This window comes from Nuphar pumila, chromosome 11 (genome assembly GCF_984573655.1).
Source record: "Nuphar pumila chromosome 11, dmNupPumi1.hap1.1, whole genome shotgun sequence".
Lineage (NCBI taxonomy): Eukaryota > Viridiplantae > Streptophyta > Magnoliopsida > Nymphaeales > Nymphaeaceae > Nuphar > Nuphar pumila.
Genome location: NC_143259.1, coordinates 7,130,196 through 7,268,602, shown reverse-complemented (window position 1 = coordinate 7,268,602; position 138,407 = coordinate 7,130,196). Strand labels below are relative to the sequence as shown.

Below are 138,407 nucleotides of genomic sequence, written 5' to 3'. Positions count from 1 at the left end.
AGATTTTTTTTATTAAAAATACATATAAAATACTGAGGTCAGATTGGGTACCCAACAAAAAAGCCAGATCAAGTCTGAGTACCCAGCAAAAATCATGCCCCAAACCCGGCCTGGTAGGATTGTACCCAAATAAAGGACCACTTAAACAGGGAAAATTCTACCTACACATGGGGCAGGTGCAAGATTGAGACCAGAAGTAGGCGCCGTTCTCTGTCTTGGTGTGCAGAGGGGGGGGGGGGGGGGAACTTGAAAGGGTAGGGCAGCGCTTGGTCTCGACACATGATTCATGAAAGGCCAAAATTTGAGTCCCATCAATCAAAACTAAAGACCAGCCAACATTTCTACTTTATTTTTCTCTCTCTCACCTACCTACATCCCATTATCTTAGGGTGCCCCCCTCCCAAGGTATACCCCCACAACCCTAAACCCCACAAAGCTAAACCTTATTGGCTAAAGTTCCCTATCCAACTCTCCCCATCATTTTCTACTTGGCTGCTCATATTTTAAACCTTAAGATAGCATTACTCATACAAATTCCAATTAAAGAAGAAGCATTGCTTTTTTTTTTGTCATATCCAACAAAGATTAGTGAATTTGTAGTTTAATAACATGCAATGTTTATTTGTCTCACATGTGAGATTTTGTATTCTTTGTGGGACTAGTTATTCACATGAATCACATCCAAATTAAGGGAACTAATGGCAAATCAAAAAAATATGGAGGGGGCACTTTGATTTGCATGAATAAGCAGATGTCTTATACGGAAAAATAATATGCAAAATAGGAAAAGGGGGGTCCTTTATCTACCGAATTCAATACTTTGTCATGCAATGGACAAGGTGGAACAAGAAAATCGTAACAATTAAAAAAAAATTGTATATACAATTATTTGATGGCTACAGCTTTACCTAATGCAAAACAAAATTCAAAAAAAATCCAAAAATATTTATTGGCATGAAAGGTCACTGTGCATCTTTCCAAAATTTAGCAACCGAACACTTCTTTCACCTAAATGCTGAATTTATATGACTTTTCTTTTCTTCTTTTCCCCAGTCAAAATTGACATACATTTTTTGTACTGTGTTTGTACATTTAGATGTTACTATCAATTGGTCTTGGGGCAAAGTTGGAAGTTGACAAGTTCATCAAGGCCATGCTTGAGAGCTCATACACCGTCATCAGTTTGGGAGGGGGGATTCATGGAATCTCCAACATCCACCTCTGTTTGGGAGCTTGGACATTAGCAAATCTCAGGAGATAGGATGGGATTTGGTAGCATTGAATCCCTCCCTTCTTACAAATCCAGCTAGTTGGCAACTTCGACGTTGGGACAGCCTTGTCATTAAGGCTGGTAAACGTGTTCAAGCTTTGGTTAAATGAGCCGAGTCCGAGCTAGCTTGTTTACAGAAAAAATACATTATTTTAGAGATGAAAGAAATATGACTAGTTGAATCATGTATCTTATACATACTATATAATTAAATTATTTTTTTACTACTACACAAGATCTTATGAGTTGATCTGAGCCGAGTATCTATTGTTCGTGTTCAGCTTGCTGAGCTTATTTTACAGGTTCGAACGAGCTCTTTATTAGCCGAGCAACGAAGGGGCTCGACTTGTTTCACAGCCCTACTTGTCATCTACCATTGCTTTATTGGCTGTTTGGAAACTGACAGTTAAGATAGAAATGCCAACTCAAACCAGTTGCCAATTTAAGCTTTATTGGCTCTTAAGCATTATTAGATTTGTTTATCAGTCGGTCTCACCAACAGTACTTTTATAAAATTACAAGATTCCTCTTGACTTGTTTGGATTTTAGAACTTCTGAATTTGAGGATTTCTTTTGCTTTTGAAAAATGATTGCCCTTTTTCTTAAGAATTGAGCTTGACGGGCAACAAGATATAATATTAGAATTTGCTAGGGGGTTGTGAACATTTTAATAATCAGTAAGTCAACATATTTATCAACCTAAGCATAGAAAACTTAGGTAAGTTCTTAGAAATGAAGGGCGATGGAATTTGTGAGAGTGAAGTATTTGGAAATTATATCTTAGGATATTATCTTTAATTGTAGTAAGGTAATTGTGAAATCATCTAGAAGAGACGTGGCCCCAAGGGGGGACCGGCGTAGTGGGGTGGGGCCTTGGCTGATAGACGAGCAGTCAAGGCTCGATTCTCATGGGCATCACCCCTCTGGGCAAGCCAACGTGTAGTATAGGCCCCAAGGGCAGGGGTCCTAGCCTCAGAGTTTTATGCTCTCGGCATGATGACTGTAGGTATGGCAGGCCGAGCCAGCACAAGTCTTCGTGCTGGATTGCAGTTTCTTGGGATTGTAAATCCAAAAAAAAATCTAGAAGAGAGGTGGTGGACAGAAACTTGTGTTTTGGGATGATAGATTGATGACTAAGGTGTTTGCTTTGAATTGTGGAACGTGAGACGGCTTAGAAATTCATTGATCATTTTAGTGATGAATTCAACAAATATAAAAGTTTACAAGAGGTGGTTACACAGTAATAATAAAAGATAATGGTAACAGTAAAAATACAATAAATGTTGTTAACAGATATATGCAAATGAGGCTGGCCTATGCGATAAATCTAGATATACGATAGCAAGCTGGTTGTTATGGTCAGATGGCACATTAACTGATCCTGAGATAAAGTAGAGGTTGGCCTATGCGATAAATCTGGATATGCGATTAAAGGTTGGCTGTTATGGTCAGATGGCACAGTCTAGGATAACTGATCTTGAGATAAAGTAGGATGCGCCAATACTCCCCCTCAAGTTGGAGTCGGCAAATGTATGACGCCCAACTTGGAAATGTGTTCGTGAAAGCGGTCTCTCCCAAGGGGTTTAGTGTACACATCTCCAAGCTGATTTTAGGTAGAAACATGATGTGTAGAGATCAATCCATTGTGTAATTTTTCATTAATAAAATGACAATCAACTTCAATGTGTTTGGTGCATTCGTGAAAAACAGGATTCACGAAGTTGTGAAGGCAAATTGATTGTCACAAGGGAAAATCATGGGTTGTGTACATACATGAAAAACTAAAATCTTGGAGTAACGCACGTAACCAAATGAGCTCACAAGTGGTTGTAACCATAGTTTGGCACTCTAATTCGGCAGAGGATCTAGAGACCGTGTTCTACTTTTTAGACCACCATGATAGGGGGATTTTGACCCAAGAAGGTGAGATATCCAGTGACTGAACGACCAGTCGTGGGGCAAGTAGCCCAGTCTGAATCACAATAAGCCGATAATTGGAAATTGTTGCTTGACTGCATAAAAATCCCTTTTGCTGGTGAGGACTTCAAATAGTGGACTCTAAAAGCGATGTCTTGATGTGTAGTCTGTGGGGCTTGCATGAATTGACTTAACAGTTGGACTGGATAGACAATATCTGGTCATGTCACAGTTAAATAAATAAGTCGCTTGACTAGACAACGATATCGAGTTGGATCTGGTAATGGATCGCCATCATCGGGTGTAAGTCGACACTTTTGATCCATAGGTAATTCAATGGGCTTTGCCTCAAGTAGATCAGCATCAGACAGTATATCCAGGACATATTTCTGTTGACTGAGAAAAATTCCAGAGGGAATACGTGTGACCTCGATGCCAAGAAAATACATAAGTGCACCCAAGTCCTTAAAATGAAATCGTGTATGCAAAAAGTTCTTGATGTGGGTAATCATCAAATCATTATCACCAACAATAATAATAATATCGTCAACATAGATAAGAATAAGAATGAAACTACTTGATGTTTTCTACATAAATAAAGTGTAGTCAACTTGAGATTCAGTGAAGTGAGCATCCTTAAGAGCAGAGGTAAGCTTTATAAATCAATTGTGTGAGGGTCGCTTCAATCCATAAATGGATTTATGGAGTTGATGTACTTGATTTTAGCCTTTTACACAGAAACCAGGAGGGAGTCGCATGTAGATCTCTTCATGTAAATCTCCATGTAAGAATGCATTATTGACATCAAGCTGATAGAAAAACCAACCTCTTATAGTTGCCAAGGAGACTAGGCACTGAACTACAGTATGTTTGGCTACCAGTGTAAACCTCTCATGATAGTCGAACACTTCAATTTGAGTGTACCCTTTTGCCACAAGTCACCCTTTATAGCGCTCAATGGATCTGTCTGCTCAATGTTTGACCTTGTACACCTAACGACAACCAATAGGGTGCTTGTCAGGGGGTAATATAACGATGGACCAGGTGTGATTATCTTCTAAAGCACGAATTTCATTGGACATAGCCTCACGTCAATGCAGATGTTTAACTGCCTCGCCAAAATGTCTAGGCTCCTCATCAGAAATAAGAGATGAAAGAAAAGAAACATGGGATAGAGAATGAAAGTAGTGAAAATGTCAATGGGATATCGACACTTGGAAGAAATGGGTCTCGGAGTGGGTGATAGACTATGTGATTCTGGTGTGAGAGCCAAGCAAACATAATCTTTAAGGTAAGATGGTATAGAGCGAACTCGTTGGCTGTATGGATGGTGAATCAGCCATATCCGGATCATGATGTGTAGAAGGATTGTCGGTGGGATCGGGAGGTGTGTCTGAAGGTATAATGGTTGGATCGGGATCATCAGTATCAAGTAATGGAAGTAGCATAATAATGGGTATGTCATCAGTTTCAACGCGACCTTGGAGAGGAAAAACTTTTTCATAAAAAATAACATCGTGACTAACGAATAATTGTTTTGTCTCAAGATAAAAAGTTGATATCCTTTTTGGTCAACTGGATATCCAACAAATAAGCAACGCCTAGTGTGAGAGGAAAATTTATTTTGGTGTGCATTGATATTTTTTGCAAAACATAGACATCCAAACACCCATAAATGATGGTATTGAGGTTTATTTCCAAAAAGTAATTCATAGGGTGTTTTATTGTTCAAAAGTGAAGACGAAAGGTGATTGATCAAGTAAGCGGTGGTGAGAATGCATTCACCTCAAAAGAAAGTTGAAAGATGGGACTGAAAACATAAAGCTCTGGTCACTTCTAAGAGGTGTCTACGCTTAAGTTCAACTTGCCTATTTTGTTGAGGTGTCCTGATACAGAATTTCTGATGGTTGATGCCATTTTGATGAAGAAATTTTTGAAAACGAGAAGTAAATTCAGTTCCATGATCACTACGAAGGCGTTTTACTGAAGATTGAAAGAAATTGCAAACTAAAGCGCAAAAATGTTGAAAATAATAAAAAGTTTCAGATTTATATCTCATTAAAAAAACCCAGGTGCAACGAGAAAAGTCATCAACAATCGTAAGAAAAAAATGAGCACCCGGATGAGATATCGTATTGTAGAGACCCCAAATGTCACAATAGACAAGCTCAAAGGGGTGAGCATGTCGACTTAAACTAGATGGAAATGAAAATAATGTTTGCTTAGCATGATGACAAACATTACAAACATGTTTGGAATCAAGAACAAAATCTGAGATAAATTTATTTAATATATAAAAAACTCTGGTCACGTGAGGGATGGCCCAATCACATATGCCAAAAGATGCCTTTATTTGGGGTAAAAACTGTCAAAGCATGATGAGTGTTGGAAAGGATGAGATGATAAAGGCCATCACATAGTCTGCCCTTTCCAATCACTGTCATCTTCAAAAGGTCCTTAAAAAGACAAAAAGAGGAAAAGAAAGTAGCTATATAGGGAATAGAAGAAACTAACTTTGGGATAGATAAAAGATTAAAGTGAAAATTAGGTACATAGAAAACATCAAGAAGATTAAGATGGGGATAAAGGTTGATGTTGCCCATATGGGTAACGAGATTTTTTTCACCATTTGAGAGGTTGATCGGATGTGGTTTAGATAAAATTGTAATATTGGAAAGAATTTGAAAATGGGGTGTCATGTGATGTGAAGCTCTTGTGTCAATGACCTAGGGAAAAAATGAATGAAAAGATGGATTACATGTCAAGTTGGCGGAGGCTGGTTTGGCATCAACATTAAGCTAAGAAGCGATTTGTCCAAGTTGATCTTTCGTAAGCTGTGAAAGAATGGAAGTGGATTAAAATTCAGGCGGATTGGGAAGTGGTGTGTGCTCTTGCTGAGAGGATGCATTGGCCGATCCATGATTTTCACTTTTGAAATTCGCTTTTGGATGATGTGGCTGGTAACCATGAAGAGAATATCAGTGATTATTGACGTGGCCTATTAGCCCACAATAGTCACACTTTAGTCGGGGCTTATTGCTTTTAGTGGAAAAATGATTAACCGTCAGACATGATGGATGATATTTCGCCGAAAGTGCAAGATTATCATTAGAGCCACCACTAAGTGGCATAAGAAGTTGTTGGGTTTCTTCTTGAAGAAGCATGGAGTAGACATTGCTAATGTTTGAAAGAGGTTTGATAGACAAAATATGACTTTGGATTGCAGCGAAAGTTTCATTCAATCTCATAAGAAATTGATAAACTTTTTTTCATTCAAGGCAAGTATTAAAGTCTTTGAATGCACCACATGTGCATGTTGAAAGAGGGGAATACGAACCGAGTTCATCTGAGAGTGATTTGACGGTGGTGAAATAAGCAACAAGGGAACTCTGTGCCTGACAATGATCAGAAATAAGTTTCTTTAATTGTTACATGTGAGTAGCATTTTCTTGAGAGAAACTTTCTTCTAAATCCACCCAAACATTTTGAGCTGTGTCTGCATAAATGACACTATTGGCGATGACTTTAAAAAGAGCATTGAGAAGCCAAGACATGACCATATCATTGCATCAGCACTAGGATGAAAAATCAGGTGATGAACTCATTGGCTTTGAGAGAGAGCCAACAACAAATATGAACTTATGCTTAGCGCTCAGAGCCATCCTCATAGCATGCCGCCAGGTCGAGTAATTGTCACCTGTTAGTATAGAGGAAACGAGCACAGTTCCAGGGTTGTCAGAATGGTGCAGCAAATATGGTGACATGACGTCAGCACACGTTTTAGAACAGAAAACTTGATCGGCTATAGAAAAAATGCAGGATCGACTTTATATCTCTAAGTAGAGCAAACGGAGTAGCTGATTCACCAATGGAGGTTACTGCTAAAAAAATGATGATCTGGCTCAGCAACAGAGCAATGAAATCAAATGGATCCTTCAAGCTCTGATACCATGTGGAATGTGAGACTCCTTAGAAATTCATTGATCATTTCATTGATGAATTCGGTAAATATAAAAGTTTACAAGAAGTGGTTACACAGTAATAGTAAAAGATAATGGTAACAATAAAAATACAACAAATTTTGGTAAGAGATATGTGCAAATGAGGTTGGCCTATGCGATAATTCTGGTTATACGATAGTAGGCTGGCTGTTATGGTCAGATGGCACAGTAACTGATTCTGAGATAAAGTAGAGGTTGGCCTATGCAATAAATTTGGATATGCGATAACAGATTGGTCGTTATGGTCAGATGGCACAGTCCAGGATAACTGATCTTGAGATAAAGTAGGATGCACCAATATGAATCTTTTCCAATGCGAGCTGGTTGGTACAGAGAAAAATGGTCATGGTAGAGCTCTCATCAAGGAAAATCAAACACAGGACAAACTTACAGATTGGAATCCAGACCCAAATGATCTATGATTATTATTCATGTAATGGATTGTGTTTTCCGGTAGGGATCTGCCTAACCCCGGCTTGTGAAAAACAAAAACAAAGAAAATAATCAACCTTAACCTTTCCTATTGTGCTATGACAAGATATGCTATGAGTAATCCAAGAAGACTTTCAAAGTTCTCTAGACTAGATCTTAGCTATTGCTTGAACGTATCACAATTAGGCCTAAATAAAAAAATTTGTACAATAAAAAACCATAGTCACAAATATCATTGATATTTTGAAAATATTGAGAATTTAATGCCAAATTGACAATGACTGATACTTTGGCACTAAAAGCATGATCTTTTACAAAATATTTGTTTTGAAAATATCTCATTTTTAATGTATTAATATTATGCTAAATTTTCTTCTGCAATATATATATATATATATATATATATATATATATATATATATATATATCGAGAGAGAGAGAGAGAGAGTAATGGGTCAGTGCTAAACTCATTTGGTGCTAAACCGCATGATAAATGAGTTTTTGGGGCTTTTTTCATTTTATTTTTTAAATTATGATTGTACAGATGTGATCTATGTACTTGATTTTATAGGGATCAACTCTTGAAGCATTTGATTACAACACATGGGTGGGTTTTTATAAAGTTTGAAAAATCAATGGTCCAAAATCTTTATAAATTTTCAAGGCTCCAAAGATCATTTTTTTCATCGAAAACACATGATGCAGGTGTGGATTCTTAGTAAATGGATCATGCCCAACACATTTATAGGGCCAGAGCTGCATAAAAAGCACTAAAGAGGCTGAAAAACCCATTTATCATGAGGTTTAACATCAAATGGATTTAGCACCGACCCATTTTCGCATATATATATATATATATATATATATATATATATATATATATATATATATATATATATATATATATATATATATATATATATATATATAAAGAAAAACACCTCCAGTTGGTAAAACCCTTGAGATCCCATCGGTTCAGTGCAGAGTGCACTCAGCATCAACCGTGCAACAAGGGACACCCATTGTCAGTTTCGAACTCCCAATGTCCCATAAACTTGGTGATGTTCACAAGTCACTCATACAAAGTGAGCAGAGCCTTTGGTGTATATATATATATATATATATATATATATATATATATATATATATATATATATATATATATATATATATATATATATATATATATATATATATATATATATATATAGATATATATAGATAGATAGATAGATAGATAGATATATAGATAGATAGATAGATAGAGAGAGAGAGAGAGGGGGGGGATAATAGTGGACACTTAAAAATTGAACAAATGGACGCATGGTTGCGCGTCCGCCCAAAGGGCCTCTAGAAAAAAGTTTCCTTTGCTGATCGTGCATACAATCAGCGGTAGAGGTATAATCAGTGGTAGAGGATTGTCTGATGCCCCTGTCCAACTATATATTTTCTCCCTCTCTCTCTCTCTCTCTCTCTATATATATATATATATATATATGTGTGTGTGTGTGTGTGTGTGTGTGTGTGTAAGGAAAGCTGGGGTTCTCTATCAAAAAAAAATTACTGTATCACAAAAAAAAAGCTAGGGTTAGGGAGGCCCCTACTTGTTTGTTGTAAACCAATTATGATATGCACAACCAATTGCAACTCAGAATAGGGATTCCGATGGGGAGGCTGATCCCACCAGTTCTTTCCATGGCTAGAATAGACATGGACACAAGAGTACTAGCCATAGCACTACACATACGAGCCAACATTTTCTTCTGATTGTGTCAACAAACTGAAGATTTTTCCAAATAGGGCAAGTTTTCCCCTACCCAGTTTTTCCCGAGAATGAGATTTATGACTATTAGTCAGTACTGCAACATGCACAACCTTAAGCTATAGCTGTTTTCAGTTATGTAACTAAGGCCTAAAGTCAAAAATACAGCTGATCTAATTATCTACAGGATTAACATGAATATGTTGGCATACACACTTCTTAATGTGTATTCAAATACACCCACTTATCCACATTGTCTACAATTATTTGCATGCAATCTAGTTTTTTTTTTAATTTATAACCCGAATTAACCACACCGAACACAAAGACTAGGACCCCTGCTTGCGCAGAGGGGAGACGCTCATGAAAAGTAAACATTTTTCTTTGAAAGTCAAGCTAGGGTTAGGTAGACCCCTATCGCTAAGGTTAAATAGACCCCTATCAAATATCTCTTAAGCCCATGTGGTAGAGGGATTTGAATCTTTTTTTTTTGAAAGGCAAGCTAGGGTTAGGCAGACCCCTACCAGATATCTCTTAAGCCCCATGTGGTAGAGGGATTCGAACCTGGGCTTTCAACTTGAAACAGGACCCCACTTACTGTTGATAATTGTGGCCATGCTTCACGGAGAACCTCATCTGTTAAAGAGATAGGAGGGCCCACTCTCTCCTTAACGGATGAAACTGCCCAGGTTGAGGGCCTTATCGAGAATAATCTCTTTATTCTGGATAAGCTCCAAGTGAAGTTGCATAACTAAGGTTGGGGTAAACGACTACCCAAAGAGAGGTAAATTCCCAGCAACCCTTTCTCTATAAATAGGAAGAGAGTTTTCTCACCTGATCGCTGGTGCGTAAACTAAACCCCCTTGGAAGAAGGTCGTTTACAATAAAAAAAAAACCTCTGGCATTTTCTTAATATCGATTATTCAGTGGTATCAGAGCTAGAGTTGGTAGTGTGTGCAAGATCGTCTCTGAATCACCGAGCAACCGTCACCGAGATAAAAAAAAGGATTAGCAAAATAGGTCAATGCTTTTATTTTGAGATATCAGGCAGATCGCCGGATTTTGGCGACCCCTGCTTTTGGTTAATAGTGACAGGTGACTCAGACGCTGGTTTGGGTCTATTGAAAAAAAAAGAGGTTACCCTTCGAGTTTTTTTTTTCATTCTTAGAGGGTTGTCAGTAACAGGAGAACCCCTGCATCATTTTTTCTCTTCGGCATATATTGACCTCCCTTTAGTGCAATAAAAAAAAACAAAAGGGAGGAGCAACAGAAATTTTATTTTATTGCCCTAGTGATTTTTTTTTTGGCCTGATGATTCATCCGACTAATAGTTTAAACCAAATGGTTTATCGCACATTCGGCACATAGTCAGGAACATCAATAAACAAAAAAAAATTATAAAAAAGGAAAGAACACAGACCCCGAACTGGGGCCTGTGTCTGCCTCCATTAGATCTCAAAAGAAAAAGAAAGTTATGTTTCCTTGTAGTAACAATTTTTTTAAAGAAAATGAGTCTTTTGTAACTCGTATCAAAAAAATGGGGAAGGTTACCTATTTTTTTTCTTTCATCGATTTATCTTTCATTTTTTTTGTCCCTCCTTCGGCGACCCCTCTGGCAAGGCAATCTAACCCAAAGGGTTTTATCACAAAAAAAGAGCAACCTGGAAAAATGATTTAAGAAAAGAAAGTTCTTTAACCTCTATCGCTGCTAAGCGAGGTTGCTCCGACGACCTTTGCTCTGTAAGTTTTTTTCTCTTTTCTTGTTCGATCTAAAAAAGAAAAAGAAAAAGGGGAGATCGCTAGCTTCCAACTACACGAAAAACAAAAACAAAAAAGAGGAAGGAGATTAACATTTTTTTATCGCCCTCTAGAGAACGAAGAACTAAGGTTCTTTTTTGTTTTTTTCTCAATCTTCCACCGCTGCAACAACGGAAAAGGTTGCTCTGGTGACCACTGGGCAGCTTCAACACCCCTTCTGTAACAGTGCACCATCGCTAGGTTTTTTTTTCTGGTGAACGAACCGACAACGATCAATTTTTTTTGTCGACTGAATAAAAAAATAGGCAGAAGCTTCATCAAGAAGCTTCTGATTTTTTTCCGAAGAAAGATCGAGTTTTATACGGTTTACTGGGTTAAAATACATTTTAACCCCTAATCTTTTTCAATAAATCTGGTCAAGTCCCTTTCAGAAATATTACCAATTTACCCCTAGTTTTTCTAGAATTTTTGGTGAAGTCCCTGAACGACTGAATTACCTTTTGACCCTACACATTTACGTTAAAGATTTTTCTGTCCTGTTGTAATTGATTTACCTTACTGCCCATGCTTTTAGCAAAAATGATAATGTTGTTGACCATGTAAACAAAATGCTAGTTATGGCCAAGGACCTGGCAATTGTTGGGAATGTAATTCCTGACCAGATATAGATATCTATCATTTTGTATAGATTACTATCCTCTTGGAAGATGGTACAAACCACTCTTAGGTTAAATTCAAAAAACTTAACCTTAAAAAAACTTCTTGCTTAACTGAAAATTGAGCAACAACACATGCAACAAGAACAAAAGAGCAAATTACACTTTGCTAAAGATGGACCTTCTCAGAGATATAACCCTTCTAGACGCCCACAATTCAAGAATAAATACTTTAAAGAAAATGATAAATCTGATAAGAAAAATGATCCAACATTCTGCAAGCCGCAGGTAGCAGCCTCACAAGTGAAGTGTTTCAAGTGTGGAAAACCTGGACACTTCAAGAGAGATTGCAGGAGCCACTAGCAAAAACAATGAAAACAATCAGCAAAGAGAGAGGCGAGATATTATTTGCGTGATATCGGAATGCTCTTATGTAGACTATGTTCTTTCCGGTTGGTGGGTGGACTTTGGGGCAACTCGACATATCGCAATGTCCAAAGAAGGGATGGTGGACATGATCGACTATAAACCTGGTAAATATCGAGTGTATATGGGAAACAACACCTACTCTGATGTTATGGGTGTTGAGACTTACCACATTGAAACCTCTAAAAATAATGTTTTGTTGTCCAATGTCTTATTTGTACCGTCCATGAGACGTAATCTAGTGTTTGTCCCGACCTTGGTTGCTAAGGGTTTTGAAGTTCATTTTTTACTAGGGATGGTCACTATAGAAAAACATGGTCGAGTCCTGTTTGATGGGGTCTTTGATCAGAACCAAGGATTGTTCAAAATTTATGACTCAAACATGAATAAAATTACTTCGACTTATGCTTATATTGATATTGTCTTTAATGTGGATATAAATGTATGTCACTAAAGACTTGATCACATTAACTTAAAAAAGATAAAAAAACTTGTTTAATTATAATTAATACCTGACTTTAATGAATCATCTTTTCATAGATATGAACATTGTCTTTATAAAAAAATGACAAGAAAACCATTCCCACAAAATGTCACTAGAGCATCCAAATTATTAAAAATCATACACACAGACATAAGTGGTCCCTTCCAAACTCCAACTCATAAAGGAATGCAAGGTTTTATATCATTTATTGATGATTTTTCTAGATACAGTTATGTGTATCTTATAACTTATTAGTATGAATCATTAGATAAATTTAAGAAATATCGTCAAGAAGTTGAGAATCAACTTGGTCAAAAGATTAAAGTTTTATGGTCTGGTCGGGGAGGAGAATATACCTCAAATGAATTTTCAGAATATTGCAAAATTCAAGGGATCAGACCGTAAACTACTACTCTGGGAACACCTCAACAGAATGGTGTGACTGAAAGATTTAATAAGACTCTTCTTAATATGGTTAGATGTATGTTATTTAACGCTTCATTACCCAAAGTATTTTGGGGAGAAACATTACATACAATAATATATGTTTTAAATAGGATTCCATGTAAAGCTATTGTCTCAACCCCTTATGAATCTTGGACAGAATTTTTTTTTAGTCTAAGTCACTTTTATAGATGCGGTTTTGTAGCTCATATAAAAGTTATAGAGCGATCAAGGGATAAATTCAATACCAGATCTATAAGGTGTATTTTTATCGAATATCCCAAAGGATCTAAAGGTTATAGATTCTATCACCCATATAAGGGTTTAATCGAAAGTAGAAATGTTATCTTCTTGAAAGATCAAAACATGGAAGAAGTTATTTCAGACATAAATGAAGACGATCTTCTTGATGTACAATATGATTCTGATGACTTGCAATAACCTATAAGTAACGACAAACTTTCTGGAATCACTCCTTCTTCTTCTTCTCAACCGTCTCAGGTTAGACACAAAAGGTCTAGAGCTCATCTGTCTTACTTAGATGACTATTATGTCTATCTATCAGAGGAACTGTGTTATGTTTTAGACATGGATGACATTGATGATAACCTGTCATATAGTGAGGCAATAAACTCACGCGAGTCAACAGACTGGGTAAAAGTCATGGACGAGAAAATTGAGTCCAATGAGAAAAAACAGGTCTGAAAATTGACTGATTTACCTGAGGAAAGAAAGTCATTGGTTATAAATGGACATTAAAAAAGACTAGTTGCTAAAGGTTTTTCTCAGAAAGAAGGATTAGATTATTTTGACACATATTCATCGGTTGCAAAATTCACCTTGATAAGGATAATTCTTGTGATAGTAGTTCACTACGACCTAGATTTACATCAAATGGATGTTATAACCGTATTTCTTAATGGTGAGCTTATGGAATCCATTTTTATGGAGCAACCTGAAAGTTATATAATAGAAGGCAAAGAAGATAAAGTCTATAGGTTGAAAAAAATTTTATACGGACTCAAGCAATCACTACATCAGTGGTATTTAAAGTTTCATAAGGCAATTACGCTATTAGGGTTTGTGGCAAATAAGTTTGACCACTGTGTTTATGTCTGAAAAAGTGAGAGTAAATTTGTTATTCTCTCACTATATGTGGATGGCATTCTTTTGACTAAAAATAACAATGATATGATTGTCAAAACCAAGTCATGGTTAAATTCACAATTCAAAATGAAAGACATGGGAGAAGCATCCTAAGTTCTTGGAATTGAAATCGCTCGAGATAGAAGTTCCAAACTGTTAAGCTTGAGTTAAAAAAGGTATTTAAATCATATACTCAAGAAATTTAAAATGAGTGATTGTAAGTCAGTTAGAACACTTGTGGTAAAATGTGTCAAGTTGAGTAAAAATGATAGTCCAGGTGATGGACAGAAAAGACTAAATGTCTCTTATGCTCAAGTTGTCAGAAGCTTGATGTATGTTATGCTTTGCTTCAGGCTAGATATCAGCTTTGTTGTTGACCTCGTTAGTCGCTATCAGAGTAATCCTGGTTGGCCACACTGGCAAGTAGTAAAAAGAATATTTCGATATTTAAAAGAAACTATAAACTTGAAATTATATTTTCAAGGTGATTCTTTAGAATTAACTAGATATTCTGATGCTGACTTTGCAGGCAGCAAAGATGATAGTAAATCCACCTCTGGATATGTTTTTCTCCTAGGAGGAGGAGCAATTTTCTGGTCTTGTAAAAAATAAGGCCACGTAGCTCAGGAAGCTGAATATATTGCATGCAATGCAACTGCCACATTTGTTGTTTGGATGAGACACTTCATTAATGATTTGAAGCAGAAAATAACTAACGGGCCAGTTCAGATTTATTATGATAATCAGGCTACCATCTCTCTTATGATGAGTGAAGCTGATAATTAAAAAAGTAAACATATGATTGTAAAATACCATTACATTCATGATATGATTTAAAGAAATGAAATCAAAGTCAACTACTTACCTACATCTGATATGATTGTTGATCCTTTAACAAAGAGCATATCAGAGGAAATATTCTCAAAACATATATCCTGTATGGGGTTAAGGTATGTCTAATAAAGATATATGCTTAGATGAGAAACTCAAATTATAATTCATTTTAGGAATGTTGATGCAAAGAAAATACACCAATAGACGTGGGAGGCTAAATCATGCATCTAGTTTTTGTTTCACATGGCTAAGTGGGAGATGTTGATAACCGTGACCATGCTTCAGGGAGAACCTCGTCCGTTAAAGAGAGAGGAGGGCCCACTCTCTCCTTAACGGATGAAACTGCCCTGCTTGAGGGCCTTATCCAAAATGATTTCTTCATTCTGAATAAGCTCCAAGTGAAGTTGCATAACTAAGGCTAGGCTAAACAGCTGCCCAAAGGAAGGTAAATTCCCAGCAGCCCTTCTTCTATAAATAATAATAGGGTTTTCTCACCTGATCACTGGTGCGTGAACTAAACCTTCTTTGAAGAAGGCCGTTTACGATAAAAAAACCCTTTATCATTCCCTCAATATTGATCCTTCACTTACCACCCGAAATACCACCTCGGCAGTATGAGAATCTAGCCTTGACTGCCCATCTAGCAGCCAAGGTCTCATCTCACTACTCCAAATCCCCTTGGGGGGCTTGTAATCTAGTTGGAATCTAATAATGTAAGTTGTTTTGACTCAATCCGGTATCTTAGATTCAATGAACATGTATGATTTAGTAAAAATAAACTATTGAATCTATTGAATAGAATTTTTCACTGAAAAGTAGGTTTTTTTTTTTTTGTTGGAATTTTTTGATACATTTACGGTCTTTGATTTTTCAATCGACAAAAAAGACTTGCAGTGGTAATGGAATCCGTCAATCGAAATGTCAATCCACATTAAAAGAAGCATTTAAATCACATGCATGGGGCAGTGGCAATTGGAACCAATGATTCTGCCTCACCTAGCATGGTCCCGCGCACATCAAACCCAGGATATGGGTGTCCCCACAAAAAATGGGTACCACCGTAATGTTGTGCAGGATGCATTTGTCCTAAACTACTTGTTCAAGGCATCAAATGCCCCGTGTTTGATGAGCTCTGATCTCAAATCCAAGGATCTGAGGTTATGAAACCAAATAGGTTTAGCTTAATGGGGTGAGGCCTTGGCTGCTAGATGGGCAGTCATGGTTCGATTCTCATGGGCATCACCTCTCTGCACAAGCCAATGCGTAGCATAGGCTTCAAGGGCAGAGTCCTAGCCTCAGAGTTTTACGTTGCCAGCAGGACCAAGTCTTTGTGTCGGGTGCAGTTTCTTCGAGTTATAAATCCAAAAAAGGATCTGATGTAATGAAATCTGAAGCTTACGCTTCAACGCCTCGAAGCTTACGCCTCGCTTCATAACATGCTCAACGCCTCGCTTCACCTCATCGCATTTAACAACCTTGGTTAATATGACTCACGAAGTATATAATCTAACCATGTGTCTCACATCCTCCACGTACTTGTCCCTTTATTCACGATTCTTTGGCCCCAACTTGGAGGCATGAGGATCCCCACATCCAAAGCTATCAAACACGGCCTGTACAGGGTTCTTGCCAAAACCATTTTCCAAGGGCATGTCCCAAATGTGGGAGCCCCTTCAGCCAAGCACTGTCCATTGTTGTCATGATGCTTGCGAACAGGCCCATTCAAATCTTATGGGCCAAAAATCGATAATTCAGCTTATTCATAAATATTTTGTAAAGATGGTTTAAATTTATTTTTCAATCATTTTTTAAATATTTTTGCGACGCCTATCATTTTCTGGTCAAAGTTGGCTGATTCAGTTCAACTTAGCTCCGAATTATCGGAATCAGCCAATTCCTTGAATCGATTTAAAAATCGAGACGATTAATTCTCACAACATTGGCAATGCCTGTATCAGTTACTAGCAAAATAACAAATGTTGACAAGGAAGTTCTCTGCTGGATCAGGTAATCTCCGAGTCGGGTTTCCGACACCCAAACCCATATAGAGCCCACCAGTGACCGCACAGCCGGTGTGAGTCGAATCTGAGTCCGCGCGCTACCACTCCGGCGACCCTGGTACAAGCAAAAGCATAAATTAACTTTATAATATATATGCCCTATAATGACATTGACCCAATCTCCTTTAATTTTCAGGCTGAGTTTGAACAGTCTTTTGTGCCTCACCAGAAAAATCAGCAAACAGGATGATAAGGATGATGGACATAATGGCAATAGTCTTTTGGGTCATTGTATTGTTATCAGTAGGGTGGCATAAATTGCATGTCTGAATCGGCTATTTTTTAATAATTATAAAAATACCAAAAAATACTTTTATAATATTATTTTAAATTTATTTTAGTGTTTTTAACACATGTAAGTTATAAATTTTTTATTATTTTTGAGCATTTACAAAACGATTCAGTTGAGTATCGGTATAAAACTGATACAGCTGAATCGGTAGCCCAACGATTCAGGACTCATACTGACAACATTTTGGAGTGTCCCAGACGCACCGGCGTGTGGGTGCAGTAGTTGTTGTCTGCTTCAGAGCTAACATCATAAACACTTCACATACATCACAATAAATCATGTTGCGTGGGGTCATGCTGTGCGCGTTGGCCCTACACCAACCATGGACCACTTCCAAAAGCATGTGAAATGTGAACAAAAAAGCAGTGTGGGACCCATGGTTCCGGACTTCAAAGTCAGTCCAAAACCATTATTTCATGACCCCATTGATGTCCGTATGTGTGTGTGTGTGTGTGTGGTGGTGGTGGTGCTGGTGGTGGTGGTGGTGGGTGGGGTGAGGGGGTGAGGGGGCGGGGCCTTTGTTCTTTCTTCCTCTCACAGCAATCTGAACATAGAAAAGGAAACATGCATTTCTTTGTTTTGTAGATTCAACGCGGTTTCCTTTTTGGCAATTATGGGGTATGCAAGATTATCATTGATCATTATGCACCTGATGGGTGTCGACTGTGTACATTCTCATCAGATGAACTTGAGAAGGCAGCAACCGCAGGCAACACTGCTATCTTGGAAAACCGATGAGTGACTGGTTAAATGTCTTCAACTTACTAAATGGACTCAGATCCGGTTACAAGCCATTTGTCCAGCTCCATCATACAGGGAGATCATCCTTTTCTTCAAAGCCACAAAACAATGAAGAACTTCCATGCAGTTGAAAAGCCATTTAATTTCAATCAGTCAGTTGATAGAAAAACAGTCATTAATTGTTGAATTTTCTTTTGATAATTTTTTGATAAAAAATATGGAAACAAAATCAGTGATCATAAAGGGTCGTATCAACAGTGACTTGTATATCATAGAGCTAAAGTTGAATGAAACATTCTTCTCTACACATTTTCAGGTGGTTAGAAATGATTCTTGGCACCAAAGACTCGGTCACTCGCATGGATGTCATTAGTTTTCATAAGAAAAATAAATTGATAGAAGTTTAAAAAAAAATAATAATTTGTTTGCACTAGTTGTGCTATGGCCAAGGCATGTAGACTTCTTTTTACTTGTAAAAAGGCCTTTGATAAGGTTCATTGTGAACTATGATGACCAACACCTATAATTAGGTCAAACCAAGGTTTTCAATATTATGTAGTTTTCATAAACAATCGTTTTAGTTTTATCCACTCAAACAAAAATCAAGTTTTGTAGACTGTTTTGATGAATTTAGAAAGCTTATTAAGACGCAGTTTAAGAAAGCGATCAAAACATTTCATTATGATGGTGGGAGAGACTTCATTAATAATAAAGTAAAAATGATTTTTTGAAAAAATGAGATCCATCATAGTATTCAGGCTGGAACAAAATGGTCAGGCGAACCACAAACACAAAAACATCACGAAGTTAGGCCTCTCAATGATGTTCCGCACGAATACGCCACAAAGTTATTCAATCGAATCTTTTAAGACTAGCATGGTTGATAAACAAAGTTTCAAGTTGCTATTTAAAAATGAAATCTTCTTTTGAGAAATTGTATAATCGAGTACCAGATTATGGATATTTGAGAGTTTTTTGCTGCAGGTGTTTTCCATACCTACAAGACTACTCTGTAAATAAACTCGATATGTGATCATTGACGTGCGTCTTCATTGGTTATAGTCAGCAGTACAAGGGTTATAAATGCTTGCACACTCCTTCATGACATGTTTACATATCACGACACGTGATAGCCGATGAGAGCGTTATGACAGTTCAGGATTCGAAACCAACGAACATTCAACGTTGCATGTTCGAACCCCAAATGGTATGGTTGTACAACTGGTATGGGTCTGCCTAACCCCAACTTTCTCTGAAAAAAAAAAATCATTACTAGTTTTTGTCAGAGTCACAAGTGCCTGACGTTTTCACCAAATCTCTCACTCGGGGGGGGGGGGGGGGGGGGGGTTGTGTGTTCTCCCCCGAAGATGCACTGTTTGCTCCTGTGCATGTTCGGGGGTCCGAATGAGCGCCACGTATATAAGCACATGGGGCTCGTATTCTCATGTATATCGGTATCACTTAGCATTGGAGTCCGATGCAGTTGCAAAGACTTAAGTATCCTTTCTTGCTATTCTCGTCATGAAACGACGGTTCAAGAAAATGACAAAAATATTCACCATTCAAAAAAAGTAAATGACGGTTCGAAAAAAGGACAAAAATATCTTCCATCCAGAAAATCGAGGATGATGTTAACTCTTCAAAGTCCAAACAATGAAACAAACTTGAAAAGCTCTCACTTTCTTTTTCGTATGAACTTTTCGTCTTCATCTTCTTCTTCTTCCTTCTCCGTGAAACACTGTAAAACCCTCTCTCTCTCTCTAGAGAAGAAATTAAGGGAGGCAAAGAGTCGGTGATCCGATGTTGATCGCCGTCCTCTTTCTGCTAGCAGTGGCCGGAATGTTGCCCTCGTCCAGCGGACAACCAACTGCGGTGGCCCCTCTGCCGCCTTCGAGGGATACCTACAATAGAATCTTCCTCCAGTACACCTACAACAGAGTCTTTCAAAGTACAATCCATCTACCTCTACGTCGGCAATACTTTCAATCAGGGCTATGTCTTCCAGGTCACCCTGACGCTGCTCAACACGGGCATTCACACCTTCAAGTCTTGGTGGGCATTCGTCGGGTTCTGGCACCGCGATGTCCTCATCTCGACCTCCGGTGCCGTGCTCTCCGACAGGACCCACCTCCCCGCCAATGTCGGGAATAGCACGCTCCTCTCTGACTTCCCCATCACGGATCTCTCAAGACTGCCATCAGGACGGCTGACGATTACAGCCTGATCACGATGAAGATCGTACTCAAGGGGGCGGAGTTCGGCATCGCAATTTACGATTTACACACAGTAGCGATTTACAAAAATTGCGTAGCAAAAAAAAATAAATGGCAAATCGCTATGCGATTTTCGTAAATCGCTATATCGAGTAACGATTTACGAATTTTGTAGCAAAAAAAAAGGCAAATTGTTAAATCGAGTAGCGATTTACGAAAATTGTGTAGCAAAAAAAAATGAAAATTCGCTAAATCGAGTAGCGATTTACCTGCACCGGGGGAGCCCTCGCCCTCGCCCCCCCCCCCCCCCCCCTTTGTAAGGGCAAAAACTCTGAATCAGGATCCACGACTCATCAAGTTGAATCATGCTACAGTCAGTGTGCAGGTCAGTCGATGCTTGATGGAGCAGTGTAGGATCGTCTGCTGGATGTGCACAGAGGCAGAAAGAAAAGGAGGAGAGAGAGAGGGTTGATGTTCATGGCCTTTTTCAAGGGATTCCTTTCTCGGATAATTCTGCAGTGCAGGAACTGGGTCTTAAATAATCATCTTTGGAGTACTTAAGTCTTTGCAATCGCTCTTTTTCTAGAATCATCGTTTTATGACACCAATGGCGAAAATGGTACTTAAGTCTTTGCAACTGCATCAAATTCCGATGCTAACTGATGCTGACAAACATAGGGATACGAGCTGCACATGCTTACATACGTTGCGCTCATTGGGACCTTGAACATGCATTGTAGCTAACTTGAACCTCGATCAGTATCGTGCCTGAAATTGTTAATTAATTAAACCCGCAATATGGAATTAATCTAACACTATATAATGTGATCTCTAGGTGGTCATCGTAAAATATATATTTTCAAATGGAGCTAATTAAGTACAAGCCAAAAACCTGCTAATCTTTTATAGCTGATATTAAGCAAGGGGGTCAAGCAGACCGCTACCAATTCACAAAAATAACAATGCAATCTTTTCACATGTAAGATACCAAAATCAGCTAGAAACAAAGGCAGGCTTTGTCTATTGACTATACGTCAAATGAGCTTATAATTCAATATCTAGTAATACATAATACCAAACTTACTGACATTGTATGAAGAAAAAACCAGTCCTAGTTGTTGAATGTGAAAAGAGCAGAACCATGCAATGCTTTCATATTAGGCTCTTGACAAGCAACTGCTATATATACATGACCTAATTTCCGAATTCAATCACATTTTGGTTGTCATGCATACAAGAATATTCTTCACTATTGACTCCTTTTTGTGGCTAAACTGACTTTTTCTCTCTCTATCAATTTGTTTTACTTTGGGCATGAAAAATAATACAAACTATTCCTGCAATTGTTGACCCTCAATTTAGTGGGTCTGGGTCATGTATCTCACTCTCATAGTTCTTTTGTTGCCAGTAATTGCTAAGTTGTCAAGCCTTCGCCGAGTCTAAAAGCAGTTGGAGCTATTTTATGGAAGTGGGAACAAATGACTGCATTTTCCAACTTAGGAGGCACCATTATGACTTCTTAATCATTTGTGAGCTAAATTTCACTTCTTCACTTGTCAAAAAACAAAAGGGTGATTTTCTCTTTTGATTGAGAACCCAGTGAAAATCTTGCAATTTGCCTTTCGAATGATGTGATATGCATGGAAAATGATGGCATTGACAACGTTTGCGTGCACTATGGGTCATTGCTACTAATTAACCTTGATCGACCTCCCTTTAAGTGTGTGTGCGTGTGCGAGCACACCTGTGTTAATGACAAGGAACCCTTGTCTATAACCATGTCAGTTAATGGGCCTGTCCCCCTACAAGGTAAACCCTCGATTCGGGGTCACCCCCACCCAAGCCCACCAGTTAAAGGCACCCACATACTCAGTGAGAGTCGAACCGATGAAGGGGTGATTCGGATCCACCTCCTTTAGTTATATAAGGCTGGTGTTGTATGTCAACACTACCACCTTGGAACCATTGATATAATGACTGTTTGGTGGAGCGCCAGTATAATTGAAAGCAACAAGAGGTTGACTAGGAAAATCCTTAATATAAACTCCAGGAGATTGATCAAAAAAGCAAGTTTAAAGGAGTGCAGTAGTTAAGCCCCAAAGGAGTTTGGCATAGTCGGATGGGGCCTAGGTAGCTAGGCAGGCAGTCTAGGTTCAAATCCCATAGGCATCACTCCTTGTGCAGGGTGATGACTCTCCGGCAGCAAGTGGTAAGCCCACAGAGTTTTACGCTGTCAGGATAGTGATCGTAAGTATGGCAGGCAGAGCCAGCGCGGCTAGGTCTATGATCTTGTGGGTGGTTTCTCTGTGTAAATATAAAAAAAGTGTGTAGTTGGAAGAACAAAGGAGACTTTTATATACTTAATTCCAAGCTGAACTTACTTGCTAGGGGGGCTAAAAGGAAACTCAAAGCTCAAAGCTCAGGTTACCATGGCTAACCCCAACTTGATTTTTTACTTTTTCTGTTTTGCTGTCTATTTGGAGTATTTATAACAACAACAACGCCTTCATCCCAAACAATTGGGGTCGGCGATATGAACCAAAAAGAAAACCATTTTGGGTCCTCCACATGAATCCTTCTCCTCCAATCATTTCTATCCAATGTCATGTCCTCGGTGAGGTTCAAAGCATTCATATCCTTTCTTATCATCTCCATCCAAGTCTTCTTAGGCCTACTCCAACCTCATTTAGCTAATAGATTTTCTCATTTCCCCATCTTTCTAACCGGAGCATTATTAGGCCTTCGCCAAATATGCCCAAACCATCGTAAATGATTCTCACTCATCTTATTTTCAATGGATGCAACGCCCACTTTCTTACGTATTTCATAGATCTGAATCTTATCTTTTAGTGTATTTCCACACATCCATCGAAGCATACGCATCTCAGTTACACTCATTTTTTGCAAATGATGTCTCTTGGCAGCCCAACATTCCGTACCATATAGAACACAAAAAAAACTCAACTTAGCATGGCTTGTTCAAACGCCTATTCATCCCCAACTTTTAACAAAAAAAAAGAAAATTCTCTCAAAACACGTGGGACCCACGACAGGTAACAAACGTGAGTGAAAGTTTTCCCCTAAAAAACTTGTCAAATTTGTTTTCCTCCGTGTATACTTTAACCATATGAAGTTTATCCAGTTTTTTTTTCCCAGAAATCAAACGGGGCTTAAAGAAAAAGTTTTCAGCTGCAGACTTTTCTAATAATGATTAAAAATGAGATTATGATCTTGATTGATTATAGAATTGTTATTGTGCAATTGGGTGCGTCATGTGTGAACATTGCAAGATGGTCTCAAAGATAGGAGATGTGCAATTTTGTTGCATCAATAAAAGATTACATTCTTTCAAAAAAAAAAAAAGAGGATAGGGAATGTGCAATTTGACTTGATTCAATCTTTCCAGAATCATTCTTGTTAATAACGTGCTAAACGTTATACTTATGATGTTTCTGGTCATGAACCAAAGGGAATTCCACCAAGTTGACGATGTGGATCCTTTTCTTGTCTCTTGCACCTTTCATGCATAGGGATGGCAGTGGATCGGGGCAAAATCCAGCCCTCCATCTCCGCCTCCATCCCTGCCTCTATTCCCGTTTCATGTCCTCCATCCTCACATTGGTTTTGATTTTAACCTCCATCCCCCGCCTCTATCCCCATTTCATGTCCTCTATCCCCGGTCCAAACAGGGCGAGATGGGGCAGGGCTCCGTTTCTCCTCGGTCCATTGCCATCCCTAAAGAAGGATTGGGGACGGTGCGGGGGCACGGTGGCGATCGGGACAGGGCGAGGCAGGGGAAAGCGTAAGTCCATCCCCGCCTCCATCCCTGTATGAATTTTGATTTTAACCTCCATGTTTCATGTCCTCCATCCCCGGTCTAAACAGGGTGGGGCTCCGTTTTCTCCCGGTCCACTGCCATCCCATTCATGCAGCATGTTTAAAATGGTTTTTAACCCGTAAAACAGGACTTTACTTTTTAATTCAAGATACACCCGTACCTAAAGAAGCGGTAGTTAGCCTACAAATGGACATGTGATGTAGGGTACGTTCGGGCTGTCACAAAGATACGAGTACCGCCCGGCATATGACACAAGTGCAAAGTTCAAATTAAAACTTTTTTTTTTGAAGAAAGTGCATTTTTACTGAAATATTATTCAAATTTTATTAAAAAATATTAAAATAATTTGTGTGTGTGTTTGTCCCATCATGCCCTAGGTGTCCAGTCGTGTCACTGGGGACAAGCCACCAAAATGGCGTGTCCCTGGCATTCAGGCCATTTCGCCATGTGGTCAGGCAAGGCGCATATTGGCTTAAAATAAGTAATATACCTGGACACAAACACGGCCCAAATTAGTGATTTAAACCCGGCCCAAATTCTTTTCCACTATGCAACTAAGCCTGGTAAAGAAAGCTATCAAGTCTATTCAGATCGTCACAAATTCATTCATGATTGGTTCGCATAGATGACAAGCCACGCCACGAGAAGCTCGTTTAACTTAAATGAGGGAGAGCTCATTATGGACTTTATATAAATAAATAAATATATTTAATATATATTTTAAGTTAAATATATATAAAAAATGCACAGAATATATATATATATATATATATATATATATATATATATATATATATATATATATATATATATATATATATATATATATATATAGCTCATGTAAAAACAATATAATTTTTATTTTTTTAAACATGAGTCAACTCGTGTTGGGATTGTCTAGTTCGGCACAGAAAATTTATATAGGAGGGGCTGGCCATGTGTGTGTGCGTGTATAGCCATAGATGGGTTGATATGGTTCAGTTTTTGATCGATGGAATATTAGGGTTGGACACGCTCTGAGCCTAACATGGTCCAATTATTATAAGGTTAGGGTTTCAAGTAGTGGTAATGAGTCACTTATATGAAGATGGTCTGGTCTGAGCCAATAACAAAGTTCCAAAAATTCTGATTCAACATGACCCGAACCCAACCTAATAAGGTATTGGCCACGACCAAACCTGAGAAAGGCCTGGTACTAGGTCACTAAATGACAATAAATGTTGAGTTTGTGGGGGAGAGAGAGAGAGAGAGAGAGAGAGAGAGAGAGAGAGAGAGAGGATACAATTAGGATTTACACAAATACAAATAGCCTTGGACCGTAAGAAAGTCATTGCTTGGCAAGACCAGGTGACTTGGCTCATGAATGTACAAGCCATTGAGAGAGAGAGAAGAGGAGACACTCCCCCTCTTCTTGATTAATCCTATTTATAACTAAGCCTAGGGTTAAAAAAATATTTTCTAAAAACTCAGCTAATTTTTACTAAATTCAAAAGACACCCATTTTCAAAAACTATTTTCAAGAAGGCTCTTAAAACAAAATATTACATTTTTTAAAATCACTCAAGTGGATTTATTTTTTACATAATTTTTCTCATTTTGAAAGTTAATCAATTGCCAAAAGTCGATAAACACGGGTAATTAATCTTCTTTTTGCAATTAACCTCGCACATAAAATGTGTATATATGCATAAAAATTATGCATGATCATTTATCATTTTTGTTAGAAAGGACAAAACATATACAACCAAAGATTCTTAATCGTTTATAATTCGAAGATATTTTGAATAATTTTTCAATAGGAGAAATGTTTTCAAGAATGGTTAATGGCATTCTATTAATTAAATAGATAGTCGTAAGAACGGTTTTGGCCCAAAATGTTTTTGGAACATTTTTTTATATAAGAAGAGTTATATTAGTTTCAATGATGTGTCGATGTTTTCTTTCGACCAACCCATTTTGTTGGACAAGTTCTTTGATGAATTACATGATTGACCCGACATTGAAGACCTTTAAAAACAATGAGCTAGACATCATTTGTGATGTCATTCAGCAGTGCATTCATCCAGACAAATCAGAGACCGACAATGGACATAACCACAAGATTGAGAGAAGTCACACAGATTTCAACAGATGCCGCAACCCCAAGGCTCTCCTCTTTGGTGGGCAGAACTCGAGACTTTCTGTTGAAGCCAGTTAGCTTTGTGCCGTGCAATCATGTCTGTGAATCACCTCCCGTAAGCCTTTAATCTGCCATTGTACAATCTGTATTTCTCTCATGTCACCATGTTTTCTTCTTTAATCTGTTCGGATTAATCTGTCTTGCCATGTGGCTACGCTTATCATTCAAGTAATCAACTGTAGTTGACATAGCTGTAGTTGATGCTACTGCTATCTCAACTCCACTTGATAGTGTTCCTTTGAATATTGTGCAATCGGGCAAAGTACCTATGATATGCTAAGTCTTCACAAGCAGTTTCTAGTTCTGGTCGATTGAGCTTAGGTGCTCCTGTCAATAGAAACCACATAAATGTTGGTGAAAAAGAAGAGCAATATTCCAATTAAAGGCCAAGATTAACAAAAACCTTTCTTCAGATAAATCATGGATCATGAGTTGAACATTGAGACAAATAAAGTCAGTGTATGAGTCATTTAGCAATTAGTTCATGAAGTTGATTTCAATGTTTTCAGTTAATAAAAATGATAATATGTTTGAACAAAAGAAAAGAAAATACACTGAATAAAGAAATGATTGAGATCCAAGACCAAAAATAGCAACATACTAAAAATGAATGTGCTAAAGTCTAACCAATAGTAGAGAAATATATATAATTTGTACAAAACTAATCAATAATAAGAAAAGTATAAATATAATAATAAATAACATAAAGCATATAACAGGAAATATATTTTACAAGACAAAAAAATTAATGAATAATCATGTTATTAGCAAAATCAATCACTTTCATGTCAAAACTCTCTCAAGCGAAAGATAGATTAGCATTTAGACTTAACAATGTAAATTTGATTATGTTTACAGATTCCATTCAAAACCAGAAATATGAAAAGAAAATGAGCACACAATATAATACATGACTATAACCACACTGATCGAATTTCAAAATCAGCTACATTTGATTCACTTGATCCTTTTGAACAATAAGACAAGAGTTCAGTTAATTTAAAGCCAGAGCTTATGATACATCAATCTTACATTCTTTTAGAGTGGGGTCCCAAAAAGCATATGTAACATCTCGAGCTTGGGCCTCAAAAGTCTGAGTTCGGTTGGTATTACTTTTCAAAGGAAAATCATACATAGTTTACACAGAGAAAATATGGTTAATTTTTTTTTCATTCTTTTTTCAATAAATCATTTTCTTTCAAAATGTTTAACCGTCATAACATAAAAAATAACAAATACATAAATGCTCAATGACAAAAAAAATAAAAACTATTAAGTAATCTGTCGAAGAAGAAACTCATCATGTCATGTATGTGCTAGTTTGCCTAGAACCTACAATTGTAATTATACAGGAGGTTGAGTCTATAACCTATTAAATAATAATTATAAGCAAATAAATATTTTAACTTACGACTCTAGTGGGCTCTAAGCCCCTAGTCTAAGTTTAGTTTCCGACACACCACATAAGTTTTTATGTTTTAATTATCTTCTCATTAATTCTCTTAAGCACTCTGTCACACAAAACTTACCTTAAGTTAGCTATACTAGTTATAGTCGTTTATAGGTGTAACAACTCGCGTAAAACACTTCAATTTTACATACTGGTCAGACAATGAACCATACACACCTAGTGATCCTCGAACCACCAGGCACTGCAGTGAAACAAAAAGAGGACCCCATTGGTAGCTAGTCGGAAGTTCAAGCTCAATCTCAATCTCAATCTCGGTATGATTTATGCTACATCCTAACCATGATGGTTATCAATCATCCATGGTCGTTTAGAGTCTCAAACACTATGTGAGTATAACCCTACGTCATAAGATAAGTTCAACACATTGAACCACATTCTCAAACTCGTATATTTCACTCATTCTCTCAAGAGCGACATCGTAAAATGATCATGATGAATCTTAATCTTTAATCTCAAGATGATATTAGGGTTCACACTTATCTCATTCTAACCACACAATGATATATAGTCTCTATATCGTTAAATCACCAACGCCCCCCTCTCCATGATGGTTGCACTCTAGCCGTGAACTAGGTATCCCTTACCATAGGTCACTACTTTCGAGATTGAAAGGGTTATGCATACTAATCTCAATATATCAATCCACATAACATGAATAGAATAAAAGAGACTCAAGTCTAAACTCAATCTCATCATAATGCTTATTATTAGCAATTTATCACATAGATATGCTATCACAAAATAATCTCTTTCTAATATATATGATATACTATGACCAACATGTGTATGCAATCATCTCATAATATCATGAATAATTATTTTATACACATTATGTTCACACTCAAAAGATATCATGTTAATCATGAAAATTCATAACATTATAATAATATGCAATGCAAAAAGGTTTATTCACATCTAAAATTACTTATAATATTCCTTATCACGAATACAAATCTTGTGTTTTAGTCACAATCGAGTCTCAAGCAGCTCTAATAGTAGGATCTGATTATTACATAAGCATATTCATATTAATACACATCACCTTTTATATTTTAACAAAATTATCAAAATACCCCTCTAAAATTGATTCGTGAGACCTCAATTTGTTTGCCTTTGATTTGATCAAAACCAGAAAATACAAGGATTTCTCTTTACAATACGAGTTTAATGCACCAAACCTCACTTGATTTCAAGCTCAGAGTTCAAAGTTATGCCCATTTTACCAAAATGAGAGTACTTTGGTCATTTTAATAATTATTTTTAATATTCAAAATTAAATCATAAATTTTTTATCTAGATCTAAAACTGTCTGACTAAATCCAAACTCATTACTAATTTAGATCTAGAATTCTCGGTCTGAATCTAGACCTAGTTCTGATCTAGATTCAAAATTGATCTATTCAGTTGGATCAGGATCCAAATCTAATCTGGATCAAATGCTAATATGAACCAGATCAAATTCTGTTCTGAATCTAGAATAGTCAATTTGAATCCAAACCCAGATCTCTCTGGATCTAGTTCTTATTTGGATCAGTCCATATTACTAGATCCAGAATTGGTCTGATCCAGATTAGACTGGATCTGAATCAAGACCCAGTCAGACCCGACTCAGTCTGATTCAAATTCTAGACCAAGTCGATTTGTTTAAGTTGATCTGAACCAGTTCAATTTGGACCGGTTCAATCTAACCTTTTTAGTTCTTAATCAGCTCGATTATGAACCGGTTCATCCTGAGTTGACTCGATCTAAATCGGTTCGATCTGATTTTTTTTACTCGCCTCATCCGGTTTGGGTCACTTCCGCTCTGTCTTTTTTTTTTACTCATCGACAGGCCGACCTGCTCTGTCCTTTTTTTTTAAACCCATCTGGTTCCGGTCTGGGTTGGGTCGCACCCAGGCCAACCTGACCTCCCTTAAAAATAAAAGCAGAAGGGGTTCTGCCCCTTCCAACCTCTCTCTCTCTCTCTCTCTCTCTCTCTCTCTCTCTCTCTCTCTCTCTCTCTCTCTCTCTGCAACATTGGGATTTTCCCCCTTTTTTGTTTCACTACAGCTCGTCGACATCCATGGTTGTCAGCCTTCTTTTTGCCTGAAAAAAAAAAAAGAAGAAAAGCATCTTACCTCATCGCCCGTCGGTTTTTCGGTAGGCTCCCCTTTGAACTCTTTTTTTTCTTGACTCTCTCCCTCTTGCTCGATTGTTTTGGGGTAGCCCCCCCCCCCCCCCCCCCTCCCATCGATCGTGGGGGGTGAGGTTTATCCTCATCCCTCAAATGGTAATGGGGAGGCACTTCCCCTAAATGGAAAACCGTCTTTCTCCCTTTTTTTTTAACATTGTTCCCTCCGACGAAATCGTCGGAGGGGGGTTTTACAGCATCACTTTACTTGCCTGGAAAGTCTTGAGACTTCTCATTTCCACTTGAGGAACTTTTTACAAGACAAAAAAATTTGCTAAAATGAGAAAATCTATTGAAAATAGCATGAATTCAAACAACATAAGAGATATGAATTCTTCTCACAGACAGAGGTAACTATTTGAATTTTAGAAGTTTTTCTTTCAACTGGTTCATAAAAAGATTATTATCATTTCGCAATCTCAGAGTGATTGGCATGCTACAAAAACATCACTTGAAAACAACAAAATATTCAGCATGACTGTAAAAGCAATAAAGCAACAAAAATTTCACAATTAAAAGCAAAAAAAATTATGAGTTTTTTCATAGAGTGTATATCAACATAACATAAACTTATCACTTATAAAGCCTTCACAAAATATTGATGAAGTACTACAAACCTAGAGTGGCAGGATTTTGCTAACAGAGAACATTACAACACTAATGCTCACTGTTGAGATTGATAGAATGCACAGCTATGAAGATAAGAAGGAATTGAAGACACAATTACAAATATTGCAATAAACGAATCATCACAAAATAGCAAGATGATGCTAAATCAAGAAGATGAGATTCCTTGGATTAATTATTGTAATCTAGATCCATGAATTATGGATCTGAAATTGTAAACACTCCCATAAATAAAACCTACTCTCTCTCGTGATCATATTGTGAGAAAAGAGAGAGAGCCAAGACATATCTTGGATGTAGGCATATTATTAAGGTTGAACCACGTTATTTTCTTTTACATTATTTTTGTATTTTTAACTTGGTATCAGAGCCACTCTTTGGTATGTCTTATGGTATCATGTCAGTCCCTAATTCATCTTCTACTAATTCATCTCTGTCAACCACTCCGGTCTTGCAATGGAATGCTTTCTCAAGCTTAGTATCGGTTAAGCTTGACCGCACATACTATCTTCTCTGTTGGTTGCATATTGAAAGTGTTATGATCAGCCAAGACTTGATCAGGTATGTGGATGGCTCGTTAAGCTTGGATTAGCCTTGAGCAACAACATGCACCCCATTCAAACCTGCAAATTATACAGCTGAAATGAAAATTACAAAATGTCAAGAAAGAAGAAAAAACAATGGTTGAATATCTACATGTCAATTTTCTAAGTGACTCTTTGAGTGTTGTTGACCATTATGTTCCTAATTATGCTATGGTTTTGTACCCCTTGAATGGTCTGAATTCTGAGTATGAGTCCTTTATCACTATTGCTCAAGTCAGGTTCAGGTCGACTTGAATATTATTTGGGTTGGTGTTTTACAAACCCAACTTGTTGACAGCCCTAGGTGGTTAGTCCATCCCCTTTCTCTTTAGACTATAGAATGTCATTGGTTATTTTCTTTTTAGGAATTAACACATGTTTACGGTGATCAGAAAGAAATATTACAGGGTTTGTTTAGTTATAGGCACTTAATGTATGTGAATTTACGTTTAACCACCTAAGATTCCAAACATTAAGAAATTGTTAGATGATGATTACCTATATATATTACTTTTCTCTAAAAAATTACTTATTTACCCTTAATTATAGTTAAAAAAAATAAGAAGCTACAAAACTGACGTTCTTTTTTATAAGCAAGCTAGGGTTAGGAAGACCCCTCACTAGTTATATAAGGTACCATTGGGTTTTGAACTTGCAACGTCCTAACACAAGGTGATGTGCACTAACAGCTCCTACCAAACAAGCAGATCAGACCAGAGGAAGTAAGGCTGAATCCGAGTCCAAAATAGATGTGGTAATATTAGATCCAGAAAAAATAGAACAAAAATGAACTATTCACATGTAAAAAACATGCAATCAGGTTGGATTTTGATCCAGATTAGCCACAGATCTGATTTCAAATGCTAATCCAAATCTGGTTTGAACCCAAAGATAATCCAATTGAGAAAAATCGAATCTGATTAAGATGTATATTGGGATTTTACTTAAAGGATATGTGCCTAAAAATCACATGCAAAACTTGGATTGAACATTTGACCATATTTGATCATTTGCGGCCCTATTGTAAAATCAAGGTAGTTTGTGAATCTCAACAGCACTGGAAATGGGTTTTTTGATGGCAGCGAAAACTCTTGATCAAATGTTTTCACCAGAGGCAGAACAACGGATAAAGAAAATGATGAAAGGAAAGAGGAGACACTTGCCGGGGTCGGCCAGGTGGCAGCGAGCCTGAGGAGAAGGTGTTGACCCTTCACTCCATGTTAAGACTCCTATTGGGTGTGCATGTGGCTCTGTTGGGAACCTGTGTTAGAGAAATTTGCAAGGAGTTAAGGGAAATACAAAAACTATATTTTAAGAAAAATGAATTTCAAGAGTTGTAGATTCCCAGAAGCATAAGTAACTCCTAACTTTCACCGTGCTTAGGTGACTAGTTATAAGCTTCTTAACTGAAAGAAGAAGTACAAAAGAAAAAGCATCATTTCTAATGAATTCGTCATAGGAAAGAAAAAACCAAAAACCAATATAAGAGCCTTGTTACGTCTATAGCCATTAGGTCCTTGTCTCACTCCTTCACAGATCTCTATGATCTCATAAATCAAGAGAAACAAGGGCTTATGTTGCATCCCAAGCAACTTGAAACCCAAGAATTTTTTGGAATAAATTAAACTTGAACAAGAGTCTTCTAGAATTATTGTGTATGTACAAGTTTCTAAGAGTCTTCTAGAGTTATTAAGTAGATACAAGTTTTTAAGAGTCTTTTGGAGTCTCAATACATCTAGAAAGGTCTTGTTAGTGCTATAAAAGCCTAGTCTAAGAGTCATTGTATGTATCTGGAGTGTGAAGGGCCTTTTTGAGTGAAAAATACTAGAAGTCATTCTCCATCATCGTTCTCCACTTTTTCTCTCCATTCTATATTTTATTCTCTTCAAGAATCAACGCGGACTATTTTCATTACCACGAGAGGCTGAGGTCATGGACATGGGTGAGTCGACAAAATCGAGGGGACAAGAAAGAAATTTCTCATGTAGTTTGAATCCATAGAACCCAAATAAAGGCTCTCAAGGTCCTCAATATTGAAGTAAACGTGAACACAGCCAAAAAATGTTGGAAAATTCTCAAGGCCTTCTTTGTAATGTCGCTGCAACAAAGCACTAATGATTATTAGCATCCCGACACTGGTGCAACAAATCATTTATCTATAGAAGATCAACAGTTCTCCAACAAGTCTACATATAACGGCAACAAGTCTATCATTATTGGCAATTATAAGATCCTGCATATTTTTCATACAGGTGACTTGATTTTATCATCTAATTTACCTTAAAGAATGTTCTTCATGTTCCTAACATTGCTAAAACTATTGTTTATAGGCTAATTTATTAAAGATTATGACTGTGTTTTCAAATTCACCTTTTTCTAAATTTTTTGTTAAGGATCGGCAAACAAGCATAATTTGTCTTAAGAGTCATGAGCGGCTTAGTCACACAAATAAAAAAATTCAATTTTTTCTAAAATTGTAGCAATGTTATTTCTTTTAGCATAGACAGGCAAATAAAAGTTTGTGAAAATTATTTGGTTGGAAACGATCATAAACTTTCTTTTGGGTGCTCTACATTGTGTAGCTCGCATCCTCTAGAGTACATGCTGATGTATAGGTCCAGCTCCTGTGATCTCTTGAGAAGGTTTTTTATTTTGTCTCTTAATAGTTGATGATTTTACTTGATTTTCTTCGATTTTCGCTATGAAAAACAAGTATCAAGTGTTTGATTGCTTCAAAACTTTCAAACATGTTACTGAAAATCAAGTTGGTTTTGTTATAAAAAAATTCAATCGATGGAGAATTCATAAGCCTCAAATTTGAGAACTACCTTCAGCACTATAGGATGTTTCATTGTTCGTCCTGTCCTCACACGCCTCAGCAAAACTGGCTAGTTGAGCACAAACATAGGTGCATCATGGAAATAGGCTAAAGTATGATCAGTGGTGCCTCTTTATCATATGATTTTTTGGGTCCATGCCTTCAATACAGCAACCTATGTTGTTAACAAGTTGTTGCCAACATTGGTGCACGGTCGTAAATCTCCCTATGAGTTGATCTTCAAATACCTTCTCGACTATCAACATCTACGTGTGTTTGGTTTCTTGTGCTACCCATTGATCACTCCTTACAACTCTTCTAAGTTTCACCCAACCCCCCCCCCCCCCCCCCATGTCTTTTCCTTGAATATGCTTTCGGGCACAAGGGATACATCTGATTTGACCCTCTCTCCAACTGCACTTGCATCTCTCATCACATTTACTTTGACACATCTTTTACTTCAAAAACATGCTCACTCGTAGCACCCTTCCAACCTAAGCTATCCCAGTGGGGGATCGCTCCATCGGTCATACTTGTGCCCCCTTCACCTCCCCCATGATGATGGTGTTCCTAGTTGTCTCACTGTTTTGCCCTGCCACCCGACCTCTGCTCCACCCATGACCCCCAGCCACCCGACTGTACCCAATCTTGATGGTGGAGGGTCCACCATCGCTATCGAACCCATGTCTAGCTCTCCTTCAGTGTCCCCATTTGTCAGCCCGACCCTCAACGTAAGTGACCCTCCCTTACCTATTGTGTTTCATGTCCCTAATCCAAATCCCCCTCTTTCTCGAGTGGTGGATCATGTTCATTACATGGTCACTCGATCCATGACTGGGGCTCTCAAACCTAAGTCTTACAGTGCTACATTGTATCCCATTTTCCTTAATGTTCTTCAACACTACCCTTCTTGAACTTGAACCCACTTTATTTAAACAAACCTCCCGGAGTCTCAAATGGTGATTAACCATGGAGGATGAGTACAAGGCCCTCATACATATTCACATGTGGTACCTCGTATCACCTTAGTATCATTTTAACATTATCGGATCCAAGTGGGTTTATCATATCAAATGTCATGTTAACAATTTTATCGCCCACTATAAAGGCCGGCTTGTGACCAAGGGCCTTCACCAAAAAGTGGGTGTTGATTTTTTTGAAACATAGAGCCCAATTATCAATCTCAGAACGATTTGTGTGGTTCTCTCTCTTGTTGTTTCAGGCATGTTCACCAACTTGATTTCAATAATACCTTTTCAAATGGATTCTTCAATGAAGACGTTTATGTGAACCAAGCTCAAAGTTTCAAGGATGTCAACTTTCCTTATCATGTGTGCAAACTCAATCCAGCCATTTATGAACTCAAAAAAGGCACCAATGTACCTATACCAGCTTTTCATCACCTATTTAATTTCAGAGATGACTTCGTCACCTTTCAGTCGGATGCTTCATTATTTATCTTCCAAAGACATGGGCTAATTGTTTATTTTATTAGTTTATATTAATGACATCATAATAATGTGGAACTCCTTCTTGACCATCAAACAGTCATCTTAGCTTTGCCTTCTCTATCAAAGATCTCGGGCATCTCAGTTATTTTCTTGGCATTGAGGTTATTTACTTTGCAGTAGCTGTCCATCTCTTTCAGCGTCTGTATGTCCCCAACCTCTTTTAGAAAGCATCCCTCGCCGATGTCAAGCCTGTTTCCACTTCCATGAGTTCCAGTTTCAAGCTCTCCAAAGAGGGGTTCACTCCTTTCCATGATGCTACTCTTTATCGTAGCATCATTGGCAAATTACAATGCCTCACTATCACTCGCCTTAATGTAGCATTTGCAGTAAACAAGGTAAATGGATCCTGTATTGCCTTAAGGACACTTTGCATCACGGTCTTCTGCTTAGGCAATCTACCTCTCTACAGCTTAGTGTTTATTATGATGTTGATTAGTCCTGTTGCTTAGATAATCAAAAGTTTATAGGTGGATTCGTGGTTTTTCTAGGCCCTAACGTCATCTCTCAGTCTTTTGCAAGTAAAAAATTGTATCTCAGTTTAGTACTGAAGCTGAATACAAATAGTGTCTCTTCCTTTTTCATTTAGAAAGTAAAATAATGTTCACTTTTTATGTGGCTTTATGAGCTCTATCATAATCCCTGATGTTCGTATCTTTGGCTAATTTGAGCCATTACAAATATTATATTGAACCATCGGGAGGTTGATTTGACTGTTGAAGAGTCTTTCTCCATCTTCTTTCTAGCCAACCATGATGAATAAACAAAAATTGTCTATGCATCTTAAGATATAAAAGGTTATAAGGCTTCAGTTTTATATTCTTCAATTTCAGATTGTTGGCTGGTTTTTTTTTTTAAGGCAAGCTGGGGTTTGGCAGACCCCTACCAGTTGTACACTACACCATTGGATTTTGAACCTGCAATGTCCCAACACAAGGTAACGTGCACTTGCTACTCCTATTAGACATGATGAAATCCTGGTGTACGGCATGTTGTTTTTTACTAAGTTTCAATAACAGAATTCAAGTAAGATAAGAAGTCATAGTTGCTATCTTCCGTTTCAATGGTTAGGGATGTTTTTCCTTCGATCGGAGGAAAGCAACCAGCCTGAGTCGGCGCTTCTTTTAAGTTGCCTAACATCTGGGTGGCGTTGAGTTTCTCGACTCTTTGGCAACCATTGAGTCATGCCCAATGCCAAGTCCGGCGTATCGGAACCTCAAATCGAAGAGGGGGCTGGGATCCATCCCGATCATCTCCGATCTCTTTGACAGACTTCTAGAATAAAAGTTTTATTAAATATCAATAAAGCAAAATGCCTTCTTGAGGTCATGAGACTGGTGATCGCAAGTATTGCAGATACCACAAGCTCTTGCATCCTCTGTTTTACAGCGGCTGCTAGCACAGAGTTATTCAAACCGCCGCCGTTGATGTTGACTGGTAGCTTTCTTATCATAGTTGAGAAGAAAAGAAAGAGAAACTGGGCAAAGAGTTTTTTTATTTTTTTCATTTAAGAGGGCAATAAAGAATGTGCCTGCTCATGTTTTTGTTGTAGTTGGTGGGACAACTTAAAAGCCAGTCCGTTTTTTTTCTGCTTTTGCTTTTCTTATATGAATACTTTAACTGCCCAAAAGGATCTTGTCTGACTATCAAAACAAGTTACCCCTCGCCGAGAAACAAATGCCCAATAATTAAACCAAGACACCTTTTTCTGCGGATCTAAAGTGCTGTAAAGAGACCAGCCTGACTGAATCTCTTTGAAGTTTGAACCCACCGAAGAGAAAGCCCCTCTCGTTAACCCTTGCTTACACCTTAAATAGGCTAAGTTATCTACAATCATACCCTTCAATCTCTATCATTTTTCCCATTTCTTGTTCCCACAGATTGCTGATTAAAGTAAGCTTTCATGTCCCTTCTTTTATCACTGGGCATTTGCCAAAAGAATCACACAATGTGCAAAGTGTATGGTGTTGTTGATTTGATCATTGTCTCTGCTTTTGTTGGAGAAGATGAGTAAAGCACCAACCGGCAATGGAGCTTCTGGGCGTCCAACCCCTAAACTCAATGAGAGAATTCTTTCATCTTTATCAAGGAGATCTGTTGCTGCCCATCCATGGCATGATCTTGAGATAGGTATGATATTCTTAACATGTTCTTTTCTCTTGTGCTTTCTTTATTTGTTCTGGCTTTTGTTCTTGTTCAGTTCATGGGTTCAACATTTTGTTGATCTTCATGAGTGGTAATGTTGAATTACTTTCGGCTCTCTCTCTCTCTCTCTCTCTCTCTCTCTCTCTCTCTCTCTCTCTCTCTCTCTCTCTCTCTCTCTCTCTCTCTCTGATGGCTGTATTGATAACACCGTCTTCTGGCTGTTGGCTTTAGATTTTTTATGATGAAAGCATCAATCAATGAGCTTATTTTGATTATTTTTCTTCTCAAATGCTCCACTTCCACACACACACACGGTAAAATTTCATTGGATGGTCATGGAACTAACCATCTAAAAAGTTAGATTACGCAATGCTAGAGAGAAAGAGGGTAAAATTTCATTCGGCGGTCCGACCATCTAAAAAGTTAGATCAGGCAATGCAATCGTGTACATCTTTTATTAAAAAAGTTGGAATAGGGGTTGTGGGGAAGGTTTTTATCATGCCTTTCAGCACTAAATATCTCCAGGCCGGTAAAAGCCTATTTGAATCCGGGAATCACCTTCCATTGCTTTTCATGTTTTGCTAATCAATCTTTTCATTTTTCTACTATGCAGGACCTGAGGCCCCTACTGTTTTCAATTGTGTTAGTGCCTTTAACCATCTACCACCGATTTATTATCTAAATCTCAAGAGCATATTCATGACAAAAGCGATTTTACTCCCTTTCTTTTAATTATATAGGTGGTGGAGATTACTAAAGGAAGCAAGGTAAAATATGAACTAGACAAGAAAACCGGGATGATAAAGGTAAAAACAGTTCACCCGTTGCTTTTAGAACATCAGATCAATGACATCCGCATAACGTATGTTCAAATCTATTTGTTCCAGGTTGATCGAGTATTATACTCCTCAGTTGTCTATCCACATAATTATGGCTTCATACCACGTACTTTGTGTGAAGACAATGACCCAATGGACGTATTGATCCTCATGCAGGTGCTAAACTAATCAAACCATTCTCTGTAAATGAATATGAAAAATATGGAAGAAAAGGAAAATAATGTACTGTATTTGTCATTCATATTTCTTCAATCAAAATGGAGTTTCATGACTTGGGACTTCTATTTTTCAATAGGAACCAGTTCTTCCTGGGTGTTTTCTACGAGCAAGAGCAATTGGACTGATGCCCATGATAGATCAGGTGAGGAATCTTCAGAATTAGTTTCAGCTTTTGTGCTTAGTCATTTAAGTTCTGTCTAAACTGATCAGACAGGAGATTAAAGACTAACAAAAAAGATAGAAAAGTTGTTTCATATTTATCAGCGTATCCTTAGCTGTGTTAAAGCCTTCAATTCTCCATCGGCTTGTATGATTGTATCATTTTGAGTCGACTACATGGATCATGTTGTAAGTTGGACCTATGTCCCCTGATTGAGATGCTGCAACACTAACCATTCAACTTATTCTGTCAACAGGGAGAGAAGGATGACAAGATCATTGCAGTCTGTGCAGATGATCCAGAATATCGACACTATAATGACATCAAAGAACTACCACCGCATCGTCTTGCTGAGATCCGGCGCTTCTTCGAAGACTGTATCCTTTTTCAATTAAATTACAGTAGCTATTGAGTTTTTGCCAAATTTTTCCTTTGATACACAACTGATATAGATAGGCTAGATCTACAGAACCGTGCATTCTTCGTGTGTGACAAAGTTCATACTAAATTCTCAAGTAATTTCTTTACAGGCATGATAATCTATTTGAATGCAACATACTTAAGCCTTGGCCTTTTTGCAAGGTTGTCCATATAGCAATAGATCCTTATTGAGATCCAGATTTGTAAAACGTTAAAAAAGATTCCGAGTATTTAGGATTTTCTGGTGTTCAATAGGAAATAGGCTGTGTAGATTGTCGGTCAGTGTCTTGGAACCAACTACTGTCGCTAACAGAAGCCGAATTTAACTGTGTTGTTGGTGCTCATATGCTTCTTGAGCTATGGAGTTCACTTGCATGTCTGAGGGCTTGTCTAATAAGTTTAGTAATAAAGCTCCAATTAATTACTTCATAATAATTCAGAGGAATTCTTGGTATGACAGCATTCAAGGAAAACAAGTTGGCTTCCTTGACTGAAATTTAGATAAGAAAAACGAGAACAAAAAGGTTGATGTGAATGAGTTCCTGCCATCATCCACTGCCTTTGAAGCCATTCAATACTCGATGTAAGTATACCTCACACACACACACACACACACACACACACACACATATAATTAGGGGCTACCATGAAGCTCTAGGAGAAATTACTGCCTTTCACAGAAGGCCATGAAATAGCTTTATAATTTCTTTAGCCTCTATATTGCTACTTCTCTTCCAAAAATCCAAATTAGAGGGCAGGAAATACCCACGGCCTGTTAAAAATAAAGGTGGAAACTCAGAAGTTGAAAATGCACATCTCCAGCAACTATGCAAGCTGCTAATGTGAGTGCTTGCTGAACTTTCAACTAATCTTAGTCTTCTAAAGGAATGTTCTTATGATTTTGTTGCTCATCGAGCGATTGGTGAAGGTTGATAGCTCGAATTAATGACCCATTTTAACGGGGCATTAACATTGTCAAAAGGTTCAATGAGGTGTATTCATATGGCCCAAACACCTAATAACATGATCTTTCTAATAGTCATGCTCTATATAAAACTGGTCCTATCTGCCTCCACAACAACCCCACCCATCATAAAAATACGGTGGTTTCACAGCATGATCTTATAGAGTGCTTACTGAAATATTCTGGTTTTTTATGTCAGGGATCTTTATGCAACATACATACTGCAAAGCTTAAGGCGATAGGGATGATGATGATGATGATGACTTTTCTGCACCAATGACAATAAAATAGATGTTTTGGGATGTAGCGCAACGCTTTTGAGAGAGATTTTCTTATTCGACTTTTGATTGCAGTTTTTCTTGTTTAATAACTATGCTTAGAACTTCTATGTATGCTGCTAACCATCTTGGCATTTCTCGAGATGGGTGTGGTCTTCATCTTGTGAAATGTTGGGATGGGTGGCTGTTAGCGGTGGCAGAGTTGTTGCATCATGCAGCACCGCTGCATAAAAAATGCCATCATATAAATATCTGCAAAACCTGAAGCGAAATTTAAGGAGTTGGGTCAGATTCAGGCGAGACAAAGTGTGCTACTGCACCTGATCACCCATCCTCTACTGTTGTGCCCCACAGCTGACAGGTTGCATCCTAAAGATGGTGGGTGATCAGGTGTAGCAGCACACAAAAAGTGTGCAATCACATTGCACCTCATCCTCCCTCTCGTTCCCTGCAGATCCCCTGGTGGGGGCACCTAAGATTGAGCTGCCACGTGAGCTGGAGTGCTGGGCCCACCCTCTTACTAGGCTGCCACATGTCTTCTGTTTGGGGCCACGTGGCCTAAGGTTGCTTGAGACTAGGGCCCACGGTCTCCTTAGGGTGAGGGCCTTGATCCAGTAGGCTGAGTAGTCAGCATAGGCTAAAGTACTGAATCGTGTATCATCTTCAAGTCCCTGTATTAAGGGACACGACATGACGTGAATAAAATCACGTCACATGCTGCAATGTGTTTTATCATTATTTAATTATTTTTAATAGCTGTGAATAATAGTGTTAAATAATAAATACATTTCCTATATTAAAATATCAGATTATCGATTAAATAACAAAGTCGTTTGTTCCCTAAATCTCCTGGTTTTCAAAAAAAAAAAAAAAAATTGTGAATTCATGTCTCATATCCACATGGAATCTGCATCCATGTTCATGCCAATGTGACACCACTGAAAGTGCCAATCAAATCAAAGCGTCGTAAACATTAATAAGATTAATCAGACGCTGAATAGCCCCAAGGGAGTTGAAGTAGTGGGGTGGGACCTTTGCCACTAAACAGGTGGTGAATCTCTCTGCGCAAGCCAGCAACCTAGCCTAGTCCCCGGGGGCAGGGGTCCTAGCCTAGGAGTTTTATTCCGTCGGTAGGAGGATCATAGGTATGGCAGGCTGAGCCAGTGCAACCAGGTCTTTGTCCTGGGTATCGAGTCATAAATCCAACAAATCAGAGACCGAATGCACCTAGATTAAGCCTCGCCTTGTTGGCATGCCTTAATAATACAAGGCATCTGCAACACTGCAAACTTTGCAATCCACTCTGGGAACCATCGGAAGCAAATCTCCTAGGTGGGTCTCTCACTCTTTTCCTGTCTTCGACACTGATATCTGAAGACAAAATCATCTAATGTCGTGATATACCCTGTTGTTAAAAAAAACTATGAAAAGCTACTGAATTTACATACTAGTAAGGCCCAATAAATTAACCCAAGGTGGCCCATATGGGTGTGCAAACAGGTCAAATACAGTCCAGATCATAGCAGACCAAATCCAAACATTAATTGATCCGAGTCAGGCCCTGAAATTGAACTAGATTTGATAAAATAAAGTTGAATCTGGATTTAAATAGTCATGATCATACTGGAATTGACAAGCTTAAAACCAGTTACAAATATCGCATATTTTGAAAATATCATAGTACATTCAAAAACTGATATATCAAAATATGCAATAAAATGTATTTTTCTTGATTCTATTAATGTGATAAAAACCTTTTGTGTATAATCACCCGTGCTACATACACTCGCTCCATTTTCCAAAAACTTTCACAAAGAAAACTAGTTTTTTGGAAATATCATGAGAATTTTCTTTGCCAGTATTTTTTCGATAACAAGATTTGCAACTATGGTATGTCACGGGAACACGCCATTTTGGGTGTTTCCCTGGTAACACAAGCGGACATGCTCAGACACACCGACACAGACTGACAGGCACAGACAATAGTTTAATAATTTTAATGTCAGTTCCATAAAAATGCATCTTTTGCTAATAAAATATCAAAAAACAATTTTTATAGATATAAAAAAAATTTAAATTCCATGCCCCTATGCCCTATTTTCTGAGAAATTTCAAAGAGTCAACTTCGCATCTCGTGGCAACGTGTATAGGCATCTTTGTGGCATAGGCTGTGGTCAGCACAATATTTTTACATATAAAATGTACAAATTGATCAGATTTGCTAAGGGTCGGAACATTAAAAAATGACACTCGCCAGATCTGAATCCATATCCAAAAAGAGCCCGATCATGTTAGCCAGAATCTTATCCAAATTTACAATACAATCGCAATTTGAAATCCAAATTCTAAATAATGTGCCAGATTCAAATCGAAGATCCGACAAAAGCGAATCCATTAGTACTCCTAGGTTGATACACCATTTGCACCCCTAGGTTGATACACGCTCAGTTGGACGCACTTGGCAGTCCAAAAATAATTCTAAGGCTCGACGGGAACGGTTATGACGCTTTCAATTTCTATACAGCACATGCTTAGTTTCGTATGACAAAGGGGCCGAATTAGACACTGGGATGGTTAGAATGCACTATCTTAGCCAAGGGTCTCGAATTCGAAGCCCATTGAGGGGCAACCCCTAGCTAAGGAAAAAAAAACATGAAATAATACATGGGCTGTATCGAAGAAAAATGCCCGAAGAGTTGACGACTACTGAAGGGTTGGTAAGAAAATCAATGTCGCGCCAGGCTCATGTTCAGTGGGTTTACAAAAGTAGGAAGCAGTTTGTTACATGAGGTCATTAGTACCATCCGAAGTTAGTTCAATTCTCCACCCTTCATTAGGTAACAGCATCACACTGGACAACAACAGATTGAGGCAAAAACCACATGCAAAGCTGCAGATACAGATAAACATGCACACTGCAAAAAAAAAACAAAAGGAAATAAAGATAACAGAGCCAAGTCACAAACGTGGACATCCATTTCAGTTCTGGCTTTTGCCTGAGATTCTGTTGGAATCAACACTGCATTGCCTGGACCAAGCACCACCCCCCAAGGGTGTAACGTCAATTTCACCTTCAAGCAGAAGCACGATCTCATATATATATATATATATATATATATATATATATATATATATATATTCATTTGTGCGCAGAAACCAAAGGCATCCTAAAAACAAGATAAGCACTACGCATTAATAATGATGCGTACCACAAATGAGTGAAATGTATACTGTCTGACAATTCTCAAATAAATACATAACTTTGAAGAGGTTCCAAAAAGACTTACCTGAAACATCAAGCAATGCACTCTTTCTCGCATCTGAACATACAAACAGGGTTTCTCATTTTTGTGTCAGTCTTCCTCCTCCTCTTGGTTCCTTGAATGGTAAATTTTTTGATTACGGTACATTTCAGCAACCTACAGCACCATAACCAACAGATGCATCAAAAAGAAAAGCTAGTTAAACTCAAAGACTTGATGAGTGGTCCAAAAGATTCATTCCCCACCTGCTCAGATGTTGTTGCTTGATCTGGGTTCTTGTCTTCACGAAGCCTTAGCAAACGTGGAAAGCGGAGAGATATCCCCTTTTAAATGAAGCACATAGTCAAATATTTAGAATCGGAAACACATGCATATAATAATGGAGGAACATTTAGAAGCAGAAGCATATGCTTACATATAATAATGGAGAAATGCATTCATGTTTATGCGCTTTAAGTAAAAAAATTCCCTTCATCATACTTGGACAATGAGGACCATGAAGACAACAAATAACCGGTTTAAAGGCTTGTTTATACGTTAGGACTTCAACGATAAATAGATTCTGAAAACTCATATTATGACTATAGCCAAAATACAGAGTCAATATACTAGAGGCAGACATGGAGTTAAGCAACAAAAGAATCCACAGAGTAGTGAACAAACAAACTATGTACATATTTCTAACAAGTTGGTGGCAATTCCAGAGGAAATCTTTTACAGCCTAAGACTGAAGAATGCCTCTAAAAGAAGCCAATCACATGCTGGTAAGAAAGATGCAAAAAAGATGTGTAGCTTCATGTTCCAAAAAAGGTTGCACATGTGCAGATTCTGTCATTTGACAATAATAACCATGAAATATGAATGATGCAAAGGTATCTAGAGGAAGAGAAGCAGAATCACATATAGCTGCATGCATTTAGTGCAGTTGAAACTCTATGATACCAATTGACTCCCACCTGAACTACAGCGTTGGGATAGTTGGAAGCACAAGTAGGAGGGGTAGCAGGAGTTTTATATTTAATGTTTGTAATATTTTGGACACAATGAGATCAACACAACTGTGGTATGAGAAGTGCAGCTTGAAGGCTGCAAGCATAAGTAGAAGTGATACCAGGAGTTACGGTATCTAATATTCAGAACAAACAGAGCTAAAATGGCTATAATGCAATAAACCCAGATGACTTTTTCAAAGAATATTATGGTTCTCAGCAATTTTCACTTGAGGCTTAGACATGTTTTCTCTTCATTATTTCAAACAGCTCATAGATTTTTCTGCAAATTTTTATGATAACATAAAGCTTGTATATTTATTGCTTAAACATGCTTTAGATATTTGCAGAACGGATTGAAATAATTACATAATTATTTATCTGAATCAGAAAACATAAATCAGTTAGCGCAGATCTGATGTTGGCACGAGTCCTCTCAAGGTCAGAAAATGCAACTTCATACTGCTGATTGGGATCGAAAATTAGATTTGGGTCCACAACAAAAGTTGTGGATAATGCAATCCAAAAGTAAAATGCACAACATACACTATTGAATTAGTGAGGCTAGCCAAGAATATCTAAGCTTTAGCAGAGATTGTCTACTAAAAAGCCCATGGTCAGCAGAGCGAGTTCACTAACAAGCCTATACAAGCTCTTGTATAGTCTGACTTCTAATGAAAACAAGAACAAGAAAGTGCCTGTTATGGGCTTACAAGAACACAACATTCAAAAGCATAAGGACTACTTATTGTAGCGCCCTCAAAAATCCTGGAATTGTAACTTTTTGGAAAATTTTGAAAGCTTTGTAATTATTCCTTTTTTCAGAGCTTAAAATAGCAGTTCGGGGGAAAATGGTGTTTGAAATAACAAGTGAACGGACCTTGGGCGCATTCTAGACAAACTTTTCCTTTACACAACGGATTTGTAACTCTATGCCCTCATTGAAAACAAATAGATTCAAAACGAGGTTTTAAAGTTTATACGAAAGAAAATTTTTAAAGAAACTCTTATACCAAATTACAAAAATGTCCTGAGGAGCGAAACGTCAGAGAAAGAGTCGCATCTTGATATCATCACGTCATCGTGCCATCACTTATCGTTCCAACCTAATCATCATTTGTACTCATGAAATGGGTCAAATTGGTAAAAATTTGATAGGTGCATAGATAACAAAATTCAGAACAAAACTAACATATATGTTGTTTCTTTCGCGGTGTGTAAGTCAAAATAAGTAAAATAAATATGATAACTTTGTTTTGATATTAACTGTCCTGAGGGTACGCACAAGAGAAACGTAGAAACAACTAAGACTGCTCCGGGATTTGTTATGCTATGTATTTTGTTACCCCGGACAACTAGTTGAGTCCGTTCCTAAGAAGACAGTCAGTGACCGAGAGAGAATTCTCCAAAGGCATTCGTGGCAAAGGCTGCATCCAACTTCTGAAAAAGTTCATACGATCTATCACATAGGATAATTTTTTATAGTCTCGTCCACTAACTCCAATGATCGGAGACACCGAGTCAATTGCTACTCGAGGAGCGTAATTGTTAACAACCTGTCTATCGAAGTTTTTGTATCATCCCATCATCTCCCTTGATGAAACCAATAAACAAATGAGTATGTCAGGTTGTATTTTAACTGATGACCCATTCTACATGCTTTTGTCTTTCAAACTAAATCAAGCACCTTACCAGTGAAGGCAATAATCATTATTTATGTGATTTTCTTTTTATCATTATGCATTTGCACGCTACGAGATCACCATAAACCTATCGTCAAATCATTGTAGTACTAACTTGTCGTGCATGTTTGATAGTATCGTTACGATAAGAGGGGTATCAGTTTCCCAGAAAGAAACCCCAACATTATTTAAAAATTTTAATGTTCCGTTTATCATTTTTTATTTGCATGTTACGAGGTTACCATAAACCTGTCATCCAATCATCGTAGTACTAACATGTCGCACATGTTTAATAGTATCACTACGATGAAAAGGGTATCAGTTTCTCAGAAAGAAACCCCAACTTTGTTTAGAAAATCTCAACGTCTTGTATTTTAGGTCGGGAGTATCCGAGTCATTTTGAATATCATAAAGGACCGTACGCACCACTTAGGGCTACGCAGGTTTGAGGGAAAGACTTGCATGCGAATTTGCAACCAACAAATATTCATTTTTGATGTTTGAAACAACAAAGATTACAAACATTGAAATCTTGTATGAAATTCCCTTTTCTTTAAAGACTTAGCGAGCATGCACAAATTTGCGTCTTTAAAAGCAAGCATAATCCAAGGTAAGCAGGAATACGCAAAACTATGTACCATATATATATATATATATATATATATATATATATATATCAAAACATAGGCTTGTGCACATTACAGCACGACGGCAATGTAAATGACATAAAGCAAGAATCGATGTGCAAAACCACACATCAAGCTAAATAAAATGCGTAAGCGATGCACGATATACGCAACCGTACATCATCAAAATAAATTGCATAAGCAGAAACCGTACATCGGCCAACTAAATTGTGTAAGCAGCGCATGATGTATAAAACAATACATCAACTAAATAAATTACGTAAGCAGTGCACGATGTGTGAAACCATACATCGACTAAATACATTGCATAAGCAGTAGCATGTGCATGTAATAGTGTGACAGCAAAGTAAATGACATAAAGCAAGACTCGACGTGTGAAACCACACATCAAGCTAAATAAACTGCGTAAGTGATACACGATGTACGTAATCGTACATCGGCTAAATAAATTGCGTAAGCAGTAGCCTGTGTACATAACAGTGCAGCGGCAAAGTAAATGACATAAATTTAAATGGGCAAGAATACGCAAAATTGCGTCCTTGAGTTAAAAGCATATGTATATATATACATATAAATATATATGTATATACGTATACATATATGTTAGAAGTGCTTTGTCATTGTCCTTGTATAAAACTTTTTCCTACCTCAAAGATGGTCGGATTCGCTAACGATTTTGAGCGTAGGATATCAAGGGCTCTTACCTTGATGTGTGTGTCGCGTCCGCTGCACCGATGGGGTGTGCTAAAAGGTATTTTGTTATGCCACAAAAAAATGATGAAATCTTTTTTAATTTATTAAAGTAAGCAACGCTTGGATCGCAGGGATCGAACCCGAACCTAGTTCGAGCCAATCGAGCTGAGCCGTCCAAACCGCATCAAGCTTGGTACAAGACGTGGGTAGAAAAGCTTGATTGAGCCGGCTCAGTCTGAAAGCAGAGACCTAGCCGAGCTCGGCTCGGCGGGTGATGCAACAAAAGGGAGGGGGTGGGCTCATTGGTTAGGTTGAGCCCGGCCTGCACACTTCCGGCTTGCTGAAAATTGCGCAAAAAAGAGAGAGGGAGTCGTGAGCCCAAGCCAGCAGCAACCCTGGCTGCTGCCATTGAGGGCCGCCGAGCAGGCCCAAGAAAGAGAGAGGGAGCACGGCGGAAGGTGGGCTCAACTCAGTCGAGCCCATTCCTCTTCCCTCCACCCGAGTCCCAGGGGTACCCTGGCTTGGGTGGCCTCCCACCACCATGCGTAAGGCGTAGGGGAAGGAGGCAGGGCAAGGCAAGCCAGCCCACTACCGGAGGCAGTGGTTGGCGCCACCAGCCAACGAGGAGAGGAGGCGGAGAAGAGTTATGTGCTCTGCCTTTGTCTGAACAAAATAGGAAGGGGAAGAGGGTGTTTGACACCCTCGCTCCCTTGATGAGCCAGAGCCACCATTCTACAGTAGTCCTAAAGGAAGGGGGCGGGAGGGTTACAGCGAACTGCCTTCGAAAAACAAAGGCGGGGCAGACACGGCTTGCCGGAATCAGAGAAGGGAGGCGGGCAGCCTGAGAAAAAGAAAGAAGAAGAAACGGGGAGAAGTGGGTGGCGGCTTCATCCGCCCTACCGGGTCGGCACCCAATGGCCACAGCCGTGTCGTTCCCTAAGAAAAAGGAAGAAGAAGAAACGGGCGGAAGTGGGTGGCAGCTTCAACCACCCCACCGGGTCGGCACCCAACTGCCAGTGGTTGTTGTTGTCCTCTGAGAAAGCAGAGGAAGAAGAGGGAAGAAGAAGAAGGCAAGAGGGGTGGTGCCCCTCCTTTACCTAGGTTTACAGGGAGACGAAGAGAAGGCAGGAAGAAAAAAAAAAAAAAAAGATGCGGCACCCGAGTGGTGCCACCACCTGTGAAAAAAAAGAACAGCGGGAGAGGCGAAGGAGGGTGTTGTGCCCTCCCTCCGACTGCAATAGAGAAGAAGCAGGGGTGGGGGAAACCACCGTGGGTGGTTTTCGGTGACCACCATAGAGGTAGAGAGAGAGTGTGTGTGTTGCATACCTCAGGGAGGCAACGACTGCAGCAGCTCCAGCGAAGGGGAGCCCGGCATGAGGGGGAAGAAGACGAGGAGGGAGGTGGAAGGGGGCGGGGTTTACAGAGGGGATTCGGGGGACTCGGAGGTGTGGGAGAGTCGAGGGGGGTTTCCTCTTTTCGTAAAGAGAACACCCCCCCCCTGTGGGGGTTTAAATAAAAACACGGGGAGGTGGCTGGAGCTGGATTCAACCTGGATCCAAAACTATATTTTTTATTTTTTGAAAATCACGTGTTACACTTATAGGTCAAACACATAAACACATACACATAGGCCACTTATGGGTCAAGAACTCAATAAAAAATATAAGAATGACATTGCTAAAATGCTTGAGAAAGCATTGCATTTACAAGAGGGGAACTCCCCTATTTATACACAACATAGGACATAAAGGGCCATTGGGACCTTCCCCAATGGCTAGAAATAGAGCCTTTGGGAAGGTCCCAACTAGAAATAGAGCCATTGGGGAGGTCCCAACGGCTCTAAGGGCCTATTACCTAAATGCCTTCAATGCCAAATAATATTACAAATATGAAAAACTAAAAAGACAAAATAGAAAAGACTGTTGTGTCCCTAATGGGAACAATCTATTACAAGGTTGTGAAAACACTAAAATACCCCTATTAGGCATTTAACTCTTACAATGATATATATATATATATATATATATATATATATATATATATATATTAACGCCACTCATGACTGCCTCAGCAAAGCTCCCAACTATCCAACAAAAGGAAAATGGTTCCCTCAATCCACTGCAATCTTTACCAAAAGCAAAGTCTACAAAGATGTTTGATGCCACCACCAAAATGTGAGTTTTTTCAGCAAAATCTCCACCTTTTGTTAATCCGAGAAGTCCAGCAATAGTTATAGAATTGGTTTATGACATGGTAAAGCTCAACTTTTGAATTCTTAATTTCTTTTCCAGTGCACCAAAGCACCATGTCAATAAAAAGCATTAGGTTAGAGTGCAGGCAATCTGGAAAGCACCTTGCCACGGTTGCCTGAGGCAAACAGGAACCAATGTCATGGTGAGCTGAAAAGCTAAACATTCAAGCATCTAATTTAGGTCTAAGTCTCACACTGGCAGAGCTAAGTGAGGTAATAAATCACTTGCCTCATTGCCTAGTTCTCCTAGGCACTCAATTTTCTGCTTTTGACAGCAAAAACCCACATCACATAGGCTTTTTTACTTATACTGAAAACGGTTAGAAATCTTTCCTGGGAATCTAGGACAAAAGTTCATTCAATGGCTTTCAAAAATGTTGGCAGTATTACTGCTGTAAGCAACTATGCTGTATTTTATAGTGGCAACAATTTCCATTAAGACAACTAAAAAGAACAACAAAAATAAAGAACTGCTGATGTTCAGCATAAATAACACTCCGTCCAACCTTATTAGGATCTACTTCACCAATTGCAGCACGATGAACAGGACTAATGCTTAAATCTGCAGCTTTCACTTCCCAAACCTGCAAAAATCCCTAGATACATGAGACGCCAAGAAAAGTTATTTCTTCAAGAACATTAATATCAATGGGGCATACTAAACTGCTAAAAACCAGCAACACAATATCCAGTTTACATAACTGATCATGTTAAGACTTACAGATAATAATAACAGCAACATTATATAGGAGTAGCGAAATAACTCACCTCATAATTGAAAAGAAATGCACAAGTTCTTCCACAAATATATATATATATATATATATATATATATATATATATATATTGCTATGGTCAATTGTAGGTACAATCGATTGTGCCTTTCAAAATTGTTTTTCGGCAAATGTAGCCCCATAGATGTCATCTACATGGTCAGTTCTGTGGGGATCATCATTCAGATCACAGTCTTCTGATGTGTAAACAGGTTTTTCCAGCAATTGAAAATTAACCCTCATAAATCCACCAGAATTTCTCAATTTACACTTCTTTTTTTGTTGAAAACACACAATCAAGGTTAATCCCAACCAAATCGATCATGTTGAACACATACAACATGAGACTGACCCAAAACAACTTGCACCTATGAGATCCCAGGTCCATTGTACCTACAATCAACTGTAGTGTATACATATATACATAGATGCATATATAAAAGTGTGTGTATATGTGTGTGTGAGTGTTCATTTTCAATTTTGGAATTTTAGAGTTTAAGGACAATTGTGCATAGATTCTTCAAACATGCACATCAACCTTATAATATATATATAACTTTTGTAATGTCCATTAGGGGCAAATTCATCTTTTCACTTGCAAATACGCATGTTCATTTAGGAACTTACATTTTGTATTTTAATTATTTTTATTTTTATCTTTTTTATTTTATTTTCTTTATGTTGGAATAAGGGCCCACATAGAGTCGTTGGGGACCTTCTCCAATGGTCACAAATGTGACCGTTGCAGGGGCTCCCAACGACTCTATGGGAGACCCTTTTGCTCCCTCTTGTTGTATATATAGGGGGTCTTGCCCCACCATAATGTAAGGCTTCTGAGAGCCTTTTTCAATGATAAGTTCATTTATATTTTGAAGTGCTCTCTCTCGTATTTGTGTGTTTGTCACTTTCCACTTTTTGGCCTATTGTATTTTAACCATTTGTGGCCTTTTAATTGTATGTTTGTGCATCTCTTATAGTCATTTTTGACATTGTTCTTTGCCTAGTGTTTCATTACATGGTATCAAAGCCACTAGGTATTGGAAGCACCATTGGGGTTACGCTCTCTCTTCAATTTGAGTGTTTTTGAGATTTCTACCTTTATTCTTCAATTTCTCCTCAATGGCCGACAAGGATGTAAAGATCGACCTCTCCTTCAAATTAAATGGGACCAACTATAGAATATGGGTGACCGCTATGAAAAACAACCTCAAAGGTAAGAAACTTTGGGGCTATTTATGTGGAACCATTCTGAAACTACAGTTGAAGCTCACCAAAAAGGAGGAGAATGAAGAAAAAGCCCTAAGTAACGAAGAAAAAGCTAAAGTTATTCAAGAATATCAATCTAAAAATGAAGATTGAGAAAGTGAGCATGTCAAAATATTGACATGGTTCATGAATAACGTGAAACTCAAGATTTGTGTTAAAAAAGCAAATAAAGCTTGGTTCTTCATGAAAGGTATGTACACTCAAAAGGACCTTGCTAGGCACTTCTTTTTACAAAAAAAGATAAGAGGAACCAAAGCAAGGTGATATGAATATTAGATACTATTACAGTACTCTATCCCCTCTATGGGATGAACTTACTCTCCTCGGACCACAATGGAAAATAAGCATTATTGCTATGAGGCAAGAGCAAATGGAGAGAGAGATTTTTTCAATTTATTCACAAGCTTCGTCCCAAATTTGAACAATTAAGAGGATCCCTTCTTCATAGGACATCTACTCTTAGTGAAATCCTTGCCGACTTATGTCAAGAAGAAACTCGCTTGGGTCTTAAAAAATACTTTGATGAAGTCCATGCAGTATCTAGACTGAAAAACAACATGAGGACATACAAACCTACTCATTCTTGGAAAAATAACAATGGTGGAGGAAGAAAAACTATTTTCCATCATTGTAATGAACTGAATCATGTTAGACCGGATTGTCCTAAGCTTAAAAGAAAGGTGGCTTCCATTGGAGATAGTCCAAATAATTCGAGCGAAGAATCAAAATGAGATGGAGACATAAAAGACTTTATTGCTCAACTTACGAAAACTCTTCAACAATTCACGAGAATCAACTCTTCCACCTCTGGTGCCGCGATATAATTAACTCCCGGTATGTCCTCTTGGATCATTGATTTGGATGCCTCCTTTCATATGACACCAAATGCATCTTTTTTATCCAAACCAAGTCTTAATTTTTTTAAGGCATTTGTTTTCGCGGCCGATGGAACATCATTAGATGTTGAAGGAATAGAAAATCTTGAAAAAGTTTTTAGCCAAGGCAAAGAATGTTATGTTCCAAAAATTAAGATTATTTCAAAACTTAACTTAAATCTCTTTTTTGTTTAGCAAATTATCGATTTTGGATATAGTGTCTCATTTTCACCAACAAATTGTTATACGCAGGATCTCCAATACGAGAAGTGGATTGGACAAAGCCATAGAAGAGGAGACCTATATTACATGGATTTTTTGTCTTTGTTATCCAAATCATTTTTGTGATCATGTCCAAACTAAAGATATTGTTACTTGACACAAAAAGCTTGATCACCCTAGTATTTCTAAGTTGTATCTGTTTCCATTTTTGAAAAAAAAAATTGTAATGAAAAAGAATTTACATGTAATGATTGTATTCTTGGAAAGATAAACTCTCTTCCTTATTCACATAGCAATTTTATTTCCAAAAGACCATTTGAGTTAATGCATTTGAATGTATGGAGACCAACACCCGTTATGTTTAAAGGAGTGTATTCATACTATGTTGTCTTTATTGATAATTTTACTAGACACACATAGGTTTATTTTATTAAAAACAAATCTGATGTTTTATGTACCTTTAAAGAATTTTATATCCTTACTCAAAATTAATTTCAAAATAACATAGCTATTTTTATGTCCGATTTCGAAGGTGAATACATGTCAAATGAATTTCAAAACTATCTTAAACAAAATGACATTATTCATCAAAGATCTTGTCCCAAAACTCCTCAACAAATGGTTTTGCCGAAAGAAAACATAGGCATCTTATTAAAACAACTCTTTTTGTTTCAAAAAATGTTTCAAAGAACTTTTCGGCCGAAGCGGCTCTTTTCGCAACTTATCTTATAAATCGGATACCTTCCTCGTCTTTAAAAAATGTCTCTCCTTTTGAAAAATTATTTAAAATATCTCCAAATTTTAAAAGATTAAGAATTTTTTGTTGTAAATATGTTGTTCTTTTTCAAGGACAAGATAAACTTTCACCAAAAGCCTTTGAATGTGCTTTTATTAGCTATGGTGAAAATCAAAAGGGTTATAAGTGTTATGACATCAAAAGTAACAAACTCTGTGTTTCAAGAAATGTGACATTTCTTGAAGAACAAAGGGATTTGAATCTTTTAAAATGTAATGCTTCTGAGAGCCTTTTTCAATGATAAGTTCATTTATATTTTGAAGTGCTCTCTCTCTCGTATTTGTGTGTTTGTCACTTGCCACTTTTTGGCCTATTGTATTTTAACCATTTGTGGCCTTTTAATTGTATGTTTGTGCATCTCTTATAGTCATTTTTGGCATTGTTCTTTGCCTAGTGTTTCATTACAACAATCCCCCTCTTCAAATTTTACAACTACAGTCAAAAGAAAATCAATGCTATATCAAATGATCTAGGCATGCATGTGCATTTAGATAGAAACAAAATGCATAAAGAAAGATTAAATGTACATAAACATTTTTTCTGTTTCAGATGTATAATTACCTCAACTGGTTCAAACCATACATCTGGATTCATCGTATCTCCATACCTATAGTAAGGCTTCAGCATAAAAAGCACTTCAATTGATGCAGCCATGCATTAGTGAAAGACTCAAATGAAAATCATGAAGAAAAAGGACACCTTTGGCTTAGCAATAACTTTATCACGGAGACTAGCTGAACGTTCTTCAAGCATTGCTTCAGAAAAGCCAGTGCCTAAATATCAGCAAATATATTTAACGATCACATATGAGAAGTGTAAGCCAAAACAACCATCCAAAGATTCCAAATTTTGCAGGCAACCATCTGATGTTCTACCTATTTTGCATATGCTCTGGTATTCTTCATTGACTTCATCATAACATGCAAGCAGAAATGCACCATAAACTCCTGTAATCAATCATAACATATGATATAAATTGGACAAAAGAGACAATAAAACATAAATACAGAAATGTATAAAAAATCAAGGATGATATGTGCATGGCCATGGGTGGGTAGGACTCAGACAACCAAAAAACATATGATCAACCAGAACATAAATTTTGGTTCACCTGTACGCTTTCCACAACCATGAAATGCAGCAACAGGTACAAGATCTACCGAGTCTCCGATACTGCAAAAAAGAGCCAGAAGCATGTAAAAATCAGAAGATTGCATTCACATTATTGGATTGAGCCAAGAGTTGGGGATCAACTAATTTCTGAAAACAAAAAGATGGTGAAACCTGTCCATGTAATCCTTCTTTAATTTCAACCAGTTCATAGACCGCTTTGAAGGTTCATATGTAGCATCCTTATCCAATGTTTTGATAATTAATCCCTCGCAACTACAAGTAATAAGAATGTAATGGCAAACGCATGCCATCATAGGATCAGTCCCTCAAACTATAAATAAATACAATACAAAATACAAAATTTTCAATTAGATGCCTCTCCAAATAAAAGAAAGATGAGGCTAATACCAATTCCCAACAATACATGCTCAGAAAGAGAATACCAAAAAATAGATCATGAAAGAATCAAGGTTTGTCCATGGGTCCTCAGCTACAATATGCCCACAGATCCTACTTGAATGATTATATGCATAACAGTGCCTAAATAGCTCCAGAAGAATGTTCATGTGTTAGAATTTAAAAAATCAAAGAGTTTTCACCAGAGTTACCGGAAGCTTCTTAGGTAGGTGGGAAGCTCGCTTCCCGGAAACTCGCTTCGGAAGCAATATACTTCTCGCTTCCGAAACTTTATGGGAAGCTCGATTCCCCACACTTCTTCTATGCTTCTCATACACATGGTCTATGCATACTATATACTTTTCTCATGTTTCTTTTCATCTTGTTCATGTATTTTCTCTCACGCTTTCACTCACTTTCCATGTACTTTCTTTAAATTGGTAACCATCATTGTTAGATTTTAACAAAAATTTAACTCTTTTATAGAAAAATCATGAAATATAAGAATGATCAATTTTATTTTAGTTTTTATTTGTTTCTTGTTTGATTCCATATTGCTTCATTTTTTATTCATATTTCGCTTTTAAATTGAAACTTCGCTTCCAGCTTCGTATAAATTTTAAAATGCCTCGCTTTCGCTTCCCATATGGTTTTTCGCTTCCGCTTCCTAGTTTGGCAACCTTGGTTTTCACTTCATCCCTTTAACAAACCCTTGATAAAGCAATCCAGCACATTTTCTACCAAGAAAATAATGATCCACAAGCTTCAATGGAAAGCAGTTTTCAAGGAAAAAAATTAAGAATAAATCCAAAATAGCTGGAATCTAAAGAAAAAAATCAAGAAAAAAAAAGATTAAAACCCTAGCTTTGTGAGTTAAGAGAATTCACATTTTGCAAAAGGTTTGTACCAGTGTTGTTAAAAGCACACCTTGAGGCATGACGCTGCCTTTGGTGCCTCAAGGCGCACTGAAAAAGAGCGAATGCGATGAGGCGTTTGCCTCATAGGCTATGAGTATGAGGTGCACGGATCATGGCGAGGTTAGGGATGGCAGTAGACCGGGGCAAGGGCGGGGGATAGGGTCTCCACCCCCGCCCCGTTTCAAAATCCGAACCTTCATCCCCGCCTCCATCCCCGCACGGGGATGGATTTCAACTTCCACCCCCCACCTCCATCCCCGTTTCATGTCCTCCATCCCCGGTCCAAACGGAGGCGAGGCGGGGGCCAATTTTCCCTTAGTCTATAGTCATCCCTTTAAGGATTGGGGACAGGACGGGGCGGGGATTGAGACGGGAACGGGGCGGGGCAAGGAAAACCTTAAGTCCATCCCCGCACGGGGATAGATTTTAACCTTCATACCCGCCTCCATCCCTGTTTCATGCCCTTCATCCCCAGTCCAAACGGGGGCAAGGCGGAGCCCCGTTGTCCCCCGGTCCACTGCCATCCCTAGGCGAGGTGCGCCTAATTGGCCCCAATTAGGGGACCTCTCTCTCTCTCTCTCTCTCTCTCTCTCTCTCTCTCTCTCTCTATATATATATATATATATATATATATATACCGAAAGGAGGAAGAAGGTATTCTCGACTATCGCTCTTTGTTCTTTTTCTTCTCCTGTTCTTCTTGAACAATCATTATGTAGAGTGGTTCTTGCTAGTTATTGTGATTTTCTTGAAGATTGTTTATTAAAATATCCAATTATTCATTAATAGTACATAAATGATGCATGCTTATTTTTGTTTTTTTTTATTTAGCCAATTTTTTAATAGTTTTTGTGAATCTTATGCCTTATGCGTCGCTTCATGAGTGGGTCTTACACCTCGCTATGCCTCAACGCTATTCACAACATTGGTTTGTAACTCAAATGAATGACTTCCAATTCAACATTTTTTTGGAATATATTTTTTTGGCAGATGGAAATACTGACTAGAACTAATTCTGCAAATCAAGGATTCACAAAAAACTCACAGAACCTGCATGGAAGCACTGCAAAGAAAGTATGTGCTTTTGACAACAGTGCTTTCCAAGGGACTGGTTTTCACGTAACTAGTACTAATGTTACTAAACATGAGATTTGTCTGCATTATAAAGCTAAACAAAAAATTATCACTTAAGGGAACAATAGATGAAAATCTAAATGAGTGATGAAATCAACGAAATTTGTGGGACCGGAACAGACAACTAGATCCAAACAACAAAATTAGAGGAAAAATGATGAATCTCTTTGAAAGATTATATGCAAAACAACATTAGTGCACTTTCACAACTGGTTCTCTTCATTTTTAGTTTTTCAGTTTTCATTTACAATTTACAAGTTCATGGTTGAGCTGCGATGCAAGATCTACATGAGCCTAGGTTTCATGTTCATTCAATTTTTCTTCATAACAATGATCTTGAACCATTAATTTGGACAAGCAGGCACAGAAAATACATGGTCAGATGATTATTTTTGGAAAAAGGGAAAATCCCCAAAAACATACTGACCACGTTCAGTACATGTCAGTGTTCCATGTCTGATGCCATATTCCCCTAATACGTGGCTGAAATCAAGCGCCCTTGTGAGATACACAAGAACTACTAGAAGAACAAAAGCTATAAAATATGTTTCACATCCAGCTTATTCATAGCCAACCAAATCGTAATGCATCAAAAACATATCTTTGCAGCTCTAATTTTCTTATATTTACTTGGAATAATAAAAAGAAAAAGTATAAACATGATAGAACATTATCAAGACATCTGTAGATCTTAGAAATACTTCTGAACCATGAAGCCTAGCAGGAGATTGAGAGACCAATAAAGACAGGTATCCACAAAATACATTCAGAAGATGATGGGACCTATTATTAACTGCACTTTCAAGAAATTTCTGTATTTCCTCAAGGTCACTGGATATAATTGCAGTCGCAAACTGAAACACCCCCTCCACTTCATTAAAAGAATCGTACAGAAGCTGCATGAATTCAGGACTATTGTCAGTCATCCTTTTAACCACAAAAGGTAAGAAGACTAGACAAATGAATGACAATGATGAAGGAAAATTTCAAAATTGCTCAAAGTTGACATTATAAAATAATCTCTGAGGAAAACAATATAGCACAGGCAGAACCGACATGGGAGGAGAAAATAACAAAAAAATAGAGCTTTAGACTAACCAATAAAACCAATATATGATAAGCCAGTAAAACAGCACTTTTAAGCAAGCAAACACAACACTGCCGATCCAACTTGTTCAACCATTTAGATAGAAAAGTAGATATATATATATATAGGGAGAGAGAGAGAGCTGAGAAGAAAGAACAAGGGGAAAAGCAGTGTTAAGCCCATTATTATTATTATTATTATTATTGGTGGTGGTCGTGGTGGTAGTGGTGGTAGTGGTGGTAGTAGTGGTAGTAGTAGTAGTATACAGCTTTCTGCAGAGACAAACTGCAACAACAGAAAAAGCTTGCAAAATGAAGGATTTGAAAAATGCATTCCCAGCACCGTAAAATAAATCAGACATGCACTTTTGAAAGAAAGAATATTCTTTTGATAAAAGGCCTAAGCATTAAACCTAGAATAAACAAAAGGTTAAAATGGCAATCCCTAATCAATTGGTACATAAGAGAGTAGACCTATGAACAACAAGTTCACTTGGCAAAGAAACTGAAACCTGCAAGTAATAATCAGAGTATTCAATTTTCCTCATGCCCCACACCTTTCCAAGTTCCAACTCTATCACTAGAGCCAAAGCCATAAACATTAAGCATACATCCACTTGTTACTGGCTTGAAGGCTATGTATCATCCGTCAACACCGTTTCAAAATGCAGTTTATCCGTGTCAATGCTGGAAATTCTGTCTAGAGGTGTCGGATGATTGTGAATGCTGCCATATATGCACATCTTATTATATCCAATAAATTTTATATATTTACTTGTCTATGTTATGTTTCCTATAGCCTTGTTATCAATTTATAGTTGATGCTCCAACAAACACAAACACGTACACATACCAAGATTAAAAAGGCTTGAGGCAGAGATGAGGCAGTTCAGTCATTTTGAGGTAAGATGTAAACATCGAGGTGGTTTAATCAGTAAGCCTCAAATACATAAAACAAAAATACAAAATGACATCAAACACTATGGTAGTACGATACATTATTCTTCAAGTTCTTACATTTTGTCACAAGACTCACCACCTTGAGTCCAATCATTATAACCCTTCAGCAAAAAGGTTAGACATTTTCTTTTCCTTTTTCCTTTGAGATGAGGATACTTAGCATGTCATCATACTGTGGAGACAAAGATGTCTACAAAGATAACAAGAGCACGCAATCCGACAAGCATGTCTTGGAAATGTCGTAAGCATTTTTATACCTGTTTCAAAGAAATCCCTAAAAAGCAAGCAAGCACAAACACTTTTTCTGTCTCCACTACTTCAAAGGTAAGCTGCAGAGGGCCCATTAATATGTAGATGAGCCAAAGATCATCAACAAGGTGCTTCATTGCCAAAAGCGCTAGCCGGAGCCTAGGCAGAAAACCCTTAAAAGGACTAGTCGGGGCTTAGGTGGAACTAGTCGGCCTATGCGGACAAAAAAAATAAAACATCAAGAAAAGCAAAAATATTACAATAAATAGTTAAATTTAATAACAGACATATCATTGTCATTATGGATGAAGTGTGTAATTCTGGCAAAATTCATGAAATTGCATAATAGTGAACATACACCAAAACTTGGGGCACACCATTCAATTACTTTATATATATATATATATATATATATATATAGAGAGAGAGAGAGAGAGAGAGAGAATGGGGATTATTCTGCCCCTGCTTCATTCGGTCAAGGTTAGGACCCTCCAAAATCATAGCATTTAGATGTTTTATGCTTGATCTGGAATGGTTAGATGTGTTCATGATTGTTGCTGAATAGAGAACATGTAATCAATAAGCATCTTTATGCTCAGATGTCTATTTTAAAGAGGTAAAAAAATCATCGGTTGATATCGTACTAAAATTTCATAATAAAATGTTCACATTTTTACATCATATCAATTTGAAATAAAATTGAATATAAAACACCTAAAACTTTGATATTTGGAGGGTCTTAATGGTGATGTAAAGAAAAAAAGGGTAGGATGAACCCCGCTCTCATATATATATATATATATATATATATATATATATATATATATATATATATATATATATATATATATATATATATATATATATATATGATGCAGAGCAGGACCGGACCGGGCCTGTACAGCATGACCCAGGCACGACCAGGGAACCCGACCCAAATGGGATGGCCGATCGGACACAGGAGTTGGATTCAATCGCGAGCAAGGTATCTCGAGGCAGGGACGTGCACGTCCCTGCGCAACTACTCCAGGCGAGCGAAGGTCGGGAGGTATCCAAGTTTCATCAGCAGATTGAAGTCATCTCAGGTCCAGGGACCGAACCCGAGACCCAGATCCACTTGCAATCTTTAAATACCCCATTTTAGGGCTGTGTGGGGCAGACGTGTTTGAGTTTTCAGCCAAGCCTTTCTCTGACATTCCTTGCCTGCAGTTTTTGTTTTATTCTGTTATTCTCTTGTTTTCTATTATTTTTCCTTCAGCTATACAACTTTTACGTGTTCTTTGATTATGCCTATGAAATAAATTCGAGTTTTGTTCATTACTGCGTTTGAGTTTTTCGTCCTTCTGCTCATCACACGATCGTGGGAGTCGTGTTCCCATTCCCGCACCCACGTGCGTCTAGAAGTTGATCCCCACGCTGCATCAAAGTGGTATCAGAGCGCAGCCCCTCATCCTTGGTCGATGGCATGGCGCAAGAAGCGAGGGACGATCCTACGAACGGGAAGGAGCGTGAGGAATCTGGTATCGTCAACGAAGATCCCATGATGCGGATGATCGACATGATAAGTTTTATGCCGTTGTACAAGCCCTTCGTTATTGGAGGCACTGTCTCATTTATAAGGAGTTCGTCTTGTACACGGATCATGAGGTGTTAAAGTATTTAAACACACAGAAGAAGTTGGGTGTGAGGCACGCCAAGTGGGTCAGTTTCTTGCAAGAGTACACTTTTACGATTCGTCATCAATCAGGTACTCTGAACAAGGTAGTTGACGCACTTAGCAAGAAAAATAGTCTTTTAATGACTATGTTTGTGCAAGTCATTGGGTTTGAGCAGTATAGGGAGTTGTACCCGACGGACCCTGATTTTCAGCAGGTCTGGGAAAGGTGCCTCTCCTCTACCAGCACGGCAAACCCACGGTTCACTATACATAACGGTTACCTCTTCCGAGGTAATAAGTTATGTGTGCATGCGTTAACCCTTTAGGCTACAATTGATTTCTGAGTTGCAAGAAGGGGGACTAGCTGGACATTTTGAACATGATAAGACATTCACATTGTTAGATGAACGTTATTTTTGGCCCAAAATGTGCAAAGATGTTGTCAAGTTTGTTCAAAGTTGTGAGGTATGTCAAGTGTTCAAAGGTCGACGTCAGAATAGTGGTTTGTATACTCCTTTGCTCATCCCTGAGAGGCCTTGGGAACACGTTTACATGGATTTTATTGTGGGTCTTCTCAGAACCTCGCATCATTTTTATTCCATCTTAGTTGTGATTGACCGATTTTCCAAAATGGCTATCTTTGTCCTGTGTAAGCGAACCACTGACGCCTCGTTAGTAGCTCTGTACTACTTCAAGGACGTGGACCGCTTTCATGGATTGCCTCACACGATCACCTCAAATCGTGGCACTCGCTTCATGAGTCATTTTTGAAAATCATTATGGGCCTTATTGAAAACCAAGCTCCAGTTCAGCAGTGCATACCACCCACAGACCGATGGTCAAACCGAAGTCGTGAACCGCACCTTAGGGAACCTACTCAGGAGTCTAGCTGGGGAGAATGTCAAAACATGGGACCTAGTCTTACCGCAAGCCGAGTTCGCCTACAATAGTTCAATCAACCAGTCCACGGGCAAATCTTATTTTAAAGTGGTTTATGGTAGTTCACCAACCCATGTAGTAGATCTAGCACCTGTGTCTAGTCTCACAGACGCATTTGATGTTGTTGAGTACATGCGTGATATTAACAGACAAGTCTGAGCCAAACTTGTTGAAAGTTACGAAGCTTTCAAAGCTTTTGTGGACCAAGGTCGTCGTGATGTCCAGTTTCAAGTAGGTCAATTAGTATGGGTTTACCTGTGTCCTGAACATTTCCCAGTACGTACTTATCATAAGTTGAGTCCTAAAAAATATGGTCCTTTCAAGATCCTCCGGCGATTGGGTTTGAATGCCTACCTCCTTGAACTACCCGAAGATTGGCGCATCTCACCTATCTTCAATGTGTCTGATCTATATGCTTATTGTGGTAACAAGTCGTCAGAGTCGACTTCTTCCCAACCAGGGGAGAATGATGCAGAGCAGGACCGGACCGGGCTACAGGGAACCTGACCCAAATGGGATGGACGATCGGACCCAAGAGTTGGATCCGATTGCGAGCAAGGTATCTCGAGGCAGGGACGTGGCCCTGCGCACCTGCTCCAGGCGAGCGAAGGTCGGAGGTATCCCAATTTCATCAGCAGACTGAAGTCATCTCGGGTCCAGGGACCGGACCCGAGACCCAGATCCACTTGCAATCTTTAAATACCCTGTTTTAGGGTTGCGTGGGACAGACGTGATTGAGTTTTCAGCCAAGCCTTTCTCTGACATTCCTTGCCTGCAGTTTTTGTTTTATTCTGTTATTCTTTTGTTTTCTATTATTTTCCCTTCAGCTATGCAACTTTTATGTGTTCTTTGATTATGCCTATGAAATAAATTCGAGTTTTGTTCACTACTGCGTTTGAGTTTTTCATCCTTCTACTCATCACACGATCGTGGGAGTCGTGTTCCCTTTCCCGCACCCACGTGTGTCTACCAGCTGATCCCCACGTTGCATCAATATATATATATATAACTGAAAAAAGAGATTTTATGTGTGTATGTGAGTGTGTGTCAAAACCACATGCATACATGTAAACAACAAAAATAAAAAAAAGGAAAAAAGAAAAAAAAGGGGGGAAAAAGGAGAGTGGAGGGGTGAGAGAAGGAAAAAGAAGAAAAAAGAAATGGGAAAAAAGGAAAAAGAGGAAGAGAAAGAAAAAGAGAAGGCGAAGGTGAAAAGAGGAGGAAGAAAAAAAGAAGGTAAAAAAGAAAAGCAAAAGAAGAAGAAGAAAAGGAGATAACAAAAAAGAAAGCTCTTAGGGCAAGAGGAAGAGAAAAAAGAAATAAACGACAAAAATAAAAAATAAAAAAATAACAACCATGTCCCTGCGGCCTAGGCATCTCCTATGTGGAAAAACATGGCCCTACCGCCAAGACCCATAAACCTAGGTGGCGGCCCTGCGTCTAGACGCCGCTTTTGACAATTAAGACAAAGTGTCCCACCAAATTTGAAGTCTAATCTCATTAGGGCATGTTAAAATTTTGCTGCTATAGAAACTTCACAATAAGATAAGTTTTGTGCTGAGGTCTACACTTGCACCTCAAGTAGCATACACCAATTTTTCTAACTGATGCTTCAATTTTTTATAACTGATTAGAGAAACTCAGAAATAATTTGTGACAAGGATGTAATGAATCCTCAAGGATTTAACAATACAATGCCTACAAATGGCAAGAGAACAAATACAAATCCACAAAGGAGGACTCACAAGAGTACACACACAATTAAAATAATTAATTTTATTAATCCATAAAATGCACAAAAGATGCATAGTTCAAATGGGGATCATAAATCCCATATATATACAAAGTATAGGGAAGAGAGAGACCATATAGCTGTTGGTGAGCTCCCAACAGCTAGATAGCTGGTCAAACTGAAAATATAAACATTAAAAAATACTACATATAACCTAATAATAAAATATACATATACACCAAATACAAAATATATATATATATATATATGTGTGTACATTGTATACACACATGTACGTTAACATACATATTTTAACACTCCTCCACAAACTTATAGTGAGATCACTAAAAGTTTATCAAGGAGGTAACAACTTTGTGAAGAAGTATGCCAATTGATATTCAGAAGTTACATAAGGCAATGATATAGTTTTCTTTAAGTACTCTCCAACATAATGGCAATCCATCTCAATGTGTTTAGTCCTCTCATGAAATGTATGGTTGCCGACAATATAAATGGCATTCTTTTTCTCACAGCAAAGCTATGAGGGTGTAATCAGGTGCACTCCCATATCTTCAAGCAGCTGTCTCAATCATACAACTTCGGATGTAGTGGTGGTCATTACTCATACTCAACTTCTGTTGATAAAAGATAAACTTTTTTGCTATTTTTTTGTACTTCCACAACAAGAACGAGTCACCTAAAAACACACCAAAACCAGTAGTTGATCGAGGATTATTAAGATCCCCTCCTTGACCAGAATCAGAGTACGCAACTAAATTAAGGGAGGAAGAAGATAAACACCATCAGATTCAATGAGACCTGGGTCCTAACAATTTTCAATTAGTTTAACCATATACTTGGGCATTTGCCCATGTCTGATTCAGGTCAAACAAACCCAACACCTAGCCGACCAGGTGTTGAGATAGTTCACAAAACAAGAGAGAGAGAGAGAGGGAGAGAACCTCACAGCAAGAAGAGAGGAGGAAGAGAAGCACCAGCAGAAGAGGCGACGACGCAAGAGGGAGGACGTGGCACACAATAAGGAAAGAGAGAGAGAGAATCTCACAGTGGGAAGAGAGGAGGAAGAGAAGTGCATGCAAAAGAGGCAATGGTGCAAGAGGATGTGGCACACAGCAAGGAGAGAGAGAGAGAGAGAGGCAGCATGGTGGCATTGTTGGTGGAACAGTGCGGCGTTGGTGCCGGTGAGGAGGAGGAGCAGCGAAATGTGGGAAGGTGTGGCGCGATCGTGCCCTAACAACCCCCACCCCACCCCACCCATTTTATTTTTTGGACCAAAATGGACTCAATCAGAGTTGACCAAGTTCATTTTGGAGAAAGATAACCCCGGGTGTGGGATGACTGCACCTGTGTCGCGTCACGTAGAAGCAAGTGTGGCGGCCTCTTTGGCGAGTCAGTGCAACATAGTTCTTCCAATACTTTCAGTCATTAGGAGTGTCCCATATAGGATCATGTCTAGCCATCTCATCCCACAATCTTTCTAGTTTTCCATAATACTCTTGAATGGTTTGATCTCCTTGCTTGCATGAGTGAATCTTGTCTCTAAGCTCCCACAAGTAGGCAGCATCCTTTTGAGTATACATTTGTTTTAGAAAGGTTCGTGTTTAATCGGCCTTTTCAAAGCCCAAAATGTTGGCACATGGATCTTCATTCATGCTATTCATTAACCATAAAAGAACCTTAGCATGGCCCCATTATATCAAGGATTTCTGATAATCGAACATAGCCTTTTCCTTTTCACCGTCATTTAATGCTTCTTTAACTCCATTCACCTCCTCGGTAAGAACAAGTTGAGTTTCCAAAGTGGAGCCATCAACCAAATTCCATAGTTCTTTCCCCACTAGGAAGTGTCTCATCGTCGTTGCCAACATGGAGTAATTGTTCCCATCGAACTTGATAGGAACGATGGTGACAACCTCTTTTTCGGCCATGGAAAGAGTGGGAGAAAGAATGGAAGAGAAAAAGAGAAAGTGAAGGATGAAGGATGCAAGAACAAATGTGTCACCACAAACACTTGAGCACCATGAACATTTGAGGAGGAGGATATCACCAATGTCACTCACAACCATGAGCAAGAAGGATCAAGAGCCATCAGCCCTGATACCATGTAATGAATCCTCAAGGATGCAAAGATACAATGCCTATGAAGGGAAAGAGCATAAATACAAAGCCACAAAGAGGCATTCACAAGAGCACACACACAATTAAAATAATTAATTTTATTAGTTCATAAAATGCACAAAAGATGCATAGTTTAAATGGGGACTATAAGTCCCATATATATATATATATATATATATATATATATATATATATATATATATATATATATATATATATATATATACATACACACACACACAAATTAGAGGGGAGAGAGACAATATCTAGTCGTTATCTAGCCATTGGGAAGCCCCAACGGCTAGCTGGTCAAAATGACCGGAATACCCATTGAACAAAAATAAAAATACAAACATTAAAAACCTAAATACAACCTAATAATAAAAAATATACATACATATATATATACATGTGCATTAACATACATAGCTTATCAAAGGACCCCCAATATATGGGTTAAATTATCCTCTGCTTTTCAAAAGATCCTTTAAAGCTTCACGCCAGCAACAAGAAACATGTAAAATATTAAAATATTAGCCAAAGAAGAATCCCCACTGACATACTGATGCATAATCACCATCCATGGGATTGTGTAGTGGCCTATGATGTAGGTTAAACTGAATTAACCTTCATTCCATCTTCATGGATAGCATTCAAATGGATGGAGGGAAAAAGGAAAACATCTGGTAGCTTGATAAGAAACATAACACCACTCCACGCCGAATACATTAACTATGACATACTGCCTTTGTTACAGCTGGCATTTGAAGGAATTGGATTATTACATCTATGCCAAAAATGATTTGACTAGATGCATATAGCAGATGGTGCAAAAAACATAGGAACTGGACACATTGACTAACATAAACATAATCAGAGCTAAACTACAAAGAAAAAGAACTGGAAGGTGATGCATCGATTCTGTTCATTTCAAGGAAACGACGACATATACTCAACCTCTCGACGGACTTTAAGCTGTTCCTGAAGTAGTGGCTGGCCATTAAGGTACAAAATATCAAAAGCAAAAATGCAGACTTGAACTTTGATATCACTCAATATGACACCTTTTCGGGCCCGGGTGCTTAGAACCTGCATCATCAGTTAGCAAAATAAGTCCAACAAAAAGGCATAAAGTTATCTATGACAAGTAATTTAAGAAAAGGAACAAATCAAACAAAATATCTCATGACCAGTTCTCCATAAAAGAGCTAATACAATAAACTAGCGGACATGACTGACTGCATATTTTACACTTTGATCGAATATGCCAACAAATAAGACAGGTTTGTGAGCACTTTTTAACAAGCACCTTATGTATCTAAGTAGCAACATGAGACACCATACAAAGCATGAATTTTTTCAAAAGGTTAAAAGAAAATATGTTGTTGAGGAATACCATGTAAGGTCAGTATCTTAACAACCTTAGTGTCATATGAAACACTGATATATCATGTATTTTCAAGAAAAAGGGAAACATTAAGGTTCATCATTTTTTTGGTAACAGAGGAACAAGCATAATATATCAGCATCCACTCTATGACAGATGGACACATCATGCAGAATAGCATGATACTGGATCATATGAATCAAGATGCTCTTCAAATTTCCTGAAATTGAATGTCTCCACTCCACCTTTTCATTTTTTGCATTTATGAGCATTGTCGATAGAGTTTTTCTACAAATAGGATGGTACTGACCTTAGTTACTCACACAATACCCAAAAAACCAACTCCATGCCCCCTCTCCCTCAGGCCTTCAACATGCTAGAAATTGGAGATTTCCCATTTCATCTCAGATCAAATTCCAGGAACATGGGGAAACACAATGAAGATGATCTTGCTTGAAATAGATCTACAAGTTTAAGAAGGGATAAAAGTTTTCTGAAACTTTTGAGGTTTTTCATCAGAAATTTTATATTTTGCATATTTTAGTGAGACTTAAAAGCAGAAAACATTTCAAAACCAAGAACATAAATATATCCTCTTCATCTGCTGTGTTTTTCAATATTCCCAAATAGGGATTGTCAAAAGAGAGAGCCAAGAGCCACCAAGAGAAAACAGATGCCCTTTTGCATATCAATATTCCAAGTTATCTACAGTGTGTGACACAATCTGCTCTCGACACTATTGTTCACCAGGGGACACCAATGCTTATTTTATTATGTAATGCAATTAAAGATTCTGAATGCTTTCAGTTTAATTACTATGGAACTCTATTTAGTTCATTTGTTTTCTTTTTCTTTTTGCAAATAATTCTACAAAAATAACATAGAATATTGAAAATAATTGCTTTTTTTAACTGATTGGTTTATATGTTATTTTATTGTGTATTCTAATTTAAATAAATATGAAAATACAATCTATTTAATTTAAATAACTATGCTAACAAAATCTATCATTTTTTCCTCAAATGGTTAGAATTTTTATTTTTTAAACAGGATTTATTAATTTAGAATACACTGTGATACAGCATAACATGAATTGTTCTTCCAAGTTATGAAGTTGAAAGAACCAAGTTTTATTTTCACTAGGTTATTCATGGAGGAGTTCATCCAAGGAGTATCTATTATGAAAAGTATAAGGAAGAATGTGGGAAGGCAAAGTTTGCCTGGGTAAACTTTTTAGACCAACAAAGAGAGAGTGGATAAGGAGTCAACCCAAAGCAAACGCTGCAAGACACAGAATCAAATTAATGCTGAAGACAGGATGACTCCAATCAAGCAAAGACAGATGTGATCCAAGTCCTATGAAGAAAATGACAATGTTAGAAGGCATTTATCAATCTGCCACAACATAGTATAATCAATGCCTGTAGCAGAGTTGCCAGTCGAGGGAGCGGGGATCGGGAAGCAGGAAGCAGGAAGCAGGAAGCGAGACACTTTCAAAATTTTAGGAAGCAAGATGACTTAGAAGCGAACCAGGAATCGTCTCGAAACTGACCTAGAAATCGAACCGGAAGCGACCTAGGAAGCGAGGGGAAAGCAAAAAAAGAGAAAACAAATTAAAAATACAAAAAAAATGGAAAAAGGAGAGAAGTGCGCTTCCCCAAAATGGGAAGCGTGCTTCCCATTTTTTTGGTGTGCTTCCCAACACATTTCGGAAGCGCGATGTTTCACACTTCCCCATACTTAAGGGCGCTTTCAGTAACTCTGGCATGTAGTGTGTACATATATAGTGGTTGCTGAATCAGCACCAGGACACTATTGGAAACACAAATTTACTGGAGAATTTTGCGAAACCAATGTGCCCTCAAGAAAATAAAAAAAAATTATAATAACCAGAAAAGCCGAGTTAAGATGTTGCAATATTCTCATCAGCATTCATGAAATAGTTGTGACAATATTGCAATAATTTAAAGTAGGTTAAAACTTAGATCTATTTTCTCTCAGAATAATAAAAATAGAAATAGAAATACTGGTGAAAGCTTATGAGAATATCATGAAGTTATCACAGTTATTTGCTATAATTTAAAATAGATAGCAATTGAGTGTCTTTAACATTTTTTTTTAAATTCTTGTAAAACTTTTAAAAAATCTAGAGAACAATGCAATAAATTTGATTTATCTACCTACATATGACCGTGATATTTACTTACCCACTGATTATTATGTATGCTGATATTTTATTTATGTCTAATGCAAATGTATGGGCATGGAAACACATGCACACATGCAATCAAGAACCACTGAATGGGATTACAGGGATTCGGCCATTTTTGTGAAGATTTGAATATGAATTGTATATAAATGGATACGGAGCAGCAGTCAAAAAGGAGTATCCATGTGACATAGGCAAGAAATGTGGAGGAAAAGAAGGCAATTGGCATTTATAGAAATCACAGGAATGAAGAAAGGAAAAAGGGAACAAGAAACTGACAAAGATGTTAAAAACAGAAAGAAAACAAATGAAAGAGAACTAAAAAGAGAGAATTCACCCCTTGCCCTGCTATAATACCATGTATGAAATCAAGCTCTTGAGAAGAAGACAGTGGAAGGATCATCCATCACAATTCATTTGCACACTTCATATCTAATACTAGTTATGCTAAGGCATTAATAGACCACAAGAAAATTTTTAGTAAAACTGTCTTTGAATTTAGTATAAAAACATAAGAGAAATGCCCTGACAGAACTTTCAGTTCGGAAACAACTTCCTCAGTCCCTCATAAAGCTGCTTGTAACAGTGCAGGAATCCATGTGAAAGAGACAGTAAATGCTGCCTTGAAATGTTTTAATATTGATGAACAAGAGTAAAGAAACATTCCAGGTGCCCAAAAAAAATCTTTAGACAAATATAATCCATCTTCTTACTGAAATATATGACTAATAACACATAAAATTGCTGAAGATGTAACCTGGAAGGGCAAAATCTTTCTCTTTTCACGATCATAAGCAACAACTTCACAATCCAGCACAAAAGATTGCACTGAAGGCTTCTTGAATCTGAAATCTAACACAACACAATTAGGGACCCATCTCAATGGCTGCATGCACAATGCAATAACTGACAAAGAATAGCACATACACGTAAAATAAGTTATATCTGTTATCAAATTCCCTAAGTCCCTTTATCAGAGAACGACATACTGGTAATAGTCATATACACTTGCATACAAACAAAATCCTTGTATCTGTTGTCAGTTTTATGAAACTTTAAAAAGGGATGGTCATGCGGTAGATTTGTTCTATAACTCATTTTCCCTGAACTACAACAGTGTGAAACCCATGATTTTTTATCAAAGCAGTGCACACGTGCTTAATTTAATCATGCTGGCTGATCTGAGACCAGCTTGCTGGATATGATTATACACCATAGAATACAAAAACATAAGTACCGATCATAAAGAATGCAAAATTATTATGATAAGAAAAGCATTAACATGTAGAATAAACTTTCTTTATAATTAGAAACCCTCGTAAGATCCAGTGCATACTAAGCTAACCTAAGGTTAGATTGCATTGGAAGTTTATACAAAAGTTTTGGACCAGAGTTGCCATGAAACCACCGTACTTCCATAAGATGAAAATAAATGCAAACTTTTGGAATCAGAGATCAAACACAACAGTCCCAACCACTTCAAATCAGTCTAGCTTATATTCACAACATCTCATCAGATAAAATAGAAGTGAATTTTGCTTTCCAAGGAGGATCAAATGCAATAAATATTCACTATTAAACTTATGCAGTTATGCTTGGGGTTCTCCAATACTTAGGGCATGTTTGCAACACCTGTGATTTTTTAATTTTCACAGGTTTCTTGTGATTCTGAATCACATTTTAGAACTTTCACAAGGGTATTGGAAACCTGCAAAAATGCAACCCTATGAATGTGATTCCACCTGTGAATGTTAAAGCCTCAAAACTTGTGAAAGTTTTACACAAGTCTAACCCTATGTAAAACTCACACGTTTTGATGCTTAGCTGTGAATGTGATAAAGCAGTGACATGGTTGTTAAAATATGATGTATATTTATATATATATATATATAGATTACGACACATATACATATATATGATATATATATGTCTACGTGTCTATCTATATATATAAATATATATATATATATATATATTTATTTTGTAAAACCCCACAGGGGTATTTCTGTCATTTCACCTGTACACGCATATCATTGATATACTTTTTTCTTTTCTTTCTTTTTCCTTTATTCTTTTTCCTTTTTTTATTTTTTACTTTTTTTCTTTTTAACAATTGAGAGGGGTCCACATAGAGTCGTTGGACCCCTCCAACGGTCATAAACATGACCGTTGGAGGGGCTCCAACGACTCTATGGGAGCCCCTCCTTGGGTCCCTTGCTGTGTATAAATAAGGGGCACAGCCCCATGTATTTCCTAAGCTTCTTGTGAAGCATTCTATGAAGTGAAGAATATTTTTTACCTCTTTTTGTGCTTGACCACTTTTGTGGTTTATTTTGCCCCTTTGTGGCCTCTTGTGTATGTGCGTGCTTCCGTGCTTTCACTTGAAGACTTTGCCCCTTTTCATTTGGCACTTCATTACATGGTATCAGAGCCTTGGTTAAGAAGGCTTCATCGGATTCTACCTTGACAAGTAATACCTCTCCTCTCTCTTGTCTTATTAATTTGTTTTTCTAAATGGCCAACAAAGATGCAAAAATCGATCTATCTTTCAAATTGGATGGGACCAATTACCGCATGTGGGCCGCCGCTATGGAGAATAATCTCAAAGGTAAAAAGCTTTGGGGTTATGTATGTGGAACCATTCCGGAACCACAATTGAAGTTAACTAAATTTGAAGGAAATGAGGAAAAAGCTTTGAATGAATAAGAAAATGAAAAAGCTATTCTTGATTATTCTTCTAAAATGAAAGATTGGGAAAGTGAACATGCTAAAATTTTAGCATGGTTCATGAATAATGTCGAGTTGAAGATTTGTGCAAACCTTGCAAAATTCAAAAAGGCTAATGAAGCATGGTTTTTTATGAAAGGCATGTACACCCAAAGAGACCTTGCTAGGCATTTTTTTCTACAAGAAAAGGTAAGAGCTACCAAGCAAGGTGATATGAGCATTAGGGACTACTATAGTGCCTTATCCTCTTTGTGGGATGAACTTGTCCTTCTCAAACCACAATGGGAAGGAAGTGCTATTGCTATGAGACAAAAGCAAATGGAAAAAGAGAGGTTTTTTCAATTTATTCATGGGCTTCGTCCCGAATTTGAACAACTTAGAGGATCTCTACTTCATAGGGCCTCTACCCCTCTAAGTGATATTTTGGCCGATTTATGTCAAGAAGAAACCCGTTTGGCCTTGAAAAGAGATGTTGATGAAGTGCATGTCGTGTCTAGACCCGGCAACAATGTAAGAACATATAAACCACCACATTTTTGGAAGAATAATGGTGGTGGAGGAAGAAAATTTATTTGTCATAATTGTAATGAACCGGGCCATATTCGTCCTGATTGCCCTAGATTCAAGAAGAAGGTGGCTTCCGTGGGGGAAACTCCTCCAATCATCAATGAAGATTCAAAGAAGGATGGTGACATAAAGGAGTCCATTGCTCATCTTACCGAAACTCTTCAACAATTTATAAAGATGAGCGCCTCTACGTCATCCTCCTCACCTTCCACTTCCGGTGCCGCCATCTCCTCTTTTCCAGGTATGACCTATTGGATTCTTGACTCGGGTGCCTCTTTCCATATGACTCCAAATGCATCACTTTTATCAAAACCAAGTCTCAATAAATTTAAATCATATGTATCCACCGCTGATGGAACGTCTTTAAATGTTGAAGGTATTGGAAACCTTGAGAAAACTTATGACCAAAACAAAGAATTTTTTGTTCCCAAAATCCGAATTATTCCAAAACTTAATTTGAATCTTTTTTCCGTCTCTCAAATTACCGATTTTGAATGTAATGTCTCGTTTTCACCAACCCATTGCTATGTGCAGGATCTCCGGTCCGGGAAGCGGATTGGGCAAGGCCATAGAAGAGGGGACTTTTACTATATGGATTTTTTGTCTTTGCCATCCAAATCATTTTGTAATCACGTTCAATCCAAAGATATTGAGACTTGGCATAAGAGACTTGGACACCCTAGTATTTCCAAGTTGTACCTTTTTCCGTTTTTGGAAAAATTTTGTAATACAAATACATTTACATGCAATGATTGTATTCTTGGGAAAATTCACTCTCTTTCATATTCTCATAGCAATTTTGTGTCAAAAAGGCCTTTTGAACTTGTGCATTCCGATGTATGGGGACCGGCACCCGTTATGTCCAAAGGGGGCTTCTCTTACTATGTTTCTTTTATTGATGATTTTACTAGATACACATGGGTTTACATTATCAAGAATAAATCCGATGTCTTCATTAATTTTAAAGAGTTTCACGCTCTTGTTCAAAATCAATTCCAACACAATATAGCCATTTTTAGGTCTGACTCAGGAGGAGAGTACATGTCTAAAGATTTTCAAAATTATTTTAAAACAAATGGAATTTTGCACCAACAATCTTGTCCCAAAACTCCGCAACAAAATGGTCTTGCGGAAAGGAAACATAGACATTTAATCGAAACCACAAGAACTCTTCTTGTATCTAAAAATGTTCCTAAAAACTTTTGGGCTGAAGCTCTTCTTACCGCAACATATCTTGTGAATAGTATGCCCTCCTCTTCTTTAAAAAATGTTTCGCCCTTTGAAAAACTTTTTAAAATTACTCCTGATTTTAATAGACTAAGAATCTTTGGATGCAAATGTTTTGTACTTAGTCTAGGACAAGATAAGTTGTCACCTAAAGCTATTGAATGTGTGTTCATTGGCTATGGTGAGAATCAAAAAGGCTACAGATGCTATGATATTCGAAACAATAAATTATATGTGTCGAGAAATGTAAACTTTATTGAAGATCAAAATGGTTTCGATATCCACACATCTAAGGAAGACATCGATTATTCTTTTCTATTCGACTTAGCTCCTAGGACTGAGTCTCCTGAGGCAATCACTTGTGATACTAGTTGTGATGGAATTTTACATTATAATATACCACAACATGAGAATACTTCCCAAAATGAAAACCTTAATGATATAAATGTATATACCCGGCGGATAGGAAATGAACATCAACCTGCCATTGACAGATACTCTCAAGACTTCTCTTTAGAAGAATCTATTGATAACAATCCACCTAGGAGATCTTCTCGTACTAGTAGGCCACCACAAAAAATTGTGTCTTATGAATCTTTTTCGCCGAATTATAGGGCTTGTCTCATGTTAATACATTTGTATCATGAACCTACCTCATTCAAGGAAGCTAAAGATCACCCACATTGGATTGAAGCTATGAAAATCGAATTAGAGGCTCTTAACAAGGCCCAAACCTGGAGCATTATTCCTCAACCTTTAGGAAAAAAAGCAATTGGGTGTAGATGGGTATATAAGGTCAAAACCAAATGTGATGGATCTCTTGAAAGATACAAAGCTCGTTTGGTTGCAAAAGACTACGCCCAAGAATATGGGATTGATTATGAAGAAACCTTTGCTCCTGTAGCCAGAATGACTAGTGTACGAACCCTAATTGCTTTAGCATCCATAAAACAATGGCCAATATATCAAATTGATGTTAAAAATGCGTTTTTAAATGGAACTTTGTGTGAAGAAGTCCTTATGGACCCTCTGCCGGGTCTTGAAATTGGGAAAGGTAATATTCTAAAATTAAACAAAGCTCTCTATGGTTTAAAACAAGCACCAAAAGCTTGGTATGATCTTTTTAGCAAAGTAGTTCTTGATAATGGTTTCTCCTCATGTTACACAGATACTGCTTTGTTTGTTAAATCTTCTAATGAATACATAACAATTTTGTTATTATATGTTGATGACATGATTATCACAGGTAATGATAAGAAAGGTATTGATCTTATTAAAAATATTCTTAAGAAAAATTTTGATATGTCTGATCTGGGTTTTCTAAGGTATTTCTTAGGAATTGAAGTTGCATACTCCCCCAAGGGGTATGTCCTATCTCAAATGAAGCTTGCCTCTGACATTATTGCTAAGTCTGGGTTGACAGATGACAAAAGGGTGGAGACTCCAGAAGTAATCAATGCCAAGATGAGAGCCAATGATGGCACTCCTTTAGCAGACCCCACGCCTTATCGTCAATTAATTGGATCCTTAACATATTTATCTATCACCAGGCCTGACATTTCACATGCAGTTCATAGTGCAAGCCAATTTCATACTGCTCCTACCACTACTCACATGGCAGCAGTAATGAGGATTATCAGATACTTAAAATTTTCCATAACTAAGGGAGTATTCTTCTCCTCTTCTTCACCTCTTACTTTACTTGCGTATACTGACTCTGATTGGGGGGGTAACCCCGATTATCGTATTTCTACCACAGGTTATTGTGTGTTTCTTGGGGAGTCGCTTATCTCCTGGAGGTGTAAGAAGCAGCGTAAAGTTTCTCTCTCGTCTACCAAAGCAGAATATCGTGCGATGGCCACTACCACAACTGAGATTATATGGTTAAGAAGCTTACTTAAAGATATGGGTGTCTCATTCTCAACTCTTTCAAAGCTGTGTTGTGACAACAAGAGCTCCATCTATATTGCTAGCAATCACACTTTTCATGAACGAACGAAGCATATTGAGATGGACTGTCATTATGTTCGAGATGAGTTCCTACGCGGCACCATTCGACTCTCATATGTTCTTACCGAATATCAGTTGGCGGACTTCTTCACCAAAGCTTTGCCTTCGCCTCGCTTCTACTTCCTCCTTAGCAAACTCTCGGTGATTTCACCGTGTGTTTGAGGGGGGGTGTTAAAATATGATGTATATTTATATATATATTACATATATACATATATATGATATATATATGTCTACGTGTCTCTATATATATAAATATATATATATATATATATTTATTTTGTAAAACCCCACAGGGGTATTTCTGTCATTTCACCTGTACACGCATATCATTGATATACTTTTTTCTTTTCTTTCTTTTTCCTTTATTCTTTTTCCTTTTTTTATTTTTTACTTTTTTTCTTTTTAACAATTGAGAGGGGTCCACATAGAGTCGTTGGACCCCTCCAACGGTCATAAATATGACCGTTGGAGGGGCTCCAACGACTCTATGGGAGCCCCTCCTTGGGTCCCTTGCTGTGTATAAATAAGGGGCACAGCCCCATGTATTTCCTAAGCTTCTTGTGAAGCATTCTATGAAGTGAAGAATATTTTTTACCTCTTTTTGTGCTTGACCACTTTTGTGGTTTATTTTGCCCCTTTGTGGCCTCTTGTGTATGTGCGTGCTTCCGTGCTTTCACTTGAAGACTTTGCCCCTTTTCATTTGGCACTTCATTACAACGGTGTGACATGATGCATTCACCCATGACAGATTTTCTCACAAGTCAAATTCACAACCTAAAAGCAAACATGAGAAAGTTAATGCCTGAGCATGTGAATCACATAAATCACTTCCTCATAGACAAAACTTTCACAGCTGAATAACATGTGATCAAAACAAACATGCCCTTAATATGTCATATCTAAGAGATGACTGCAGTTAAATTTGAATTAAGAAAATTTACAAGATGAAAAAAAGACACTACAAACCAATATCTTGATCAATTTCTAGCTTAGAAGAGCACAGAAAATTTCTCTGAAGGAACTTCAAAGTCGGAACAAATTTACAATGAGGCATTATATTAACAATTTAACACCAAAGCAAACACAAAAAATCAATATACACATAGCCAGTTTGCAGTGTTGCTTTGTCAAAAGATCAAGTGAAATAGCATAAAGCAGAAAGCAGGAAGGAACCAACATTATGAAAGACAAGAACCGGAAGCTACAGAAAAGAAAGAGAAATGCAAATACATATGTGATAGATTAGCTCAAGGCCCAACTCACACAGGAATTGCAACTGATAGGAAGCATTTGCACAATAAAATTCATCCTTTTAAACTGAGAATTCTACCTTGCAGTTGAAGCAACAACATCAGGGAACTTTTCAGTGTTCCTTTCAGCATTTCGACTATAGATCTCAACTTTTCCATCATCCATATAATGTATCTACATCAAAGATAATAGAAATCAGAAGACAACATGGACATATTTAAAGAGGAGAATCTGGAGGGTTGAAAGAAGATTAGGTCACCTGGGCACGTTCACCATCATACTTATATTCACAAGTGAACTCAGTGTCTTGGAACTTGTCCAGAATTTCTGACACTCCCTTGGTAGGTTTAGCTAACATAGGCCCAACGGGCACACCCAAGGAAAAACAACATGCCTCCAAGAGCTTCCTCACACCAACAGTAAGGAGCGCAGAGACAATTCTATCATATATAGGGAGAACTGAGTACACTTTTTTAACTGTTCTAGCAGCCTGAAAATGCATTACAAGCTATATTACCACAACCAAATGCAAAGCAGACTTATAAATTGAGAGTTATATGCACTGAAAGTTATATCGCCACAATCAAATGTGAAAAACTTGCAAAGACAGCAGTAGTAGCAGTAGTAAACAATGAGTGTACTAGTAATACTGTAATAGCAAACCATGAGATTTTTTAAGAGAAACCACCATATAAGATGCTTCTAACAATCACAGTGACAATAAGCGATCACAAAGACTAACAAGTGAATCATGCATTGCTTGCTGATCTACCTCTTCCAGATGGGACTGGATTTGTGATGATGGAACTGGAGGAATTTCAGAATATACCGCAGCTTGTCCCAAGGCAACCAAAACAGTCCGCCCAGCCAAACCAATCCGCATCTTTGACTGCATAGGTGCACCAAAAGTTCAGAAAATCTTCGAACATTTTAGAAATAAAAGGTTCAAAATTGAACCCAAACCTGCAATAGCCGGACAAGATACTGAGGTTCACAATCGGTTGCGGCCACCAGAAGGTTTCTTATACGGGTTCTTTTTTTGTCTTGACTTTCCTTTCCGGATTCCTAGTCGCATTCATAAACAAGCAGGAAAAACCAGCTAGGATAAGTCAAAGAAAAAGAAATTTAGGACGTTTATTTATGAACCGAACAATACAAGAATTTCTTGCATCGTCTCCTCTCCTTTGCTCAACAATGTCGGATAGAACTTGGCAAAACCATTGACTAGCACAGCCAGGCTTTGGAGGGACATAGATGAAGAAGCTCAGAGACTCAAAAGCTCAAATTCCAAAAGCAACCATTATAAAGGTTAAGAAATTTTGGAAAAACAAGAGAGGACAAATGCATTTATTTTCTAGATGTACGAGATGCAGACTCTGTCGTGAGTATGAAATGGAATGACTAGATGTTCAAAATCCAACCACAGAAAAGAATGATTTTCACAAATAGTGATGCATGATACCACTAATACAGATAAAAAAGAATAGATCCATGAACACTCCAATATGGACAAACAAAATCAGTCAAAGATGTGCCATGGGCATAATCGATCAAACTGCCTGTTGATTGCCAACCATAGTCACCAATATCAGTATTAAGAACATCTTGGGAGCAGTAAAGTCTTGGGATAAATTTCAAATTTTCAAGAAAATACAACAACAACTACTACGCCTTCATCCCAAAACAATTGGGGTCGGCGATATGAACCAAAAAAGAAAATCATTCTGGGTCTTCCACATGAATCCTTCTCCTCCAATCATTTCTATCCAATGCCATGTCCTTGGTGAGGTTCAAAGCATTCATATCCTTTCCTATCACCTCCATCCATGTCTTCCTAGGCCTACCCCGACCTCTTTTAACTAATGTATTTTCCCATTTCTCCATCCTTCTAACTGGAGCATCATTAGGCCTTCGCCGAATATGTCCAAACCACCGTAAACGATTCTCTCTCATCTTATTTTCAAAGGGTGCAACGCCTACCTTCTTACGTATCTCCTCGTTCTGAATCTTATCTTTTATTGTATTTCCACACATCCATCTCAGCATACGCATCTCAGCTACACTCATTTTTTGAATATGATGTCTCTTGGCAGCCCAACATTCCGTACCATATAGTAAAGCGGGCCTAATAGTCGTCCTATAAAACTTTCCCTTCAACCACAATGGCATTCTACGATCGCACAATACTCCAGTTGCACTTTTCCATTTCATCCACCCAACCTTTATCCTATGATTTACATCTCCATCAATTTCTCCATACTTTTGAATGATAGATCCCAAATATTTGAAACAATCATCCACCGATATTTCTTGCTCACCAAGCTTCACTACACTCCCATCACTACTTCGTTGCTTACTAAACCGACATTCCATGTATTTTGTCTTACTCTTACTCAACTTAAAACCCCTTGCTTCCAATGTATGTCTCCATAATTCTAACTTAGCATTAACCCCAGCTCTAGACTCATCAATCAAAACAATATCATCAGCAAACAACATACACCACGGCACATTTTCTTGAATTGATCTTGTAAGCTCATCCATCACTATAGCAAATAGGAAAGGGCTTAAAGCAGATCCTTGATGTAACCCAACCGTTATAGGAAAATTGGTTGTCATCCCTCCACAAGTGCGGACATTGGTTACTACTCCTTCATACATATCCTTAATTATACTAATGTACTTGAGAGAAACACATTTCTTCATCATTGTCCACCAGAGAACGTCCCTAGGTATTCTATCATATGCCTTCTCCAAATCAATAAAAACCATATGCAAATCTTTGTTCCTCTCTCTATTTTTCTCAATAAGTTGTCTAAGAAGATGTATAGCTTCCATAGTTGATCTTTCAAGCATAAAACCAAATTGATTCTCCGATATCATGACAACCTTCCTCAACCTAGACTCAATCACCCTCTCCTAAAGTTTCATAGTATGACTCATGAGTTTTATACCACGATAGTTTGTGCAATCTTGTATATCACCCTTATTCTTATATAGAGGCACCAAAGTACTCTTCCTCCACTCATTAGGCATCTTATTTGTCCGCCAAATCTTGTTAAAAAGATTTGTCAACCATTCTAAACCTTTCTCTCCCAAGCATTTTCAAGCCTCGATAGGTATACCATTTGGGTCAACTGCCCTTCTTGATTTCATTTTCTTCAAAGCCTCTGCAATTTCTTTCTTTTGAATCTTGCGCATGAAGTCACGATTCATCTCATGAAAAGGAATGGACAAGTCTCCAAGATCTTGAGCATGACTTTCATTAAATAGCTTATCAAAATAATCTTTCCATCTCTCCTTAATCTCCTCATCTTTGACTAAAACCCTTTGTGTTTCATCTTTGATACATCTAACCATACCCAGATCCCTCGATTTTCTATCTCTCATCTTTGCAAGCCTATAAATATCCTTCTCGCCCCCTTTGGTATCCAACTTGTCATAAACCTCCTTATATATCTTCTCCCTCGCGTTCCAAACTACTTTTTTAGCTTCCTTCTTTGCTATCATATACTTCTCCAAATTCTCATTATCACGACTCTTACTTAGATTTCTATAACACTCTCTTTTAACCTTAATAGCTAATTTGACATCCTCGTTCCACCACGATGTATCCTTACCTAGTGGTGCACCGCCTTTAGACTCACCCAATACCTCCTTAGCCACCTTTCTCATGCCACCCGCTATCTTATTCCACATTGATTATGAATCCTCCTCGAGACACCAATCAGCTTCCTTAACTACCTGCTCTACAAACATTCCTTGTTTAGCTCCTTTCAGTGCCCACCACTTAATTCTAGAATCTATCTTATGTTTATCCCTTTTGCGGCATTGTCTAATTCTAAGATCTAAAATTAAGACTCTATGTTGTGTAGCTACACTTTCTCCCGGTATAACCTTACAATCGATGCAACAACCCCTATCTCTCTTTCTAAGTAGAAAAAAATCTATCAGACTCGTATTAACCCCACTTTTAAATGTTACTAGGTGAGACTCCCTCTTCCTAAACCAAGTGTTTGCTAAGATCATATCATAGGACAAACCAAAATCTAAAATCCTTTCTCCACTTTCGTTTCTTTCTCCTATACCATAGCCTCCATGGATACTCTCAAATTCATCCCTACTAATGCCCACATGCCCATTAAGGTCACCGTTGATGAAAAGCCTTTCTCCATAAGATGTCCCTTGTACTACTCCATTTAAATCTTCCCAAAATTGACGCTTAATGGAATCATCTAAACCTACTTGAGGTGCATAAACACTAATAATATTAATAATCTCCGAACGTAATACTAATTTAATAAAATGTAGTTACTATTATTGTGGAAAGACACTAATAACACAAGAATATATGTAATCAAACTGAATTTAATGGGAAAAGAAAAAAAGAAAATAACATGACACTATCCTGAGTTTTTCTGATAACTGAGACTTTCATGATATCAACACTATTATTATGGGGATTTCAATATGAAGATATTTTGAAATACTTAGATGGTCTCCCTTCAAATTCAATGGCCCTTATTAGTCAACGAGATCAAATGGCAATTTGAATGTGCTATATGAAATAAGTTGACATATTGTGTCAAATCTTCATGCAGACAGGCTCCCAAGGCGCTAGATATCCAGTTACTCAATCCTAATATGGACACAAAAGGCCGATGCTAAGATCAATCACCCTCAACAATACACTTATGAAACATCACCAGATTACCCTAATCCACTTTAGTAAGACTCATATAATTGAGAAGATTAAATTGTTGCATACACCATTTCCCAATCTTTAAACTTTCTACACACTGTTTATCCAACTCAAGATTTCAACTTTCCCAGATAATCACATTAACCAACCTAGGTTATGTATCCAGATTCAATAAATAGAAAAAGTTGAGCAACACTACAGCAAAATTCAGTCCAAGTAACAGTCCACTCTCAGTAACTAAAATAACATACTATATGAAGGCAGCACGGTCATAGCCTAGTTAAAATATGCAAACATGCACAGGCATATTGAATTTTATGTTACATGAATTATCAAAAGAATGGATGCAAGGCACACCTCTGCAATGTCACGGAAAGTCCTCAAAACATTAATTACTGTGAGTGGGTCAGGCTTTTTCATCAACCCTTGAGTCCGACGGCTTGCTTTTGCAACAAGCCCTAGGTCCCCCAATGCCTGGCAAATACAAGCACATTAGGGTGACAAAAGTATCCAAGAGTACTCAAAGTCTTAACAATATGTTTGTACCTCTCATAACTTACCAAAGCAAGGTTCAGATAGATTAGTAACTACATTATGAGCAGTTTATGGGTAATAGTCTATGTCACATAGGTGCGGGTGCGGCACTTTAAAAAAACTTGGGTGCGGAGGTGCGGGGAGGATATATATATATATATATATATATATATATATATGAACTTGATTAGGGTTAACTGAATATACTTTTGGATATAAATGGACCTCCACCTAACACAAAGGAAGTTGTGTCCAAGTGTCGTACCTGCCTGGGTGCGGGTGCAACGCGGGTGCGGTGCCCTGTTAGAAGAGTCCATGTGACATAGGTACTAGTTCTTGTTACTTTCTGTGCAAAGTGACTAATAGCACTACAGCTTTCAAAGATAAAGAAGCATTCCATTATTGTTTTGCAAGCACAAACTCCATTTAAGCAGTCAAAGCAGAAACATGCTCAACCATCCTATCAATTAGGAAAACACATCAAATCACAAATTTTAAATGGAAGTATTCATTGCCCAAACTCTGGAAGCATTATAGGACCCAATCAGTTTACTACACTGCCATCAGCATGCATGAAAAGTATACAACTGTGAAAACTATTGGATGAATAAGGAAAAACCATGTATATTTAACTTTCCAATTCTACCATAAATACAAAACGTGTTTTCCACCTAGAAAACATCTTTTCATTCCAATCCCCTACAACCTTCCTTCACAATGCACACATGCACAAAAGCATACGCAAGACCGTCAAGTCATCTGATATATAATGCAGGATCTTAGATCCGTTCAACTGTGAGGAGATAAAGCCTAAAAGTTGGGTCCATTTGTCAAAATGATGTGTTGGATGTAAGATCGAAACAAAAGTATGCAACGTTCAATTCAGTTGAGGAAAGTTACATCCAGTGAGCCTGGGTGGATTTATTTTGCACGTGCCAGCAACCAGTGCACATGTACAGGTATGACGTTATTCATGCTTATTTCAAATGCTCAGCATAAAGGTCAATACACCAATGTGTTAGAGCTCACATTGATCCTATTTTTGTAGAAAAACAGAATTTCTACCCAATCATTTCTTGCTAAAGAAAATAATAGAACCATGACAACTTTGTGAACAGTGCTTGTTCCACTTTATCATTAAGTGAATCCGGGTTTAAGCAGTGATTTCATGGCAAGATTTTAGGAGAGTGGATCAGGTCCAAGGAGCCTTGGACAGAAAACTGTCCAAAGACACCTTGGATGCGGTTGATCATGGAGATGAACGGCACCAAAGACTCATCTAAAAGGATGGTCTTTACCTATATGAGTCACACAAAAAATTCTGATGATATTCACTTTGTTGATGAACAACACCATTGATGCAAAATAGACAGCTAAAAATTGTCCAAAACAAGGGGCATTGAGTAGGTTCTGGGTGTCGTTCATTTTCATGATGCATCCAGGTGCCTTGGACGGTGTTTCTGTCCAAGGCTCCTTGGACCTGATCCGCTCTCAGATTTTAGTGGTAGGAAAAGACATCAGATAGAGATTCATAATTTTTATCTCAAAAAAAGAACAGAAGGCATTGTATAGATAAGCTTTTTTCAACACTATTGAAGCAGTTTGGTATTAGAAAAATAATGGAACACATTTTCTTGTCGCATGATATCAAAAAGAACCAACGGATAAAAAACTGTAAGAAAGAAAATTCACATTCTCCACGCAAAGTAGGACCCAAGGAAATCTAAATGTGCCACCAGGTGGTCTGTCCGCACATAGAAGAAATTCTCAGTAATTCTTTTCTTCTTTTTCATAGCAAACTTGCAGCACTACTGGAGTTTCTGGATTACGTCGCTTTTGCTTTATGGAACTAAAATTCCAACAGCGCACAGCTCGGGTGTTTTGAGTAAGTCGATATCTGGGAATTGCTTTCTGCATTTTCTGAAAGTACTCAAATTCTAGGTTTCAAGAAACCCGAAATCAGGGACCATGTGAAAACCCATAATTCACCGACAACCAAATTTTAAAGGTTTCAATGTTATGGAAGTAAAAACTCCGAAAAGATTCAATGTCATGGAAGTCAAAAGTCCGACAAGATTCAGAACCGATGTACTCACGCTAGTGAATCATGTGAATTACACGAGTGAGAAAGCGAAGCAAATTCTCGTCATCAAAGTATTATAATCGAGCAGGACAGCATGACATACCTAGAACGAAATAAAACAAGTAACAGATGCAGAAATCGACTTCACAATTACCTTCAACTGCGTTTTCACGTGCGCCTCATTCCTCCCACAAGCTTCAGCAAGAACCTTGATAATGGCCGCATCTCCGATACCGAGCTCGATGCCTTCATGCGCAGGCGAGATCCTGTTCGCGGAGAGATACACAACGGCAAGCAAATCATCGGGCGTGGTGGCGATCACCGTCCGGAACACATTGCACATGATATCGGTGATGGCAATCCGTCCCGATTCGTTCGCAATCAGGTCAAGCGCGCGCGCAAGGAAGAGGAACGGAACGTGCTCTCCTTCCTTCCAGAACGCGGCCGACTTCGGCTTGAACTCGGTGGGCTTCTTCGTCAATTGCCGGATCTTCTTGTCGAGATCGAATCCCTGGCCGACGCCGCCGGAGACGGGCTTCGAGGGCTCGTCCGAGCTCTCGGACTCCTTCTTGGGGGTGTCCTCGGCGATCTTAGCGCGCTTCGTGGGAGTCTGGGCCTTCTTGGCGGCGCTGGCGCGGGCAGCGGCCATGAGAACGTCGGCGACCGTGCGGCCGGACATCGATGAGAACGGATTTTTAGGGTTAAGATTTCGGAAAGATGGGAATCTTGCGAAGGAAGATTTGGAGAAGGAGGAAGGGCGAGAGAGGCAAATGGCTCAGCATGAACAACGCTTATGATATGAGAGGGAGAGAGAAAGAAATATTAAATTATTTTCGTTTTCGTTTTCTTTTTTCTTTCTCTTTTTTTTTTGTGTGTGTGCGCGCGGTGGAATGGCGGGAAGAACGATTTCCTTTTTAAGGTTGTGAACCGGCGATTTCCGAAACCGTTTTAGACTCTGAGTCGGAGTTCGTCTCCGAATCTAGACCAGCTCCGATTTCCATGTGTAGGGCTTGGCCGGGTAGGGCGGTTTATACGACCCATATCCGTTTTTTTTCCTTGTTTGTGGACCTGATAAACAAGCCCAAGGAAACCAACTAAGGATGGCAGTGGACGGGGGGAAATGGGCCCTGCCCCGCCTCGCCGCATTTGGACCGAGGATGAAGGACATGAAATGGGGATGGAGGCAGGGATGAAGATTAAAATAAAAACTTGTGCGGGAATGGAGGTGGGGATAGACTTACGCTTTTTCCCGCCCCACCCCGTCCCCGTCCACAATCCTTCTAAGGGATGCCAATGGATCGAGGGGAAATGAGACCCCGCCCTGCCCTGCCTCACCCCTGTTTGGATTGGGGATAGAGGACATGAAACGGGGATGGAGGCAGGGTGGAGGTTAAAATCCAAACCCATGTGGGGATGGAGGTCCATATTTTGAGACGGGGCGGGGGTGAAGACCATGTCCCCCGCCCCGGTTCATTGACATCCCTAAAACCAACCGGGCATGTTCGGGCTTGGATTGACCTGACTTATCCTGCATTCATGTTCAGTAGAGCCGAGCTCATGCTCATCTTCTCTATGCAGGAGGCATGCTGAATACAAGCTGGCTCGTGTAAAAAAATCTCATGTTATTTATACATTAAATATATATATATATTCATATATTACACTTATAGAGAAATGGGTAGGTACAAAATTGATTTGTGCTAAATGATGTATGGTAAATGGATTTTTCTGCCATTTCGGTATTTTTTTTGCAGTTTTGACCTCATAAATGGGTTGAGCATGGTTGATTTACGAAGAATTCACACCGAGATTAATAGTTTTCAATGAAAAAAATGATATTTAGAGCAACAAAAATTTACAAAGATTTTAGCAAGTTGATTTTTTGAGCCTTATAAAAGCCCACCCACGTGAACACTTCAAGAGCTGATCCCTATAAAATCAAGTACATAGATAATATTTGTACGGTCAAATTTTAAAAATAAAATAAAATAACCCTGAAAAACTCCTTTAGCACATAACCATTACTCTACACTTATATATATATTGTCGGATAGAAAGTTATGGTAAAAACAATTTATTTTGTCATTACAGACTCATTTGAAATATGAAGATCTGAAATTCTTATATTTAGATCTTAGAAAAGTTATTAAAGTCATATTCACACTCCTAGATTCTTATCTTCTTATAAAGTCATATAAACCATCAAGAAGCTTTCTTGTTTCTCTTATAAACAAGACTTCATAATCACTTAGGGATTGCTCTTGTCTCAATTTCATTAAATTGGTATGTTTCAAGTTGCTTACTCCCTAAGTTAGATAACTACAACAAATAGGTTTCAACCAAGTAGCAAGAATTAATAAAAAAGGGACTTCAAAACTTTCAACCATAGGATTTTTTCACACCATCGAAACTTGGATATGGATTTTTTGACCTAAAATCCGTATGATCGAGACCCAAAACTGTTTTAAAATGTAAAAATAGAGGTCCACCTTTCTAGTTCAACCATCTAGAACTAGAGTAAAAAGAAGTTATATCACATTGAGAGCCTACTCCAACCTAAGTGTTCTCACTATGTCAAACCTACCTACCAAATCTAGGTATAGATCACTTAAACCAGAATCCATTATTCTCAAACCTCCTTTAGCTAGTACCTTATGGAGGTGTTGTCGAATTTGTTGCTCGTCAGAGTCAATGTCTTAGGATGGTTGCCTAAGCCTATAGTGAGTTCACTTCTCTTATTGTTATTTTATTCATTTTATTTAATTTACTTAGAGTGTGTGTATGTAATTTTAGTATATTTGCTTTTGTCTATTCTTTTTTTAAGCATTTGCAGTGTCCATCATCATCAACCTCCTTCTTTAGGACTTGTGTACTAGTCACTTACCGGCTAAAGCCTAATCATTAAAGATCATGAAGTTCTTGGAGCAGTTGATTCATACTCATTAAATAAAGAAAGACATGTTACTTAAAGAGCAAACCCCCCTATATGTTTTTAATCCAAACCCCGTTTTCAAATTTATCCTTATTTTACTTGAATTTTTTGGGGGTTTACAGAATGGCAAGCTGAGCCAGCAGGATCAGGTCTTTGAGCTCAAACACAAATTGTTTGGGTGATAAATAAAAAAAGTCTGTTGGCCATCATACTAAAAACTATACAACAAGTGGGTTGGATATTGACTCAGTGTCGCGATACCAAGGTGGATCTAAATGAAAGTATGATTTGTAAAAGTGCTTGGTAGATCCTTGACTTTAGATTCCTCACAAGGGTGGAACATATATATTGATGAATGATCACTTCATAGTTCATATCAACATCAAGCCATATCTTAACCAATAAGTCCATAATAGATTCATTTAAGTGTATTTGAATGTGAAAAAGAATTTATGGCCTTATAGGTTGGATAAAATAGGGTAGAAACACATACATTACACATAAAGCCTGCACACAAAACAATTTTGATTCAAATTGGAAAATAATTCAACAAAATAATTCAGGTTTTGGTCCAAATCCAATAAGAGTTTGACCATATAAGGTTAAATTGAATCCCAAAACCTAAAATTTTATTTTTAAATTCTATATCAAAAAATTACATAGAAGCCAATGTCTTCGACTATTTGTTTTAGACTATATCATATAAATATATATATATATATATATATATATATATATATATATATATATATATATATATATATTACTGCTTCATAAGGCAATGAGTGTCAAATTCATGTTGTTCATGTTGTACGTTAACACATCATGCAACCCATTATAACTTTATGACGAAAAATTACAATATAGTATTCAAAAGATATTCACATAATGATACAAAACTAATTCACCTCTATAACTAAGTCATATTCATGTGGTTTACTTTTGAAGCCATGATGTACATTCAGACACAATTTCTCAATTCATGACTATTGTCACAAAATTTACTTGCCCTTGTAAATTCTACCATAAACCTGCCTGCATAATTTTGGATTTGAGATTTAAATTATTACCCATGTTAGATCCAACCCGTTTAACTTATTACCCCTCAGCCCCTTTTCTTCTTCGATCTTGATTTTGAGTGACCTAGCCCTTGCCCTCGTCTTCCCCAAATCCCCCCAGCTCTCGACGACCGATCCAATGTCGCCCAGTCGCACAACTTCTTCTCCGACGTTGATTGCCCATGCTTCTCCTCCAAGCCTCCAGCGCTGCTCCCGAGCTCCTGAGTGAGCGAGATAATGAGACACCGACCAAGCACGACGACGAGACATCAATCTTTTGGGTAAATTGATTAATCAAATATGTACTAGTTTGATTTAATCAAATTATAGGTGGATTAGAGTAGATTAGAGTGGATTCAATCAAATCAACTCCAAAGTAAGCTTGATCCTGACCTGAAACAATTCACTGCATTTATTTTTGATCAAATTTTATTTAAAAAAAAAAATTACCCATTTTGGGGATAAATCCTATTTTTTGTTTCTGAATGAGCTCTTATGCATATATTATTATGTATATATGTATATATTATATACATATATGCATATGTCTCTCAGTCTTTTATCTCATGTTAATTGTTTGACTCACAAATTAAATTAAAGTGGAAGATGAATGTTGACTGTTGATGGTAATTTATGTTTTTTGGTGCAATAATTCTACTATATCTACTCATTTTAGTTGAAACAAAGCTACAAGAGGGTTGTGAATCAGTGACTTCTGAATTTTAGAACAAGTCCTGATTTCTGAATTATAGAATCAATTATCTACTTTATCTACTCAAATTATATAGAATTATAAAAAAGTCCTGACTTCTAACTTGTGTTTTAATGTTTTGATATCCAAATTAATTATCTTTGGACAATGGGAGAAGGTTGTGAATCAGTGAATTTATTTGAAGGACAAAAAAAAATATTTAAAGGTTGTGAATTAGTGAATATCGTTTCAGCTGTGCTAACTCTTATCTAGTTACTCTCATAGTTACTTGTGAGTATATGCTTAACTCTTATCTAATTGCAATTTACAAATTTATTATTTTTATTTGTCCTGATCCATACCCTATGCACGATTATTAGTTTGTTATAGTTGTTAAGTGTTATAGTGTTAATTTATTAATTGGTATAGACTTATAGTGTTATATTGGTATTTTTCTGTCATTTATCATCAATCAGTAACTCTATCTGATTCAGTGTACTTGTATAGAATTGTAATGATTAATTGTGTAGATTATTGATAATTTATGTATTTTATTAATAATTTTATCACCAATCAGTAATTGTATTTGATTCGGTGTACTTGTGTAAAATTATAATAATTAATTGTGTAGATTATTGATAGTTTATGTGTTTGATTAATAATTTTATCACCAATCAGTAATTGTATCTGGTTCGGTGTACTTGTGTAGAATTGTAATGATTAATTATGTAGATTATTGACAGTTTATGTGTTTGATTAATAATTTTATCACCAATCAGTAATTATATCTGATTCGGTGAAAAATTTATACTTGCTTTTCTCTAGTGTTTTTTCACTAACTTAACATGATGTTATTCAATTATTTTTTTATTATTTATCACCAATGAGTAAATGTATCTAATTTGGTATACTTATGCATAATTGTTATGTTGAACAGTTAAAGTAATACTTATGTAAGTTGAAACATTCAAAGTTATGCTCACGTAGTATCTTATTTATTTGTAGAATTTGAAATGAAAAAAGGACAATCTTCGAGCACTAAGAAAAGAAAAAACTTGTTATCATTTTTTTGAAGTTAGACAACTCTTCAAATGGACAAGTCGAGGAAACTCTAAGTCCTACTCCAACCATTCCTTCATCACCTGAGCATATTTCATCTCTGAATCCAACTTTAGAATCTGATTTTTATATTGAAAGAGATCTGAGTAAAAGAAAGTGTATGTGTGATCACCTGTTAATGAAATAGATTGAATTAAACTGACTTATCTGAGGGTGGTACCTTTTCAACCAAAACTTTCACAATACCCAAGTAGACAATGTGGTAAACAAGTGCATCGATGTCAAGAACATTGGTATGATAAGTTTTGTTGGCTAGAGTATTCTCCGACAGAAGATAAAGTATATTGTTTTTATTGCTTTCTTTTTCTCGATAATAGCCCTTCTTCAAATCTCTCAGTATTGACAACAGTTGGATTTAATAATTGGAAGAAGGTTAGTTAAGGAGAAAAATATATTTTTCTTACTCATGTCGGTTCTTCACCGTCTTCATATCATAATATATGTGTAAGAAATGCAAAGATTTTGATGAGACCGGGTCATCACATTGACAAAGTGATGAATGTTGTATCCCAAGAGGAACGTCAGAAAGCTCGTTTGAGAGTAAGAACCTCAATGTTAGCTCTTCAGTGGTTAGCGCTCCAAGGTTGCACATTTAAGTGTCATGATGAATCTTTATCTTCATCGAATCGTGAAAATTTTATTAAACTGGTTGATTATTCTGGAAAAATAAATGCAGATGTTGGTAAAGTTGTTTTGGTTAATGCTCCAAGAAATACCACATACACTTTTTCAGATATTCAAAGGGAGATTTTGCACATTATGACAAACTGAGTACAAGGTATGATTCATAATGAAGTTGAAGATGCATCGTATTGTATCCTTGTTGATGAAGCACAAGATACATTTAAACAAGAACAAATGTGCATTGTATTGAGGTTTGTCAATGAAGAGAGAATTTTAAGAGAACGATTTTTTGCAATTAAAAGTGTTAGTGATACTACCTCGTTGAATCTGAAAAATCAATTTTCTGATATTCTTAGTAGTCACAACTTTCAAATTCAGAATATGCGAGGACAAGGGTACGATGGTGCTTGTAATATGCAGGGTACTTGGAATGAGTTCCAAGCTTTATTTATGAAAGATTGACCTTATGCATATTATGTCCATTGTTTTGCGCATCATTTGTAATTAACATTGGTTTCTGCAGCTAAAGATATTTGTGACATTTAGCAATTCTGTTTTTAATCGTTGTTTACCGGATACAGTTTTATCACATGCATTTTGGAACCGTACTTGATTACATATGTTTCAGATTCAAATCTATTGTTTGTATTTTGGACTTGGATTCAGATCGCGAATAATCCAGACTGTATCATGATTGTGGGGATCATCCCGAGGGGACTGGCACAATGTGTAAAGACTAGGTTGTTGGACAGGTGATTGAGGTTAGGTTAGTGCGATTGTCACTCGCTAATGCAAGCCAAACATCCAGTGGGGGTCCTAGTCTTAGAGTTTTACACCAATGGGTTGACATGTGTTACTCTCTTGTGCAAGCCAACTTCCATCATAAGCCTAGGGGTGGGGTCCCAACCCTAGACTTTTACAACTTTGGGCTAATAGTTTTAGGTAGGTATACGTAGACACCTCAATTTTGACCAAACAATTTTATGAAAAAAACTTTTTTTTGAAAACATGTTTTGGGTTATTTTCAAGTCAAACTTAAGTTCAAGTGCACTTTTTGACCTTCAAAATAACATCTTAAGGGTTTTGACCAAAAGATAAATTAAAATGGAGTCATCTTTTGAAAAAAAAATCAGGTTGATTTGACATTAGAGTAAGGAGTTATGACAAAAACAAGGTGATCAGTTTGACCAAAAACTTAATTTTAGGTAGGTTTTACTTTCAGTGTATTTTTTACTATAAAAAATTATATAATTTATTTTTTCACTTAAAAAATGAATTAAAATCGAGGATGTTAATTTTTCAAAGTATTAAATTGTGTCTTAATTTGACACTCGGATAGAAAGTTATGGTAAAAACAATTTATTTTGTCATTACAAACTGATTTGAAATATGAAGATCTGAAATTCTTATATTTAGATCTTAGAAAAGTTATTAAAATCCTATTCGCACTCCTAGATTCTTATCTTCTTATAAAATCATATAAACTAGCAAGAAGCTTCCTCGTTTCTCTTATAAACAAGACTTCATAATCACTTAGGGATTGCTCTTATCTCAATTTCATTAAATTGGTCTGATTCAAGTTGCTTACTCCCTAAGTTAGATAACTACAACAAATAGGTTTCAACCTAGTAGCAAGAATTAATAGAAAAGGGATTTCAAAACTTTCAACCATAGGATTTTTTCAAGCCATCGAAAGTTGGATATGGATTTTTGGACCTAAAATTCATATGATCGAGACCCAAAACTGTTTTAAAATCTAAAAATAGAGATCTACCCCTCTAGTTCAACCATCTAAAACTAGAGTAAAAAGAAGTAATGTCACATTGAGAGCCTAACCCAACCTAAGTGTTCTCACTATATCAAACCTGCCTACCAAATCTAGGTATAGATCACTTATACCAGAATCCATTATGCTCAAACCTCCTTGAGCTAGTACCTTATGGAGGTGTTGTCGAATTTGTTGCTCGTCAGAGTTAATGTCTTAGGATGGTTGCCTAAGCCTATAGTGAGTTCACTTCTCTTATTGTTATTTTATTCATTTTATTTAATTTACTTAGAGTGTGTGTATATAATTTTAGTATATTTGCTTTTGTCTATTCTTTATTTTAGCATTTGCAGTGTCCATCATCATCAACCTCCTTCTTTAGGAGTTGCGTACTAGTCACTTGCAGGCTAAAGCCTAATCATTAAAGATCATGAAGTTCTTGGAGCAGTTGATTCATACTCATTAAATAAGGAAAGACATGCTACTTAAAGAGCAAACCCTCCTATATGTTTTTAATCCAAACCCAAATTTCAAATTTATCCTTATTTTACTTGAATTTTTTGGGGGTTTACAGAATGGCAAGCTTAGCCAGCAGGATCAGGTCTTTGAGCTCAACACACAAATTGTTTGGGTGATAAATAAAAAAAGTTTGTTGGGCAACATACTAAAAACTATACAACAAGTGGGTTGGATATTGACTCATTGTCGCGATACCAAGCTGGATATAAATGAAAGTATGATTTGTGAAAGTGCTTGGTAGATCCTTGACTTTAGATTCCTGGTAAGGGTGGAACATATATATTGATGAATGATCACTTCATAGTTCATATCAACATCAAGCCATATCTTAACATATAAGTCCAAAATAGATTCATTTAAGTGTATTTGAATGTGAATAAGAACTTATGGTTTTACATGTATGTTAAAATAGGGTAGAAACACATACATTACACGTAAAGCATGCACACAAAACAATTTTGATTCAAATTGGAAAATAATCCAAAAAAACAATTTAGGTTTTGGTCCAAATCCAATAAGAGTTTGACCATATAAGATTGAATTGAATCCCAAAACCTAAAATTTTATTTTTAAATTCTATATCAAAAAATTACATAGAAGCCAATGTCTTTGACTATTTGTTTTAGACTATATCATATAAATATATATATATATATATATATATATATATATATATATATATATATATATATTACTGCTTCATAAGGCAATGAGAGTCAAACTCATGTTGTTCATGTTGTACATTAACACATCATGCAACCCATTATAACTTTATGACAAAAAATTACAATATAGTATTCAAAAAATATTCACATGATGACACAATTTTCAAAACCTCACTAGGCTCGCATAGTGTACATCAATAAGTCATGTGCCTAACTGATTCACCTCTATAACTAAGTCATATTCATGTGGTTTACTTTTGAAACCATGATGTACATTCAGACAATTTCTCAATTCATGACTATTGTCACAAAATTTACTTGTCCTTATAAATTCTGCCATAAACCTGCCAAAATAATTTTGGATTTGAGATTTTTCAGTCACTTCATACACACGTTACATGCATACCGAAAAAATTCAAACCTTAACTCATTACAGTTTAAAAATTAAAAAATTTATAAGCTCATATTGTTTTTTGTTCACAAAATAGTCTTACTTAAATATATATTTCTAATAAAAAATCATACATAACGATTCAAATACTAAGATTTTTACAGTGGGTAGCTTGATATGTTTGATTCAAGTCCCAAAAAATTTAGACTTAAATTTGATTCCGGCAAAGAACTAAAAATCTTGTCATATATGTTGTTTATGTTATTCGAAAGAACATGTTTAAAAAAATCACAAATTTTGGAACAACTTCTTTGATTTTTCATTTCTAAACTGTGAGAAATCTTTCTCTAAGATTTTAATATTTTGTTCTTACATATCCAAACTACCAGATATTAAAATCTCATCAATAGATCTTAGGTATTCTAGGATATATAATTTTTATGAAGTTTTTCTGTCTCCACAGAATCACTGTCAGGATAAGACTCTTGTGTCGACTTGTAGATGACATATCTCCCAAACCATAACTCATCTGAATCTCAGATTTAGATTGAGATTGCTTTTGTATATAAAACATCATCAAAATTTTATAACATTTATGGGTTCACGATTTGAGAGAATCAGAATTAGTTTTATAATTGATCGAATCAAAATACATAGAGTAGTATATAGTTTTCAAAAAATAAACAAGAACTTTATGCTTTTCATCAAGAACATAATGAAAATACATCCAATGATTTTGATTCATCAATAACACGTTAGATTCATGCTTGCACATATTTTATCATGTTGTAGTAATAGAAACACAATACATACTCATGAATCTACATTCAAAATCAACTTATATCCAAAATCAACTATTATCTCATACCGAATACATTTTTTCCCTCAAAAAATATTTTCAGAAAAGGCTTTTAGTTTATAAAAAAACCTTCATAATATGCATGTTGATACGTACCCAGGGATAATTTCACATCATGCTCATGCATCTAGCCTCATACACATGCAAGGTTACAATGTAACTACCTCAAAATAAAAAAAATTACCAAAAGAGTTGTCCTAAATCTGTATCCACCCATGGATTCCTCCTACATATGCACCACCACTTAGATACAACTACACCACAGGCACCTTCTACTTTCAAAGAGAGGGGCGTGCGGCAGGAAGAAGGAAGACAGAGAGAGAGATAAAAAATAGGCAAGAGAGAGAAAGATGAGTCTAAGGGGAGTATGGGAGGAAAGGAGAGAGGCTACTTTTATAACTATCCTCTAGAGTTTTCATGTTGCAATAGACGACCTTTTAAAGGTCTTGGATATTTTTGATTTTATTTAAATTAGATTTAAAAAAAATAGGTGGGGTTGTCTCACCCCCTTAGATAGGCTTGCCTAGATATAGTCCACCCCATGATGGTTTCCAAGATCTAGGAGGGGCCCACCTAAAAAGCGTCCCACCTTATAGGTCTGATTTCCTTAATTTAATTCAATCCCAAATTAATTTCACATTGATATTCATTGCAAATTAGAATTCAAACTCAAGTTGAAATTAAATCTTAAATTCAAATTCAAATTCAAATTGAAACTAAAATTCAAATTGAAATTAACTCTAAATTTAAATTAAATACTAAAATGAAATTCAATTTCAAATCAACTTCAGATTCAAACTCAAAAGGAAATTCAACTTTAAATGAACTTAAATTTTAAATTAAATTTCAAACCAAATGTGAGACATAAATGTTATCTTTATTTATCAAATAATTATAGAAAATTCTCAGGTGTTACATATGGAGTCTAAGTCCATGAAGAGTTGTAGAGTCCAAAATCACCACCTTGTAATACCTTACTTATATAAACAAGGCACAACCTCTCCCCTCTACGTTAAATAGAGAGGGAGGATTTTCATCGTGGATGTAGGTTAATCCAGACCAAACCAAGTTATATTGTGAGTTTGTGAGTTTCAAATTTTCTCTTTTGAAAAATGACTGTATCAACTGCAAAAATGACACATTTCTTGAAATACCTTCAAAATTATCAAAATTGTCTACTGTTCAAAATCATAAATGTTATCATTTTTATGACCTTTTTAGCCCTCGCATCTAGCATTTTCTATGAAAATTTCCTCTATGTGTGAATTTCCTCTATCTCTACCAAAAACTCCAACATTGCAAATACCTTAGTTACCGTGCATTAAAATTTCATCAAATTAGCATAAAATAAGTGCGAGCGAACTTTCTTTTAAACTAGAACTGATAAACATCACAACTGCTAGAGTTACTTTGCCAAAAAATTTGCATTTTTTTTAACTCAAACCCACAAACATCGCAAATACTTAAGTTACCTTGCATAAAAAATCTGCATTTTTTTTTAAAACTTGAACAAACCCATTGAAATGCAAATAGAGACCAAAAAATATGAACTGGTTCAAAATCACGATTAGTTCCTTTTTTAAAGCCTACTGTAGTTGCATGTTGCATTATATACTCATCACCAATACATCGCAGGGTTCATCATGACAGAAGCCAAAGTGGGTGATAAAATAGCTGAAAGACATTGGAATAAAGGTATCACTTAAAAAATTACCATCACAAATACTTGAGTTGTCTCGCATAAAAAATATAATAGCATCGCATAAAAAATCTATGATTTTGTCCAATCCTTTATTGATAACAAAACAACTCAACTCATAAAGCCAATAACTTATGAGAACAAAGCGATCAATTTTATCTTTTATTCTATTTATGGCCTAATCCAATAGAGGATTGGACGTCAACAATCCTCTATTGATAAACAAACACAAAACAACTAAGTTTGGGAGTGAAGCGACCGATCAACAAATGGGAGTGTTTTTGCTAAGGTATGAAGACAAAACAACTCATTTAGGGAGCAAAAAGACTGAGCAACTAAGAAAAAGAGAACACAACAAGTTGATGAAGGTTCGATCTCTGAGTTAGCGATTAATGGGGACGCTGCTTCGGGATTAATAAATCAATACCTCTGCAGCTTGTTATTTTTGTTAACAATAAAACTACTAAGTTAGGGAGCGAAGCAACTGATCAACTCAACAATAAGATTTAGGGAGAAAAGTGACCATTCAACTCAACAAAAAAGAGTTGACTTACTCTTTCTAACTTGAATCGACAAATAATGCAAATACTTGAGTTACCTCACATAAAAAATGCACTAATATCGCATAAAAAATTCATGATTTTTTTTAACTCAAACTGACAAATATTACAAATACTTGAGTTACCTCGCATAAAAAATATAATAATGTCGCATAAAAAATCTATGATTTTTTTAACTCTAACCTATAAACATCACAAATAATTGAGTTACCTTGTATAAAAATTCTTTTTTTTTTTTTTTAACTTGAACCTATAAACATCGCAAATACTCAAGTTACCTTGCATAAAAAGTGTAATAACATCACATAAAAAAATTGTGCTTTTTTTTTAAACTTGAATCTCAAAACCTCGCAAACACTTGAGTTACTTCATATAAAAAAATGTAATAACTTTGCATAAACAAACCTCAAAACCTCATAAATACTTGTGTTACTTCACATAAAAAATGTAATAACTTCTCATAACAAATCTGTGAATTTTCTTTTAAACTCAAACTAAAAAACTGCGTAAATATTTGAGTTACTTCACATAAAAAGGTAATAACTTTGCATAAAAAATTATGATTTTTTTTAAACTCAAACCTCATAAATATTTGAGTTACTTCACATAAAAAATATAATAACTTTGCATAAACAAACTATAATTTTTCTTTTAAACTTGAACTTAAAAACCTCTCAAATACTTGAGTTACTTCACATAAAAATATAATAATTTTACATAATAAAGTTGTGAACTTTCTTTCAAACTCGAACCATAAACTGCGTAAATGCCTGAGTTACTTTGCATAAAAAAAATTGCATTTTTTTTAAATCGAACCTTAAAACTTCACAAATACTCGAGTTACTTCACATTAAAAATCTAATAACTTTGTATAAACAAACTATAAAATTTGTTTTAAACTCGAACCTCAAAACGATAGGTGTGAGGGCTAAAAACTTGGTATACAAACTAGTTAAACCGTTAAACACATAATCAATTATAACTTTATTTTAATAATTTACAAAACAATCCAAAACAAAAATCATTGCTCTAGATCTCTTAGTCGTAATTGTAGCTGCTCATTCAACTTAATATAGTTTTCTATGATCACAACTTGATGTTGTATAATGGTCAGAGACATTGCGATAAGTGTTTCCTTTATCACACTGATTTTGGCCTCCTTTGCAACAAGCATATCTTTTTGTTGCTTAGTCTCTGACAGTGCAAGAGTCAACTGAGTATATGTTCCACTTATACTTTTGGCCACATTTCTTTTCCTCCTCGGTTCTCCATTTGGAGGGACTGCCTACATCATGATGAAAAACTACGTCTTCGTCATCACTACAACTACCATGAAGAACACACAAAAGTCTTGGCCGCCCTCGTATCAGTCTACAAGTTCTAATTTAAATAGAGTAGGGTAATCTTTTGACTTATATTTGATTGTCATTAGCACAATTTTGTCAACTACGCCAAGGCGATCGGTTCATTACTGAACATAGCCAAATTGTAAGACCACTCGGTTGGTCATTTGGCGCTTCACTTTATTCATGTTGTGCAACCAAATGTTATTCCTTGCCATGGCCTTTGCTTGCACAACGACATCTTGGTTTTCCTCCTCCTCACCTGCATCTTCATAGGGGGCACCACTTTACCTATGTATTGAAGTTTCATTCATGGTTAGTCCTATATTGCATTACTTAAAAACATGTATGACAGTTTTACAAAAAAAATATACTTACATTTGCCCTAGTAAGCTTTTGCAATTTCTTGAAGTACTGGTCACAACCCATATATTGATGAGACTTCCTTCGATGAGGTGCATATTTGTTGATATTATGTTTCTATATTGCGAGACATGGAAATTCATAGACAATCTGACCTCTCAGGGGCCTTTCAATAGATATGTGCTTCCATAACCAAACCTACCAGGATTCATACAAGGATTAACACATAGTAACATAATAAATTACATAAAAATATAACTAAATAACTAATATTTGAGCTTAAATCAATAATTTAAGTATAATAAAGGAGTAACTGCCTCCAGTAGGACCAACATGCCAAACAAGTTTACTTTTTTTACCTTCATGCTATTCAAAGAGGCATAAAGGTGTGCAAGCATAGCGGATTTCCATGCATATTCGTTGATGTGATCCAAGATTGCCACCAGATTAACATAGAAACTATGGACCAACTTTTCACCGTTGTCAATGAATAGGCATGTGCCAAAGAAGTAGAAAAAAAAATGTTGTTAGATCCTTCTCACAGGTACTACCGACCTTCCCTCTAGCACACGGTAGTTTGTCCTTCATCCTCCTCGCTGTTATGCGGTCATCGTAATTCCTTAACCATGCTAAGTTCAACCTTTCTCCTTCGAAGGCATCATCCATCGCTCTCAAAATCATGATAGCCAACTACTCATGATTTTTCACTATTGACCACTCACTGGCACCCTGTGACACTTCAGCCAGATAATTCGTGCAACGTCCACCAACGTAATGGTCATCTCCATATCTCTAAATCAAAAGTTGTTGGTTTTTTTATCTCAAAACTTCACCATGGCCTCTAAGAGGGGTGACTAATTTTTCATGGTGAGATCTCAAAGAAACTTCGAAAATACATACTATCAAGCATTCCCTTTATGTCCTTTGAGAGAGCTTGGAACTACTGTCGTGCTTGAAACCAATAGAAGTGGTGCATGCAGCTGTCATCGACTTGTAGCTCCCATCCAGAAGAATCAAACATTCTTCCCCTCTTCGAGAAAATCCTCAAAACTTGTACTTTCTTTTTGGCATTTGCCCCTTGCTACAATGTCTTTGGCCCTTACTGAGTTGTCTTCTCCCCTTGTTGAGAAACATCCTTTCGTTGCACAACTACCTCTAACCCTTGCTGACAAGCATATGGTCATTGTGCAAATCTGTCCTCCATTTGCTGAGGTTCATCCTCTAATCTTCTAGCATCCACATTCACAACAAGAGGATGAGGCAACTTAGGTACAACTCCAATAACCTTCGAGTGAGCACATGGCTCAAACAAATGTTCTTTCGCTGAGTCTCCCACCACCTCTCTCTTTTTAGATGCTTCAAGAATATAAAACATCATTGTGACAACAACCCCTTCATTCATTTTTTTAGCTGATGCAACTGCTTTTTACGGAGGGACAAAATTTTCAGTTTGCATTTTTTATGGTAAATGTTTAAAAACCTTTGTTTCAATCATTGTTGAGGCAAAGACAGTGAGGGTGTCACCCCCTTTTTTTAAATTTCAAGACATTCATATACTTTATAATACAATAGTTGAAGGATGACATAGTTCACAAACACAAGGTTCTTAGTCGACATAACACTGAAAAAAAGTCCTCAAAACACCAAAAATAATTATCGAATTATTTTGGTGGAGACCACAAAGAAAACCCTAGATTATGTGAGAATAGCACTAGAATATGCGATGTCTTGGCCACTACTATTTATATCACACAGAGAAGCCCAAGCGACAGTTTGAGTTTAAAAGACAGTTCATGTACTTTTTTTGTGAATTGCCTATATTTTTGTATGAGAAGTCAGGTATTTGCGATGTTTAGAGGTTTGAATTTAAAAAAAAGTTTGCTTGCACATATTTTATGTGAATTTAGTAAATTTTTATGCGAGATAACTCAACTATTTGTGAAGTTTAGAAGTTCAAGTTTAAAAGAAATTTTATAGTTTTTTTTCATAATTTTTTTTTTTAATTTTTTATGCAAAATAACTCAGGTATTTGAGTAGTTTGTTAGTTTGAGTTTAAAAAAAAGTTCACAAATTTATTATGTGAATTTAGTAAATTTTTTATGCGAAGTAACTTAGGTATTTATGATGTTTCAAGGTTCAAGTTTAAAAGAATGTTAGCAAATTATTTATGTGAATTTAGTAATTTTTTTATGCGAAGTAACCCAAGGATTTTTTTATGCAAGTGTTTATGTGGACTTCATAGGTTTGTAATTTTTACCTTTTAATAGTTTATGCAAATAAAAAATGACAGTGAATCTAGTTTACAAATAGATTGAATTAACAGTGAATTAAATATACAATGAATAAAAAATGCCAGTGAATCATAATTGCAATGAATAAAAAAAACACATTGAATCAAATTGATTTCATTTATCAACAAATGAACCTACTCATTCAATCATTCAATCCATTAATTTATCAGTAAATCAAATTTATAATGAATCAAATTGATTTCATTCATTAATAAATGAACATGCTCATACAAACAGTCATTCTAAGGACCCAGTGAAGTGAAGTTGTCTCCTTTGAACTTGCATCGACAAGTATAGGAAAAATTAAACTTGCATTATCCTGTGACTCTTTTCATACACAATCTCATTTTCACAGTGTATTAGAATGATATTCCTCCAATTTTCAGAGCGATTTCTTTTGAACTGTGTAGATGAAGTTAACCAAAAAGCACCAACACAATATAGGCAAAGGCTTGGCTTGATAATAGTTATAATAAAGCTGACTGCTCAAACCAGCCCTTTGCCTGTAATGTGTTGGTATTTTTTTATTAACTTTCTTCTTTTTTCTTTCGTCGCAGACCGTCTACATAGTACAAACCAATTCGCTCTAAAAATTGGAAAAGTATCCACTTTAATGCATTGTGGAAATTGGATTGTGTATGAGAAGAGTCATGGGACAATGCACACTTAACTTTCCCTAAACTTGTCAATGCAAGTTCAAAGGTGGAAATAACACCTCACAAGGGCATCACTTTTAGTATTTGACTACCACCCTTAACTCCAAAATATGGGAGACTCCCCTTCATCCTCCCCACAAACTTGTATACAAGTAATGTCTAACTAGAGAAAGAGAGCGACAAGCATTTCAATCTTTTGGATTTCTTGTCTTATGCTAACAATGAAAGTCTCTTTTTATAGGCCAAGGGAGGCTCCATAAAAGCTTCACAAATTATAAAATATTTCATAAATAAAATTGCAAAGTCCCAAGAGGTTCAACCCAAATTTTGGTTAGGGCATTGAAGAGGGGGCGTCGACTGGTCGATCTTATCTCCTTGTGAACGTCCACCTAGGGCATTAAAGATTCTTATGAAAATACTTAATCTAGATATGTTTGATGAACTTTCTTTTTAAGTTGAGCCTCCAAACATCGCAAATACTTAAATTACTTTGCATAATTTTTTTTTAAATTTGCATAAAAAATCTATAAAAATTCTTTTAAACTCGAATCGACAAACTGCACAAATACCTCAGTTACTTCACATAAAAAATATCGCAAATACTTGAGTTACTTCACATAAATTTTTTAGAAATGTGCATAAAAAATATGTAAAATTTCTTTCAAACTTGAACCGCCAAACTACGTAAATACCTAAGTTATTTCGCATAAAAAATGTAATAACTACGCATAAAAAATTATAAAATTTCTTTTAAACTTGAACTTCAAAACAACACATATGGAGGAAATTAACATAAAAAATGATAGGTGTGAGGGCTGAAAAGGTCATAAAAATAACAATATTTATGATTTTGGACAATAGAGGAATTTGAATTCTTTTAAGGCATTTCAGGAAACGTGTGATTTTTTTTATACAGTACGCTCATTTTTCATTTTTCTTTGTGTTCTCTACATTTCAATGATAAGAAAAAAAGATCACATTCAATATACTCAAAAACAAAATCCAAACAAAATATCTATCACAACTTTTCACAGTCACGAATTTTAAAGAATACATTTCAATTTTTAAGGAGGCCACTAAAAATAACAAGGGAAGAATAACAACACTAGTTATTAGAATAAGTGTGTACCTTGAATTTAGCCAAAAATAAATTTAAAAAGTGGATAATTTTCATTTCAACTCTCCTACATTTACTGAATAAATAGGCAGATCAGAGAAGCCTTTTCATCTTTCTTAAATCTTCTACAAGTTTGTTTCTTTTTGCAATTGCAACATTCCTACCATCTCCTTTCCTTTTACTATTTGTTTATATTATAAATTTCTTGAATACTTAAAATCTATGATAAAAATAAATGAAACCAAATCTAAACTTCAATTCTATTGGAGCACAAAATAAGAATCAAGTTGCAATCACCAAAACATTAATTGATTAAAAAAAACCACAAAATGTATTGAAAAATGCATAACAATAATTTTTTTACCCAACCTGCCCCTGGTCATGGGTAACAACCCTAATGAGATCTTGCAAACTACAACAAGCATTCATATTCGAATAGCAATCACTCATATTCAAGCAAATCCCTCATTGACTAGAGACAGAGAGTCTCCACCTTAGAAGATGATGACTCGAAAGTATAAATATCCAAATTTGAGACAACCCACCATCTCCCCCCCCCCCCCCAAATAAAAAAATTTTAAAAAATAAAAATAAAAATAAAACACACATAAATCTCATCCATATATGATTGGTAGTAGAGAGAGGGGTTAAAAACTAAGGTCTAGAGAGAGAAACCTTCAATCTAGCCAATCTTGAAAATGTGAAGGTCCTCAAACCCCTTGGTACAGACAACTGCTCTTGCAAAAGCACACCCAGGTTTGAGTTCATCAATCTTGGAGGCATGAAGATTAAATGTTGTAAGAGAATGAGGAAAAAAAGGCACAAAGGAGGAAAGGAGAGCGAGAAGAGGCATGGGTTCTTCCCCTTTTTTGGATTAAAAGGGAGAGTGAAAGGTGTCGTGGGCCTCCCCTTGCCTCACTTTATTAAAAAAAATTGATGAAGGCTTGGGTTGTCATTGTTTTTACCTTTTTTATGACAACCCTCACAAACCATCACAACAAAGAATAATAGTTGTAGCGTATTATAAATAAAATGGACAAAAGTTTTCTCATATTTGTATCATCAACAAATATAAAAGCTCACTTGTTCTTGTTTTTAAATGTATGATTTATGTGTAGCCCATGTTTTATAACAAAATCTTCTATTATTTTCTCTTATTTAATCATTATTTTTACTTAGTAATATACTTTTCATATGCTTTAAACTTTTAAGTTGTAAAATTATGGCTTATAATTTTATATACACCATGTTTCTTTTAAAGGTTAACTGTCGACAAAAAAAATATTAATAACAAAAAGTGCACCATCAGAGAATGAATGAAAAATACTTACAACAAATAACAACTAACAATATTCATTGAAGTACCAAAACACTTACAAACAAAGTCACTTATCAAAAGTCATTAAATTATTAACAATGTTGATGGCATTTGTATTATTATTTTTTTTCTTTTTACTATTGGTCAACCTTTATAAGAAACATGAGTTTATAAAAATGATAAACTATTACGAAGTAAAAGCCTAAAGCATATGAAAAATATATAGTGTTTATTTTTGTTTTATCTTCTTACTTGCATAAATAAACACATCCAAAGAGTTAGAGTTAAAAAATTATTAATGATGTTAAAATATTTTTTTTATAGCAAGAAAAGCATTATCTATCATTGTCAAATATCATTTAAGATAATGAAGGTTTTGACAATTAACACTATATTTTATTTATTATTTTATATTACAAATACAAATTACTCTATTAAATAAAATGAGTTTATTTTTGTTTAATAATAAAAACATTGTATACTGTCAATTTGTTAGTGTTGAGTTTTGCTTTGCTTTTTATGTATTTGAAAATATTTTTTTACTCCTGAATTTGATTAATATTGAGTTTTGCGTTATTTTTTATCGCATTTAAAATATTCGTTTACAAATTAAAAGTCTAAAACATATGAAAAATATGCAACTCATTTTAATCTTTTACTCGCATATATAAACACATAAAAAGAGTTAACGTTGAAGAACTATTAAGGATGTTTGTTAAAATAAATTCTTATAACAATAAAAATATTAACTATCATTTAAGATATGAAGGTTTTGACAATTGCTGTTATACTTTTCTTTGTTATTTTATATTTAATGTTATATTTTATTTCGTTACAAATGCAAATTACTTTGTTGATACAAAATGAGTATTTTTTACCAAACATTATTAATGCTCTTTAAACTCTAACTCTTTTGATGCATTTATATATGAGTAAGAAGATAAAATAAAAGCAAAAGATATATACTTTTCGTGTGCTTTAGACTTTTTAGTTGGTAAAATAATAATATAAGAATGACGAATTTTAAGTTCTATCAATCATCATTCATAAACAAATGACAACTAATAACAAGATCATTGAAGTACCAAAACACTTACAAACTAAGACACCATTCAAGACCCTTAAACATAGGAACTGAAAATGAATTGTAGACCAAAAATCAGCCAGGCCCTAAAAGGATGTCCAGTCCATGGCTCCATCACTTAAATCTATTTTTGGCTCCCACCTTGGCTGGTGCTTGGTTCAAGCATCGACGGAGCATTCGTGATGGCCACCGCTGCATTACACGGAGCACCTAGTGATGCTCTCATGTCACACTGTTACCTAGTCCAAATGGATTGGGCAATCAAGATCACAAGGAGAATAAGACATGATCCCGCTAAATTTTTAGATGGGATGAAAAACATAGTTCTTCTCTCATGATTGCTTTCTCTTTGGATCATCGTTAAACTATCTTTGATGTGGTGTAGAATATCGTACATGGTTCACAGTTCATCCATAATCTCCCATGAATTAGAAGTCTCTGGATGATGTAACAAAAAAAATACAAGAGAGATATTAACGAGTACTAATGATATATATATATATATACCCATGCAAATGTAGGAAGAATTTTTAATTGAATATTTTTTTAAAAAAGTGCATTTTAAATATAGCACTAACAACTAAACCACACCAATGATAGGAACCACTGCACCTCTAAATGCCTTTCCAAGGGAGCTATTCATGTAGCCACCAAAATTTTGTTTCAAGAAATTAAATATCGGGTTTTGACCAACTAAGGCCATATTGGGCTGGTTGAATTGGAATCTGCAAGCCAAGAGAAAGAGCTTGGTCACTATAATATGAGAACTGTAAGAGCAGGAGACACTATGTGCAGAAGTGATGTAGATATGCAAACTTGGGGTTTTGGGCATACACACTGTAAATCACTATGGACAGTAGGCTTTAAATTACAACCTCTCACCTTTCAATAATTTCTACATATCTCTATATTTGAATCCAACCTCAAATGCCACTTTTATGACACTGAAAGGGGGCATGATTACGGTTATGTCCAATAGAGAAATGTCTCTTTACCCAAAGGGTTGCACCCCATGAACAAACTCTGTACCTGTATATTTTTAATATATATTATTTATTTGTATTTTACTTCTTATTTATGTTTTTGTAGTTAACTGTTAGCCAATAACATGAGAGCACACAACCATTAGAATCCCATTCCAATGGTTGTCTTATGGCCATATTGTCTTACATCTCCACTTGCCCATAACGAACAACCTTTATTGCCAAGTTGTATTTACTAAATGACTTACCCATTGACATACATTCTTGAGTAATACTTTGTTTAAGTATTCTTTGTGAACTTATATACTCACCACTTAGACAAACTTGAGTCCCATCTGACTCACATGTCTAGTAAAAACTTTCTCATTGACTGCCTTGGTTAATGGATATGTCATCATATCACCTGAAGGAACATAATCAACGACTATTTTAGTTTTCATAAGCAAATGATATACATATTGATATTTAACATCAATATGCTTACTCTTAATTCTATATGAATCAAATATGTGGCAGCTTTGTTATCATAATAAATTTAAACTAGATCTTTTAGAATATCCAATTTCAAATCATTTAAGAAGCGATTTATCAAATGCCAAAAGTGGCTGCCATGTTACAACTTCCTGGGTATGTTGTGTTATACACCCTTGCATGATCATGTGGATTTTACTTCATCTCTATCACTAGCAAAATCTGCATCTGAATAACCCACAAGCATTAGCCTATCAGCTTGATAGCATAACTTTTCCTTAGTTTCATTTAGATACCGAAAGATTCTTTTTCACTGTTTCCCAATGAGGGAGCCTAAGATTGCTTTGGTATTTACTTACTAGACTTGCAACAAAACTTAAATTAGGTTTAGTGCAAAGCATAACATACATCAAGCTGCTAATTGCCTATGATAGAGAATATCTAACCTCTCTTGTTCATCTTTTGGACAATCACTTTTACTTAGTCTTAAACCTTTAACCACATGAATACCCTTCGCCTTAATACTTTGCATTCTAAATTTCTTTAAAATATGGTCAAGATATTTTTCTTGATTTAGACATAGCAACATCTATTTTCGATCTCTCCGGATTTTAATTTTAAGGATATATGAGGCTCCACTCATATCCTTTATTTTAAATCAAGAACTTAACCCCAACTTAGTCTCATTTATCATATCTATATCATTTTCTATGATTAATATTTCATCAATATAGAGAGACAAAATAATAAACTTACTCCCAGTTTTCTTAGCATATACATATTGGTCCAAATTATTTGCCTTATAACCCAACTTGGTTATGCCTTGAAATGTCAAGTACCATTGCCTTAGTGACTGCTTAAGCCCATAAAAGGATTTTTTTTAACGTGTATACTTTATCTTCTTAACCTTCAATTTTACAGTCTTCTAGTTGTTTCATAAATATGATTTCTTTTAATTCATCATTAAGAAAAGTTGTTTTTATATTCATTTGATATAAGTCAAGATAAAAAAGCCTTCTATAAATCCCTTTTCAAGATTATATAGTTTATAACCCTTTGATTCCTTTGGATACCCCATAAAGATGTACTTGATAGTTTTATTTCTAACTTATCTCTCAATTGACTAAGAATTAACACATGCACAGATGACCCCCGCTGTTGCATATGACTTAACACTAGCTTTTCGTCAGTCCACAATTCATAGGGTATAAATCAATAGCCTTAGAAGAAACTCTATTCAAAATATACATGACAATGCTTATGACTTCTCCTCAAACTTTTTTAGGAAGGTTTGTATGTGTCAACATGGATCTTATCATATCTATTAAAGTTCTATTCATTCTTTTTGCTACACCATTTTGTTGTGATATATAAAATATAGTTGTATGAGGGGTTTTGTTATTATCATAACAGTAGAAATTAAATTCATCAAAGTTATATTCACCACCCCTATCAAATCTTATTACTTAAATTTTTCTTCCTAATAACCCTTCGACCTCATGCTTATATTCCTTAAACCTCTCTAGTGCTTTTGGTGTTCTAGAAATTATGTAGATATATCCATACCTTGAGTAGTCATTTATGAATGTGATAAAATATAATTTTTTATAATGTGTTTCTTCTGTTAAGGGCCCACATATATCAATATGCACTATAACTAGCAATTCACGTGCCCTTTGCCTTTAAGAAAAAGTTTTCTAGTCATTTTTTTGGATATGCATGGTTCACATTTTTCAAAATCTATATTTTTAAGTAAAGGTAATAAATCAATGCTTAATATCCTTTTCATTTTATTGAAATTCACATGCCCTAACCTTAAATGCCACAAATATGCATCAACATGCAAAGCACAATCAATATATCCAGAAAAAGTCATTTCATTAATCTCTAAAAAAGTTATATTGAGACGAAATAGACCATGGTCAATATCATAGTCACTTTTGAGATTTACTTTCTCACATTTTCCAAATGTAACCTTATTACCACTAAAACAAATTTCAAAGCCCTTGTTTACAAAGTCAGTTGCAGACAAAAGATTTTTTCTCATAGAAGGTACATATAATACATTGGTCAAAAGGAAACTGATATCTTTTAATTAAAGCTTATATGATAAGACTCTGTCCACATTACTGTAGGTATTATTTCTCAATATACCTTATAGTCTCTTGACTTCAACTCCTTCAGTTCCACAAGTTTTTCCTTAGTATTGGCAATATGTCACGTTGCTCCTAAGTCAATTCACAAAGGAAGTCACCATTTATGATTAGTGACTCAGATACAATGCAAACTACTTCATGCTTATCTGTTGCTTACTTTCCTGAATTTTTTTTCTTGGATCTGCTTGGGTAATCCCTTTTGAAGTGTTCAGGTTTTTCACTAGAAAAGCAAGAACCTTTAACAATTGCCCATGGATATTTTGTTCTGCACAGGCTGACCCTTAAAGTTCTTCTTAAATGTTAGACCCTTGGGCTTAAATTCACTCGAAGGTTTAGGGAAGGATTGTTGTATATTCATAACTTCTCCCCTCTTATCTTTGTTCATGTGCTCATGTTCAAGATCTAGTTGCAGGGAGAGATCGGTTACGGTGAGACTTTTCTGGTTTAACTTCATTGTTGTCGACACAATTTTCTATGATAGAGGGAGTCTATTCAGTATGGTGGAGATTTGCATCCATTTTAGAATTTTATTTTAAGCTATGACTAAGTCCTAACGATCACCAACATATGATTCACATAGTCAACTACATTGTTAAATTCTTTCATTTTACATAAATTATATTGTTCCAGTAGAAGTTGAATGTGAGTTTCTGAAGTCATGTCATACTTCTCCTTAATTACCTCCATAATTTTATTGGAAGTGTCAAAGTCTTTAAATAACCAAATAAAGTTATCTTGCATGAATGTGAGTAGAGTGGTTCAAGTAAGTTGATCATCTTCTACGTACTTATTACACACCTTATTTTCTTCTTCACTAGATGTTTGAGTTAGTGAAGGTTTGATTTTGTTCAACACGTGTAATGTTTTATCATGCAGCAATAGGTATTCCATTATTTTTCCTCCACATTCTAAAATTAGTTCCATTTAGTTTTTCAAATTTGGAAAGTTCTACCATGATGATGTGATTTGCCATATGCCTAAACAATTTAGAAGTACTAGGATTGATATTAAACAAATTTTCAACTAGCAATTCTATGATACAAGTTCACAAGTATCCAACAATGTTTTTATTTTTTAGTTTAGAAATGCAATAAAATTTGCAATGTAATCTAGCAAATAATATAAACACAACCATTAAAGATTTTAGGGGGTATTCTGCAAGCTAGAGACCTCTTTTTGTAAGTTTTAAAAAGTAGAAAAATGGTTTTGCATAATGAAAAATTAAAATAGAAACACAAAACTCGGTTTATGTAATTTTTTGAGTTAAACAGAAAGATTAAACCACATTTCTGTAATGTCAGAAAATACATAGCCTGTTTTTGAAAATCCGTCAGACAGTAACACTGTTTCTAACAAATTTTAAAATCAAAACCTCTGACAGGAAATACCTAAAGTCAGAACCCTGATTATGAAAACAGTAAGTTCTGTATATCTCTATATCTGAACCTGGCCTCAAAAACCACTTTTATCACACTGAAAGAGACTGGATCAGGGTTATGTCAAATGGAGAAATGTCCCTTCATCCCAAGGGTTGCACCCTTTATATGTATTTTACTTCTTATTTCTGTTTTTGTAGTTAACTGTTAGAGGCCTGTTGGCCAATAACACGAGAGCACACAACCGTTGGAATCCTGTTCCAATAGTATCTTATGGCCATATTTCCTTGCAAGAACTACTATTTGAGCAGAGCATTTTCAATGCCTTAAATCTTGTTTATGCATCATAATCAGATGAGTGTCCCTAATAAAATCAAGCACGTAGATCACATCCGTATGGCTAGATTTAAGAGAAAAGAACAAAAAATCCATAAAAATCATGATTCACATGTTAGTTCCCATATTCTAGTCTCTCTCTCTCTCTCTCTCTCTCTATATATATATATATATATATATATATATATATATGAGTGATGAAAACATGCTAAATATTTCTTTTTTTAGTTCTTCTAGTATTTTTTCACAATCTCGACCCCATAGATGTGTTTGTTATGGTTGATTTACTGGGAATGGGCACCAGGATCATGTTTTTGAATGAAAAAAAGATATTTGGAGACTGAAAATTTCATGAAGATTTTAGGCCATTGATTTAAGTAACTATAGAATACCGGATTTAACTTTTTTTATTATGGTGTTAATGGCAGTTTTTCACTTTCTTTGGACTGCCATCCATTCTGGAATCCGTTCATGCCTCGTCTTTCAATGCCACATCGGTTTTTGATTTCTTTCCATGTTAGGCCTTTATACACCTTAAACACAGGCTTCCAAATGACATTTATCGCTAAACAAATTATGTGGTTAACATCATAAGCTTGGCAAAAAAAGTGTATCCTATTTCAACCACCAAGAGTAGCTAGCTTCTTATCATTCTTTACAACAGGCCTTTTGCAGTACAGTTTTATACCAGACCAATGGGTTACAGCGAGCAGAGAGCACCTCCTGCTACAGTTTCTTTGAGGCCTTAACACCAGAGAAAAGCTTTTTCAGCTCTGACAGTTACTGAGGAGACCCATGACACAGTGGACTGACTCAGCCACAAGCCAAACGGCCACTGAGTCTCACTAACGTGTGGGACGAGTGATAAAGAGACTAGGCTGAGGTCACTTCCTTTTTCACAGTGAGGGCATAGTAAATGGGATCCTGTATCACATTGGTAAAGTGCTTTGGATGCTCTGTTCTGTGCCGCCCACCCACCGTAACACTTGAGTAAACTGTAAAAGTGAAAAGAAGGGAAATGAGTATGGAACCCTTTGCAGCCCACCATTTCAGGGTCAATACCCTCATGCTGCTCTCTCTCTCTCTCTCTCTCTCTCTCTCTTTGCAGCCCACCATTTCAGGGTCAATACCCTCATGCTGCTCTCTCTCTCTCTATATATATATATATATATATATATATATATATATATATATATATATCCCATATTCTGCTGCTTTTTTCCCCTCTCTCTCTCTCCCTATGACTTGAGCTTGTTTTTCCTTCTGATAATTTGACAATTAGTCAAAGGGTAATTGGCATCGAACTTATACAAACTTTTCTAAAGCAATCCGTGAAGAAGAAGGCTCCAAAAGTCAGAAGCCTGACTTTTGTTACATGCTCTCTCTCTCTCTCTCACCCTGAAACGTGCAGATATAGTCTTTCACTCACACCACACGTGAAGAATCCTCTCTTGTCCAGGTGTCTATATATACCATTAATCAAAAACCAACCTTTTACTCAGTTTTTATCATCCAAATAAAGTAACCCTGATCCATTCTTTTCACTTCTTGGCAGACATCACAGATCATGAAGTCAAGAGGGTGAGTCAAATAAAAGGTCAGGCCTATTCGGGGCCTATTCCCTAAGACGAGGAAGGGTAGAAATAGAAAATCATAGGACTCCCGTGGTCAGCACTAGTTGAACAACCCAATATTGGACAGCCTAAAAAGCTCAAACCAACAAAAGTTTAGCTTTTAGCCCAAGGTGAGTGACAAAATCAAACCCCACATCGAATCCAACAAAAGAAAAGAAGCAAACAAAGGAAACGACGCAAGGGAATTGTTGTTAATGTACAGAACAATAAAATATATCAAACGTTACAGAAGGAAAAAAAAGGTAGAAGCAGATTCCTATGGCTTGTGAGAAAAGAGCAAAACAAGAAGGGTTGCATACAAAATATAAAAAAATGGGTTGAGAAGGGGGTGGGGCCATCAAAGAGCACTCTCAGCTAAGCTAGCTAAAAAAACCCGTCAGCCAAGTATGAGTTGTCTGTTCAGGAACTGCTGCTGCCTTCACTGTCTTCGTTGGCAGCTCTAGCTTGTATTATAACCCGAGCTCCTGAAGGAAGCCTGAAACCAACCAACAAAAACAATGCATCCCCATCAAATTCTCTTTCCTCACACCTTAACCAAGCAAACCTCTCTCTCTCTCTCTCTATATATATATATATATATTGTGTGTGTGTGTTAAACAAAATGACTGTATAATTAGCGCCAAAACTTGGCTTTGTAAATATGGATCATAGCAGGGGGTATATAGATGTGTGTATGTGTGTATGAAACAAAATGACTGTATAATTAGTGCCAAAACATGGCTTTGTAAGTATGGATCATAACAGGGGAACTACAATTCAAGTGGATTCTTAAATTGTGGTAGTTTAAGCAACTCAACTTTCTTCAATCTTGATAATTTTATCCTTCTCTTCTTCCCTGAAGGACTCGAACCTTTTGGATGATTTCGTCTCTGATGAGGACACGTCGGTGATATGTCTGCCAACTGCTTGTGAGGTATGGCACCCATCGGCGTTGCGTGCAGACGACTTCCTGGGATGATCCGCAAGCGGAGACCTGGCGAGTTTGTTTTGTGCAGACTTTATCGTCCGAGGGATGCATTTGGACCTAGCGGGCTCCTCCAACTGCTCCTGATTGGCCTCTGATTTGCAACTCCTGCAATTTTCATGTCAAAAGTCCAAAGTTTAAAGAAGTGAACTTGTTCACGTTCACAGTTCAAGTTGTGCAACAGAAACCAAGCTGAAGTTAGGAATGCCAAGTAAATTAGCCGCTAATCCTGATTTTAAAACATAAACAATTAAACGAACAGGACTTGCAAAACCAAATCAAGGATGGTTGAAGTTAATGACAATGGCAACTGAGTTGAAACATAGTTAGAGAACCTCAACTTTCAATGGGTCTGAACTAGGAGTCGATTGTTCACCAAGAAAATGTACCAACACCCACTTCAAGTTGGACAGAGTGGCAAAGGTCTAATTTTTTACGGTTGGGGCTTGGTTGGTCGTGTCCTCAACTCTGAGTTCTACCTCGCAGAGAGGCAGGCCCATCAAGTGACCTGGTTCTCGGTGAGGGTTTTCCTTTATCATAAAAAAAAAGCTTGGACAGAGTGCCCAAATTTTTGAGAGAACTAGGTTCATATCTACCATGTTTCCAATTCAAGCACTCACTAAATCCCCCCACTTTGTCTTAGTCCAAGTTCCCCCATTCATAGACATTCATCACTTGGTTTTCATTCAAAAAGGGTCGAGCTGATTCTACCTACCAAAGAAAAGTGTGCCCCAGTTCCCTCTTTGGGGTTCCAACTTGAATTTCTCCAACCAGAAAACAGAGGGGGAAGGAAAGAGGAATTATCGATTTACCTCTCACCAATCAAGATCTCAAAAACAGGGAGCCAGAATGGATAAGGCCATTACCAAACACCCTCATTTTCCCATTCCCAAACAGTGGAAACACGCATCCGGAACACCAACTTTTCCCTCCAATTCCTTCCAAAAGAAACCAAAAACAGGAAACAAACAAACTAGCACAAAAGACAAACACAAAGAGATCAACACAACTCCGAATCGGTTTCAGTCCGAGACGAGACGCATTACCTCTCGGCCTTATAGGAGGAGCATCTCTTGAGAGAGGGACCCGAGTTGACGACTTCCTCATGGCGCTTCTTGGTCTCAAGGAGGCTGCCACTGAAGTACTCCTTGTCCTCCAATTTGAGTCCCATGAGTCTTGGGTTCTCGCAGAGCGAGTCCAACTCACACATCAAACCGGATTTCCACGGGAACCGTCCCGAGTCTCCGAACCTCCGGCTCTCCCCTGCGAAAACCCGAGTCCTGTAAGTCGGGACGAGACCGAGTCCGTGGTCCTTGACCGAGATAGAGCCGCAGGAGATGAGCTGCATCAGCACGTCCGCCATCCTCGGCTTGGAGCTCTCGCCCAGGAACGCCTCCGATTCGTCTGAGACGACGCGGTAGCCCCGCAGCTTCCGATCAGCGCTGATCAGCGACTCGAGTGTTTCGGGCTTCTCCTTCTCGCCCGACGACGTCGAGCACGGCGGCGGGGACGCGCGACTCGGGTCGGCCTCCACCAGTTCGTCCCTCCCCTCGTCGTCGTCCTCGTCGTCCGGCTCTTCCTCCTGTTCCTTGGTGGACACCCCTCTGCTGCACGTTCGCCGAGTCGAGTCGTTCGTCTGAGTGGCGACGTCGGCCGCGGCTGTCCTGGCCGTCGCCGCTTTGAAGAACTTGTACTCCGGTCCGGCGGTCGACGGGGAAGAATCCGACGACCGTGAGAGTTTTCCGGCGGCGGGAGAGGAGGAGGTGGATGCGGAAGAGGAGTCATGGTGCTGCTTGGTTTGGAGAACCGGTGGTGGTTGCTGACGATCTATAACACAGAGCGAGAAGATGAGGACTAAAAATTTGAAGGAAAAGTTGAAGTTAGGGATCCATATTAAAGAAAGAAACAAAGATGGGGATCGAAATTTTGACGAAAAAAGAGAATAAGTATAAAAAAATTTGAAGAAAAAAAGATGAATCGTGAACAAGATATTTGCGTTGAACACAGACAGAAATGAAAGTTCTTACCCGAAGGAGGAGGAGGGGACGGAATCTCTTCTAATAGTTCAGAGCCCTTCAGAATATACTCGTTCCCGTTTGTGGGGTAGATCAGATCGTCTTCGCAGAGATCATGCCACACAAACCCATTCTTATAGCTTCTGATTTTTTGTAAACCAAGAAAATAAGATCAGTAAAATCTAATGTTTCCCATGTAATATTGAGAAAAAACAGGAAAGAGTTAAAACACCAAATCTTCAGAGAGTCCTAATTACCTTTCCTGGCAACAAAATCAAGTAAAACAAAAAGTGGACATCCGGAAATACCATCAAGATCATAGCTAAAAGCCTAAAAGTAAGTGGGTGTGTGAATTTAATCAAAAGATCAAAGATCAAAGAACAAAGAACAAAGAACAAAGAACAAAGAACAAAGAACAAAGAAAGAAAGTAGCATAGATCACCAAGAAACAGCATTTCTTTGATGTTTTTTTATACCTTTTGCAAGACCACGAGTATAATGCAGGCATCCCTTTCCCTCTAAGGACATTCAGGCGTTCTATGAAATCTGAAACAGGAAAAAATGAAACCATTACCAAGAAGGAACAAGATTTGGAAAAGGAAAAAGAATTAACACCGATCTTCAGAATTCTCATTCAGTCATTTGGGGAAGTCTGGATTTCGTGTTACCTTTGAGGAAGAGGCCGTGGGAGGAGGAAAGAGGGACCTCAATGAAATGCGGGTGTTCGAGATGCTGGTTCCTGTAGAGGTAATAAACCACCGGAACCCTCTTCGGAAATTGGTGCCGCGGCGGTGCCTCCGGCGACACCTTGGCCCCCGTCGCCTCCGGGCTGCCGCCGTTCTGGCGGTGCTTCCTCGTCCCCACCTCCATCCTTTTCCCTAGGGGGCTTACGGACATTGTTCCCTAAACGTCACCCTTGATTCAACGGAGATTGAAGGGAAGATTCACGCGTCCACCATCGATTCGGAATCCCTCAAAGGTGGAGCAAATCTAGCTCTTGAGTCTTGATCCTTCCTCTTCTGTTTCAGAGAGAGAGAGAGAGAGAGAGAGAGAGAGAGAGAGAGAGAGAGAGAGAGAGAGAGACTTCGATTCAGCAGAGATTGAGGGAAGATTTACGCATCCATCATCGATTCGGAATCCTTCCAAGGTGGAGCAAATCTAGCTCATGATCCTTTCTTCTCTTTCAGTATAGAGAGAGAGAGAGAGAGAGAGAGAGAGAGTTATAAGTACCTTGGAGACTGACAAAGCATCGAATCGGACGGTGGTGGTACCAATGAGAGGGAATGGGATACGCGAGCTCGTGAAATCCTGCCCGTCCAAGAAACACAATAAAAGCCCACTGCATACGCACCTTAATTCACGGCGCTCTTGTCCGTAGCCACTTTCTGACTCTCTTGTGGATTATAGCTGAAACAGATTTTCAGTTTCAATGGGGTTTATTTATTCTAATATTGGATTATTTCCTCAAGAAGCTTAGAATATCCTGGATTATCCCCTTACCCTGTTAACACAAATTCACAAATTCATTAACTCCAATGAAAAAACTGATGTTAAACAGTTAAAATCACGTTAAATTACCTTTATTCTTTATTATTTGCTTTACTTAAAGACATATTGTGATGCTTGCCTATAAAAAAAAAAGGACAAGCTTTGGTAGAAAATAACTGTTAATGGTCTCTGTGGTTTGTAATACAGATATAGGCCCACTTGTTTTTTCAAACTAATTTTGATTAAAGCTGGTTAAAGGTGGTCACACTGCTCTTTTAGTCAAACTCATTCTCCCTGTCAGTATCTTGTGGGCTCATTGTCTTAAGACACTTTGCTGTGAGCACAGTGACAAACGTTAAAAACTGCCAAATCTCGTTTTTAAAAAACTTGCTAGAATTTGAAATTTTTTTATAAATCCCACACTTTTTGGAAAAATCTCGGCAATAAAAAATTAAATTAAAAAATACATAAAATATATTTTTATAAAAATTATTAATAAAAATTATTTAAAAAAAATACACGATTTTCTCATGATAAATAGCCGTTTAAAACGTAAATATCATGTTTAAATCACGGTATTTATGTTTTTTCATAAATCCCACGAGAAATTGCCATTTTAAACTTTCAGGCAATTTCTAGCGATATTATCACGATATTTGTCACTATGACTGTGAGGCAACACCTATGAAATCTGGATCCATTATGAGTGGACCCGGTTTCTTCCTGCCTTTTGGTAGGTGGAAGTATAGGACTCCAAAAACTTAGATTCAATGTTGTTAAGATTGGTTTACTAGGTGAATCGGTTGCTTTAAAAAAACCTACTAATCGAATCAAATTGTTTTTTAATCGACAACTTTTTATCATCAAATGACACATGTAATTATTTTTTTAAATTATTAAATAAGTTTTTAACCCCCTTCAAAAATATTAAATTACAAATCTTATTATTATGGGGGTTGAATGAAGGAGGTCATGCAAATCTTATTATTGTGTTGAAAAAAAAGCCTTTTCCTTTAATGAGTCAACTGAAGCTCAACCCGCTTAGCCCTCAGCTCGTAACGAGCTTGAGCATGGTTTCAAGCCTGAGGAGCTAAGCTTAAACTAGACAACCTCAGCTCATTTAGCTCGTTTATTTTATGAATAATACAGGGGAAATCAGACCTCCCTCTTGTCACTGACATCACGGCGACAAAGGGTGCCTCTCGTGGGGTTTGAACTTGTGACGTCTCCTCAACTTGATGACATTAACAAGTCACCCCTACCAGATGAGCCGAGCCCTCGCGGCTATCGGGCTCGTTTGGTAATGTACAAAATTTGTGCCATGCTATTGCACCCTATACCGACTCCTCCCTAAGGGTAATTGCATTAAAATTGGAATGACAGTTGACCGGAGCGGGGGGACAAGGTTTCCACCCTCATCCCATCTCAAAATTCTGCTCTCCATTTCTGCCTCCATCTCCGCACTGGTTTTGATTTTAACCTTCATCCCTAGACTGTTTCCCCTCGGTCCATTGTCATTCTTAAAGAAGGATTAGAGACGGGGCAGGGCGGGGTAAGACAGAGATCATGATGGGAAAACGGGCGGAGCGGAAAAAGCATAAGTCCATCCCCGCCTCCATCCCGCACGGATTTTGATTTTAACCTCTATCCCTACCTCCATTCCCATTCCATGTCGTCCATCCCCGGTCCAAACCCAATGAGGCGGGGCGGGGCCACTTTTCCCTCCTGTCCACTGCCATCCCTACAATTAAATGGCCGATGGGTGTTGCCTAAGATAAACATGCCCTCCTGGGTCTGCCCCCTAAGACCTAGGCAAGTGGGCTGATCCTATCAAGCATAAGGGAACATCCTCAACTGATTAAAACTTTGAAGGAAGTTCAGTTTCAGTTTTAAATGTACCTCATGTAAGAGAATGCTTGTAGATTAGAGAGCCCCATTTATTGTAGTTGGGCCAGGGCTTGTGAAATACGAAATACGAGGGATACCCCCCCCACACAAAGACACACTCATAGTGTGTGCAAAACGGATCGGCAGTCTAAATCATACCAGATCCGAATTCAAATCTGAACCTGATTTTTTGTGCACAAGATCCAAATTTAAGTCCAATTCATAATTAAATCAGATGATGCAAAGTGGAATCTGGATCTGAAATATACATGGTAATATTAGATACACCATGCACACCCTAAATCATCCGCATAGATCTGATTGAAAGCATTGATCCAAATCCAAGATAATATGAGAGACATGTAAATCCAATTACCCTTTTGGATCTTTAAAAATTCGTATCTGAAAAAATGTTGGATTTGGGTCTAAAGTTTGACCCGATTAGATCCATTAAACACACACACACACACTACATCTCTTTGATCATCTTAGAATGTTATCATCGTCAAATGAGCCGTGCCGTGGAGTGTGGGCAACGGTATAAGCATCTTGGAAATGGGTTCTCATAACACATTAGAAAGACCCGCACCCCGACCTTGGTACTGGGTCGGCATGGGACCCCGTGCTTAGTCAATGGGCTTGGTTTATTTGTTTGACCGGCATTTGTCCGTTGAGTCTTCCCAGAGTCATGCATAGCTTGACTTATATAAAGTTTCTGGAAAAGAGATCTAAAGAAGTCAGCTGCGTGATCCTTTCCTTCTTAAAAATATTTACAACACTAGTTTTGATACTAAATTTGTATCAAATCTCAAACCTAACCTTCAAGAATTTATTAATCATTTCTCTCTCTCTCTCTCTCTCTATCATCCTCCAAAGTTCAATCTCATTTTTCATAGGTTGAACCAATTTGTTGTGGCATGAACAATGGTATAAAATAATGCATTTTAAGGAAAATAAATAACAAAAGATAACAAATTGATCAAGGAAGATATAAAGTCAATATCTACCTAATTCATCAACCCTCCAAACCCTAGATGGAAAACAAGACCAAGTTTATTGTTGGAGGGTAAAAGCAGTAGGTACTCTTCTTGTACCAACCCCAGGCTAGGTTAGATGTCCATGAAGTTGATTTTTGAAGAATTAATATTTGGTGCTAACGAGGGCACGGGACTATCGAGTAGAAATCACCTTCTATATTATTGATAAACACAGTTCTTGTTGGACAATACTTTTTTTTGATAGGTTAAATGCTTTTGCACATTGACACTGTCAAGCAATGATGGTGAATAGTGTCAACTGCACCAAATGGTATATCTTTTCAGTGAATGGTAGCCCTGATTTCAAAATAGGATTCGATGCAAGTATTGAATATCGCTGGCAAAAATAAAGTGGTCTTTGACATTTTTGATGTTTGTACAGAAGAAAAGGGTTTGTGAAATATGTATTGATTTAACTAGTCATGTTGCTTTGTCAGAGTAAGTAAATTCCACTATGATTATCTATAAATATAACATCTAAATGTACTTGAAAGCACATTATTGACATTAAGCCACTTTTGGTTCAAGGCACATAATTTAAAACTACTGAATCAACCATAGATTCCACAAGAGGTGGCACGCTTTGTGCAGCTCTATCCCATCTACCAATGTGGCAGTTGCCCATTTAATCACCTTTCAACTACTCCAAAGCACAGGAGAATCTTCATAGGGCAATTATGATTTGTTGACTTCCCTGTCTGTCTGGATCTTATGAATCAAGTTATGCCCGTATATATAACAAAAAGAAAATGGCAGCATAATTTCATATATATATATATATATATATATATATATATATATATAGAGAGAGAGAGAGAGAGAGAGCTTTAGGTGATAAGTGTTGGATGTGGTTTTCAAGTTTTTTTTATTTTATTTTTAAATTTTGAAAGTAAGATTTTATAAGAATCAGCTCGATTCTGACACGTGGGTGGGTTTTTATAAGGTTTGAAAAATCACCAGTCCAAAATCTTTGTAAAATTTTGAGGCTCCAAATATCACTTTTTCATCGAACACACATGATCCAAGTGTCGATGAACTGCAAGAGCAAAAAAACCCATTAAGCATGTATCACAAGCACCTATATATATATATATATGTATTGACTAACAAAAACCAGAGCCGGACCTGTAGAGAGGTCAGTGAGGCTTGGGCCTCAGGGCCCCTAGGCTCAAAAAAATTTTAGGGGCTCATTTTTAAGGCCCAAGCTCCCCTATTTTTATTTAATATAATATAAATATTTGGAATATTATATTTGTTTAATGTGAATGCAAATTTTATTGTTATTTTGGTTCTTTAAAAAAATCGGAGGTGCTGCCCCTGAATTCCTACTATTAATAGGGGGGCCCATTTTTTCCCTCCGCCTCAGGCCCCATAAAATACAGGTACGGCTCTGAGAAAAACCCAAGTAGAACCGGGTCACTTGCTGAGCCCACATCCCTACCTTATGTGCCCCAACCATAATAAAGCAATGGCAGCTCCCAGCACCAACAGGATTCAATTCTAAGCCTTTTGCTTGACACAAGCTGACCACATAGATAACCCTTTGATGGTTACCAATATGCTTTTTTAGACAATAAGGAAAACCACCTCCCTCACAAAGCTCATTGTTCTAAAAACTCCAACTCTCCCTTGCCCACCAGAGAATACGACCAGCTTTAACCTCTTTTTTTTACAATGAGGAACCCTCACAAAAGTGAGAAAAACCCTAGGTGGGGTCCTACGACCATCCTGCCTTACGTGGTCCACCTCTAAAAGCTATATGGGTACACCTGTGCACCAGTGGGGTTTGATCTGGTGCCTTCATCTCATTATCCTCACAACTACCACGCTGGTCATACAAACGTGCACCAAAGGTTTCAAACTTATGACATTTCTTCAGCTTGGTGATGATGTTCATGCCGATAAAATTGCTTTTTCTTTTTTAAAGAAAGAAAATTTTATATAAATATATACAGTAATTAATTACACTGATCAGCAAGCTAACAATTGCTCCATTAACCTCACACCTCCAAATATGTATCTAGGCCGGACAATTTAATGCCCACATTAAGCAAGCGACTGTATCATCATGCTTGTATCCTATTAACACCCTCTTAACTCCATGATCTCATTAGGCTAAAAGATTATGAAAGAGAAGGATGGTCCAATGTAGAGAAAGCAATAGATAAGACCAAAAGATACAAAATAAATTGAACAGCATGACTTAACTCCTGTGGAATGTTTCTTTAGGTGATCACTGCTAGTCTGCTAGCATAAAAAGGTTGAAATAACAAGACTTTTAACTCTTGTGGAGTTTTTTTAGGTTATCATACACATATAAAAGGGTTTGTTCAAGTATATATAGTTACTTCACTAGCTAGCACGCATTACCCTCAGTCTTGTCATTGGGTACAAAAACTTTCATAGACAAAATGACAAAACCAATCATGAAATCCATATGTGAGGATTATGTATTTTCACCATCATTTCATGGTAGGGAGTTAATCCAAAGTAAAAAAGTAATTATTTACATAGGCACCTAACCTATAATGTTCAGCCTTCTCAGTTAAATATTTAAGATAAAAGCCTACTTTTTTAAGAAATTGCTAAGATGACCTACCTCCACGTATTGACCATTTTGAAAAAAAAAAAATAAAAAAACTTTTTTGGTGAAGTATTAACACTTTATAATCATGATTCTCAATAGTCACATATAGATGTCTATGACGCCTACCTGTGGGATGAACCAAATCCTGATTGAACTTGATTTTTTTCATTACAGAGCTTCTACATATTATCCAGTACCACCTACCAATACTCCACTCTGAAAAGTTCATAAAGTTAGTTGATTCTCTGGTTTTTCAATGGATTGAAATGCTCGGTGGGACTCTGACCACAACATACTCAACATATCTTGCAAGTGAAGAGTATTGGAAAACAGTACGTATCCATTCATCAACCGTTTCATATCCACTGTTTCCCTGGTTCATGAACCGTTTTTTTCTTCACTTATTATCCCTTCTATTAACGCTCTTTTCTGCAATTACCTTTTTTGTTGAACCGTTTCCATTTCTCTATCCGCTTTTTTCCTGAGTCGCAAGTATTTAACCTTGTTACATGGGTTATGTAAAAACATAATAGAAAGAAGACCTTTGCTTTGCCCTGTGGACGTAAGCCAATTGACCGAACCACATACCTCTTGTCTCGTTGTTTGGCATCTTTCTTTTTTCTCTTGTACGTTGCTTTCTTAACATGGTATCAAAGCTACGTTAAGCCTGTTGATCTTTTGCTTCCCCTTTCACCACCCCAGTTCACAACGAGTCAACCAAGGTCCTTGTTGCAGAACAAAACCCAACCCTCAAAATCACTACGATCCCCTTGAATGAGTCCAATTACGTTGGGTGGGCAAAGACTGCTACTCTATTTTTTAGTGAAAAATCTAAGCTGGGTTATGTCAATGGTAAGATTCAGCCCCCAAGCAAGGAAGATCCAAAATATGAAGATTGAAAGTCTAGAAACCATCTGGTGATGTCATGGTTACTGAATTCCATGGATCCACACATCGCCGAGAGTTTCCTATTTTTGGAAACTGCTCGAGAGATCTGGAAAACTCTACAAGAAGTCTATGACATAAATAATTATTTGGCTCGAGTATATCAACTTCAGCATGAGATTGCGTCTCTCAAATGGGATACAAAGCCTTTCCATGAATACCTTGGCACGTTTAGAGGCCTATGGGATGAATTAATCCATTATCGCCCAACTACCCATGATCCTGACAATGCAAGACAACGTGTAGAGGAGGATAAAGTCTTTGGTTTACTTGCCGGTCTTCATGATGATTATGATGTCATCCGAAGCCAGATTCTCATGACCATACCATTACCCTTCTTCAACATGGTTTGCTCCATCATCCAGCGAGAACAAGCAAGACGAAAAGTCATGCAGCTCAGCGTTAAGGTAACTGATAATGAACCAGAAAAAATGACATTTCAGGCTAATTCAATTTCCAGTAATCCCTCAGTGTAGACTGCTATAGCCCACAACAAAAGGGAGAAAGACAACAATACCGAAAAAGTCAAAATGCGATCCAGGTTCAAGTGCAACTATTGCAAGAAGCTTGGACATACACGCGATAGGTGTTGGGAGCTCACGGGAAGACCCGTACGCGATAATATGCAAAGCACAAAGCGTGGGATGGCCCAAACCGTTACAATGGAAGAACTTGCAAAATTTTTCCAACAAATGAGCAAAGCCCACTTAGCCTCTACGCAGCTTCCAATCGTTAATAAGGATGCACCATCAGGTAACTATCTTGCCTTTCTCACTGGAAAAGAACACGAGGGATGGATCGTTGACACGGGAGCCACCAATCACATGACGGACAAACTTGAACATGCTACTAATATCCAATTATCTCTTAATAGACCTGTGTTTATAGCCGATGGCACGTATGTTCCTGTTCAAGGAATCAGAACTTCACATTTTTTGGATCATGACAAATCATTTGACGTTTTATATGTGCCAAATTTTCCTTCAAGTTTAATGTCTGTCAGTAGGATCACTAAAGAGCTAAATTGTATTGCTATTTTCTCTTCTAAAGGTGTTATTTTTCAGGACGCCCTGATCAAGAAGGAGATTGGTAGAGGATATGAACGTGTGTATATATATATATATATATATATATATATATATATATATATATATATATATATATATATATATATATATATATATATATATATATATATATATATATATATATACACACACGTTACATGAGATCCCATAACACCTCTTTTTGAGATAGATTCTTTACTTATTAAGGCCTCCTTGATTTGGTTTCTTAGTCCTTGGATTTTGAGAGTCCTTGCTAACATCAACTTTCTTAGAGCAGGACTCATTGTATGAAAACCGTTTTTTGGTGGGACTTTGTGTTCAGCTGGGACTCTTCCTCAAGATGCCTGGGTCGAAACGATCAAGAGTCCTGGACAGCACTTTGAGCTTGCTCCACAACTCATCATGTGCCTTTGAACAACTAACGAGCACACAACTTGATCCTTTGATGAGATGTATTCAATCTTCAACTCTTTTCTACCAAGCTTTTCTTTGATAAAAATGAAGGGACTTAATTTCTTAATAGATATTGGGTTCAAGGGTGACAGAACAGATACATCTTTGTTTGTTTAAAGTGTAACATTTGTACTGATTTATGTAGATAATATAATTTTCACTAGTAGTTCATCTTGTCAATTTCAGAATCTTATTTATCAAGTGGGAACTGAATTTATAATTAAAGACATGGGTTATCTGCATTTTTTTTATGCATAGAAGCAGTTTATACTGACAATAGACTTTTCTAGTCTCAAAGGAAATATGTATTTGAGATACTGAAATGTGCGGGATGATAGGGGCCAAACCGATTCCCACGCCTATATATGTCAAGATCTACCTCTTTATCAAAGCATGTGGAAAATCTAGTTGAAAATGCAACTCAGTCATTGTAGGGTTCAATATCATGTTACTATGATAAGTCCTGTTTTTTTCTTTTCTTGTAAATAAAGTGTGTCTGATCATCCATGAGCCAACTGAGTTTAATTTGGCTGGGTTTAAGCAATACTTAAAATAAAATAAAAGAAATGAGAATTAAAGAAAACTATCAGAAAATCCCACATACATCTGCCACGGGCGAAATTTGGATAAACCTAAAATGTAAAATTTTAAGCTACAAAAATTACAGAAATTTGCAAATATTATCTGAATATCAAAAAACTTATTTACGTATAAAAAAAATGATAATCATCATAATTTAAATAAATTTCAGAAATATGAAAATTGGCTAAATTTAACATTTTCCCTATAAGCTTGGTTCAAACTTGGCGTGAACAGCGTTCGGGTGACTGAACTCGAGTTTTCATCATGTCTTCCTCCGACCCCGGCCCCAAACGTGTTGCATCAGTTACTATGACATGTCCTGATTTTTTTTTTTTGTAAATAAGGTGTATATGTTCATGTATGATCGAGCCAACCGAGTCTCATTGGATTGCAGCCAAGAGAATTTCGAGGTACTTAAAGAGTGCAATTCGTTATGGACTTCTTATTAATCCGTCCACCTCAATGGACTTGACATTCTATACAAATGAAGATTGGGTCTGATCCTTAAACGATAGGAGGCACAGTTTAAAAAGTCGCCGGGTTGACCCGGTGACTTGGCACGCATCGCCCAGTCACTGGGTCAAAAAACATGTTGAACTCATTTTTTACAAAATCCGACCGAGTCATGGGCGAATTATGTATATATATATACATATATAAAAATATGGTTATCTAGTATTAATACAATTATACATTAAATATATTATAAAAATATCATTATATATATATATATTATATAATATATTGATAAAATACTATAAAATATATATAGAATATACATATATTTATATATAAAATATAATGTTAACATGACCAGGCTGAGTCATTGAGTTGACCCCGCCAAGTCACGAGTCACTCAAGGATCAGCCGAGTAATATATAATATATTATATATTATATAAATATATAATATATATATAGAATATACATATATTTATATATTTATATATAAAATATGCAGTCTTCTTATGACCAAATTTAATTTCTTGTAGTGCTAAAAAGCAGTATATAGTCACGATCTAACAGCGCTATTGTCAATTCAGTTACAGAAATTATTTGGGTGAAATATTTATTACAGGAATTGGGGGTTAGCTCAACGGGGGTTCCTAAAGTGTTATTGATAATGTTGATACTACTTATTTGGCCGCTTATATCCTATGCTTCATAATTGAAGTAGGACTCATCTTGCATGGAAACCTATTTTGGTTGGCACTTTGTGTTTGACCGAAACTCTTCCAGAAGATTCTTGGGTCGATCATGTGTGCCAACATGAAACACTTTCAATGCTTACAAAAGCTGCAATCATAAAATATATAAAAGATGAAACATGGGTAGTGAGTGCAATTTTTTTTTGAGTGTTTGTTACTTTTTTTTAATGACCTTTATACCATATGTTTTGAGAACGAAAAATTATTGTATTGTACAAAAATGATGCATTTAAAAAAATTCCCTCCAATTTATCAAATATGCCTAATGTACAATATCACAAGTTAAAAAAAAAAAATTTGGGCACTTTTACCCCTCGCAAATACAAATTTCAGATTTTTCTGCATCATGACGCTAAAATAATACACCCACATAACTCATCAACAAAATCACATTGAAGGTTGCAATATTCTAAAAAAGATTGCAAAATTTCAACAATTTGCGAAACTCGTGACAAGTTTCGTGTGATCACCTGCGAAAATCATAAAAGTTATGGAAGTCTGATAATTCCGAAATTGCGTAAGAGTATTGCATTAAGTATTGCACAATTATGAAATATTTGCAAAAATATTTTCATATTTTTCTATTGATATTTCTATAATTTATAAAATTTCAAAAGAATATCACACGTGAAAAATTACAAAAAAATTGTGAATTTGTGAAATTTTTATGGTCTTCAACCATTGGGAAATCACAGTATTGTAAAATTTATATTCACATGGCACCGATATTGCAATTTTTTTTTTGAATTTTTCATATTTTCGTATGAGCATAATATAAAAGCAAAATTAGGGTTTTAGAGAAACTTTGGTTTTTATGGTTTTCATTAGCAGCCTAGGACAATGAGTTTTTCGATAAGCGCATCTTATGATATGGGTGGGATAGAAAACCAAAAGTCTGCAAGCTGTTCGTGAGTGCTACAATTGATCATCTGAAAACCTGTTCTAATCATGAACAATGATGATGTTGAATCGATGAGGGCATCCGATTTAACGAACTATGATAGCTCCTATCAACACAGAGTCAACGTATCTCATAGTAAATATTCGATTACAAAAAAAATTAAGAGAACAACACATAATGTAACGATGGTATACAATATTTTCTCTCCATAAAGATGCTTTTTCTCTATCAAAGTAGTGAAAGAATAGAATGAATGCAATGTACAAATGACTTTTACCACGTATAAGAATGAAATGAATGCAATATATGATGAGTAACTTTATTTTGTAAAAGAATAAAAATAAATGCAATGCATGAGAGACTTCATCTTGTGAAAGAATGGCACTCAATGTCCCAACACAAGGTGACGTGCACTAGCTGCTCCTACCAAACAAGCTGCGCCCCCGTTGGTTTTGAACCTGAATATCCCAACACAATTTGTATTTTGTTTCCATTTAAAAGAAGTGTTGTAGATTTCCGGCAACAGATTTGCATCACCTGTCCAACAGGTAAATGAAAGATTAATCCGAAACACTTTCAATGCCTACAAAAGCTGTAATCAGATATAAAAGTAGGGGTAGTGAATGTCAAAATTGAAGGGTGTTTCGGATTACAAAGTTTTCTTTGTCCCATTCATGTACTTCATTATAGAACCTTCCTTTATCTCATGCCCACAAACTTGAAGGGTGTCAAACTGGTTAGGCTTGCTAATTAATAGCACGAAAGAAGTCCGGATATCGTCCTAGCACCTAGGGATTTAAAGCATTTAGATTTTGAGTTGGGGTTGTTCAGAAAGTCAGTCGTTGAAGGTGAAAATGCAATTTGACAAATCATTCATTTCCTTATAAGTGTCTGTCCCTTGTACAGGTCGCTCTACTAGTTTTTTTTAGATAGGCAAGCTGGGTTAGTCCGACCCCCCACCAGTTACACAACATACCATTGGGTTTTGAAATTGCAATGTCCCAACACATGGTGATATGCACTAAGGGCATGTTTGGTAGCGCAAAAAACTCTCATAAGAAACTAATATTTTACCTAGGAGAAGTTTTGATATAATAATTTTTCTAAAATGAAAAATTGTCACTTGTTTGGGTAGCATGTAAAATCTTAAAAAAGTGAGAGAAAGGAGGAGGGGTAGTGGTAGAGCTTCTCCAGTGTAGTTTTCTAGGGGTGCCTGCCCCATTTTTTGGGATGTGGGTGATGGTGGGGAGGGCGGTTTTCCAGGAGGTGGGTGATGGTGATGAGATGGATGGTGGTTGTGGTGGTGGTAGTGAAAAATCATTGTGGGAGGTGGTGGTGGTGAGGAGTGAACCTCACCATTTTCTAGTGTTAGGAAACATTCCTCAACGTATGGAGAAATGTTTTTTTATCAAAAAGTGTACTTTTTAGAAAAACTTTCTTAGAGAGAAATTTTCTTTGTTTTGGATGGGTAAAAAAAAAAACTGTATGAATTTTTCACTTCCAAACGTGCTCTAACAGCTCCTACCAAACAAGCGGAGCTCCCGTTGGTGATTATCAACTAGTTTTACTGACTAATAAATGAAGAGATAATATATCCGGAACACTTTCAATGCTTAAAAAATGCTGTAACCATCTTGAGGAACATGCAAAAGCCAGTACGTGGTTCTATTTCATTGCTATAAATATTTTTTTCTTCATTTATTTGAGTACTTTACAACCACAAAATTGAAATATGCAGCACATGTATTTCACGGGCTGTGGTTGGTGCAATTAATCCCATTTAAAGTCGCCCGATATTGGTAGATGGCCATTTATAAGTGCCCTGCGTGAAGGGTACTCCTAGTTTGAAAGGAACTGTGCATGGAAAGTTTTCATAACCAAATAGGCCTAATGAGAAGCTACAATCATAGACCAACTTGTAAAAGATAGTCGCAGTGATTTTTTGTTTTTGTTGCAATTGAAAAAAGTCTCAAGGAGTCTAACCTAGGGTGTCAACGGGTCCGGTTTGGTTCGAACCCAGGTAAAATCAGACCTGACCCCGATTTTTGGGTATGGTATCGGGTTTGGACCCTGGTCTAATTGGATCCACTATAAGAGAAACCGTACCCACACCCGAGCCATACCAAAATAATATTTTTTTATATCTTACATTGAAAATTGTGGGTCTTAATAGGAACTCTGGTCGGGAATGGGTCAGCTATGAAATTTCACAAACTACACCCAGCTCCATGTATTGATTGGACCTGAAGGTCCGGACTCGGGTCTTAATAGGTCTTCTTATTTATCACTATACCCAAACCCTATATCTATAGGGTTTGGTACGGGCTGGGTCCGGGTAAACCCGACCCATTGACACCCCTAGTCTAACCCACCAAGTGTAGATAAAGTACAATCACATTGCACACTTATAGTGTGCCGCTGCACCAAACCACCCTCCATTTCAAGGATACAATCTGTCAGCCACGAGGCCCAACAGTAGATGGAGAACGGTCAGATGCAGCGGCACACTAAAAAATATGTAATGTGATTTCACCTGATCTGAATGCAATGTGCTGCTGCACTTGATCACCATCCATCTGCTGCTGGGTCCCACTCTGACAGGATGTACGACAGAAGATGGAGGGTGATCAGGTAGTGCAGCGGCACATTGAATTTGTGCAATGTGATTGCACCTGATCCTCCCTCCATCGTATCAGCATGGACTTCAGGGCTTTTAGCCATCGAGCTCACGGAGTTGAGGACAAGTTTGCCAAGGTAGGGTTGGATATTGGGCCGGCTCGACCCTCCCACACCGAATGTCCATAAATCCCAATGGGCCGGCTCGACCCTTGTTTAAGTGCTTAACTCCTAATTGACTGACTGTACCGAATGACCAACCAAATCCCAATGGCTTGAGTCTAGTTCTTGAGTGAAGGAATCACTTTCAATGATTTACGTATCGTTGGGCCATTTTGATGGCCCATGTTCCACATCTTTTTTGGGTGGAAGCTTTCTCTATGACGGCCTGGTTAATAAGTAGGTTACCTTCACCAAATATTGGAACCAAATCCCCATTTGAAATTATTTGTCAAAAAAAAAAAACTGATTATGAATGTGGGGTGCCCTACCTTTGAGAGTATAATGAAAACAAGTTTAGGCCTAGATCTCTTCTGTGTGTTTTTGTAACGACCCAAATCAGGGCCTCTCGAGATCGGATTTGTGGAGGTTAGTTGTCAATTTTTTTTTTACCAAAATAAGCTCAAAATCATGCCAACATTTTTTTTCATAAGAATTAAATGTTCATACATCCATCAATAATGAGTGTTATCATCCAAAAATTGTCACAAGTAGAATAAATAGAAAATGTAAACTGAATAATACTTTAAGTACGGTAAAGTTTGATGGCAGCTGAGTCAAAGTCCACGATTAGTTTCTTCTATGTCTGAAGGTATGTCTGATCGCTTGTCCAGGGTTGGACGAAATGAATAAAAAGAACGGAAGAGAACATTAGTTCTGTAACAATTGTTCGAAGTTCAACGTTTGTTTGGACTGTACTCAAATGCTATATTCCAAATATCTATTGTTTGATGATGATATGCAAACAACTTGGACAATCATGGATAATGGGTCGAATTACTTCATTTTGGATCATATGATCTGATTCGTTCATCATTTTACATGTTTTAACAAATTTATTATGGTTTTTTGCCTATATATGGATTCAATTAAGAAATTATATCTAAAATCATGATTTTTTGCCATGAATATGGATTTGGAATTGAATTTTTGTCTTAAATATAGATTTTTGCCCTGAATATGGATAATGGTATTTTTGCCCCGAATATGAATTTTTGCTCTAAATAAAAATCTCTTGGACATTTGTTCCGAATATGGATCTCAAATTAGATTTTTGGCCCAAATATGGATTTTTGCCTCGAATATGGATCTCAAATTAGATATTTGCCCTAAATATGTATTTTTGCCCCGAATATGGATCTCAAATTAGATTTTTGCCCCGAATATAGATCTCTAATTGGATTTTTGCCCCGAATATGGATCTCTAATTGGATTTTGCCTCGAGTATGTATATTTTTACCGAAGCCACTTTCAAATAATTGTAATAACTTGCTTTACTAAAAAATGTTTTATAGCAAAAAATAGAACATGAGAATTTGCATAGATTTTAAGTAATACGTGTGGTTGGATGTCAGCAACAAAATCAGATACAAAAACTCCATAAGTAAATACTATTAGAATTACAAAGGCACCTTATTTAAGTCTGGGAGGAAAAAAGGCATTCGCTTTAACACGTTTCATTTTTTACAAAATTCGGCATCTTCAATTCAGTATTGTCTTTCAAGGGAACATCTCGGACGACCGACTAGTTTGATCAGCTTCTCACCCTAAAACCGTTTCATTTCTTTGTAGCCCATCCAAAGGAATGAAAAAAACATGCACGTGTAGCCATGTTTTCAGCTATAGACAGGCAGAGATTCTATGCTAACAGGAAATCATCCTAAAGAGGCAAGAATGAGCTACATGCCAAAACTTATAAAACACATACGCATGCATTAAGTTCACAGACTAAGAGCAGTCAAGCTTGAGAAGTTATAAGCATTAGAGCAGAGCAGAAGTAAGCTGAACCGAATAGATAACAAAGTGATAGACACGCATGATCCAAATTTTCAAATGGGTATCACAAGGAACAAACTCATTTAGCAGCCAGATGGAATATATAAACCTATCAACAAAGAAAACGCAGCAAACAATTGAGCCCTTCCAAAACTGAGCAGCAGGACAGAAAAACCATGAAAATCACCACAAGATGAAAGATTCACACTCTCGTACTGCCACGGATGCTGCTTATTTATCATAAAAATACCAGTTGCAGTAAGAAGCTGACTTTTAAAGAATGTTTGTCAAGGCTGAGGAAGGCATCCCCCAATGCTAAACTTATCTTTGCACTTCCAATAGACATTGTCGCTAAGCATTCATGTATCCCTCTTTCAGTATGAGCTTTTCTGGTTATTTAAAAGTAATATGCATTTAGTTACTGATTAGTCACAGACCCAATATCTAGAGCAAGTTTGTAAATATATAATTTAACAGTTCAAAGGATATGAAACATGTACTCAGCAAAATCTCTGGTTTACATTGTACTTAACATGACCTTCATGTAGAATTTGCAAAGTTCATGAATATTGCAAGAGTAGAATCTCTTTCCTATCAATCAGATTGATAAATACATATCAATAAAGTTTCTTGTGATATTGATGCAAACAGGTTTGATGCAAACAATATAATTCACAAGCGCCAGCCAATCTTCAAATGAAGATATATGTAACTTATTTGAGAACAAATAAATTTAAAAGAAGGTCGATGCTACCATATCAGCAGGAGAAAAAAAGCAAGCATTCCATTACAATTTTTGTTGGTTTCCTACCAGCTTTTTCACTATGACACCACAATAAAACACTAGAAAAAAAAAGAATAACCAAGTCCTGCTTTAGAAGTCTCTGCTTCATTCTGTCACCTTACACTTTTCAAAGAGGACGATTGCAGGTTGGAATTCTGTGCAGCACATGAACCTTCTTGCAGGAAATTAGCATCTTTCATCCAGAGGTTTACAAGAAGGCCATCATTGGCTTTTTTTTTTATTTGATTGTCTGACCACCTCCATGTTATCGTGTTGTGATAACAATGCAATTGTCTGATTGTGTAGCTGCTAAGACATGCATTTACAAGAAAGGTTGCATGAAGATGAATTTTTTTGCTTGTTTGTGTAGCATGAGAAAAACAGACTGAAAACTGAAAAAAAATTTGCTTGTTTGTTTGTTTATGGAATTTTTTTCCTACTAGCTAACAAATGGTAGCTGCACCACCAGGAAGCCTGTATTTGCATATGGTTTATAATCAGCACTGTTTAAAAAAAAACACTGGATCTATGATAGCCACAACCCTATGATACAACAAAAGCATCAGTAGCTCCAACTGGGCAAAATGCTGGCAAAGATAAACACTGGATCTACACAAAGGAGGCAAGCATTGAGATTCAACAGCATTAACAGAAAAATTCATGGAAACATGATTATTTATATATGTATGTATGTATATATAATTCAGAACATGATAACAAATTTTTTTTAGCATATATTAACAAAATTTGGAAACATGCTTTTACAGAATACGCACAGTATACATAAACAAAAATACATGTACAGTATATAAACAGAAAACTTCAACGTATATTAACAGAAAAATATATAAAAAGTATATATAAACCAAAAATATGAAACAGAAATATCTGTATATACAGTACATATAAACAAAAATGTAGTCTATAGGTTATACAGCATATATAAACAGAAAAACTATATATATATACTCTTATCAACTGTTCTTAACAACTTCTAAGCATCCCACCGTCAACCTCCTGTTATAAATAATGACATGAAGGAGCCAACCGAAAAGAGGGATTATGCTTTTTTATGCAATTCCTACATTGTTAAAGAGTTAAAATTTTAAAAAAATAAAAATAAAAATTTTCTGTTGTGCTTAATCATGTATTCATCACCATTGAACAAGTTTCTTTGAAATGCAGAGTGCCTAGATTAAACTCGATTAAACTGCAGAAAATGCTCTCATTAAGAAAAAATGCAGAAAAATGCACTGAGAATAACAGGAAAAATGCAAAAAATACACTGAGTGTCTCGATTTGGCATGCAAACCCATTCCCAATATTAATATTTCATGATAATTAACATCCCAAAAACCAAAACCACCTGATGTCCTGATCATTACCCCCACAAAATGAATGAAACACCCAAATCTACACATTTGTCTTCAAAACAATGACAAGAGAGAACCAGCAACCCCACATCTTCAACTCTTCCTATCAATCCTCCACTGTTTTTCGCCAGAACTCTCTCCACCGGCGCACTCCACGACCGCCCTGATTGCCTCCTGTATGGACCCCAACCGCTGAGTCGCTGGAATCCTCCTTTCCGGTGACAAAGAGCACATTGACCATCCTCCCATCGAGCGTGATTGTAAACAAAAGAGGGGCGCTCGTCGATTCCCAGTCTTTTTCGAGTTTGAGCGCTCCGGAGGTGAGAGAGTACTGTTCCTGTTCATTTTTGGTGCGCCCGTCGATGCACAATATTTTATTTCGTCACCTCCGTTCCTCTTCATTTAGTAACATGGAGAGGTGGATCGACAATTACATTGTATATTGAACACGGCGGAGGGCGTTTGTTAAAAAAAATGTTCTGAACATTTTTTTCGATCAAACATGTTCTAAACCTAGAGAATGTGAATCTACCACTCATTAAGTTTTTTATTTACAAATTAGACATACATGACTTTTCAAGTATAGTAAGCTTTAAACTCCTAATCTTAGTTTAGTTTGTTAATTAAGTACATATGTTTATAGATTTGTACTCTTTTTATCGTATCTCTATCTTATCGTATCTCTATCATCATTTTCAAAGTAAATACTCATATTTTACTATAATCAGCTATTCGAAAAATATCCTTCTTTGACGTAGCAACTCATGTAGACAACTCAGAGTATAAGGCATTGGTCAGACATATGAACCACTTACAACAACATAGTCCAAACCGGCTCAGACTATATATATAAGTATTGTAACTGCTCTCCGAAAGCCATAAACTGCTCATTGATAGCTAACCGAAGAACTTAGATGGCTATACCTGCCTCCAATGTGCTCAATGAGCTATACTTGCCTCCAAGGTGTCGAAGAGCTATACCTATCCCTAAGGTTTTGTGGTTCATGTTACATCCTACATGTGTCTAGTGAGCAGTGTTTTAACCCTTAAAGGTCACCTAAATTTTTTAAGCAAATCTCAATGTACGAATGAGGTACACACATCAAACAATACCCTAGACCATGCCTTACCTAGTAAAGTTTCTTATCATGTTCTATATGGTTATCCCATGAACATTATTCTTTTAACGTTCATTTCTTAAGGTTAGTGCCTTATACAATAATCAATGTATGTCCACTAATTGCTTTTAACACGTATTTACATATCGTATATTTAAAGATAACACTCCACTACAGAGTCAATTCATAAAGCCACAACACTAACAATGCCCCTCCCAAGGCATAAGTGTGACATTCTCATGACAGATCCCATCTCGAAACTCTGAAACTCTACACTTATTTTTCAAAGTCATACGTAAACCTTTAACAACATTTTACATGCAGTAATGCCATGATTATCTCCACACATGATACATTCATAATTTAAATAATGTCATAATCTAAAAACATGTAGCATGTATCATCATATTTAAGTATCATTCACAACATCAAGGTTATGGATCCCTAAACATGCTAAACAATTATTCTATTCAAAATAAAATAAAACTAGCACACTTAAAATATATGAAATCATATTTGTAGGACGCCTAAACTAACCAACATGTATTTTGTTTAATTAAGAAGAAATTTGCAAATGTTCACTTACATGAAAAGCTTAAAATTCTAAATTCTAAGAAATACCCTTAGTCTTCTCGCACGTTCTGTTATGAAATAGACAAAAATCTAGTATCATTATTTAAAGCCCCATCTTTATAAAAAATATGAAAATACCCCTATGCTTTAATGATAAACTCTGAATCTATTTTCTCAGAGTTTGGCATCATATCCTCTGCTAATGAATCTTAATCAAAGAGAAGAATCAAAGGATCTAAAAATCATTTGAATCCGATATCGGGGTGAAAAGTTATGCCTTATTTACTAATTGAGCATATTGAGGGCAAAATGGTCTTTTTACTCTTCAACCATCCTTGGGTTCATATAATTTTTTTCGATTCATTTTATCTTTACACCACACCAAATTTGCATTCACTACAGTTCAAATTTAGTTCAATTGGATCTTTCAGTTGAATTTTGAATCTAGATCCACTCTTACTCTAAATTGGATCATTTAAGTTTTCAACTATAAACCTGACTAGATCTTAGATCTGGTATGCCCGATCCAAACCTTTTTGTTTGGTACAAGTATGCCATCAACGATGAAAATGATTTGGATTAGACTCAACTAGATCCAATTAGTTTTAGATTCACTTTATGCACACGAGATCCGATCTGAGTTTGGATCCAAACCTGAATCCAACTCGTATTGAGAAAATCGAGGTCTTCACCATCTCTATTTCACCCCGCTCCATGTACATGTCCATATCCGCTTACGCACATATATATTCCTATATATATATATATTCTCATATATATAAATGAATATTATATATTTTTATTCATTATATTTATTTTATTTTTTTTCTAAAACATGGCCAACTTGATCTAGTATGAGTTGGTCTGTCAGACGAGACTCGGTCTAGACAAAGTCAGTCTGTCCCAACCATTAGCCTGAATCGATAAGGATCGAGTCGGTCTGCCAATAATTGACCCGACTCAATCTGAACCATGTCGGTCTACAGAAAGCAGACCCGACTCGGTATGTCTAGACTGAGTCATTCTGTCCAAACTGAGTCATTTTACCATGATTATGGATCTGGCTCGATCTGTCCATACTGAGTCGGTCTGCTAAGAAAACAGACTTGACTCGATTTGTACAGACGGAGACAGTCTGTATAGACCGAGACGGTCTACCAAAGGTAAGTTAGACCCGACTCGATTTGTTCAGACCGAGTCAGTTTGTCAAAACATGTCAGACCTCACCCGGTCTGTTCAGATCAAGTTAGTCTTATCGAAAGTAAGTCATACCCGACTCAGTATGTTCAGACCGAGTCGGTCTGCCGAAAATGCTCAAACCGACTTGGTATGTCCAGACTGAGTCAGTCTGTTATTAAATTTTATTATTTATTTATTTTTCCTGACTCGGTATGGGCATGCTTAGACCGAGTCATCTCGGTCGCCTGCAGACCCGGCTCAGTCTGGGTCATACCCACTCAGTCTGCCATTAAGTGCAGACTCAGTGTGCCCGATGCTCGGGGTCAGCTCTATCTCCCTCCTTCTCTGCTGTGCAGCTACCTCCGACAAACTCATGATTGTCGGCGGTTGTTGCAGGGCACTCCCCTATCGTCCACTTGAACGTGATGGCACCACCGTGTTTTGTGTATTTTTTTTCTTGAAATCTCAGGCCACTGACAACTAGCCGACGG

The 138,407-nt window shown here is 36.9% G+C and overlaps 3 protein-coding genes across 3 annotated transcripts; 1 reads left to right on the top strand and 2 right to left on the bottom strand.

Moving 5' to 3' along the window:
* The first annotated feature begins 37,637 nt into the window (after positions 1-37,637).
* Positions 37,638-40,645, top strand: LOC149821799 (soluble inorganic pyrophosphatase 1-like). The gene is made up of 8 exons (XM_089981439.1): positions 37,638-37,761; positions 38,390-38,418; positions 38,517-38,582; positions 38,664-38,771; positions 38,911-38,976; positions 39,251-39,371; positions 39,916-39,997; positions 40,578-40,645. Exons 1-8 carry the CDS (start codon positions 37,638-37,640, stop codon positions 40,618-40,620), a joined length of 639 nt encoding a protein of 212 aa, XP_089837565.1. The 3' UTR covers positions 40,621-40,645.
* Positions 40,646-43,785: 3,140 nt separating this feature from the next.
* Positions 43,786-85,909, bottom strand: LOC149821798 (DNA ligase 1-like). The gene is made up of 17 exons (XM_089981058.1): positions 85,290-85,909; positions 78,780-78,881; positions 78,589-78,705; positions 78,076-78,306; positions 77,896-77,990; positions 70,789-70,876; positions 67,393-67,524; positions 58,457-58,569; positions 55,398-55,499; positions 55,225-55,286; positions 54,989-55,060; positions 54,813-54,886; positions 54,675-54,731; positions 50,688-50,765; positions 44,165-44,242; positions 43,944-44,075; positions 43,786-43,823 (listed from the first exon to the last, which is right to left on the bottom strand). Exons 1-16 carry the CDS (start codon positions 85,812-85,814, stop codon positions 44,010-44,012), a joined length of 1,992 nt encoding a protein of 663 aa, XP_089837184.1. The 5' UTR covers positions 85,815-85,909; the 3' UTR covers positions 43,786-43,823; positions 43,944-44,009.
* A 27,428-nt stretch (positions 85,910-113,337) lies between these two features.
* LOC149821797 (UPSTREAM OF FLC protein (DUF966)) lies at positions 113,338-117,425 on the bottom strand. The gene is made up of 5 exons (XM_089981057.1): positions 116,793-117,425; positions 116,601-116,670; positions 116,137-116,267; positions 115,156-115,936; positions 113,338-114,217 (listed from the first exon to the last, which is right to left on the bottom strand). The coding sequence occupies exons 1-5, from the start codon at positions 117,019-117,021 to the stop codon at positions 113,938-113,940; spliced, it is 1,491 nt and encodes a 496-aa protein (XP_089837183.1). The 5' UTR covers positions 117,022-117,425; the 3' UTR covers positions 113,338-113,937.
* Between the last annotated feature and the right edge of the window lie 20,982 nt (positions 117,426-138,407).

Excerpts from the sequence above, each read along its gene's own strand:
- LOC149821797 (XM_089981057.1), bottom strand. The coding sequence starts at position 117,021 with ATGTCCGTAAGCCCCCTAGGGAAAAGGATGGAGGTGGGGACGAGGAAG. Across the intron at positions 116,671-116,792 it reads CCACGGCCTCTTCCTCAAAG|ATTTCATAGAACGCCTGAAT; the intron begins GTAACACGAAAT and ends TTCCTGTTTCAG. Across the intron at positions 116,268-116,600 it reads TACTCGTGGTCTTGCAAAAG|AAGCTATAAGAATGGGTTTG; the intron begins GTATAAAAAAAC and ends ACAAAAAATCAG.
- LOC149821798 (XM_089981058.1), bottom strand. The coding sequence starts at position 85,814 with ATGTCCGGCCGCACGGTCGCCGACGTTCTCATGGCCGCTGCCCGCGCC. Across the intron at positions 67,525-70,788 it reads GAAAGATTTTGCCCTTCCAG|GTTCTAAGCACCCGGGCCCG; the intron begins GTTACATCTTCA and ends CTGATGATGCAG. Across the intron at positions 58,570-67,392 it reads AGCTTAAAGTCCGTCGAGAG|CTTCTGTACGATTCTTTTAA; the intron begins GTTGAGTATATG and ends GAATTCATGCAG.
- LOC149821799 (XM_089981439.1), top strand. The coding sequence starts at position 37,638 with ATGAGTAAAGCACCAACCGGCAATGGAGCTTCTGGGCGTCCAACCCCT. Across the intron at positions 37,762-38,389 it reads ATGGCATGATCTTGAGATAG|GACCTGAGGCCCCTACTGTT; the intron begins GTATGATATTCT and ends TCTACTATGCAG. Across the intron at positions 38,772-38,910 it reads ACGTATTGATCCTCATGCAG|GAACCAGTTCTTCCTGGGTG; the intron begins GTGCTAAACTAA and ends ATTTTTCAATAG.